General features: G+C 41.3%; 3 protein-coding genes and 1 long non-coding RNA gene across 9 annotated transcripts; 1 reads left to right on the top strand and 3 right to left on the bottom strand.

Moving 5' to 3' along the window:
* Window positions 1-15308: 15308 nt before the first annotated feature.
* On the bottom strand, window positions 15309-35525 carry ANKRD46 (ankyrin repeat domain 46). 5 transcript variants are annotated; one of them, XM_083872283.1, is made up of 5 exons: window positions 35466-35525; window positions 35031-35071; window positions 22793-23135; window positions 21330-21488; window positions 15309-17331 (listed from the first exon to the last, which is right to left on the bottom strand). In XM_083872283.1, exons 3-5 carry the CDS (start codon window positions 23101-23103, stop codon window positions 17115-17117), a joined length of 687 nt encoding a protein of 228 aa, XP_083728409.1. In that variant the 5' UTR covers window positions 23104-23135; window positions 35031-35071; window positions 35466-35525; the 3' UTR covers window positions 15309-17114. The 5 variants fall into 5 exon arrangements, with proteins under 5 accessions (XP_083728409.1, XP_083728408.1, XP_083728411.1 ...); XM_083872282.1 differs by lacking the exon at window positions 35031-35071 and having other exon boundaries at window positions 35466-35519; XM_083872285.1 differs by lacking the exons at window positions 35031-35071; window positions 35466-35525 and adding an exon at window positions 35226-35300.
* A 5779-nt stretch (window positions 35526-41304) lies between these two features.
* Window positions 41305-66542, bottom strand: SNX31 (sorting nexin 31; the record flags this gene model as incomplete). Its single annotated transcript, XM_083860043.1, is given in 13 exon segments — window positions 41305-41356; window positions 41358-41477; window positions 42205-42281; window positions 43466-43495; window positions 43499-43535; window positions 45304-45391; window positions 55169-55178; window positions 58504-58515; window positions 58521-58567; window positions 59595-59628; window positions 59630-59734; window positions 59838-59975; window positions 66531-66542. Coding segments are annotated over 13 exon segments (762 nt in total).
* A 4252-nt stretch (window positions 66543-70794) lies between these two features.
* Window positions 70795-86900, bottom strand: PABPC1 (poly(A) binding protein cytoplasmic 1). 2 transcript variants are annotated; one of them, XM_083871554.1, is made up of 15 exons: window positions 86186-86900; window positions 81495-81688; window positions 81287-81402; window positions 79340-79470; window positions 77980-78074; window positions 76319-76456; window positions 76127-76222; window positions 75423-75695; window positions 75144-75237; window positions 74866-74976; window positions 73746-73900; window positions 73231-73315; window positions 72932-73062; window positions 72533-72628; window positions 70795-71237 (listed from the first exon to the last, which is right to left on the bottom strand). In XM_083871554.1, exons 1-14 carry the CDS (start codon window positions 86376-86378, stop codon window positions 72536-72538), a joined length of 1905 nt encoding a protein of 634 aa, XP_083727680.1. In that variant the 5' UTR covers window positions 86379-86900; the 3' UTR covers window positions 70795-71237; window positions 72533-72535. The 2 variants fall into 2 exon arrangements, with proteins under 2 accessions (XP_083727680.1, XP_083727679.1); XM_083871553.1 differs by having other exon boundaries at window positions 79331-79470; window positions 86186-86899.
* A 364-nt stretch (window positions 86901-87264) lies between these two features.
* On the top strand, window positions 87265-98375 carry LOC310915032. Its single transcript, XR_014591139.1, has 3 exons — window positions 87265-87847; window positions 88403-88614; window positions 98249-98375. It is a non-coding gene; the product is annotated as an uncharacterized lncRNA (long non-coding RNA).
* Window positions 98376-119883: the final 21508 nt, after the last annotated feature.

The following is a 119883-nucleotide window of genomic DNA, read 5'->3' as shown; positions in this document are numbered from 1 at the left end:
AATAATTTGAACATTCTAAAATCTAAACTGTTCTTGTGGGATGGCATGAACTTTTCATTTCACATCCCCCTCAACCAGTAAGTTTCATAATGTAAGCAATAGATTTTATGGGACTGGACTTCCCCTCAGCAGTTCTTTCCCTTTAGAATTGGGGTCATTTAAATTGGAAGAGGTCTTAGAAGTGATCTTGTCCTTCATCCCATTAAACATTAGTCCAGCAAGATCAGATGGTCAATACTGTGTGAGTCAAGTTTTGAAGGTCTGGAAATGACATAGATTCTCTGGGCAGCCTGTTCTGGAAGGAAATCTCTTCATGTTGAAAATGATCTTCCTAACATCTGAATGAATTTCCTGTGCTGCAGCTGGTGCCCATTGCCTTTTACCCTATCAGTGTGCACCACACAAAAGAGTCTGACTCATGTTACTGAGCTGGGGAGAGCAAAACCATCTCCCCTGGCCTTCTCTTCATGGGCCTTGACAAAACCAGGTCTGACTGCTTCTCTTCAAATACCAAATGCTCCTTCCCCCTCACTGTCCTGGTGACTCTCTGCTGGTCTTGCTCCAATTTGCCAGTGAACTTCTTGAACTGAGGAACTTCAGAGATGACACAGTACCCCAGCTGTGGAATTCACAAGTATGGAATACCAGAGAGGAACAACTACTCTTGACCTGCTGGCTATATTCCTGCTAACTGCCCAACATATGGTTGGTCTTTGCCAGCATATTACGGATCACAGAATATTCTGAGTTGGAAGGGACCCAGCAGGATCATCAGGTCAAGCTCTTTAATGAATGGCCCATACAAGGATTGAGCCCACATCCCTGGTGTTATTAGCACCATGCTCTGACCAGCTGAGCTAATCTCACATCCTGCCTGAGGCACACAGGGACATCCAGACCCCTTTCTAATGTTCTACTTTCCCACAAATCTTCTGCCTACAGTAATGGATTATGTGGTTCTTCAGGTTTCTCTCCATGGGCTGTGCTACCTCTGATTCATGAAGACAGCCCTCCCAGCTGCAGCAGTCACTGCCTTCCCATGGCACTGTCAATGGCAGAAGTACATCTGACTTCAGGACCACTCCAATCTTTCCCTCCATCCCTTCCCTTCTCACATTAGACCAGGCCATTCTTGCAACAGCAAAAAAATCAGTTTCACTTACAGCGTTGAGAAACTTTGAACTCCATTTGAACAGACACCGAATTTACTCACCACCAACACTAAATGGGACAGTGGGGGCGGGGATGGAAAGATTGCATTTGAGAAGGGAAGGGGTTTTATTGCAAAGAAACTGAAGAAAACTTATTGAGAAACCTCAGGACTCATTACTGTACCAAAAGGCAGACAGGGCTTTTGGTGACAATGTTAGTTGTCTTGCACAGATAAAACATCCACTTTTGAAGAAGTTGTTTTTGTTCTACTAGACTAGCTGCAGACACTTTGGATGGTGGAATCCCCTGCATGGCACAACAGACACAGGTAAAAAAGTTCACTTGCTGAATGGGTCACACAGTGGGGTAGGTGCAGCCTGAGCACTGTCACTGCCTGCTAGAACCCAATCTCACTGTCAGAGGAGTCATCCCAGAATTGTGTGCTTATGGCAGCCACTGGCTGGGAGATGGTCATGCATACTGAAATTTCTGGTTTGCTTCTGCTTAGACAATGAGAAGAGCTTATTGATAGCTTTCCAACAACCAAAATTAAGGAAGTGTTCAAGGTTTTAGAAAGAGGGAAAAGGAAATAATACACAAGTTCATAAAAAAAGTTATTTTGAGAAAAAAAGTCTCTGTCTTCCCACAGCAGCTGCAACTTGCTGAAGCTATTCATTAGCCTGCTAAGTTGCTTTGGATATCTGGATGAAGATGGGTGTTATCTAAGGAAGGGAAGCTTGACCAAAAATAGCAGGAAGCAGAGCCTAGAGAGACTGACGCTTTCTTGTTGAAAAGTTCGATTGCAAAGCAGGAACACAAGACAACAGTGAGAGAGAGAACAAACCCCACTGGACACATGCTGGGCACAGGGCTTAAGGCAGTACTGGAATGCACTCAGAGATGATGGGGATGTGGCTAGCCATAAGAGCTGATATAGAATGAAAGCTTTGTAAAATTTGTCATTTCTGTAAGTTCAAATGGTTGTATCTCAGGGTGGAAAATTGTTTCTTGCTTTTGTCATTGAGTTTTCAGCATAGATGGGAACACAGAGACCCAGGAGAGCAACGGCTTATCATGTTCTTATTCTGTGAGGACTCACAGCAAGCCATGTACCTGATGGCTGGACAGTATGAGTGATGGGTACTATTTAATGCTAATGCAAATATTTTGGTGATATTTAAAAAATATAAATTAAAAAGTAATGGTATGCTTTAGAAGAAATCCCAAAGCTGATTGCAAATTCATGCCATAGACACAAAACAGAATGAAGTAACTTTTAGGTGGAACAATGATAATTTTCCTCTATGTAGTGTAATGATGTATGCTCAAGCTTGTCAGAGAATGAGGAATACTAAGGTCGGCTCTAATGGTCTGTGTTTTTCATTCTGTTTAGCATGAAAAGGGACAACGTTGCTCAGGAACACTGCTTCTGAGACTATGGCTCAAACTCTTATAATGTCAGCTGGTATCTCCCCAGAAATGTATTTCTTGAAGTAGACTTGAAGATATAAAAACTCCATTATTATTATTACCAAGCTTTGCCATCAGCAGTCTCAGCTTAAGGGCACTGTGGTGATCAATACTTGGGGAATGTCTGAAAAGGGTTTGGATGCTGTGAAGGAACAGGATGCTTGTGCCATGCCTGACACAAACTGCTCTGGCTCTGAGATGCAGTACACAAGGTTAGACACGATAAAGAACACGGGTACTCTAGGCAAAATGGTGAATCATGTTATACTGCCAAAAAGAGATTATTTCAGGGCAAGAACTATAGCACTGTGGAGAAGCCTGAAGTCAGTGCTTAAGGCCAGATACAGCTCTCAGGTAAACAGGCATTTACCTGAGTAACTCCATCAAGACATAATCTACTTACTTCATATTTGGCCAATTAGTTTGGTAGAATTGTCCCTGATTTTCCATGCTGTACTTTCTTTTGTCTTTTTTTTTTCACTGCTTTCTTTTTTTGCATCCTTTCTCAGCACCAACTATCAGCCTCCCACTGGTTTAGTCCATTCCAATCACACCCATGTTTACACTCTTTCTCTACTTACCCTGTTTTACTTGAACATAACATAGTTATGGACATTATAAACCTTCATGTCCACCTGTGACATCTTTGTTCCCAGAGTCACTATGATGGTCCAAAAAAAAAAAAAAAAGAAAAATAAAAGGAAAAGGAAAAAAAAAAAAAAAAAAGAAGAAAAAAAAAAGGAAAAGGAAAAAAAAAAAAAAAGAAAAAAAAAAAAAGAAAAGGAAAAAAAAAAAAAAAAAAAAAAAGAAGAGGCATGCCATTTCAAACAAATGACACAATAAACTGGGGTGCCCTGGCATGGTTTCTGACGCCACTTACAGCCAGTGGGCTGAATCTATTGCCCTTCAAGTCACCAATAGTCTTTCTGATAAATACCAGCTCCTCTCAAGGATCCAGTACTTGCAAGGACTCTGGAAATCTCTCACAATGGTAATCTTACACACATCAGTCTTTTTAGAACTACACTGCCTATGACTTACAAAGGCTGTGCTGGACCCTGTCCTTCACTGTTAGGACAGGGAGAAAAGATACCAGGTACATAAATTTAAAATAAAATTAAAAAAAAAACAACCATAGAATTTATTATTTCCATTTTTAAAACCCATGAAGCAATCACAGCAAGATAATATTGCTTTCTCAAAAAAAGGCCTTCAGTGTAGTATAAATGATGAATAAACATGGAAAGTAAAGACAAAGCCACGGAAAACTCATGAGGCAGGGTGCCATTTCAATGCAATGAGTGAACTACAGAACTGAATCCTAATTTTATTTTAAAAAGAATTATACCTCATTATTGCCAGTGAGAGGGTAGTTTTCCTTACCTGAATCACACAGTCTTTTATTTGGTATCACTCTCTACATGGAAAGACAGTTCTAGTCTCATTCATTTAGTATTTCTGTTTTCTACATGGCTGAGATTCTAACCAACTCTCCCTTCCCTATGGAGAGGTGGCTTTATCTTCATTTGCTTTCCAATATGCTATTCAGAATAATTTTCCTGCTTTCAGGACTTGGTCTTCAAAACACCTCATTATTAAAACTCCATGTTATCTATTTTTATTATTTTTCCTAATATAAAGAAAATGCATTCAGAGTTTAAAGCTAAAGATTGTGCAAGCAGAGCCTAAGCATCTTAATCAATATTTAATTTAGCTAGATTTGCTACTTAATTCTGAGTAGCCAAGTTCCACGCATTAATAATTGCACCTCTTGGTTTTACAAGCAGTCTTTACCAAGCATTGCTGCATGTGCAAGGACTGAGAGAACAAGCTAAAGGCTTACACTTTGCACTTATTATAGCTATTTATCTTAATATTCCTTAGGAAATGATTGAGATCACTTGGCTGTAAAACTACCTTGTCTAAGCCTTAAGATTATTTTGGTGTCACAGAAAGCTGGATGGACCTAAACTGAAAGAGCTTTCAGAAAGCCTCAGATATCTGCACAGTGCAACCAAAGGATTGACTCTGTCATCTACACTCACAAAAGCAGGCAAGCATCTCATTTTAGAGCTGGTTCATTAAAAAAACCCAACAAAACAACAACTCAGCCATGGCAGAGTAAAAGGAGCCTGTCTTCACCTGGAGAGTACAGCAGGATGACATGGGGACACAGAGACTAAAATCTGCCCAGCCTGGTGATTTGTAATAGCTAAGATATTTGTTGACGAATTGTAATGACTCCTTGAAGAGTATTTGGCAATATAAAACAGTTTATCTTGTCTTTAGAAGTTAATCTTGTCTTTGGAAGAGGAATCTACGCTTTGCTCAGGGGTTTAATGATGTTTAGAGTCTGTCAGTTGCAGCATTCAAGCAATGCCACTCGCCTTACCCATCTCTTCCCTCATTCCCAGAGTAACTGTCAATCAATATTTCCAGCCTTTTGTGTTTCTGTCATGAATCAGATATTTACATACCAGTGAACTGCTAAGACAAAGTCAACTGTATAGCTGCTTGTCCTGAGTTAGCTGCCCTGCTGAGGCATACCAGTGTCTCTGGTGAATGGATGAGCTGCCCATATCCAAAAAAAAAAAAATTCTGGGCTTTGAATGGTTGGAAATTTGCCTGCAATTCACACAGCTGGAAAGAGACATTATTGTTTTTTAGACATCTTTTTCAATCTCTACTGGATATCTTTATGTACAATGAGCTTCAAGACAATAAGACAGGCAATTCCACGGTGGCAAGCTGGAGCAATACCATTGCTCCAATGGAGTTACTCTGGATTTACAGTGTGGAAAGTCAGACTGCAATCTGGACAACTAATAATAGGTCAGTAAATCCTTTTCTCACCTTTTTTTCCCTCCCAAAGAAAGACCATGAAGATAATGAAAAGGAAACTGGGCTAAAAATAAAGTGAAGTGACTGCTGCGCACAGTTAATGTTGCACCCAGTATTCTCATAAAGAACAGGGAGTTTCTACATGGGAAATTCCCTTAAACTCTGTGTTTATCCTCATGGGAGATGAGCAAGCAGCTCAAGTAAGAGAATGCAAAGGATTCGGCTGCTCCAAAGGAAGACTGGCACTAGATTGCAGAGGGAGAATCGGAATTGTTATTATTTTTAAATTTAACAATCACTGTAAGCAACAGATCTAGTGGTCAATGAGGCCAACACAGGCATCGACATCAACCTCTAATGGGAGAGGTTCACACATGATCTTGCCTCAGCCTAGTGCAATAAAATATGTGGTAAAGGACATTTTCTCAAGAACAACACAACAGAAAATAAAAACAACACAGCTTACATAGGAGGTCTAAGACTGCTTAACTCATATGTCTTGCAGCACTAAGAATATTTTTTAGTCTGGCTGTTTTCATCCCCCACAAGTGTCTCTGATGTTAGCTTTGTTGCACCAAGTGCCTCACCAAAGTCAGGGTGACACTTCACGGCAGCTTTTCACAATGCAGCACCCTGAACGCTGGTGCTTTGTTCCCCAGTCCTACCCTTGTGCACAGGGGTGGTGAAAGCAAGGATTTTCACAGTCAAAATAAAGCCTCACAAGCCTGCTATCAGTACCTTAAGTTCCCTATATTCTTCCTCCCTCCTGTCTCTCAGTGGATTTTTGACTGCATTTGCTTTTCTTTTTCCCTTGAAATTTCCCAAACTTCTTCCTTCTGAATACCAGAAGGCAAGTTGGGCTCCAGCTCTGAGAACAGACTGCTTGTTTTCTCTAGTGCTGTGAGGAGCTTTGGCCCTGACCTCTATTGCACAGGACCAGGTGCTGCCAAGGGCTGTACAAGAACTGAGTAAGACCTTTAAGATATGATCCTGTGTGACTGCCTGGACTGGAAACCCAGTGAGCAGAATGGAGGAGACTTCGAAATGCTACAGGAAATAAAGCAGTTCCTTTATACAAACTCATCTTCACCCTGTGGGACTGCAGCAGTCTGAGAAAAGTAGCTCCACAGATAGTCCAAGACACAGCTGGAGAGCACTCCTCAGCTTCTTGCATTCAAACATGCAGTGTCTGGCCTGACTTCTGAGCCTGGATGCTGAACTTAGGACCTGGCCATCAAGTGCTGTCATTAAATGATGTGCTAAGAATGGAGAAATGTCACTGAAGACCTTCCAAAGCTCTGATTCAATAGCTCATACATCCTCTTGCTGCCAAACTTGTTTCCAGAATGAAAATTGATCCTCTGCTCAACAGGGAAATATGAGACCCCCTATATCCACCAGAAAGAAGAAAGAGAAGTGTCTTGTTCACAATCCTTCCTTCTCTGCTTACACTGAACCTCAGCCAGAGGCAGTGACACAGGGAATGAATTTCTTAGAAACTGCAGGAAATGACAAACACTCAGCTCAGCTTCCCTCTTTTAATCTTCTTTCATTTCCATTATGTCTAGCTGAAAACAGGCAGGTCTTCTATCCTTGGCCATGATTCTGGATCTAAATCTTCTCTGGACAACAATTACTTTTGCCCACAGCCACTGAAATTAATGGGACTTCACATACTGGTGCAGAAGTCTCAGCTGGAGAGTGAGTGAGATCAGAGCTTTTGTCTGCAATTCATGCATGCCTAAGAGTGCTAAAGAAATAATAGTCAATAAGATTATTAATTGACATATCAAGGATTTTCTTTGTCATAAATATATTGGGTAAAGTGAATATATATACACAGAGTAAAAAACCCTACAGGCTATCAGTACCAGTAGTTAATTTTAAAGACTTTTTATGCATGTTAATGACAACACTGCTGTAAGATTAAGGTATTCTGGTTTTACTGGCAGGGAAGCAGAAGTTAAGTAAGTTTTTTAAGGCCACACAGAAAGTCCTTGGATTTATAACTCCCAAATCTGTCCAGCAGGTCATGCTGACTAACTGTGGAATGCATATTTCCTAAGAACTCTTAAGGGACAAGACGAATCAGAAGGAACAAAAGGTACAGATAAAGTAAGCATTAATTCTTTTTTTAAAAAAAAGTTTTCCACCATTCAAAAAACACAAGTCAACTTCTGTTTAAGTTGTCATACCTCACCAGTGCATTAGCCAGGAACAGGAGCACTAGGAGAACATGAGGGAAACTGTCCTGACAGCGTTTTTAACAAAACTGGAATAGACACAACAGCTTTATGCCATGAGATTTCCAATACAAACAAAATCTAATATGTGTCTAGGATTTCAAATACAGTTTATGGAGGTTTATCCCAATGTAGCTGAAAAGTCCAGAGAAGCCAGAACTGTTCCCTTCCACGCCAGTCTCTGCAGCCACGAGACTGTAGGAAACAAGCAGTGACACTGTTATTTCAGCTTCTTGAAAACTAGTTCTATGCTACTGCTCCATATTATATAACTCTGCTCCTCAGAATTGGACCAATCCATATGTACTGGAATACTTATAAAAACAAAACCTGTCTTAGGCAAATTAAGACTCTAAATACTAATTTGCTCATCTTAAAGATGAAGCATTTTCAGAAAACTAAGAAAATTGAATGGCATTGACCCTGCAATTTCAAAGACCTTTTGTCAGACATTAACCAAGACAAGTGTGAAAGGAAGTGTTGATTACGTGACAATACTATAACCAGACCATCTGGAATCTAACTCTGGAGCAGGAATAAAGAATTCATTTCCATTCCATCAAGAGCCTCCATCCATAAAAAGTTAATTTCCTTTTATATGTAAACGAAAGGGAGTTGCTCAACCTGATACAACTCCCTGAATAATCAGACAGGACTTACAAAAGGCCTTAATGCACACAGAGGTACAAGAGGCAAACTGACTTCTCCCTGTCCCTTTTCTGACTGCACCTCATTTATGCTTACACACCTTGTGACATGGGACAAATCCCAGCCTGTTGCTGGCAGGTTAAAATTAAGTACCTGCAACAATTTTTCTCACGTACTGAAAGAGAGGGAGGTACTGAGAGTCAAGTGACAAAGTACCAACAAAAAACACCCTCAGAGATTAAAGAACTGAATGGCCCTGTTTGAACTTGGCTTTGGTTAAAGTCAAGCAGCTGGAAAAGCTCCTGATCCCATACTCACATGTAAAAAATAGATGGAGAAATCACATATTCTGATACTTAATTTAGAACCTGACATTCTAAACTTACTCTGTGGGTAGTTAAGTCAGAACCAGACACTACTCCTACTATGCATTACCGTTTCAGAGGCAGACTTCTGAGACCTCGTATACAGAAACATCTTAAATAATATTACAAATAAAATTCACATTAAGAATTTTATTAGTTTTAGTCAAGAGGAAAAAACTCTAATTCTGCTAATATTTCTTGTTACAAAACCAGGAATAATTTGCTCACTTTGAGAGCTCTGGTAAAATTACACTTAGGTATCTGTAATCAGAAGAATGAAAAGATTTCCCCCAAACTCTTCTTTTTGCCAGGAGCATGGGAGCATGTCTGTGTCTGCCCAGTTTTCCTCAGAAACATCTGCAGTTTCTAAGGAAGTTGCTAATCTCTCTCTGAATCTTTCTCCTTACTCTTTTTGATCCATTACTTTCAGCATTCTTCCTTCATGCACCAAAAAGTCACACTGAAACTCAGATCTCAATACTTACCTACCTAAACAAGAGGAAATATTTTTATAAAGAAAATATGATCTGTGCTGTGCACCAGTGGCTCTCACACATGGTTTGTGGCCTCCAAGCTGGTCATGCAGAGAGAGCAGACTACACAGCACTGACTCCACTTCCTCTCCTCCCCACTCTGGCACTGGGTGCACATTCTTGTCTCATCTGTGAAATGACAGACACAGCCAAAGATGCCATGGTATGTTCACAAAGCAGGGTAGATGTAACATCTAATTCTTTTGGTTTGGCCTCAACAGGATGTGTCCTAGCCACTTGCAGCAGAAGGGGAGTGTCTGCAGTGCTGTGTGTGCTAAGGCTATTTCAGCATCCTCCATTTGTCTATTATGAAGCCGTAGCCAAAAGGTTGGTGGTAATCCTGGGCCACCCCTGCATGCTGATTTGTGCTGCTGCTGCACACTGCAAATGTCCAGAGCCCACAATGGAGACAAAGTGGTCTCCATCCAGTCCCACTATCCCATCTCACAAGTAGTGCAAAGACTCCTTACATCTACCCTGACCTAAACCAAGTTCAGCTTGTTCACAGGTCACATTTTGGACGTTTTCTGTTGACAGCTGAAGTAATCCACACAGTTTGATTTAATAGAAGTAATGAAAGAATTTACAGCATTGAAGAAGAGAAGTAAAACTGAAAACAAAGCTCACACAACAAGGTTAGCTTCTTGTGTCTTTATTACAGGAAAGTCTAAATTAAAAAGATGATTACTACTGACAGCAGTGAACTAGTGAACTGGAGCCAACTGATAACCCTCTCTTTAAATATAGTCTCTTCCATTCCATAAAGGGCTTTCACTAGAGACAAAGCTAGGCAAATAAAGATACCTTGGAAATGACAACGGCTCAAGTAAGATAGGGATAGCAATAAATATGAAAAAATAGAGAGACGTTCCAGGGAAGAAGTGTGTTTTATTAACAGAATCCTCAGTGCACATGAAATGGGGTAAATCTCAAGCCTAGGTGAAACATAAACAGAGGCATGGAGTGGAGGGCAGAAGATGAAATGACAAGGAGGGGCAGAGTTAGGAAGAATGCAGTGGGAGTGAGAGCAAATTTCTATTAGGGCTACCTGACACAGCTTCCCAGTGCAGGCCCTTGGGGTCAGATGCAAGCACTAGTGCCAGGGGAGGGGCAAGGAAGCACATCAGGAATAAAGCAACAAGTGCCTGGCTGCTGGTAGGAGGTGAAGTCTGTGGCCTCAAATCCTTATGTTAGTTAAGATTCAAAAACTGACTTGCAGTTAAGATTGCTTTCTTGGCTTAAAAATACATATAAAGTATTCCTAACTGCTCTACTGGAGCATAGCTTGTTTCTTGGAGGAAGACAAAAGTTTTCAAAATATACCTTTGAATTTCAGAACACACACAATGGCCTAAAGTTTCTGCAAACCTATTCTCCTTTGGGTAAAATGACTCAGAATGGCCAATAAAAAATCCCCAGGGTCCTGGAAAGCCTGAAAATGCTGTGAATAGACACCCTTCCAGCTTTATTGCCAGACCATCTTTTAATTCTCCCAAGCACTTGTTCCATCTTCAGAAGTCTTCTGGAGGACCAAGTCAAGCCAAGGCAAATAATTCCTCTAATTAGTGTTAAATTTCACATGAATGGACAAAATTACCAAGTTTTTAACTAAACAAACTGTACTGCTAGTTTCTCACTTTGCAAAACAGAGAGCATAACTCTAAAAAGAGAATTGACATTTTTAAACTGACAAATCCATTTACTATTGAAGTAATGGTGCTCAGCAGGGAAAGCACACCTCTGAAAGGTAGGTAATGTGACCCTTCTTCTATCACCAGGACCAAGAAAATATGTCACTAAATCAATACAACAAATAAAAACAGAACTGGTGGTATATTAAATACCAATCTGATGACAAATGACAAACACCAGAATTCCTTAAATCAGACTTATTTCAAACTGATCTCACTGGAGGCCTTGTTTGCTATTCCTAAACATCCTTTTGGCATAGGAGTGCAAAGAGTAAGGACACCCACATGCTCATTATCTGTGCACATTCGCAGGCTGTAGTTCTAGTAAACATTAGACTAAAAAAAAAAGTTCCTTGAACTTTGAAATAAAGAATAAAGCTTTGACTTCTATTATAATTAAAAACTTTGAGAACGGCCTTCAGTTCAAGCCCTGTGTTCACCACTGGTGTTCACTGACTGACACAAGGGTTCAAACCAGTAACATAAATGGGAAAACCACCAGTTCTGTAAGGAACACATCTGGCAGGATTGTGCAGTCCACATACAAGCTGTCATGACTTTCAGTAGGATACTTCATTATTCTTCATGTCGTCTACAGAGAGTGTTCTTGCCAGCTGAAACTTATTGATACCTACACACTTCATTTTTGTCTGAAAATATCTGTAGCCAAACAAACCAAGCCAGATGTTCAACTTGCAATGAGACAACAATACGAGGATGAACATATGGCATTTCAATCTTGCATTCCAGCAAAAATCCACTCTATTACCTAGTTTGCAGTATGCACACTTCATTAAGCCAGACAGCCTTTAAACATCACTACCTTCACACCCCTGCAAGGCTATGTCAGCTTTTCTTTTAGAAAACTTACCTGCCAAAGTATTTCTTTGAAAAACCCCTCATATTAAGGAATTTGGCTCATTAAGGAATTCATATTCTACAGATCAAAATAAATTTACTGTGATCTTCTTCTTGCTTTGCATTAAGAGAATGTTATCTGTTCTTCTTTCCTTTGGCAAAGGAAAATGAGATATTATTGCATATACTTGATCCTTCATCTGGATTCCTGCCTTCTGATATTTAGATAAATGTAACTTAATACACCAGAAATATTTAATGTTTTACAAAGACCTTCTGTTCACATTTTGTAAAACTTCTTTTGCTAACCTATGTGCAGAGGGATCCTTGTATAAGAGGAACCAGTTCAGCTTCCACATGAGCAGCTGTTAATGTAGGCACACATTCAAACACACAGTTATCTGAAATAGCAGCGCTGTAGACGTTGAAAGTCAAGAAGGGCCAGCTCAGGTTGCAGGGCTGCATGGCCACCCCTGTGGGATGGTGTAATCACAAGCCAGTGAAATCCTTCTCCTGCTAGGAAGCTATTACTGGTCACTCCTGGCACTGCTTACAAGTGCTGGGATTGGCCTTTAAGCAGTGATTCATGAAGGTATCACACTGCTCTGCCTGCCGTGCTGCTGTCTTGGCTCACTGAAGTCACTTCCCTCCTAGTTTCTACAAGCCATACATAGCACACAACAAATTCCGTTCCAAATGTCTCTCTCCCCATTTTTTTCCTTCTCCACAAAGTAGTTTAAAATCACAAATGGAAAGAATGTATCACTTGAAGCCCTGGGTACAACTTGTTCATACTTTGACTTCATAAGATATTCTATTTAGTTATGAGAAGTTCCAGTAGATTCCTTGTTCCCTTGGCATTAATGAAGAACAACAGTTTTGTCTCCCAGTCATTAGGAAATACTATTTGCTCAATGCTTAGTTACAAGAGTGAATTACAAACTCTAAATGCCTACAGCAGAGACACATTTTTCAGGGCTCTGCACACGCAGCCTGCTCAGCTGCAACACCAGAGCACTCATCCTGCCTTGCGTAAGAGCACAGACACACCAGATCACTGTCAGTGGGGGACTTTGAGTGTTCATCTCAGATTTCTCTGGCAGCATGGCCCTGGGAACACTTCACTTCCCAGCAATAAATAGCAAAGAACTACCAATTAGTTGCATTTGTTTCCTAATACTCTACGTTTTAAAAGCATTCTCTCCTTAAAGCATTTGTTAAGAGCAGTACAAAAATGCCAGGCAAGAAAAAATTCAGCTGAAGTACTTAAATATGATTAAGATAATGGGCACATCATAATACTCTGCAAGTGCATGTCCAGAATTATCTCTGTTGTTACCAGAAATGAATTTAATAGTACTAATAGGGATTCAGGATTCATAATTCAACAGTATTTCACCACTTAGAGCTCACAGAGAACTGCAGGTTATGAAACCGTGCAGCGACATTTGAATGCTTCTAGAAAGCTGCAACACCACGGGTGAAAAGTGCAGAAACTGGCAACGTTTTTGTAACACTTTGGGTCACTGAGGAAATTTTACAAAGTATATCACAAGTAACCAGTCTACAGTGATTAATGTTGAAATGTAAAAAAAGAACAATGAATGAAGGAAAAGCATTCTGACCTAATTCTCACGTCATCAAAGACTTATTTTAACCACCAATTCCAATATGAATTTAATAAAGAGCTGACTTCAGAAACAGGAACACATACAGAAACCAGTTACTTTGTGTGTCAGCTGAGGAAGCTATCAGTTCTGTTAAACATCAGCTTGGGGTAACATTTAGATAAATGACAGACTTTTGAAAATCCTGAATATGATACCAGTCAATATTACACTTTTTTTGAGTTTTCGGGGAAGTCATCACTTGCAATTTGTACTTCTGAATAAATTATTTAATTTGCACCCCTCTAAGTAATTATGACCAAATGTATTTTGACTAGAAAAAGAATTATCTAACTAGCCAGAGCTGATGATTTTTACTTATTTAAGTTATTACAAACAGATATTCATTGACTCATGATAAAATCAAACTCGCAATCAGCTGCAGACCCAGAAACTACCAAGATCTTTCAATATTTCATAGTGAAACCATGTTCTCTCTCTCTCACAGGAGTTTTTCATGATGAAAAGCCTCACAGTGCCAGATCACATCCAGTAATTAACTACCTGTTGTACTGTGGCAGCCAGAAACAATATCTACTCACGACAGTCCCCAACAGAACATCCCCTTCTACAAAGCAAATTACCAACATGAGTGAAAACAGAGCCCTTGAAGACAAAGAGATACACTAAGTGAACAAGTTACTGTGAGGTAAGATTAGGTGTGATCTTGCCATGGGATAAATGTGAGCACCAGAACAGCCCACTGCAGAGGAGCCTGTGTCTATCCTTTTTACAATCCAGTTTACCTTGTTCACTAAGTTGTTTCATGTCACTGGAAAAAGAAATCTCTTCATAGCTATTTGTTTTCCCTCTCGATTCCTTATTCCATTTGAGCTCATTAGTCTAAGAACAGCGTGAGACAACAATCTGTTTTGGATTTGAAGAGTGACTAATCTTGAATCTGTATTAACAATATGAAATTAATTTCTGGTGACAGCAAGGGATAATTCTGTACCTGCACTTGTAGGATAGTATGATGCACCTGTTATCTTAATCATATTTAAGCACTTCAGGTGAATTTTGTGTTGCCTGGCACAAAAGTGAGTACCTGGATCAAGGTACTGAGACACCACTGCAATAATAAGGAAAAGAAAATCTTATTTACCTGCAGGCAATCCAAGATCTATAAAAGTATTTATACTGAAATAGTAAAACCCCCTATGACAAGGTAAGCTAAAGTTATATAGGTAAATTTGTTCTTTAGAAGCAGCCTTTGAAAAGGAAGACATTAGTGTTTGTAGATATATTGAAAGGCACAGCAGACTTTTGTCCAGTAACAGAGGTATATACAGAACAAACTCCACTTTTATCATGCATTTATCATGTCCTTATTTCAAGGAGCAGAACTCATTACACAATGAAGTTCAAACAGTGCTCTGGATTTCTTTCTGGTTTAAAACATATGTTAATTTCAAACACAATTTTTCAAACCTTTTCAATGTGTAGCTCCTGCATGTCTGCCTATGCATGCATCGAAATAGGAAAGGCTACTTAAGGCTCAAGCTTTGTTTTCTTGGTTATGTTTTGTACCCCCTCATAGGTAATCTCCAAATTTTGAGAGGCCTCTAGACCATATGGTCAGTACCTGAAGTCTCACAGAACAGAGACAGTCAGACGGGAATTTTAATTCAGCAACAACACTGAACACAAAACAGGCAAATCTAAAGAACCCGTGCTTTAAAGTCTCATTTATAGCAGCTGCATGGTTGCCATTTATTCCCTACATTTATTATGTAGGGAAGTTCCTCACTTCTGAAATACTCATTATCAATGCACAACAAACTTAGTAAAATGGGGTAGCATTGTTACTGCTCCACTAATGTAACAATAAACCAAAACATATTTACTACATGTATTTATTTGTAGCATTCGCCCATACTGAGAATACAATTACAAATTATACAGATAATACATACTGAAAGACATTGTCATTAATCAAGATGAATGGTATTATTAACAGAAATGTACTTATTTAGACAAGTAAATGTAATTCAGGTATATGATGAGTTTATATTTATCTGTTTGTGACAATGGTACCATAAGTGAAATACTCAGAAGAGGAACACGTTCTCATTTTTTGGTTTTTTAAGATTTTTTTCTTTCTGCAGCATTGTGCTGCTAAAAGTATTGTGTCATTAAAGTCTGACTTAAGAACTGAGATCAAGATTTACTCAGATGAAATTCAGAACAGGGCCCAGCTCCAGCAAAACCCACATCGCACATCAAAACAAAGACAACAACCCCCTTCATTCACACCAATAAACAAGAAAGAAAAATATACACAGTATCAGAAGAGAACCCTGCAGGTTACATTTAAATGAGCAATAAACATTTTATGTTATTTAGCAACAACTGATGAGTGGCTAATTAAAAAAATAAAAATTGATTCCTTAGGCTCACAGAATTAATTTTGTTTGGGATTTTCAAGGCAAAAGAGAATTAGATGTCTAATCAGCATGGGGAGAGAAAATCCACTTTCTTTGAAAACCTCCAGCCTACTATGCACTACCTTTCTACCCTTCATAAAGGAATATCTAATGGATTCATATCCCTAGGTTGTTTACAACAAAGGGTTTCACAGCAAAGTACAGAATGGATCAAGATTTAATTTCATACAATGTTCCTAAATATTAGTATTTTAAATGCCTTTATTCTGCATATTCAGAAAACAATTCATAAGCCTGTAGGTTCTGTCTGAAAGCAAGTGAAATGGAAAACAATTCTAGAAAGGAATTCTATTCAATCAAGTCCTCTCCACAAACATGAAAACACAATTACATGGTTCAGTCTGATCCTTATGGGAGGAAGAAAAAATTATCCTTCATGATATATTTCACAATGACCTTACAGAATTATTATATACATGGCAGAACAGCTAAATCACTTTTTAATTACCCTTACAAAGAAAGGTTTGCTTAGCAACATTTCAAAAAAAATGCAAAATTTTCAGCCCAAGGCTTCTTCCAAAGCACAACAAACAGTTTTATTCTACAAAATTCACTTCAGGCAGGTATTAACAACATTAAATTCAGCTGGGGAAGACACATTACATTAACCTAATAAATAAAGGAGTGATCTATACATCAGAGACAGAATAAAACTTGAACCATTTCTCATTCCTTTTATAAACTGGCAGATAGGAAACTATGGAGAGGCATTAAAATAACTATGGAGTCGCAGCTTATCACTATCTATATATCAGAATGTGTTATTATATTAATGAGATTTCTTGAGGAGGACTTTTAAGAGTATTTTTCTTTCAACTGAAGTCCAACAATAGATCTACCTCTCTTCATAGGAAAAATAAACCAAATTTGGTTCTGTACTAGGATATACTTTTCATATGCAGGAATTTAATATTCATAATGAAAGGCCTTTTCTAATCTCAATATTTTATTACAGAGGACTATCTTCACATCTTGCTTGCAAGTCAAGGTAAGTCAGAGGTAGCTTAGGAATGCTTTAGAATTTAGTGTTTTACTTGAAATTAATTAATCCCTCTTTCAAAGGGGTTAATAGTAAGTACAAAAGGCAAACAGTATATACAGCTGCCACTGTCTGCACCAAGATAATAATTCCAAGCTCAAAATAAGATTAGATTAGAACAGAACAGGAAAAAAGGACACTGTACTTATTTGCATTTGCTTCAGTGCACCAGTTCAGGCTGGTTTTCTACAAAAGGAAGCACCCCACTAACATAATATGCTATGCCAAGGGACAGAAGAGCGATGACAATGATGAGGAGCAGCACCCTCCAGAAGCCCAGGTCTTCCACAAACTCCTGCCACGTTGTGCGGAAACTGGAAAGAACTCCTTCACCTTGCTGGAGGTTTGGATTAAGAAGGGAATGGCTTTCCATTGCACTACAAAGGATTAAAGTTAAAAATACATCAGAGCAAAAGAATGCACCTGTAAGTATGACAGTAATCCTACTAAGGGCATCTGAAACATTCTAGATTAAAAATTAAACCCCCCTACTGATTTATAGCATTGCTTATGCTAAATCAAGACAAATCAGATCAGGAAAACACTCCTAATTCTAAACTTATTTTAGCTGAAAGGATATTTTATTAACCTGTGCAAAGAGAATGATATTTGTGTATGTATAACTGCACTGAATTTTCAGTCCTGCTACCCAGAAGACTTCAAAGGTCAGTCCTCATAATTCCTATTAAATATGGCTTAGTAAAATATAATGAAGCATAAGTTAAGACCTCAAGGGGCACACATTATTTGTTAATAAAACCAGTCATTACTAAAATCAAACTCTGATTAATAAAATGGAAACTTAACCAATATTAATTGAGATGCAGAATTCTGCAATGACTTTTACCACTCTCTTGGATGTCCTTTACATGCCTCTTCTCCAGCATTAAAAAAAATTACAGAAAACAATAACTTTGTATAACAAGAAGTTCAGAAACTTTCTGAACAGGTTGGCATCGCTGTGTTTTCTGCCATATGGTGTTCAGTGACTGCTTTGATGTTTTAGCATTCCACTACCAATCCATCAGGCCCTCTTAAATTGTCAGACTATAAATTAGGGAGTGGAATTCTCAGTTTTAATGAAAAACAAATATAAAATCTAAGAGAGGCAGTCTTCTTGACAACTGATCACCTTTAGAAAAGATGTAAGTTGTCTCAAAATCCTGCATGGCTTCTTGTGTAATTCTCCCAATTTTGCTGGTTTCACAACTGTTACAGGAAACTATCTGCTGCTTATGAAAAACCTCATGAAGAATTGGAAATCTTTTCCCTAACTTGATTTCACTTAAAAATTTGGCCATCTGCACAGTCTTACTACTTCTCACTTGAGTGAAATTATATACATGGGTGTTTACAGGATCAGGCCCTGACAACCACAGAAAGGAAATGGTGGAATCAACTACATACTCAATGATGTCAATGCAAGAATGTAAGCAAAAAAAACCCTTTTTCCTCCCTTTTAACTACTTTTCATTATCATATTCCTAGATATTTCTTACAGGACTAATAATAAAAAAATTAAAAATCAAGGGAAAGTAATTTCTAAATCAAAACTAATTGTAGAAATGCTGCTGTTCTTCATGACAGAAACAAACTGAAAAATAATGGTTATCAGAAATAAAGTCTCATTCACTAAGGTCTCTTCTAAGATTACACCATGGGAAAACTTCACACTATTCATGTGGTATTTTTTCTCAGGAAGTACAACCACTGAAGAACAATGAGCCTAAACTCCCACAGCTTGCTCCAGTATTGCAGCATCATGTGCACAAGATTTCAGGAATTGCTGTTAAACAGCCTGTATTTTTGTTTTTTAAATATTTACCATGCTGTAGAGCTATTTTAGCTTATCCATAGCTGCAGGATTTAGTCACCTTCCTTGCTTATCATGATTTCCCAAGCAAAACAAAGGGTTTAGTAAAAGACAGCCCTTTGTGCAAAACAGAACTTCTTACTCAGTAGGTACTAACTAGTTAATACATAACCACAGAGAGGTTAAATAAAGGTGCAATGCAATTTAAGTGGAAGGGTCACACGCTTGCTCATTAAAAAGAGTACCTTAAAAACCATTTTACTACTTTATATTATGACCCAATTAAAATCAATGTTATTCAAGGTATTTTTTTCTTATTACAAATTACAGCTGCATAAAAACTGGTAATGCAGCAACATGTCCTCCGAAGAGTTTGTGCCACACAGCCCAGACAGATGTTTTGTGTCCACAGCAGGTGGGAGTTCACATTTGGACACACTTGTGGCACAGCCACAGGAGGACAGATGTCTGTGTGAGAGAGGGACAGAGGGAGCTCTGCCTCCTGGCAGCAGGAAAAAGCAGGCAAAACCAAATTTGACTTGGGAACAGAGCTCTGGCCTCTGCTTCCCGAGCAGCAGCAACTGTGTGTAACATGGAGCAGAAAACTGAAGTCAGAGACTGTTTTTAGAAAGTGTTATTTCTCCATAGGTTCATACGTAACGTAAGAGTCCAGAGGTGAGAGGACAGAAGACATTAATCTAAGTATCTCTAAAATGTGAAAATAATACAAAGAAGGAGAAGTGAAACTGGGGAGGTCTGAAAAGCCAACTGGTAAAAATATACTATTTATTTACAAAGCAAACAAGCACACAAGCTCATTTGCTTTGGCTCCTGTAGGCATCTGCTATTTGTTACTTTAAAAATAATGTATTTCAGACATTTTAAACACATTCCCAAACAAGCTGGGTAGTTCACTGTTTATGTCTCTATGCTTGTCCCCAAGGAGAGTTGCTGACTTCCTGGCCAAAGCAAACAATATAACATTTATGAAGGTCAAATAACAGAAAGGAAGCTATGTTTGTTAAAGGGACGCCATCAAATCCAAAAGTCAAAATTTAAATGGGGCTGAGCTGCTTGTCCATATGTTTAAACAAAATCAGTCTAAGTGCATTTCTGTGTGTCAAGAAACTTTCAATAAAAGTTAGTGAATTCAGAAAGGTAATATGCACTAATTCTCACAATGCACAACCATGTAATTTTGAAAATGAAATTAATTTTCCAGCTTAAAACAGTCCCTCTGACAGGCGGGGTCATCTGATGTACAAGAAAGAACTTCACGTCTGCTCACTGGGAGTATTGGGTATTATTTCTGCAGTTTTGTTGGTTTCACCTTTTCTGTTTACTCAGCTTAGATCTAACTCCACCTATACAGCTCCTTTGCTGTTTACAGCACAGCCTGTTTACATTTTCATGTAAACCAAGGAACAGTTATGTGACAAAACTCCCTGTCTTTCGTGATGTAATGTTCCAGTAGTCATAGTTCATGGTCATCATTACACAATATCAAAAAAGCCACAATTTTTTTGAATGGGGGTAAACAGCACAATAAGACACAGTAGAGAGCAGAACTCACCATTGCTTTATACAACAGGACTGACAGTTTTCTTTACATAGTGAAAATATCTTGTTTTGTGCTTTGTAGGACTTCATTGCATTTTCCGGGATAGCATTAACTCCTGGAACTGACTAATGCACCAAGCCTGTTCTCCTTATATGTTTGTTTTCCACTGAGAAACTTCTATTTTATGGCATACATCTTTCAGTAATTGCCGTTGCATTTTGTGCTACAGAATCACAATTTATTACTACTGATTTCCTCTCCCTTGTAATCCCTTGTGTAGGATTTGTTTCTACGCCATCTCAATTTTCCTCAAGGCTGCCTGTATCTCACTTCTTGGGATCACTAACATGCTTCTACTTCTCATGCTTTTGCCTTTTTATTTACGAAAATTTTAAGTAAGCACAGTCCCAGAACCAGACTTTTAGGAATTCATTTGTAACTTCCCCCTAACCCAATACTTTCCCTGAAATGCAATTTTCTCGAAATCTTCAGTCCTGCATTAACTATCTCTGTAGCCACCACAAAATTCTAATTCTCCACCTTTTCCACAACTACTAACAATAGAAATTTTAGATGTGACACCATATAAAATCCTTTATTCAAGTTCAATAGATGAAAAGTCTGCTCCCTCTTCTTTGCACAGAAAATCGTCAAAAGGATGTCAGGTTAGCCTGTGATACTGGAATTTTGCATTTTACACTATTTGGCTTTTTGGTAGGTGGTAAAATATTTATGTTTGGGACTTTGTAATGGAAAATTAGTAATTATTTTTAAAATTTCTACCATAAACTTAAAACCTCAATAGACATTCTTTTTTTCTTACATTGGACCTGTTTAAAGAGATTTTTTCCAAAATTTAATACTCAATTTTGATTTTGCCTGATAATGTCAGGCCAAATTTGATATTATCTGTTTTGAGGAATAAACAACCAAGTCAATCCCAAAAATCTAAAAGCCATAAACATTATTTCTCCTGGTAATTATTTTTGTCTGGTAAATACCTTTCACTTTCAGCTGTTTGCATTGTCTCCAGCTTTGAGTGAGCTCCTCTGTTAAATCCTTTCACCTCTTGCTCCTCTAAAGATTCCAGCAGTCTAATCACATCTTTATTCACACCCCTTCGTTTGGCAAGAACAAGTGGTGTTGCACCTTGGTGGTTGCTAAAATAAGCCCATAAAAAACAGAAGAAAATTTTAACACAGAAGTTTTGTATCAAGTCAACTCAGCATAACAAATTACAACTTAGTGAGTCCTCAGAACTATTTTCTGTTTTATCAGACAGTAATAAATTCCAGTCTATCCAAGTTGCAGCACAATTGGCTAGAGAAGAAAATCAGTATATTTGGGTTTGAAATTGCACAACTCTTTTCCCCCTCTAATAAAATCAAAATTCCTAGGACTCTAATCTAATTGAAATCTCTGGGTGTTACAGCAAAAAAAAACAAAAAAACCCACCACCAACAAAAACAAAACAACAGTAGATTTATGGCAATGTTCAAGTTTAAGCTTAATTTCAAGAAAGAATTGTGCAATCTGGCTCCTAATAGTTCCTTTTCCATGAGGGTATTAGGACATGAGGCAGAAATGAAATAAAATACAGATGGTCCCTCTGCTGCTATTAAAATAATACTTAATAGATCCAGAGCTGCCTTTAGACCAGGAATTTCCACCAGAGCTGTTTGAAATGAGGGGGGAAAATCCCAACCCACAACCCATAAATAATCTGGTCCACCAATAACTAGTTTAGCTGAGTTGAAAACATTAATGAAGGACAGGTGAAAAAGGGACAGATTTAAAAACTCAAAGGTTTTGATGTTACTCCTGGTTTTTGCACACGTCGTGAATATGCAGAAAGTTCCACAAACAAAGTAATTCAGCAGAGGAATGAAACAGCTAGTTATTTTGCAGCTTGAGAGCTTCCATCTGAGCACTGGCATCTGACAGCTGCTGGAAGCCAGAAGAAAGAATATACAATATTCTGACTCACAGACTTTGAGAGAGGGCAAAAACACTGAAAGGAAGCATTGTTACCAGAGGAGTACGGGAATGAACTGACACACACATGTACTGTATTTTCTTTGTCTTATATAGTACAACAATAGAAAATGGGGGGGAGAAATTCTTTTAAAGTAGTCAATGTGATTTTTTTCTTTGGTGCCAGCCACCCACACCTGGCTGTCTGGCCAAATCTGGGCACCAATGTCATCAATGAGGCAGAATTAGATACAGCAGCTCACACTAGCAGCAGCTATTTTCATTTGCTTTGCTTGTTGCTCAGACTAGCAGAAGTGGCTTCTTACTGTTTTCCTGCCTTTTTATTTTGGTTTTTTTTTAAATTAAGTGGTATCTTTGTAAAGTAGAATTGCACTCAATACAGCATTTCAGCAACAGTAGATTTATAGGCAAGGCTCTGGTGACAGAAGACTGATGTATTATAAAATACGTACTGTAAAAAGTGACGTACCATATATCAATTTTAAGTCCATTAGAAACTAGGAACTGGATGGTATCGACATGCCCACACAGGTGAAGGGCTGTGTTACCCTGGTAATCAGTGGCTAATAGGTCAGCACCAAATTTATGCAAGAGTTGACAGATGTCTACATTTCCTCTGGCTGCAGCCAGGTGAAGGCCAGTCCGGCCTCGGCTGTCACGAATATTTGGGTCGAAACCACTCTCTAAGAGCCGTTTGGAATAGTTAAAATCTCCATCAATACAAGCCTGCAGCAGCGGCACGTTCGTCTGTGAGGAGTCGTTCACAAAAACGTACGACATTGCTCTGATTCTCTCAGGAGAAGGTGACCAACCTGCAAGTAAAAGGGTGAAGAAATGATGGTGAAACCAGCCAAATACACATTGCTAATATTCACTAGACTGGTCAGGTTCCCAAACAAGAATGCAAACTAGCTTATAGGTCAACTCTGCAATCTTCCTGTCATACACATTAACTTTGTGTGCTGCATTCCCTGCTGGTAAAAAGGAGAGAGCTCACACCCCTGGAAAGAGCAGCACAGTTTTGTTACGAGAAAAACCTGGTAACATCTCTGCCACAGATGCCAGATAGGTGATTTGTTTTCAACCTAGTAAGGAATCACATGTAGTAGTATTGATATTAAAGTGCAAAACACCACAGATTAGGATAGAAAGGAAGAACCTTTCATAAATGGGGAAACTCTCAACAATTCAGTTCACTGGTACAGTCACACTAACTGCAATTTTTACCAGCTATAAGCAAAGCTGCTCCAATGGATTTTCACCCTCTGAATTTGAACCTCACTGCACAAGCTACAGTACAGCTAAAAATGCTTGATTAATAAAAACAGTAATTTCTTCATTCTGCAAGAAATGTATTTTTCAATAGTTTTTGCAGAATGTTATTTTTACAGTGCCAGAGATACAGAAACTACTGAACAAACAAGAACAGCAATACAGAACACAGAAAACTGAAAGTATTAGGTGAAGTTGTCCACCGAAAACTGGAAGTGGGTGCAAGGGAGACAATGGTAAAATCAAGCACAGAGCTACTGTGGTTTTGACTAGAACCTCAACCTTCTTCACACAGAGAAACACAAATATAGTTTCCCTGGCTTAATATTAAATAAAGGATTAAGTCCTTTTCTGTATCAGGACATAAAAGGGGAAGATAAATGTTTCACCATGGATTAGTTGGTATGGAATATTTGAACTATGAGTTCAGTTTTGCAGAAGAATATTTTAAGGGTGAGTCAAATCATGAGGATATGACGACACTTATGGGACACAGAAAAGATTACTTGAAAACAATAAGGAAAAGGAGAATGATTTAGCAAGAAAATGGTAGAATGCTCATGAGGCAATTTTAAGAAGCAAGGAAAACATCTAGAAGACTGGACAACAGTTCTCTTTTTGTACTGCCTCAGAGAGGAGGTAAAAAAAGAAAAAAAACATATAAACAAATAAAATTTCTCTAGAAGAAATCTCAATAGAGACATGACAATAGAGACATGAGGTAAAAGTGATTTTACTACATAAGCTTTGAATAGAAAGTGAACTGAAACGTCACTTGAAACAGTATTTTTCACTTGCCCAAGGTTTTTATTCTGGGCTCACGGTGTAGCAGTGTTCTGATTAACTATCTGAACCTCTTATTAAAACTGCTATACACAGATTTAAATCTTCTCATCTATATAAGGTATCCTTCCACACCAGTGCACTTATTCAGCCAGGAGAATGGAAACATGGCCAGTAGCCAAAGAATTCAATTTAAAACCTTTCCTTTTTTGAGAGTTCATAATGTCTATATTTTATAGCTCTTCCCCCATGTTTTAGATCAAATTCAAGATCAAAGCACCTACAGAAGTAATTTCAAAATGTTTACACACTCGTCTGAATAACAGCTCTAGCACTGGGGGCTGTTGAGATTAATAAATCATATTTAAACTTCACTAGGCTGTGTTTCCTATCTGGACAAATTCTGCTACATATATCAACACTGTCTAGTTTTCCAGTGCAGGAATGCACAACGTTTTTTTTTTTTTTCTTATTGAATGTTGAAGAGAAAGAGATGGAAATAAATCCTATGTCTTTCTATCTGTATAAGGAATGATTTTAAGCAGAGTACATTCCTCCAGGCTGCAAGTATGTTTTTAAGCACGTGACAGTACATTACTGGCCCAAGAAGACTTTTCCACAACCATCTCCAGTACCAAGTGGCCAGTTCACTCATACACCATAAACCAAGTGTGAGACTGGTGTCATGTAGGGCACTGACAGCTGCCTTACAACCCTACAAAAAAGAAGGAAAATGTAATTACTCGAATTTTCAGTGAATATGTTACAACTGGCTGGATGCTACAAAGCCGTGATCCCTAGCTGACAGCAATTTCAATTTTCTTCATCATTTTCCATCCAAATCATGATAGGAGAATTCTTCTTCCACTCTGCTTGTCCAGTCTTCACTGAGAAAAATAACGGGCCCAGTTTCTCTGTGATGTGATTGTGACCTTTATATTCTGCACTAAATCTTCCCTAAAGCAAGATCATAAATCACTTTAAAACCTCCAATTATCAGCCATAGTAGCAGCATGTCAATACCACAAACCCCTACTTGCACTTGACAAAAATATCGTGGTTTGCTTGTAAAATAATGCTTCAGTGTTTAAACCTGCTTAATAAAACAAGGCCTAACATAAATCAACATGGGAATATTATAATGGAAGAAACTTAGGCTATTTGAGAAACAGCATGGCATGCTCTGTTAAATGTAAGCTAATGTTTGTATTTTCATACCAGACGTGTATGTCTGGTAAAGCATTACAGAATTCCCCAACTGTGATGAAACATTACCTAACAATACGAAGGAAAAAAAGTCACCTCCTTATCTTCTCAGAAAAGGAAGCACAAAGACCAGCAATTAACAGAAACTGTAACTGGAAGTCACACTGATTCAGAATTTATTATTACTAGAATCTTCTAGACCTGATCACTGATGTGCAGAAGACTAAAGTAAAATCTTAGTATTTCACAATTATAAAGACAAAGATGAAGCAAATCCTTCTTCCTAATATTTGAAGATTGTGGACTAAGCAAATGCATTCACACAGAAAAAAAAAATCTGGACCATCTGGTTTGATTTATCTTTCTGATTAAAAAGATTTTTTTCTACCAACACAATTCTATTTCACATATGGCTAGCTAACCTATGCCAAACACAAGCTGCATACAAAGCTGAACTATGTACCATCTTTTAAATGTCAGTCCCCAAACGACATGTTCTTCCCTCAAAATTAATCCAACCTAGCAAAATTTCCTGTGTAAGAAAACTCATTAAAAAATCATAAGTCAACTTAATTAGGTATTTTTGATTAAACAAATGGTGGTTATGTTTCTGCCCACAGTATCAAAAAGCTTATTACTGCAATGACTATCTAATACAACAGACTTAGGAGCAAAATTTAGAAACAAAACAGCCTTAGCCATTCAATTTAAATCGCTTCTGAAAGGTGAGTCAGGTAATGACTCTTAACCTGTCCATAAGCTGATATACTGCCAGTAAGGACTGATTTCATAGGCACCAATTAGGACAAATGGACTTGCATTAGTAACAAGACACAAAATATTACAAAATGACCATCCTGAACATCCCAAAAAATTACTACTAGTAGTTAAATAAATCTCATTTTTAAAGACAGAAGCAAATATCTGCTTGTAAAAATGCATCGCTATCTACTGAAAATGTATCTGTTAAATATTTTTGTTAAAATAAAAAGGTTAGCTTTAAAAAACTTGGTACTTTGACAGAAAATCAGTTTTGTGAAAAAAAAGTAAATTCAAAGACATTCTCCCAAGCTAGAAGGATTCCCATTAGAAAGGCATAATATAAGAATACATTCTCCCTAGATCTATACATTTATTTAGCCTCAACACAGTGTACTTCTCAATTAATAACTTTAAAAATTATCATGTAAGCCTCCTCAATGATGCATGTGGGCTAGTAGAGGATAAGAAAATTTAACCAAGCTGTCTTGTTTTCAGAAGGAATACTTATATTAAGTGATTCTATTAAAAAACAATAAATTAATCGGAGCCAGTTGTCTGTCATTATACTGTGTACAATGGTAACTCATTGTCATACACTGATCTGTTGCAGGACATGTTCTCACCTGCAGAAGCCAGGAGTGATCCTGAAAAATTCAAACCACAGAGATAAATGCAAGTTCTGTCACTTCTTAAACTAGTCCTAAAAATTGTCTGCACAGTTTTATTTTACAGTAAACACATGCTGCTGTCTCTGCTTCCTATTAAGTTCAACAGCTACCAAATAACCCCAGGAACAGGAGAGAGCAGCTCCACAAAAGACAGAATCACTCACAGGACCCATCCTTCCACTACAAAAGTATTAATGAACCTGCCAAACTGGGATTAATCACCCAGTCACTGACCCATAGAACATATCAGTTCTGCAGAACTACAATATTTCCCACTGCATTCAGGAAACTGAACTAATTGCCCCTATTTTAAAACAAAACATCATTACCACAGAACAATATCAGATTGCTCCATCCTTGAGACTTCCCAATATTAATATACACTGACATCTAGGCATAAGTAAGATTACCACTAAGGAAATTGTCACCACCAAGAAATGGAAACTAAAACAAATCCAGGAAATAGTAACCTCCTATGCCAGCAAACAGGATACAAATTACTTGCAAAATTTGCATTTGTCAACTCCCTTGTGGTAAACAGCATCCTCTTTCTGTAAAGCACTTTGAGAGCACTTCAGTGGCAGTGGCTTGCAGAGCTCTTCCTCTTCATTATTTAAGTGAATGAAAAACATTCCAGTACTTTGCTTAAAATACTGATGAGAAATTCCTTGCTAAGTTATCATGCACACATGTATTTATGTGTAAATTTCTGAGAAGTCATTTAACTGAATAAATACTATATTTAGTAAAAAGCGATGTTATCAACTTATTTCCACTTAGGAAAGAACGCCAGTATGTGCATCAAAATCCACTTAAGTTCCGTACTTTCTATTAGAAACCTTTGCTTTTTCAGTACAACTAGAACAGTTTTATGAGTCCACTAATATGGAACTGCTGCTAAAAGCAGCATCTCAGATTAAGTACAGCATGATGCCTATTTTACCCACCACTATATTTTGCAGATTTTCCCTTTCTAACTTCAGCTACTTTTTCAACAGTTCCTGGATTTGAGGTATCACAGCAGGTTCATAACACCTACATCCCCTCTCATGTCCCTAGTCAGCCACACGGGCAGGTTCTAACAGAGCAACATTATTTATGCCATTTGTTTCCAATCATTCCCATTCCCTGATGTAGACATGAGACACACAGGTAATGATGTCATGATGTCAGGACCATCCTGTAAGAAGAAACTCTGGTGCACTGCATATACAAAGGACTTTACAAGTACAGGCTACAAAGTGCTTTATGAAAAAGTTTTCACAACTATTGCTGCTCTTATGGATCAGCAGATGATGGCATTGGGAAACAGGGAGCTTTGCTCATTATTGCCCACTACAAGGTAAAAAATATACAAGACCTCATATGCCAATCCAGGGTTGCAGAATGCTTCCCCATATAAAATAGTACAAGCTTTGTGTACTTACGTACACAAAATAAGAGAAAAATAAGAAAGAGATCATTCTTTTAAAATGCCTTTATCAACAAGCAGATTCACAAACATTTTATCCTTGCTAAACTTAACTGGTAATGCAGTTTCATTGCATGTTTGAGCACATTTAACTTCTATCAAATATACAGATAAGCATTCTTGAACATTGCTCATATTTCATCTTCTGCACAAGAATTATTTAGGAAAAAAGGCAATTTACAGATTTATTCAAATAATCTGCAACTTTAATTCCCCACAATTGGCTCAATTAAACCAGTATATAGCTGCAGTACTTCTCTGATTACTGTGGCCAGTTTGAATACATCTGTTTTTACATAAAGTTATTGAATCATATCGGTCATAATTATTAACCTCTTCACAAAGCTTTACCCAAATTCCTTTTTTTTTTTTTTTTCTGCTGGGAACATGTAGAGTGTATGCTGGTCAAGAAAATATTAAAGGTTACCACATTTTGTTTTGTTGTTGGTTTAATTGCCTGGCGTGTAAGAGAGTAGAGAAAATTTGTTCCACTCTTAATTAAGTGTTTGTGTTTAAATTTGCTGCAGGCTTGGAGCAGTCCTCTGGAAAAGACTCAGAGAGAGGATGGAGGGCTATCCCCGGCTGGGCGCAGGCTGCCGAGGCAGGAGCAGCCCTGGAGTCTGGATGGACACTGCCACCACGTGGACTGATGAATTCCCGTCCCACTGGAGGGACGCACACAATCACACAAAGCTTTGAGGCGGGAGAGACCTTAAAAGGTCATCTGGTCCAACCCCCTTGGCATGGACAGGGACATCTCAGACACCACTAGACCAGGCTGCTCAAAGCCCCATCCAGCTTGGCCTTGAACACTTCCAGGGATGGGGCATCCACGGCTTCTCGGGGCAGTTCCAGTTTTTCTTCACCCTCATAGGAAAGAATTTCATCCTTATATCCAATCTAACCCTTCCCTCTGTCAGTTTAAAGCCATTCCTGCCAGTCCTATCCTTTCATGTCCTTGTAAAAAGCCCCTCTCTGGCTTTCCTCTAGGTGCTGGTATGGTGTGTAAGCCTGGACTCACACAGACCACTTTTTCTACATTTGTGGGGTTTTCTATTTTCCTGGGAGGAAAAATATGAATGGACTGAAAATAAGATTTTATAAAACTTTATTAAAAGGATTCTGAAATCCAAACTGCTACTTCTTTGCAGTTTAAACAGCATTCTCATTTAAGCTTTGATCCTCTGTTAGTGAAACGAGGGCTTAGGTATGTTGCTTGAGTTCTGAAACCAAAGGTATTTAATTTTAAAAAGTATGTATTTATGCCTGTTTCTTAAAAAACACCCAAAACTAAATCCAAAACACCCCCCCCCACCAAAAAGTCCAATCCCTACGTAGACAAACAACAATTCCAAGATGACACATTTACTAAAATGGGGAAACACTTTCTGTGTCCAGCAGGAATCATCCGAAATCAGAACTTAATAAAAAGTAATAAAGCAAACTAAGAAGCTGTCACCAAATGACTTGTTATATAGTTCATATTGTCTTACTTTTTTACTTCTAATATGTATAATAGCTTATATGTCCTTAAGTCATACATAAACTTAATGACATGGCCTTAGTGTGCAACATCAAATCTGGTTTCGTGGCTAGTGGATGGAGGCAAGTCACTTTTAAAAGCAGATGTCTCCTAAATTTCTAAGTCATTTATCTATAACTGTATGCTTGACTTTACCTTTAAAAAAAATCTTGCTCTGCTTGTTCATTGAAGTTCATTATTTTATACCAACAATGTATTTATATCAATGTACTGATGATAAGATAACTAACACTGTCAAACACGCAACTCTTACTACAGTTGCTGGATACACATATTTCTGCTCAGAATTTTCACGTTCACCCAGTAAATCACTAAACCAGTTTATCAGAGACAAACAGTAAATTGATATATTTACTCTTTTTAATATCTATCAACACAGCATGACTTTAAAAACTTAATTGTATCACAGTGGATCATGTTAGGTGACATAGTAGGATGAAATGGCAACACTATTAGGGTTGCACATCTAACTAGTATATACATAATGATACTACTTTTGCATAAATAGCTGCTTCACCATGCTTAGGCTCAAAAGATTTCCTCACAATGGCAAACATATAGTACTAGTGTCTGCCCAACTTCAGTCTTAAAGGACTGAAGGGAGTAAACTAGCAGCCTAAGCATTCCCTGACAAGAATCAGGGAGGACAATCTCAAGCTCCTGATCTGCACAGGGGCTGGAATTGACCAAAAATGCAATAAAAGATGATTGAGAAGAACCTGAGAGTGAAGTAGCTCAATTGATGTTTACCAATTGCACCAATTTATCCTGCTGAGCCTGAAAAAAAAGACATCACATATAGAAGAGAAACTTTTACCTTTAGATAACTTAGTAAATACCAGTAACTCATCTGTAAAATACCCAACATTCAGCATGAAACCCAGAGTTTAATCAATACCGCTTTTTCTTTAAAGAGGTTTGACAAGTTCTATTTGAGGAAGGATGAAGAGAAAAAGAGTCCATGTCAATTATTACTTTTGTGAATAAAGAGCCAACATAAAAGTAGCCACAGTAGATCACAACAAAGGTCCATTTAGGCCTACTATAATTTTTCAAATGGTGGTAAAAAGCAAAGGCCAGAAAGAACAAAGAAGAGAGTAAGCATATATAATATTGCTTTTTCTATTCAAAATGGATGGGAGTTTTTACATATTTGGCTCTACCTCCACCTCTGAATATGCTTTCTCCTCTTCAACGCAAATACTTCTAATACCCACAACATACTCTGGTAATTTCTCCAACTCAGTTCCTATGAAGAACATCTTTGGATCTTGCTGAATCTGGGGCTTGGTAGCTTCCCTTGTGGACGCCCAGCTCTCCTGTGGGAAGCACAGACTGTGAACCTCTGCCCTTTCTTTTCCTGCCTGATTCTACAGGCTTTCATCAGAGCCTCCTCAGAAATCCCTTTCCAGAATGAATTTTGAAGTCCAGCTTTCTTGATCATTCCTCATTTGGAAGGGAGTCTGTGTCTATGACCATTCTTGTTTTGCTTCTCTGAATCTCACTCATTTTTAGTCTGTTTTAAAAACTGAGAGACAGCAGGGGTGACTCAATCAGGATGTTCGGAGTGAACCATGGATTAACAAGTGTCATGACAAAATTCTTTGCTTTGTTCTTTACTTGTTTCTCAGTAATATTCATTGTTTGTTTTACCTTTTTCACTGCTGCTTAACACTGTTGTTAAATTTTCATGGAACCATTTATCAAAACTGCAAGATACTGCTCATTACTGAGAGCCCAGTATTCCATATAGGAAGTTAGGATTCTCTTTATGCTATCTGAATCCCTCTACTTACACTGAACTCATGTGCCAGTAGGTTGTATTATCCAGTTACTCAATTTTACAGAGTTCTTCTGCAGCTTTTCATAGCTGACCCTATATTTACAACTCATGTCCTGGCAAACACTATCACCTTGTTACTCACTGCCTTTTCTAGGCTGTAAATGCAAATTCTAACAGTTCAGAAGCCAAAATTGAACCATGCAGAACTAAAATTATTCCAGTCTTACTGATCATAAGTTGACTAAAACTGGTGTCCTGGATCAGACTGATCTGGCTCACCCAGCACTCTGCTTTCAACAGTGGCCATGAGCGATCCTCCTTTGGGAGAGCACATGAGCCAGGCTGCTTCCTGCAGTCCATTCTCCACACACACCCAGCAGCCACTACAGTACACTGTGGACCTCCCTGAGCAGCTCTTTTAGCAGCCCCTCAACAGACTTTTTTGTCCACTTTCTAACCCCTTCCTGAACGTGCTCACACTGCCACCATAGTGCCCCGTCATCCTTCCCTGTATCCATCTGAAAGCACCTCCCAACAGCCCCAGCATGCAACTCCCATTTCAGTGCCTCAGCTCTGGATGAGTAACTCTCACTTCATTCAGTGCCTTCATTGCATAACTCTTGGTCATGTCCCAGTAATATCCTCTGTGAACAATCCTGACTTTTCAATCTTTCCTCTTAAGGAAGCTGATCACCTGGTCCCTTTTGGTTGCCCTTCCCTATCCCACTGTATCCTTCTCCCAGTGCAGAGACTGGAACCACACACACTACCCCAGATGAGGGTGCACCAGCTGCAGCAGCAAAATGGTGTCCTCTGTCTTCTCCTCACCACCTCTCTGAGAACAGTCACCATTTTCCTGGCTCTCTGGCTGCCATGGCACACTGAGCTCAGGTTTCCAGGGAACATACTCCAAACACTTGATTGGTGGCTGCCAGTTGTGAGTTTACCACCATGTGAGCATGGTTTAGATTATTCCACCCAAGATATCATCTTACTTTGTGTACACTGAAGCTCATGTGCCACCTTTCTGCCTCCTTCCTTTTTTGGGAAATTTCTTTTTGCCTTCTTTATAATTTTTCAACCCAACCACTTCTGCACATAAGAAATATGCTTGATGCTATAAGCATCCATTCTCCTCAAAAGCCTCTTGTATGGTACTTTGTCTTAATGCTTCCTGAAGATCCACATCACTTGTATCTACAGCCCTACTCAGTAACCCTGAGGAAAAGCTGATGAGCCTTGGATGTAGCAAAACTCTGAAGATGCACCCAAACTCAGAGAGAACCAGCCCCTAAGGTACTAACACATAACATGGACAGGCAGATTCTTCTGTGGATAAAAAACTCTGAGGTGAAGAGGACAGACAAGCATTTTACACCATCCATGGGAAGCCCATACACCCCAAACCTTTCCTGAAATCTGCTGCTGTCCTTTTTCTGTCACCATCCACTACTACTGCTCAGACACTCTAAGAGCTCTTCAGCATGCTGAAGAGTATCATCAATGAGCATTACAGGATTTATGTGTTCGAGTTTATATTATAAAATTCAGCTGATGTAGCTGCGTTACTTGGATGTCAGAAATTTGTGGACTTAAACCTTAACGTTTCAGGGATCATGTATTTCACATAACATGTATAAACCAATGCCTTCTAAAACATCTTATGTGCTTATTAACTGATCTATCTGGAAGTGGAACATCCACAACTTGAGGTCATGTGGGGAGATATTAACTGACAGACTGACCAAAAGAAAAAAGAGTGGCAGCCCTCAAAATTCCAGCATATCCAAATCCATAGAAGAGTCTCTAGTAGCAGTTCACTCCTTGGACAACCAAATACCTCTGATCCTGAGCTGTAGATGAGGACTTCAAGGCCACAAGTGCTCAAACAAGTTCAAAAGAATGTGAGGTGAGATAACACAATTAACTTAAAGCACTGCTTCAAATCTCTCTCTCTTGCTGATGAGACAACTTTATCTACAGAACACCAAAATGTGCAGAGAGAAAACATGTCACTGATTACAGATCAGAACTGAATTTTAGAGTTCCCTCCTGCAGAGGCAAACACACTGCTCTGGTAAGAAGACAGCAGATGAACATACTAGACTTCGACCTTCAACTCATCTCATCTTATTCATCACTTTTTCTTCAACACAAAAGAGACAGCAATTAGCCATTGTCATTTCCTGATTGTCACCAACTCTACTATTCAGACTGCAAACATTACTATAAATATTTTTCTTCTAAAAAGCAATTTAGCAAGTTCTTTCTAGTAACCTATTTCATAAACAAACAAAAAAGAAAGACTGATCTATAGTCTACAGGTAACACTAAGCTTAGGCCTGTGCTACAGCAAACAAAAATTTTATTTTTACAAACCAGTCACAGTCCATCTAGTAAGTATTCAGTTTTTGCTCTTCTTTCACCTTCTGGAAAGCTGGTCCTGAATATCAGTGCTCTCTGATGGTTAGAAATTTTCATGTATTATTAATCTTAAAATCTATGTTAAACTATTCAGGTATTAACATTATCCTTTAGCTCAATTTATTGCCCTCACAGTGTTTAGCTTGATGGTTAAACAGAAAGCAAAATTACAATTGTTCTGCAAAATTAAAAAAGCCAAATGTCTCTTCCAAAAGACTCTTAATTTCCCTACTTGAGCTCTGTATATCTTCCTGTTTCTGTTCCAGTTTTTTTGCTGAGAATGCTTAACATTATACAAAGAATTCTATAGTTCTATTCATGGATAATAGTAATTCCTTTAACTGGATCACTTGCAGTCAGCATCTACTTTTTCGGCAATTCAATATCTTGTAACTACCTAACATTCTTTGGTTTTGTGTTGCTTTCAACTGGTAAGAATTTCTTCTACAAATTTTTGCTTGCAAGGTTACAACTCTAAACCCTCATTCTTTAAATTGTTATTGAACTTATTTCATAGCCTAGTTCCCAGGATCATCCAGTTCTTTCTATGTAGTACTATAACCCTCTTAAATACTGTCACTGCCTCCCAACGATTCATCACTGCCAAATTAAGACAGTAAAGCTTTAATTACTACATCAAGACCTCTATTAAATATTTAACAAGATTGGTCTCAAGACTGATCTTCAAAGAAGTAATTTTATACCCTCTGATACTCAGATTTTACGGATTTACGATTCATTAGTCACCATAGTTTGTCTCTAGTTGCTTCCCTACAATTCAAGAGTTATCCCTACCTTTTCACCACAACGACAACATACAGCAGCTTTGGTGTGCTCTAGAAAATAATAATAAAAAAAGGAACTACTCCATTTCCCACAAAAACAATAATTGCTTCATCAAAGACAGTTATGGCGGCAGGTTAAAATACGTATTTCGGTTTCATTTATCTCGTTTTCTCCTAGAAAGCACGCTCAAAGCCGCACACTTACCGAGGCCCCGCCAGCACCCCTGTCCCCGTTCCCCTCCCCTGCCGTGAAGGCCGGCACCGCTCCCGCTGCTCTCCCACCGAACGGCGCCACAGCGCCCCACCTCTCCAGCTCCCGGGCCGGGCTCCGGCTCCCTCCCCGGGCCTGGCACGGGCCTGGCACGGGCCTGTCGAGGGTGACACCGCCCTGCCCTGCCGAGCCCTCCCCGGCCTCCCGCCCCCCCCGGCCGCGCTCCCGCCCTACCTGCGCGGGGCTCTCGGGGGCGCGCAGGGCTGGCGGGGGGCGCGCGGGGCTGGCGGGCGGAGCGGCCGGGCGGGCGGCGGGAACGCGCGCCCCCTGCTGGGCGGAGGCCGCCGGGCGCTCCGGGACCGCCCGGCCCATCACCGCGCCCTCGGCCCGGGAACAGGGATGGGACCCAGGAAATGGGGAATAGCGGGACCGGCAGGACCAGCGCAGTGATTGTCCCCCGTACTGGGCTCCGGTGGCGCCACCCCTTCAGTACTGGGCTCGGTTGTGAGCCCCGCAATTCAGAAGGACATTCAGGAGCCGGTGGAGGGTCCGGAGAAGGGCCCTGGAGCCGGGGAAGGGTCAGAGAAGGCCCTGGGGCCAGGGAAGGGCCCGGAGCACAGAGAAAGGCCCTGGAGCCAGGAAAGGGCCGGAGAAGGGCCGGGGCACAGGCGCAGTGGAGCAGCCGATGGAGCGGGGCGGGTTCAGGCCGGAGCCGAGGAGGCCCCACTGTGCCCTCAGCGCTCCCCAAAACTCCCTGAGAGGGGCCGGGGCCGGGCGGGTCCGGCTCTTCTCGCAGGGAACAAGTGACAGCACGAGAAGATGCCGCCCCAAGCTGTGCCAGGGGTAGCTGGGGTTGGACATCAGGAGGAATTTCTTCACATTAAGTGCGATCAGACACTGCCCAGGGAGGTGGGAGAGTCTGCAGCCCTGGAGGGGTTTTAAGATTTAAGGCCGGACCATGGTGTGGTTGATGGGGTGGTGTTCCAGCAGAGGCTGGACTCGATCTCGGGTTACAGACACTCACAGAAACTTTATAAACTGATGTGTAAATACTTTTTCCTTGCTAATAGAGTAGCACCTTTTCCCGTCAACCCTCCCCTTTCTGTTTGAACAGTGTCTGGGGAAAGGGAAAACAAAACAATCAGAGTCTCAGTACCCATTTTTACTAGTAACTAGAGCTGTAAACACTCCAAAGAACAGTGCAGTGAAAGTTTTTGGTGGGGTTTTGTTGGTTTGTTTTTGTATTTGTTTTGGTTTTGATTTGGTTTTGTTTGTTGTTTTGTGGTTTGTGGGTTTTGGTGGTTGTTTTTTTGTTTTTTTGTTTTTTTGTTTTTTTGTTTTTTTTTTTTTTTGCTTTATACAAGGCTTCAACAATGGGTTTATTATTTTCAGACAATTAATTTTGAAAGACAGTATCTAAAATAAATTATTAAGGTCCTCTTCTCTTATTTTCTCAAAGACGCGGTCATCTTCATCTGGCCTAACAAAAAAATCTTTTCCTTGAGATACAACCCAAATGAACTGCATACAGCGGAACAAATAAACAGTTAGAAGGGCATATGCATTTCAGTAATTATAGGTAGATACAAACAAGATAGAAAATCTCATATAATAAAGTTCAAGTTGATCTCTTTGGGATATTTCAGAGAGAACAGAATTATTTTTTTCTTGCTGGAATAGAGCACAAGAACAGTTGTTTCTGCTCTAAGGCTTATTACAATGTACTGTATGTGTGGATTGAAGAGCAGTTCCAAATGTGCCACCATCGATGTTATTTGGCATTATAGTGACCACAAGGACATATATGCAGGTACTTTAACTGCCTAATAGTCCTTCTGAATTAGATTGACTTCTGCTAATCACACATTCTTTAACCATAACAACTGCATAAATGCTGCCTTTCAATTCTACCTTTCCTAAAAGGTACCAAGTACTGTCTGAAGTTTCTGAATCCCATATCATCTGGAAGGTATAAGCAGGTGAATTATACTATTCCGCTGCCTGTATCTGCAATTTTCTGTTGTATTAGGAAAACTTATGGCACTGATTTTTCTTCTTGATACATTGTTTGTAAAGTAAATGTCCTGAAAACCTAATAAAAGTGTCTATCATGAAGCTATGGTAACCATGCTGCAATAACTAACATCAAGGCATTAGGAAGCTGGAACCAGGTTGTGCATACATTATCTCTGTAGAAGTTATTTCATGCCAGTTTTAAGATTTCTAAAACAAATAACAGCAGAATTGCCCAGATGCAGACACTTCTACATCACACTCCCACTGTCTGCAAAGTCCACCTATACTTCTTGATTTTCCTACTAATCTTACTGCTGCACTAGATTGTGTATTTAGGCAAGAATTTTCAGGCTGTTTTGTTAAGCTAGTATTATCATGTACTCCTACAGGATCAGAAACAAAAGTTACCTTTTTCTTCTCACGAGTCAGCAGTAAATTTTCAGAGCCTTTTGACACCATTGGTTAAACTTCTCTCCAACTCAGAGCAGAGATTTAGAAGATTCTTGGAGATGCTAATGCCAAATTCAAAAGACCCAACTCAATTAATGCTTTTTCAAATGAGAATGTACAAAAGATAAACTTTTACTACGCTTTTCAAGCATCTTGCAAAAAAAAATAAAATTAGAGAAATAGCATAGGAAATCCATAAGAACATTGCGATCACAGCATTTAGAAGCTAGCTAAGCATGGTTTAAGATTTGATATTAATTCTCTAAAAACACAGCTTGGTGTATGAAGACATAAATCACTTCAAATTTGCTGTATAAATGACAAACACCGTTCAGAACTCTTTGTTTAATGCAAGAGCGTACTGTGACTTGCTTTAACAGCTCTATTCTAATTATCAGCTTTAATTTTTTAATTTTTTTAGCTCACTGAGTTTTGTATCAGCAGCTGGACACAGCTGATAAGCTCAGTGATTTTCTGTTGCCCTGTCCAAGGCTGTTCTTCTCACAAATAATAATAATAATAATAATAATAATAATAATAATAATAATAAAATTAAATATATTCAGGTCAGAGCAATGGCCTCAAGCCCAGAGTGCCATGGAACTTAGTCCCTGGTAAAGCTTTGCCACAGCAAAGCCACTAAACCACATCCTCCAGCATAGATGCAATTCTATTCAGAAAAGACTGTCTCTCTTCATATAATTTTCAAGTTATTTGTGAATGCTATAGGCCACACCTAATCTAGAATCTCATCTCCAGCAGTAACAAGTATAGAGCACTACGAAGAAAGGGGCAAGAAGACCCACCACCCAGTTTAATTGATTTGCTTATTGAAGAGCAGTTAGTGATTGGTTTTATGGTTTCTGAAGGTACAGCAGCATCACTTTTTTATGAATTCATATTGAGTTTTTAGAAATATTTTTCTTTTAGAAATATTTTTCTTCAGCCAATCACACACTCTAATAGAGGTATTTATTTTAATTCACTTTATGTTATTCCCTTTCACTCAACAAATGACTTGAAAGAGCAACATCCTTTAGTCATTTAGCTGTTCAGGAACTCACAGCAGTGGACACCAATTCCTGAAAATGAACTTGGAATTGCATCTTTTATGTGATAGGAATGTCTGTGTATGGATATGTAGCATGACAGATTTTCCAGATGGGTATTTTTCCCAACTAGAGGGAAAAACAAATGCACAAACAATCTTAGTATGGAATCTAAGTAAAAGTCTGTAAAATATATCAGCAGGTACATGCAGATATACATACCTGAGCTCCATTTACATTCTGTCCTTCTGTAAATTTCAAATGTGTCATTCAGAAACACTTGCAATAAGCGGATAAAATAAAGCAAGTTGTTGAACTATCAAGCTAAACTAATTTTTTTTATTCAGACTTTTTTTCCTCCTATTCATCCTCACACAAAATTCAAGTTTTCCTACTTTTCCTTCCCAAACAAGTTACTAATTTTTTTAAAAGTTTACCTAACCAGAAAAACAGAGGTTGGGCTAAACAATACAAGCAAGAATATGCTGTATTTACATTTTGGACACAATTTCTCACTCACTAACCCTTTTTTGTTGGATGCTGGATTTCTTACTATTTTTCATCTATTCAGGCATCTTGATCTCCAGGACAGATTGGCAAATGTAAATTGAGAATAAGAAATGCTGTTCTAAGTACTGTAACAAAATATGCTGAGCAAATCAGCATTGTTACACCCAGCAGCAACAGTGTAAGAAATGAACTGGCATAGTGGTCCTTCTCTCATAATTCTGTTTTAGTACAAGCTGCTATCCACAGCTGATTGGTTACGTAGTGAATTCTAAGCTTCATAATTAAAACTTTACTTCCATTACAAATAAATTTAGAAATAAAGAGATCCAATCTTTCCCAAGATTAAAATTGGTCTTTTCTTCTGATTCAGTTACAGTTTAAAGCTGTGAAATAACATGCTGTTCATTGCCTCACTGCTCGCTCTAATCAGCATGGGCCTAGAAGATTACACATGGTCCTTTCTTTTTTCCTCTTCAGACATTTTCAGTTGGCAGACAAATTCTTTAGATATCATAAGGTTAAATAAAGACATAACTAATGCTGGAAATTATTTTTAAAAATATCAAATATCTAAACATCCTTCCATGAAAGGCCCACACGAAAGATAAAGTGTTTTAGCTACAAATCTTTTACAAACATACAAAGTTTTTAGTTTATTAACACTTCTATTAAAAAAAAAAAAAAAATTCTTGGCGTGAATGTCACAGATCTGAGTTTGGTCTAACATTACAGCAGATGGAGCAAGCAAGTGAAGTGGGGAAAAATCTAAAGCCAGAAATGGATACAACAGGGTAGTGCAGAACATACAAAAAATGATACCATCTATATCCTTTATCATACTCAGAAAAAGTCAAAGTCAAGGAGAGAGAATGTAAAACATATTATTAAGGCTGTGATGATAAACCTTGTAACATTCAGAAAGTTATTTCGTAAAACTGAGCAGTGATGTGCTTTTTAGTCAATTAATTCTGGACTGAAATTTTGGGATGTGCAAGATACTTTTCCAATGGTATTTCTCTCAGCATGGTTGTAAGAGTGATAGAGTACCAGCCTTATCTCATATTAAATACTAATTCCTATACCAACACACATGCTCACCACTTCTTGTCCTTTGGCTGCCTTCATCATCTCTTCTGATAACCATTTTCTTCAAGCAGCTACTGAACACAAAGGTCTAAAGAGGATAAACCAGAGAACTTTCTGATTTTTTCAAAATTACGTACTCGACTCTTCTATTCCTTCTCCAGGAGAAAATTACAGTCCCTAACTATTGAATTATCATTTTCCTGACTCAGTTAATTTTACCCTGTTCTTAACATCGTTATATTGCAACAAACGAACTGCAGTTCCTTATGGCCCAGCCTCAGCATGACTAACCCTGTAAGATTACATTTTATTCTGATCCTTTCCTAAAAGGATTGAGAAATAACCCGTTTTGTGTACAAAGTTAGCCAGTTTGATGTGCCTGAGTCATTGTACTCAAATGGGAGCTCCAGTGTGTCTTCTTTGGCATCCTTTGTATACCCTGGAAAAACAAACAAACAGAAGAACCAAACAAAAACCCTCCAGCCCATGAACAGAGGGAGCAGCTAAAACCAGCATGAATGTGTTCAGCCTTAAATCAGAATCAGTCAACTAGGTTCATTTTATACAGTATACAAATAAAACAGCTGAAATCTCTACCAGAACACTTTCCCAGTGGGAGGGAGCAAGTGGGAGGTAGGAAGAGGGAGTCTTTGCAAGCATAAAGCTGGCTACAGCAGTTATTTTGCTCCCACACAAAACTCTTGACAACTCTACCTCCAAAAGGAAAGGAAAGGGGCAGGTAAAGCATGACATGGAATGTTAGGAAAGGAAGAAAATGGCAGAGTAAAGTGAGATGTTTCACTGCTGTAAAGGCTGCCAAGGGAATATGTTTCAGAATACATTTGGAGGGGAATATGGACAAGTGGAAGAGATTTAAAACACATCACCCTGTTCTCCCCAGACCTTTCAACCTTATTTTTCATGAAGAGGAAGTGAATGTAGATATAATGTCAATGAAGTACTTACAAGAAAACCTGCCAAATTCTTAACCTGTTGATTTTAAAGCTGACCTCTAATTTGGTCAGTAGGCAGTGTCATGTAGCAGCTAATCTCATCATTGCCAACATGGATGTCAGCTGAGCAACTTTCTTCTGGATAGTCACAAATAAAAGGATCAAACATCAAGCTGTATGTACTGTAGAACTGCATTTCTCAAATCTGCATCAGGAACTGCACCAAAAAGACAGAACTAATGCAAAATTTGCTGTGAAGGCGAGTGGGTCTAGTGATTTGGAGGAGAAAAAAAAAATATTAAAAAAAAAATAAAAGAAAAAGGGCTATAAGACAAATGTTTAAATGTTTAAATTTTCTTTCTTCCGTAAGGATGCAGATTCACACAATAGGTCAGTGCTTGATTCAGAGAATACTTCTCATAGTCCAGAGTAAGAAACTTCATTTTTAATTTTTTTTTAACAGGATATGATGACATGGGATGTTTTTGGATGTTTATCAGATATAATAGTAATAGCTAAAACTAACAAGTAAAAATATTGTGAACAACAGACCCAGCAGTCTGAATTTTCATCTGGTTGCCTAAACTGAATGACAAACTTTTGTACCTGAGTTTTGCAGAGGAGAATAGCATTCAATCAAATACTTCTTGCCAGGCCTTGAGATCCAGCTCATTCTGCTGGCATTTTTTTTTTTAAAAAATATTAACTGAGATATGAATCTCCTTTTGTATTTGGTGGTTCAGTATCTAACCAGGAGATGGGAGACCTGGGTCTCTAGTTCAAATGACTCCACAAAACCATGCTCTGTTTTTGAAGTTACAACCCTTAGTACAATTTCTTTTAAAAACCCACTTCTTTGATCTGTTTTGATTAGTTTCTTAAATGCTATTTTACCTTTGCTTTGTTTACATTTTTTGTGGAAATTGAAGTTCCTGCATCTGCTCATCTGTTGGTTTAACCCAATTCCTCTTAACTTCCTGGACTGCCTTAAAAGAGTTTTTAAAAATAGCAGAAAAAGTCAGCAAAAACCTATTTCCTTTCACATAAACATTCAGAAAAACATAGAAATAGAAAGCTTGCAGTTTGTTTCGTTTTTTAAACAAAGCCTTTGATTTTAGGACGAGTTCACTCTACACTGTTCTTTCCTCATGAATTAAAGGTTTCCAAAGCTGTGCGTAGGTGTACAACTCAACAAACCTACAGTTCACCTACATGCTCTCATATGATGGCAGAGTGCCTACATATTAGGAACATTAGGATACATATATCACCTTGAAAATACAATGGATAGACACCTAAATGTGTCCTTTTTGTGTAATATTTTTCCCATGTATAAGCCATAGGTGAATTAGAATCTCTAATACAAGGGTTTGAAGGAGGAAAAACCCCAAAACACCAAGCCCCCTATCAACAGCTACATCCAGCACTTAGAAAAGTGGCACAAATCAGTGCCAATGTGCAAAACAAGGTTCACTTCCTTGGTAATTTTAATTAAAAGAAGTTTTAATAAAAAATAAGACAATTAGGAAACAAAAAATGCCCTGGCATGCAGCCAGAAAGCACACCTTAACTCAGAAAAACACTCCTTTAAATCTACCAGTTCATTACATATTCAAAAGAACCTAATGCATTATTCAACCATTCCTTTCAGTTTAGAAATTCTTTCCTTGTTTGAAGTCTCCCAACCTGCCCCTATTTCACTAATTTAGCATTTTATTACTCCTTGTAAATTTCTTAGTGGCACCTCTTGGTCATCTCATGTCTCATTTTCTGATAATGGGATCAATGAATTCATTCTTGGAGCTTTGGTTCATCATTATCTTCATCTGGATAATTCAGGAATGCAGGAAGATTCCCTCTACCCTCCAGTTTAGCTGGTTTAGATGTTTCAAAAACATTCTTTACTTTTAACACTATGCTACAACCCAAAAAAATATACACATTCATCACCTCACCATTTCTAACCCATGTTAATAATAAAAGAAACTAGAAAAACCTTCCCACATTATATACATAACATTCATTTTAATACTTGTGAAAAGCCAACTTTATAATATGCATTTATAACAGCCAACAAGAACCATTTATAAATATGTCAAGAATTTGTATAAAAGATTAAATTAATGTGGGAAAGGTAATCTTTAAGATTACAAAGTCCTTTTAGTTTTACCTGCGTATGTAGCAAATTCAGTGAAATTCTTCAATCCATCAGCAGTGTATTGAGGGAAGGATCCACACAGCTTTCCCAGGCCAAGGGGAAAAAGTAATAAAACATGAAGAAATTTTTCTGTTGAATGGTTGTTTGATTTTTTTTCAGCTAATGGAAGCACAATCCAGAAAGATTTCATTGCTTACCAGATGAAAAAACCACCAAATCAAATAACAGATGTGATGTTGAAGTGTGTCCTGTACTCATTCTTTACATGTAGTAGCAGAATGGAAATAAACTGGGGTCAGGTTATCCAATCTCTCCACTGATTTTGGTAAGTTACAATATAGACAGAACTTTTTCCTCCTTTTCTCAAACAGCTCTGGGTTTCTCTACACACTTGGTAAGGCTTCAAGTGCAGGCACTGCCATGCTGCAGTGCTGGCATACAAGACTCAGCCTGAAGCCAGAGAGCTGCAGCACCAACCGCTATGGAGCTGCAGCAGGCTGAGCTCGGTGCAGCAGCAAAGCCCATTGAACACTGTTCTCCACGTGCTGGGGGCACAGCTGGCCTGAGCCCTTTGATTTAAAGCAACCCGGGTAAATCTCCACAGCCCTACACCTGGAGCAGCACAGGCTCCACTGCCAGCATCACTCACATTATGCTGGGTCTTGCAGCCCAGACAGCACCATTTCCTATCCTGGGCTTGCAGCAGGGCTGGAGGGAGAAGTATCTACTCAGACAGTTTGCCATAGCTGAGAACCATGTAGTTCTTTCACTGTACTGCAGTTAATAAAGGCACATATAGAGAAACAGAGAAAGATTTGTACAGGTCACGCTCTAATGCAGTAGATTTAAACAAGACAAGTTACCAGCATCAAACAACAGGTTTCTGTGTACCTTTCCTTGCTGCCACCAAAAGACATGGTTTGTTCTTCCACTCCATTCATTCATCTGCTGCAATCAATACAACTCACTAAGCAAGCAAAAATAGATTTCATTTTTTTATTTATCATGTAGGGACAAGAAGACCTGAGCACAATTGCAGCAGGGAGCCATTAGACTGGCCCTGCTTTACAGCCTAACTGCCCCCTTGGGGCACTCTGACAAATGGGACCTTGGCATCAGGCTCCCCATCCCCAGGGTTTATCCCCACCCACAAGTCAGCATTACCTTTTGCTGCACAGCAAACAGAACCAGGGGACTGACTCAGGCCAAAAACAGGCCATCAAAATCAAAAATAAAGAGACAGTATTTTTAGACTAGGTTAGCTCACCAGTCCAGTTCACCATTTTTTTTGCCACACAATCCCACCAGCATAAGGGAGGAGTAGCCCAAGGAACAAGCAAATGAAAGGGGAGGAATACTCTGCTGTTTAAGACAGGCCACTTCCTAAAAGAAATGCTCAATCTATGGCCTCAGGTATTATGTATATTAGTGTATAGAAATGAGCACTTAGATAAAAAGTAATCCACCTCTGCCCAGAGGGGCAGCTTGTAACTCAGAACTCAGAATTCTCTTCTGTATTGTTTACAGGCATATTTTTACTTGTGTTCACTGCATTGTGCAAGTATAAATATTAGGAGGCAAGGAGTCACAAAACACCTCTCTATAGATTCTGAAAGAGAGAGGGAATAAATAGCTAGCTACAGTAAAGGATCCTTCAGTGCTAAAATTTGAAACTGCAACGTCACAGAAACCAGTCAATTACAATTAAAATTTTGCCTCAGAGAAAAAAAAAAAAACAGTCAAGCTGCTGAAGCTTGAAGGCTTTGTAACAAAGTTGTTCAAGGGATTTCTTTCTCTGTTTTTAGTAGTTGTCATGCATCTTAGTAGTTTCATTTAGGCTTCTTGCTCACCACTTTCTGATCCCAAGCTTACAGTGCAACTCCTTCATGCTCTGAAGTCTCACATAAAGAAGTTCAAGTTCTGCCACTGTTTTCACCACTGGGAAAAGAAAAAAAACAACAGAGACATTTGGTGAAATCCAGTGAAATAGCTCAACTACTTTCATGTGTCAGTTACTGCTGGCTAGTAATGTGCTTTTAGAGAAGAAAACCAGTACAGATTCTGGGGTAAAGTAAGGTGACAAGCTAGTTATTTGCCTCACTTCTCTGAGTCTAACCTTAGAGAACAGTCTAAGGTCTACTACTTACAGAACATCTCTACTCCCTGAGACTATGGTCTTATAGCATAGCCTTCACTCAGAACACAGCTAAGCGTGATAGATGTTACAGGATACATGGATGGAAGCTTCCAGTACTGGTGCTTTTCTGGAACAGATCACCAGACAAGGTATAAAAAATGTCAATGCACAGCAAGAAAAGCATGTCACTCTTCAGAGATAACTAGTTTCCTGCTTACTTAAAAAAAAAAAAAAAAAAAGTCTAAAGGCCCAAATCTATAAACATTTAATTCTAACCCGATAATATGATTCAGCAGAACACTTAAACATACCTTTTTAAACCTGTAAGTATCTAAACGTTTTTTGGCAGTGGAATGTGTGTTATATTTGGACTTGATGTATTTGTGAGGATTATCAAAGATACATAGAAATGTAATCAACTGAAAAACTTTTCTCCTGTGTATCTGATCATAACACAATACAAGACAAAAATAATTCCATCTGGAACTGCTCTGGAAGATACATTTGAGATACAGTAACTCCCAACTGCATACTCAGAGATATCTTTCACAGTAGAACGAAGAGGGCAAGGGAATAATAAATAAAATAGACACAGACTGTAAAGTTCCTGCTTCACTAGGTAAACCTGAGTTCCTTAGTAAGTCCAGTAGTAACTGGGCCTTCATTAGAAAACATTCAGAAGAGCCCTAACATCTCTATGCCAATGAAAAGACTGAAAAAAGCTAAATAGTTGTAATAACTAACTTAACTCCAGTCAATAGCAAAGACTGTTCACTGTCCTGATGTGGCCTGAGCCTGTCCCAAACACAGGCCTGGATCCCACCCCATCCATGTACACACCCACATGGGAAATAGGACATCAGCAGGGGAACAATGGGGATGCAAAAGCCTCTTCACATTTTATGATCGTAAAGACACTCACAATCCTGATTTACAACTTGCTTAATAACACTGTGATCAAACTTCAGTCACTGGCAGTTAAGAAAAGAAACATGTAATGATATCAAGGAAAGTAAGCTAGAGACATTGTTTATAAATATAATGAGAGCTTCCTGTCCTATTGTTAAACTCAGCATGTGATCTGTAAATTAAGAACTGCTTCATGTAGGTATGGCCATCCAATTAAATGCCTACCTAGAATACAGACCCAATAGTTCCCATGTGGGAAAGTTGCTACGTGACTTGTAAATTCAAAGGGATGATATTCATATGTGAAAGTCTTACCCCTACACCACCCTCTCTCTTGCCATACTTTGTTCCCCATAATCAGACTTTCCAAGATGATTGAGGGAATGTCCAGACCAGATGGGTCTTTTAATCTTAGCAGAATCATGCAAACCTTGTTCAGATTTCAGATTCAGTCACTGCAGCCAACAACAACAACAACAATCCAAGGGAGAACTAAGTTAAGCACCACGTAGAACTTACCAGAGAGAGCTTCATCATCACAATCTTGAAAGAAAAATAGGCTAAAATATTTTATAAATTCTCTCAACAGACTCACCTCCCACAATGTAACCTTCAAAAATAAAGGTCAGAAGCTTCACTGTACATTACCATGAATAAGAAAGCAGTGTTCAATACCTACTAATGTAATTTAACTGTTTTAAAATTTTCCCTTATGTCCCATTTAACTGCTCATTTAAAGGTAAATATAACCACTCCATATTCCAGCATGTGAATTTGTGATGAATTTCATAAGTTTCAAAGTAATGTAAAAATGTAATAAAATAGACTGTATTTACTACTGTCATGCATTTATTCTCTAATGCAAGGCATCTGCCCTGTTATTCCAGATCTTTACCACTCAATCCTCAAATCCTGTTGTACAGTGAGTACTGTGTGCTCTGAGTTAACATTACTCATGAGCATCACAAATACGTATTTTTACAGGATTTGTGTGTTTTCCAGACTGATGGAGTTCTCTTGTTTTCTAGGAAATATTTACATGTCCTGCTCCTTTAGTGAAAACACCAGTCTTGTAGGGTTTTCTATGAAGGCTTCTGACAAGAGCAGACTTGAGCTCTGTTGAACTTTCATTATCAATAGTGCATAAGGAGGAAAAACCCCATCTGGCTTGACATTTGGGTTGCTTTTAGTTTGCTGTGGCCTCTCTGCATCTTCTCTCAATGGGGGCAAAAGTAGCACCAACAGAAAATGCAGACAATATTTGCAGGACAATGCAAATGTGCAAATTTGCACAATGGGATAGTGGGGACAGAAAAATTAGGCAGAGGTGAGCCCACTAACCATGATTGGGATAGTTGTCTTATTCTGGTTTAGGTTCTGAAAAATCAAAGCCTAAGTTTAAACAGCCGTAACTTAAAAGAATGCAGTATCATTGAACCATTCCTTAATTCCACAGTGACCACAATCTCCTGAGTTTGCTCAGGAGAGTGGTGTGGCAATTATAAGAAATCTCTTCAGTCCTGGGAGCACTACTGTCACAGCTACTGTGGCAGATCGTGCAACTCATGCTTTGGTCAGAGAGGATGGACTTTCTTTGTCTGAACATAAGGTGGAAGTGTCAGGTTTCTTTTCTTCCAAAGCGTGCCAATACCAAAACACTTCAAACTCTGTCACAGTGACAGCATTGTAACTTCATCTTCACAGTTCAGAAGGGTTTTCTCCAGCTGTATCAGTGAGTTCAAAATCAGACATGTTTTTGTGCATGGAAAAATATAGACATCAAGCTAAATATAGGTTGGAAAGAATTGTTTCCAGTTAAAATTAAAAAACACACTAGCAAGGTTTTCCTTATCCCTGTTAATATCAGGACTGTTACCAGAGAGGGCAGCAGACCATTAAAATCACTCATCTCACAGTCAATTCAGACACCAGGTATGATGGGAAGAAAATTTCATAAGTCCAAACACAAAAGACAAAAAAGTGACTATCACCTTTTATTCTGTCTGCCACTGTGCTGTCCTCACAAATTACTTCAAGAAACTAGCCACAGACTAATGTGTTATCCCTTGGTAGTGTAATACTAAGCATACCAGATGGCATTTCCAAGGAATGGCAAACACACGTCTCAGATTTAGTAGGATTTTAACTGGTTTTATTTCTTGGATCAAAGCACAAACTGGTATATGCTGCCTGAGCACCAGAATATTGGGAATGAAGGTTTTAAAATCTACCTCCATCACAAAATAACAGTGAATGTAGTAGCAATTTACAGTGACAAAAGCTAAATAATTCCCAAAAGTCCTATTTCATCTTTAAGACCACAAGAGAAGAAATGGTGTCTGCAGCATTTTAAGTGTCATTGCTTCTTTACAGTGTCACATAAACATTAAAAATATATAAAACTATTATACAAAGCAATATACAACACCACTGTCTGGCTTGGAAATTACTTTGATCCACTGCAAACTGACAAGTTCATCAAGCACAATTATTAATGTTATTTAAAGTATATTAGAAAATCCTTTCCTTGTTCAAGGCCCCTATACAAGTTTCTTGTCCAAAAATGTCTCCTTACTTCTTCCACCCTATTAGCACCTACTTCTCTCTCCCTAAATCAGAATTCCTGTCTCCCTGCCACCCCCAAGGCTTTTTGCCTTTGGCATGTCCCACCTCCCAAGTCTCCTGCTGCACAGTCTGAGGCCAACTGACACTTATGTTCCCCTGGGAGAACCTGTCCCAGCATTGCCTCAGGTGGTGCAAACCCCATGGCAGAAGAAAACCAGCAAGGGGTCACCTCGTGTTACCCAGTTTATGATTCCTAAACACACATAATGTAAGTTCTGAGGCTGGACTACCATACATCAGCTCAACAGAGTACAGCAAATACGTGTTCAGCTCCCTTATACCTATGGCCAGTTGAGAACCGCCTTCTGCATGGTGAGAGGAAATTTCAGAATCCCATGACAAAGAGCAGCACCCGTTGGACAGATGTTATTTTGTTATTGCTGTTAGGGTTAGGAAATGAGGGCAACCAAAGAAGCCTTGCTCGTGTACATAGAAATGTGCAAACACACAAAATAGGCAGAGCCATTGCTGCTCCTCCTCTCCTGGCATAAGAAGTGAACTCCAGCTGAAAGTTTCAAATACAAACCAGCCACTTGTGTAAACAATATTTGGTTGCTACTGGTTTCAAATTGTAACTAGCAGTTGTTTACTGTGTGTATTGCAACAGCTGTTACAAACATCCTTCAGCCAGCGCTAGAACTGCACCAACACTGCAAACAGTTCCACAGAAAGCACCAAGGGACACAAAACAAGTAAAGAGAAGCGGACACAAAAGACGCATCAGTTGTGCACTCGGTTTTAACAGCAGCTGCCAGCCAAGACGTAAGTGAAGACCAGATCATTTCTGACTTCAGTGTTCAAGAACTTTCACCCACACTATGCCAAACCAAAGGCAGCTTAATTATGAATGTGTCTCTATATATTTTCTGATTCTATTGTATGTGAAGGAAACCTGAACTTGACAGATAAATGCAATAGAAGCAGAAGTCATGTAACATTAACGTTAATTGTGGACAATTCTAAGAACCCAAAATCTCATATGCAAAACCAACAATGTCCCCCAGCCCTCTGGTTCAATAAACTCCTAAAAGCCCACAGAAAATACTCTTATATGTCTTCATATAGAGAGGTTTATCCTTTCCTAATTAAAATTACATTAATTTCTGTCCACTTCTCACAAATGGAAACTTTCAACACAATTCCAGAAAGCCATTAATATTCTTTCTGCAGTGTCTGATGTCTGGATATAAAGTGTAATATTGCTGCCATCAGCAATAAACATCCAAAAAGACTCTAAGACTCTCTGGGTTTGGATCTTAAGCATATCCTGTCAGGTAAAAATGCAACACTGTTTTACTGCTTTCCATATTGCTGATACCCTTCTAAAGATGCTGATGCTCCATTCCCTATTTATTCAGGCAAAATAAACAATTAAGATTACCATTTAGTACACATAAAGCTACAAAAAATACTATTAAATATTGCAGATGACAAAAAATAAATATGCAGAACAACAAATGGGAGGATACCGAAGAATTAGAGGAAAGTCTCTTTGGTCTTAAATGCCACTGGTGTCTCAGTGTTTGTAGGCATAATGCAGTCACTTCCTAGGAAATAGAGACTCCAAAAAGAAGAGGTGGATATACAACTGCAGGTGAATTCAAAGCCACAATCTGCCAAAAGGAAAGAGTGCATCCCTGTACCTACACCTGGGAAAACGTCTGGTGAGAATAATGAGGCTACAGTATCTCAATAGACCAGAGCCACTGCTACAGGAAAACTGTGCAGTGCCAGTGCCTAAGGTCCAAACTGCTGCATAGTGAGAGGGGCTGTAAAAAAAAAACCTGAAAGCATTTAGGTCATGAGAAAACAGGTCTTCAGGACCTTGGAGAACTGTCTTATGCGTAGACATAATAAAGGGGTGATTTGCAATCTGGAAAACTCAAGCACAGAAGCCAGATCCATTGGCTGTCAGCTGATAATAGATAGAGTCAGACTAGAGACAAAGCTCACATTTCTAACAGTGAGGTAATGCACAGGAATGGGGTATTCTCCACTGGCTTTATATCAAGACTTTATATGTCCCTAAAAGACTTTCCTGAGCACATATTTAGAAAGTGCCATGCCTTGCTCTGCATGAGAAGTCAGTTACTCATTTCAGGGACTAGTTTAAGAACACCTTTGGGATTCCATCTGGATCAGGTGGCAGAAACTCGTCACTGCAGCTTCTCCTCCTGTTGACTGCCCTGTATCAGAAGACAGCATTAGTCCTTCTGGCATTGGTGTTAATCGAGAAGAGGTACTTCCCTTGACAATCACAGCAGAGGAAAATGCTGGAATTGTACATAATTGCATACAACATTAAATTTTAGTTTCTTGTATCTGCCTTTGCTAGCCTCGCAGAAAATATAGGAGAGTTCATGGGAGCTCTTAGGTTTCAAGTACTCTTGGCATCTTTCTGCAGAGTCTTCATGGTGTCTGTATATAGGACCATCTCCCACCTCCTGCAAGGTCAGCAAGAGAGGGTGGCAGAGCTGATATTTATGCTGTGTACTCTATTACCCCTCTTTGGGTACCCTGGAGAACATTCTAGGATATGTGACCCCAATTAACTGACTCAGTTCAAATTGGTAACTTATTTTTTTTGAGTCAGAAAGACTATATGAGTACAAACAACAAGTGTTAGTTTGGGGTTTTTCCCAATAAGAACTGAAAATTAAGAACCTGTTCTATAAGTTTGTAGAATTATATGTGGGGGAAAAGTTGAGGAAAATGAAACTTAAACAATCTTTCTTATTTAGACAGACTTCTCACAGATTTTCCTGACAGCCAGTATTCCACCTATCTGCACACACCTTTTTGCATGTATTAAGGAATAAAAGAATCCCTTCTCAAGGCATTGAGTCCTTCTAGGGATTTAATCCTTATTCCCAAATCTATTTACTTCTTGTCCAGGAGACAGGTATAGTTGTTCCTTTTAATTAAAATAAGCACTACTCTGCTTCTGTGAAAATACAAAAGCCCCTCTGTCTCTTACACAGAGGATCATCTGCTGTGCTTTCTTGACTACTTTACAATTTTCCCCATATGGGAAGAAGCAGATGCTTCCTCACAAATGCCTTTGGTGCACATATTTTGGTATGAAACATTTCATGTGTGATAAAAATATATGTGGAGTGTGGAACAAACATGGGATGCAAGCATCAGAATGAGATAAAGACCCACCCCTCATTACTGACTCTCAGTAAGGAGCAAGCAGGTCACTACAGAGCTAGTTTACTACCTGAGGCTCGGGTAGTAAACACCTGAATCTCCTTTTCCCAGATCCTCACAGCCACCCTGCAGCTTCTACAACCTGGATACAGAGCACCTCATCCACTGTGGCAGCTCAGGGCTGGGAACACAGAGGTCATGTTACCCTTCTGCCACTTCAAGGGAGTCCCAAACTGGCAGCACACTACCCTTCTTGCCACCTCTCTACTCAGCAATCATGAGGGGAAAAAGACAAGCATGATTCAAAATTTCAAGCTACTTCCAAGCAGTTTGAGTTCTCCAAGAACACTGTGAAATGTATTAGTAGGCAGATTAATTTGAGGATCTTCAAGAAAGGATGTTAGAGGAAATAAAATCTCAGTTCCATCTAGAATAGTGACATTAAGTATGACTGTTTATTACTTAAACCAGCATAGCTGTCTTTTCAAAATGGCATTATTTTATCTTATTTGATTCTACTGAACTACAAGCACAGCTTCACATCATGGCACTGGGGACAAATTCACTACTTATCTCCAACTTCTTATTTTTAAAATGGCATGTAGTAGTAGAACAAGGGAGAATGGATTTAAACTGAGGGTGCATTTAGATTAGATATTAGGCCGAAAATCTTTACTGTGAGGGTGTTGAGACACTGGAACAAGTTGCCCAGAGAAGCTGTGGATGCCCCATTGGAAGGGTTTAAGAACAGAGTGGGCAGGGCTCTTAGCAATGTGGTCTAGTGGAAGTGTCCCCACCCATGTCAGGGGGATTGGAACTAGATGATCTTTAAGGTCCCTTCCAACCCAAACCATTCTATAATTCTGTGATTGCCTTAATAAGGTTATGACACAGCAAACTAAAAATAAGAATCATCTTAAACTGTTGTGTTTGGGTGTTTCCCTCCCTGCTTCCTTTTATCACCTGCTTTTAACCCAGAAAGCAGAACTGTCCATGCCAGAAGCTCCACACATTGTTCACTGTTACAAATATTTGTGTTTAGCCTCTTATCAGTGAAGCATTGTTGAGACCAAGAAAATTACTTACATAAAACAAAAGGAGGAAACAGTGCAGTCTGTAAGTCAAGAGAAGACAGTGTTAAGTGAAGAAATACAAATACAGACATGTCCCTAAAATAACACAATAGAAACCAGTATAAGTTTAATACAAATACAATAGAAAAAAACATTTACCAGTGTTAGCAATGATCCATTCAGTAAGTGCACATGGCAATCCTAAGTATTTCCAAAATGGATGGAAATTTCTTTTTAAATAAATTTGCAGCAAAATCTCATATTTTGTCCCAAGCAACTATTTAAGTTTTGGAAAGGCCACTAGAGTCTTATCTACTCAAAACAGGCACCAACATAAAGAAACCTTGTGTTTTGGAAACAGTAGATGTTCAGTAGAACTATTCATGTTTTCTTACACTTTTCCCCCTAAAAGTCAGGAAATATGCCATGTAAATTGAATTGGAAGTTTCTTGTATCCCTTAACATTGTTTGCATATCCCCTTAACAGAGTTACTATTACCTGTAGTAAAATCTTCTGAAACATCTAGAATGGCTGTCTACTACCCACTAGTCTTTCCCAGAAGCTGGCAGCTCAGCTAACATAGGAATGTTAGATATGTTATGTATGAAGCACATGTTAACATAGGAATACAGAATAATACAGAGCTGGTAAAGTATTTTCTTTCTTTTTTTTTATTCTCCCCATTTTTCCTTTAGAGAACTTAAAGTTAAGTGATTTTGTTTTAACAGGAATCAACCAACCTGAATCCTCAGCAAGCTCTCAGTGGATCTGTTGCTCAGCTAAGAAGCATGGACCATAAAAGGACAAAGGATGAGAATGAGGTCCTTACAACATATTTGAAAAGAGCAGCAGATCAGGAGACTGAACTGTATCTTAACATTGAAACAAAAATAAAACAGACATCCTTGAATTAAAATTCTTCAGAGCTTTTTATGCCAGAAACCTTCCCCCTTGGCCAGGACACAATACAAGTCTGAAAGTATAGGAACTTCCCATATAAAATTCAGATGAAATTCAGTTCTGTGTCCCACTGTACTTTTGAAATAGAAGTTAAATAAATAAGAAACACAACCTAATTTTATATGAACAAATAACATTTTTAGAGCAGTGCTGAAATCTTAGATACTTCTGTTTGTGTGCATACACATCCAAACACATTTGTGAGTTACTGAGTGAGAAGAGAGGAATGTTCCAAACATGCATTCCTCCATTGCTTGCACAAATGGTGTGTTGCAAGGTCAGGGGAGCAGAGGTCTCATGGTGAGAGACAGGGGCCTGTGATCAGACCAGCTTTGATTCTGGTTACACCTGCACATTTCTGGGTCACATTTTACCTACATTTCCAATACCATACTCACCACAGCTCTCTTATGGTATTCAATCCTTGGCCTTGTGCTTGCTTTTCAGAAAGAAAACCACCTTATATCAGCATCCTTTGGTGAAGAACTGCATAGGAATGCTACTTTTTGTCTGTTATGAGGCTCTGCTCTGTTCTATTTGCTCAAGTACTCAAACTTTTCATCTGTCCTGTCATCAACACCTGAATCCTCCTCATATTAGAGGCTGCTGTTTAACACAGACTGGAAAAGGTCAGCCTCCTAGATTCCCAACTCCAAACCCCTGCTTCTTCAATGAAGCATGTCTCAATTCTATTCATAAGTGCATAATGACTGGCTGTCCTCATAGCTGTGTCCTGAATGCACCACATTATTGCATGGATGCCCAACACAGGCAGACCACAATCTCAGGTTACATTCAAGGATATCGAGGAGTTGCATGAAAATGAGACTGACAGGGATACATGCACCTGCTCATACTGTCTTTCTCCTGACAGAAAAGAAGACACAACTCAGTCATAAGGTCTCCTCTTGTAAGAACCACAGCATCTGTCTTTAGGAGCTGGAGGTAATAACAGATATACTGAATCAGTCTCTCCAGCTTGGTCATCGTTCAAGTTTGCAGAGTCTGAAAGAGTGGAAGGGCAGGGGTGTTAGGTCATTCAACTCTGTGTTCAACCCTACTACATGGTAGTGTTGGTAAATACTTTAGCAATGTTTGTTTTGAGCAAAACATCCATTCTGTCAAGCTGTCTCCCATTGTGTTGAGTGTCCTACTGTCCCCTGACAACTCCTCTTGTGAGATAAGTTACTGGGGCATGAGCAGAGCATGCCTGCTGTAACCTCTGCAGCAGGAAAAGGTGCTGCCAGGCAAAAGCAGGTGCTTGGAAAGCTGGGTTAGCCTGCATAGGCTTGTTCCAGACTTGGAAAGCTGGCCCTGTTAGACAGGGTTGGGGGATGCAGCTGGTTGCAGTGATGCTGAGTGCAGACACACGAGTCATGTTCAATACTGTCAAGCAGCTGCAGTAAAGCCATGCTCCTTGCACAGCACTCCCATTTCAGCACACACTTCACAAGCCCATTCAGAAGAAACACAGGACAAGGACCAAAAAAACCTTAAATTGAGTTTGATTCTTCCCTTTGCACATTGTATTTTAGTCAGTGACACATAGAAGTCCCTTCACCTAGAAGCTTAAATACTGCTGTTTAAGGCAAACCAAGAAAATTAAGTAAGTACTAACTTACTCTCTCTTAAGAAAGTATTAATTCTCTCTCATAATGAAAGATAGACATGAAGGTGAAAAAAAGGTCAGCAATAGAATTTTTAGGGAAAATTATCCCAACCCTTGCAAGCTCATTCACCTCTGGTTTCCCATCTTTTCATTCTATTAAAAACGAAGGTTTCTATTATAAAAGCTGCACTGGTTTGACCTGCAGACATATCGGTGCTCAACAAATTCCTCTGGTGGCAGAAGAGTGACTGCTTCCTGTTCATCATCACCTGCAGTGCAGTCCCTCTGCCTCTTCTCCCACATCAGCTCCCAGGTTGCTCACACAGGTGTGTGCTAACTTGTCTCACATTGCCAAGACTGACTACTCAAGGCCAGTCCATACCATTGCCAGAAAATACTTTCTCATATTTTAATGATTTTTTTTATTCATTAGTCCTCCCTCTTGCAATATGAGATGAGCAAATTTTAACACTAAGTATCAGTAAAACAGAAACATTCACTGTTTTCTCTCCTGAGAAACATGTAGGACACCAAGTGCTGCCTGCACATCTTCAACAATGGGGAAGAAAAGAACAGCACAGAAGTGCTTTAAGAATGAGCTTCACTCTGTGTCTTTCAATACTATTGAAGAAATTTTGCTACTCTGCCATAAAACATCTCTAAAGTCACAGTATGCTAATAAATACTAGAACATAAACAAGGCCAGTTTGCTAGGTGAGATTCTTTAATAGCCAAAATGAATATTTATTCAACTATCAGTTGCATCAATAAAAGGCACTGTGCACAAGTAATGACAATTAATGCACTCTTGTCTTTCACAGAGTTATTTGATCTCTGTTTGGAGATTGTTCTTTACCATAATGAAAGAACATACAAAGCTGTACTGCTATTTGTATTATGAAGCAGCATTTATGTAAGCACAACCATTTTAAGTTTTAATTATAAGCAAATAAAACTGTAGAGCTACACTCTTTGCCAACCAGGAAGCCTAAACATAGCTTATTAAAATCCATTGTGTTGTGGAACAGAAATTTGAGTTTATTTTATGTCTCGAGAACATACTGACCTTGCACCAACATTTAAAGAATAATTCTGTGCCTATCTTGACCTCTACAAAATAACTGACTGCTGTTGGTAGCACAGTCATCATATGCCTTTATAAGCACAAGTGTACATAACCTGTAAAATTAGTACTGCACATGTACTTACCAAGTCACTCCTCCTCACCAAAAGGCCAGGTGTAGAGAAAAAAACTAATATACATTATTTCTGCTGGTGTGTTAAGAGAAATCCACAATGTTGTCATGTCAAAAGACATCTTGAAACCCTGGAAACTGATATTTTGAAGAATTAGTTCCTGCCAGAACTTAGTAGAAGAAAAGTCAGTTGGCCGCATTTGACAACATATTGCAGGCATTCCTGATGGATTTAACTTTCCTTAGCAGCCCTATTATCAGTCTCATCAAGACTAATTAAGACTCAGCAGTAATTACTGGGAGTCATCTTAGGGCTATAGCAGGCATTGGATCAGAACTAAAGAGATTGCTTCTCACAACAGAAACCAGAAGTCATTCACTGTCTTTAGCACTCCAGGAGGTCTGAATTTAAGAGACTGTAAATAAACAGTGTCTTTTTATTTACAGAGTATGCAGGGAAAACCTTTCTTGAATTTGTTAGGAATACTTATTAATACCATTTTCTATAGCCCTCCTGAACTCCTCTTACATACCCTAGTCACACATTGCAGGTGAAGAGCTCTTGAGACACAAACCTCTTATTTGGTCCTTCAAAACATGTCCACGTCCCAGAACAGTTCACTTTAAGCAAGGTTACCACAGCACACTAAGCACTTCCCAGAAAACCATAACAGCATTTCATCTCCAAAAATGCTGTGGAGTCACATACTGCACCCACCTAAAGACCACTATTCTCATTAGAACAACAGCAATGTGAAAGGAGGAATGGAAAAGGGAGCATGGCAACTTGCAATAGTCAGACACAAACACAAGTTATCAAGGTTCCAAACCTGCCAAAGAAAGATCACACACCATGGACCACATTTAAATGGATTTGAAAAGTCATCTAGGCTATAACAACCCAAATATATGCCAGATTCTGCCCATGACTACAATTGCAAGATAAGAGAACACAACATTTTCCCAGCAGCCATCAATACACTCATCAGTGCAAACCACTGACACTATCAAAAAGCATTTACATTGCAAAATCCAAGAATGTGTGTAATCCTTCTATTGAGTGCTCACAAAGACTTTCCTGTGAACTGTTTAGAGGCAAAAGATTCATCAGATACGCCACAGAATATAAAAACAAACCATGCAGTTCTTCCCATGTGAGAAACAAGTTTGTACATGGAGAAAAAAACAATAGCAATATTATTATTATTGCCACCCAGGCTTCACAGAGAGCACTCTGTCACTGGAACTCACTGCTTTATGAGGCAGACTGATACACCAAGAACACAAGGAAAGGAAGATAGCAAAGAGAGTCTTGAACTTGGGAGATAGGATAACATTTCAAGTCTTTCATATAACAAACTATTTGGCTGAAAAATTCAAAACTTACCTGCTGTAGCTTTCAAAAAGAATTATGAAGACATCACTATTTGTAATATTTGAATCCAAAGTACTTGAAAAACAAGTGGAAAAATGGAGAGAGAGGAAACCAAATGTAGCCAACAGATGGCAGAAAAAATGTCCAGTGTCTCAAAACATGAGTGTGGACTAAACAATCAGCGTTACTTTACTCATCCTTTGATTTCTGCCCAACTGCCTTTATCAGCCTGTTAAATTACTGAAGCTATGGCAGGGCAAAATACAGGGAATGCTGCTCTCCTCCCAAAGCAAGACCTCAGTGAGGTTCTTGGCCATGTAACTCCATGGTCACTCAAGGCTGGTAACTTTAAAAGAAATGAATACTCAAGTGAAAAAAGATAGAATAACCACTAAGTAAAACTTTAAAGACTAATCCTGAGATTCTGTTTTGTAAGTCTTGGCACAAAATATCTGAGGCCAGAGGCTACAAAACCTCTTTAAGCTCTTCCCCCTGCACACCCATCCTTTTGAGTAGTTGAAATTGATTTTTTTTTTTTCTTGGCCTATATAAACTTCACAAGACCCATTCCAGGGATCCTGCAGATCTGTCCTTCAACACAGCACACTGCACTGGGATTTAATTTTTCTACAGAGTCTTCCTATGATTCTCACAAGTCTTCTTGGAAACCCTTAAAGGGAGGAGGTCCATGTTACACTTTACCTGCCCAAGTGCCTTTTTTGCCTCTGTCTTCTACCCACTGGGTCACCCATCAGCTCTGGCAGTTGTGGAGCAGCAGTGGTGGGTGGCTGCACTCATTGATCCAGAGGGACAAAAAATGGACAGGCTACAGGCTGTTCAGTATGAAACTGCACTCTTACATTTGGGAAACCTGTAGAAAGGCAGCTGCTTCAGAAATTAGAGAAATACAGTACCCTGATGTTCTAAACTCTGTGAGCTAATAGCCAGGACAGGACTGCCATGTTTAGCCCCAGCATTTCAGATACACCCTAACTTATCTCAGTAACGAAGGTAGAGCACCCTAAAGTCACAATTGTAGACATATCCTTGAAGGTTTAAGCCCTACATATGACAGTTGATCAGGTTGTTATAGCCAGGCTTACCATTCTGAAGATACTGCTCCAGCTGCAACTGCCTCTCTCTCATCTGCCACTGGTTTGGTCATTGTCAGGTAAAACTTTGGATGGAAAGCAGGCACAGCACTCCCAAAATGCTCCTCAGCTGCAAAACGGACAAAGGAAAGCTAAACAAAAATGAGGGAGTATTCTTAGTTTCCAAGGAGCTTTCAGTGCTCTCTTGTTTTGACAGCAAGGCATGATGTCCTGCAAAAGGCACAGGGCACCCACCAGGACCTCCCTGATGGACCTCAGGACCCGCAGCAAGGGCAGAGCCTTTTTCAGGGCAACCAGCAGAAGCCAGCCCAAGAGAGCAGCCTCTTTTGATGTAGGGTCCCCATTTTTTACAATCTTACCACTTCTGAGCTCCTGCTCCAAGCCACAAAAGTTAATATTAACCTTACCAGTTAGGTCTTATACACAAACAAATTCCCATTACAGATGTCTTCTCTTTCCAGTATGTCCATACAGGATTTCTTTGTCCTGTACCAATAGAACTATTTTTTATGAGCTGGTAACTTCTGTCCTTGACTTGTGCTGCTTCAGAGGCTTTTACTCTTTTGTCTGTGAGAGGTGATAAAAGTTATTGGATCATCTAATATTGAAAAGGGAAAAAAAGACACAAAGCCCAACCAAACCAAACCAACCGAACAACAAAATATCAAAACCAAAGCAAAACAAAATACTCCACCCCGAAAATCTTTAACGAACACAAATTATTTGAAAGTTTGTTTCTCCAGCTATTACAGCTGTCTAATGTCTAATATGGGCATAGATGTGGGAAATGGCTTTGTAGAGAATTCTCAAAGCCTGACAGAAGGCTCACATAGTCTTGTGCATCTGTGTGCAAACCTCGAGATAAAGTTTGCTGACTTAGAAAGACCATGGAATAGGACAGACATTGTTGAGAGAGAAATTGAACTAAAACAAGTTTCAAGTGATGACCTTGCAAATAGACTAGATATTTTGGAGAAACAGAACTATGAAAGATGTATTGTAGTGAGACCCACGTGGGGTATTTTAATAGATGATTGGTTTAGAAGCATTAGTAACATTGTGGGGCAAAAGCTGATAGGCCAAAAAACACTTATAATGTATTGTAATTAGGAAATAGTTTGGCTTCTGATTTTGATGGCATGAATTGTAAATGGCATGAATTATTTACAATAATTGTAAATTGAGACTGTACCATCTCACCCTTCTCACGAGACTGAAAATGGAATAAAGGTCTTTAAAACACCTCTCAGGAGCCCTATCACTGGGTCAGAAAAAAGAGTTTTCCAACAAATTCCAACAATCCCTGACAAATCCCTATGTCATCTATAAACAGACCTGGAAGTCCTAGATAACCACAATTACACTATTTTACAATTGACATAAGATGGCTCCAATAGGTTTGGACAGTATTTGGTCATTTGAAAGTATAAAAATTCTCTACTATAGGCAAACACTATCAAGAGAAGGATAAGCTATGTTTACTTTCTCAAAACGCACATTACTAAACACAGCAAAATACAGCAAATTTGCCTGGAAACATTTTTTTTAACCTAAATCAAAACAATGTGTCATCTGATCAGTAAAATGAGACTCCCTACAGAATACTGAGACATTACTACTAATTAAATTTATGCAGCAGTATTCAACTCAACAATTAGTGTCATTAAATCATGTGAAAGATGATATTTCCCCCTCTGGCCCTTGCTGCCTAAGTCTTGCACAGGACTCCAACAACTGAAGTATGAAGGAAAGAAGTTTATTACTGCAAGAATTAGCAATACCTTTCTTTTTTGTTAGTTAAAACCAGGAGTGAAGCATAGAATCACAACTGTCTTTTTCCTATGCTGGCAACACACCAGCATTTTCAAGGTCTTGATTTTTAGATATGATGTGTGAATTGCTGAGAGACACACAGCATAAAAGAGGTAGATAACACGACATGCTTTGGTTTAATGTAAAGCTAACTGCCATAGTGAGTGTAGAGTGGTTTTTATCTTCAAAGCCCTTCACATGCATGATTTTCCCCCAGGGAAAACTTATCTCTGCTCTACAGGCAGGCAAACTGAGGAGATAGAGCAAGAAAATTTGCCAGGAGTCTGACAACCAGGTGGTCCTCCCTCTTCCCTCTGTGTTCAAGCCATGCCTCACCTACAAGAAGTGGTGCTGTCTGTTATCATCCCTTCACACAAACTGAGGCTCTGGCCTACTTAAAAAATAATTAATTAATTAATCTTAGTACCAGCTACTGGGTAAGTTTCTTGAAATGCAATCTTGTGTCCTCAGAATCTGGGCTACAGAGAAGAGAAACTTCACGCAACCTATTACATTTTTTTCACATCCCAAAGAATTAAAGGAAAATGCCCATCAACTTTAAGTGTGTATTTGTGTATGGTGCTGAAAACCCAGACAGGATGTTCCAGCCTGGTGGAAGAGGTACTTAGTCTTCATCCAAGATTTCCACCTAAAATAGATAGAGTAGATTCCCCAAATATGACTATGTTAAATTTTAAGAGCTATTATCTTCAAAAAGAGGAATAAAGACACGGGGCATAGTTGGTGCTGTTTCTTTTCCATCTTTCTGCAATGAACATTCTCCTCCTCAGCAGGAGATCTCAACAGTTTCAAAGTGTAGTTGATAAAAATTAATTATCGGCTACTTAGTCTAGTCCCATATACATTTGGCTTTTGGTGTTAGTCCTGCCTAAGCTGTCTAGAGCAGCTGTTTCATCCAGGGCCATGCTGGAGGTCTTGAAGTCAGACAGAATAACAGAAACAAAAGTGCTAAATTGTTAAGCAGCTGCAACAAATGCAAACATCACAATATCACAAAGGCAAAAACCAGGAATGGCCTGGATCTTCAGCAACTGTTTGAAATCAAGGAAATCCAGTGACATTTTTAAAGCACAAACCATTGTCCAGATGGTCTCAATTCCACTCTAGAAGCTTCTGTAACTTACTCTTGCAAGAGAGCCTTACCTCTCCATAAGCAGAATAAATCCCCAGAGCTCTATTAGGGGTGCTCTGGTCAGTGTGAAATCCCCAGACACTTCTCAGGAGAGAGCTTGACTACAGCACAGAGCACTGCCTGGCTGTCCTTTGGTAAATCTAGGGCCAAAGCTTAGACCTTCAAATGCATGTCCATCTGCCAGCGACACTCCAGTTGAAGGTGTTCACAGTCATTTGCAGAGAATGGCTGCAGAAATCTCAGTTCAGCAACTGCAAACAGCCCAACATGTGTGGGATTCATCCCAAGCAAAGGGGGATTGCTCCTTCAGCTCTCCTTTCTACTGCTTAATAAAGTACCAATACTTTTCCTCTTCTGTCTTGGCATTTTACTTAATAAAATAACAAGACAGAAAAGGAAAACTGGATTGCTAGAGCAACTGAGTGCTCTAGCTCCTGAAAGAAGAGGCAAAGGGGAAAACACAGAACTACCTCTGGACTGTGTTAGAGTTCATACAAAGCCCCATCTCCCAGAGGAAGGTGAAGGCTGTAAATCTTCATACCAAGACAGGCACCTTCTGTCAATCCACATCCAAGTGCCTATGCAAGAGGAGAAGGGTCTGAGAGTGTCAAACAACAGAAGCACTCTCAGACTAAAAAGTGATGGGAAGAAGGAAAATGCACAGCAAAAGAAAAGGAGCAGAAAAGGCACAGTGTCACAAACAAGGTTTATGTGCCCTTTGCATCACAAGTCAGGAGAGGAGCTTGGAGAGGTGGAATAAGACAGCTTTGAAAATTGCTACCCTGAAAGGGGCACAATTAGTTCAGCAGCTCATCCAACAGATACCTGAGACAGACCCTCCAGAGTAGTATTCAAGAAATGCCCTCAAGTACAGCAATGCAGAAATCTGTCCATGAAGGAAGTTTATTTCTAATTTACATTCTTTGCATCACAGAACTGTTGTGTCTGTGGGACACTGTGGTCATGATATGTGATCTGATCACATGTGGTGAAAATTATTTTATCCTGGAGTAAGACTTCTCATACATGTGCATTTTTCTACATTAACAGAGTATTTCAAGCAAAATAAGCAGATCATGATATTATAATTATAGACAAGCAACCTCACAGAAGAATAGGGAGGACAATTAAGAGACAGCAAGTGTAGCTGTAAACTTCAAGACCAAGTGTGGGAGCTACCAACAGCAGGAATGAAGGAATTGAAACCAAAAATCAGGTAACAAGTTCTAAAGACCAGCAGGAGGTAAACTCTCAGTTACCAGGGATGTAGAGAAGGGAACAATTTTGCTGAGAGCACTAATGATGTTAAAACCTATTGAGCAAGACACAGCAGGCCTTTTAAAAATGGAAGCAAATGCATAAGCTGATTTATTAGTTCAGATAGGTTATCCAAAATGCTCCATTAACCAAAGCAAAATATTACTATGAGAGGTCCCACAGGGAACAGAATTGCAAAGCTGTGACTCCAACACCTCAGCAAACATTGCTTCTCATGGCAGCCCTGCTGTGACTCACCTACCCTTTAGTACTTCTCCAACTATTTGTGCAGTCACACAGGGTTGGGAGAGATGGATTGATACCCATCAAGGTTTACTGGCTTAAAAACTGCTTCAGAGGGTTCCTATCACTGCAACTGAGACCACAGCAAGGAAGTCACAAAGAGAAACACCTACCCAACCCACCAGCATAAGTGTTCACCAAAAAGGGCCCTAAAATAGGGCTGGTGAGGTAAATTATGCTGCTCAGAAAGGACAACAGTGTGCACCTAGACTTACAGAAAAGCCAGAAGAGATTTTGCCTGGAGCGAAGGGCCAGCAAAGGGCAGCCAGAGAGCAAAGAGAAGGTTAGCAAAGACAAGGCTCACAGACACTGCTTTCACAGAATAGCTCAGCATCACATGCTCCCCTTTGCTTTCCTAAGAAATCCAGAGGAAGAATAGAGGGCAAAAGGATAGAAGCAACTCAACAACGAACAAAGCAAAAGTAGAGATAAACTGGTAGATTCACCCTGAAATAATCCACGTCTGTTGCCTGGGGCCATACGTTATTCTCTGAGGCTCAGTATTCCTTGGAATACTTCAAACCTGTGTTCCAGCTGTTTTGTAACTCTGTGTGGAAAGGGTCACTCCTGAGATATAGACTTAGGCAATCCAAGATCCAACACTTGGTTAACCCCCGGCTCGACAAAGAAAAATCTTGCAATCGACTCTGCAATTTGCCTGGACTGACCTCCATAAACTTTCTAGAGTTGTTCATGGGATTAAGGACCAAAATTGAGCAGCTGCACCTCTCTCCCAAAGGCCAAGGCACTGAAGAGCAGGGCCAGGCAGGGCAGGAGTTCAGAATAGCTTGAGGAAGGAGCCTACAAAGTGGTAATTCATTGTGAAGTGATAGTAATTTACTATTTTTCAAGGAACGTGAACTAGCGACCATCTGGCAAAAGGGATACACAGCAGGTTTGTAAGAAAACTTAATTCTTTTTTCACAAAGTGCCTCACTGGAGGTGAAGTGTAGTTAAAACGGTACATCCATCTCTGGCCTGGGACTTTCATTTATCTCTAATTCCGAGACAATGAGGGTGATTTATTCTTGCTCTTTTTCACAGCTTCCTTTCACATGTTTCTGGTACCATCGAGGGAAAGGCACTGCAGGACTGTGTCTTCTCATATCAAAGTCCTTGTAGACTTACACAAGCAGCACTGCTGGAGATGTGGAATGAGCTCATTAACAGGGAAATGATGCCACTGCAATGCCTGCCCTGCAACTGAGGGCCTGATGTGAACATGTTATGCTGGCCTCACCAAAAGGCTTTTTCAGAGGAAGAAGATTGCTTTGCAGAGGCTGTGACTGACTGGATGACCCAGGGAAAACTCCTTCCCAGAAAAATAAAGTTTATGCATATTTTTCAAGGAACAGGATTAACTGCAGGCATTGTGAATGAAATGGAGAAAAGTAAGTAAAATAAAATTGTATAATGTGTTTGATAACTTGATTTGTTTTTACTTTTCATCTGTGCAGCCAAATGTAACCAGTCTGGTGATTTCAGGAGCACCCCACAACAATCCTCTTACAAAGCCAACTTTGTAGCCTTGGTGTCACAGTTCCTCTGGCACACCTGGGAGATGGGGCTCCCCACACCCCTGAGGAGCTTTGGAAGAGCTTTTCTTCCACTCCTGAGCAAGGCTGCTGTGTGCATCCTTGCTTGTGTCCCAAGACATTTTGCCAATCCATATCTCCACTTTTGTAACCTGGGAGGTTAAGCACCTGTAATGGAAAAATGTAAAGTATAGGAAGACAAAGATCTATGCTCCAGGTCACAGGAATTTTTTACTCTTGTCATTCTAGGTTGCTAGTCTCTCCTCACCTGCCTAAATCTGGTTCCTGAAAACTACAGGAGGGGAAACAGAACTAATTTTGGTGGTGTCCTGGTTGTAGGGTGGGGACACAGTGTGGCTGTGTTGCTATTCTATACCACTTACATGTCACTGCTGGGGACACAGTTTTGGGGGAAGCAAAGGTGAGTGTGTCACCAAAAACTGCAGGAAAACCAGAAACTCTCCAACAACACCTTTTCAGTGTTAGAGAACTAGCATTATGGTTTTTTGGCCTGGGTGTGAAATAGAAACCATTTCATCTACGTATGCCCAGGTTATGCACTGAAAATCATTCCATCACACATAGTTCTCTACCAGGCTTTTCACATATTTATACACAAAACCCAAAGGAATTCTCATTCATTGCTCTTAAATGACACAATTCTTAGCATTCAGTTTCCTATTGGTTATTGATCCCTTTGCCTTTGATGCTAGTAGAGTGATGGTCCTCATTCTGTGCTTCTCTTATCAATCTTTTCCCAGACCAGGTGTCTCGGACCACACCAGGGGGTGATGTTTGTTAACATTTATCTCCTGTGTATCTTGTGGTTACTCCCAAACTGTAGATGTTAAGCTCATCAGGCCTCACCTCACCCACCATTGGTGAACAGAGTCTTTTGAAGAGAAACTTCAATTCTCCTTTTCCTGGGGCAAAGGTGAACAATCCCCTGATGACTAAAGTTACATAAATTTTAGAAATTGTATCATTTCCAAGAAGTGCACCATTTTTGCCTCCCTCTCCCCAGTGGGGAGGCTGTTGCCATCAGCCCTGAGGACCCATTGCTGTCTATCCCCTCCTTTTTTCTCCAAGACACACCTACAGGACACATCAAAACACAGATTCCACGTGGTGCTGAAGGACAGCACTGGGAAATGAAGGAGTGGGGGCGAGCCCCAGTCCAGCCAAGCTGGGGGAAGCTGAGCCCAGCCAAGCTGAGCTGAGAGGAGCTGAGCAGAGCTGGGTGGAGTGGGTCAGAGTGACCAAAATTGGTGGTGCCAGCAGCATCCAATTGAGTCCAGCATCCAAAGCAGCAGTGCGGAGTCAAAACTGCAGCGCTCTCTGAGTCCCAGAACAACGTGGACAATTCAACTTTGGGGGTTTGTTCATTGCTGTTTTCTGTTGTCATGGGCCCAGGGACAGGAGGGAGCTGGCAGCATGGGGACAGCCACCATCTTGGCCACTATCCCAGATGTACCAGGCCCACGTGGAACTAAGTCAAGGTGATAAACATCTTTTTGTGGGTAAAGCACCTTCTTTTTTTTATACTCTTGTTACTAATATTGCTGTTGTTACTGTGCATTTGTTACTCCATTGCTTGTTGCTTTCAGTAAATTGCTATCCCAACCCATAGTCTCTCCTTTGTTCCACCCTGAAGGGCCAGGGGGAAAGTAGGTGGTTTATTTACAGTTAAATCTTTGCTGTTAAAGATTTGCCATAGGTGGCAAATCTCTAGCAGTGGTAAGAGACAGGATTAAGTAAGCTTCCATTTACAGATGTGACAACATAATATGCTTGGGGTCCACTTTTTGAAGTATAACCTCTGTTTTATGTCATATCAGGTTTAACTTAGAGCACATGTAACCCAAGGTCCCAGTCACTGAAATGTGACACAGACATTCAGCCTGCCCAGGGCATCATTTCTGGTTTTTGAATGCTCAGATATCATGTGGTATATTTTAAAACATGCTCAGAGCTATAAAAAAGTACAGATGTCTGGCCAACTATAGCCACTTGGAACACGACAGGATTAGGGATGTTTCCTTAGCAGGTGACATGGGAAATAGGAGACCATTTGGCAGATGTACTGCTCTTAGCACTTAATGTACAAAAGGGCCATTATGTTGGCCTAGCTTGTCAATTCTTTTTTTGCTTAATGATTACTTTCCATCCCAATGAGAAATCTAAATGTCAAATTATTTTTTGGAAAATATTCTTCTTTTGTTCTTGTTGCCCAAGTTGTAACTACATGAGCACCTGGTGTTCTTCATGTAGCTGGAAATATTTGTTTTAAATTTGTATTCACTTCAAATGCGACATCCTAAGGATTTGTAACCCTGCCAGCTGCATTTTCATTTCCATACAGCCACTCTTTCTCATTGACCATGTCCTGTAGAAGAAAAGCAAGACTAAAAGCTTTCTTTCAGTGAGGTAGTCACACCACATGGACTCACATCTAACTGTGAAAGTCTAGGGAGAATTGTGGTTCCAAGGACTGTGGCTCTCTCTAGATTAGTTTGGACCACAACTCCTAAATCTATTCAAAATAAATACAAATCCTTGTTTTGGATTTTTTTTTTCAGTTATCCTAAGCACAAATATGCCTACTAGACGTAGATTTCAGGAAGTCTTTTTTCCAAGACTCCTAACTCAAAATGATAAATGGGTACCTTCAAACATCCAGTTGTCCATTGCATTAATTAAGAATGTTACCAAGGACACTCAAGATGTAAGGACAGAAAGCATCATTTACTCAAGGGCAGACACCTAATTAGCACCAACGACAATAAGGCATTGCCAGACTCTAGAATATCTTAATTTCCACAACCTTGCCCCTTCCTCCCCTGAACCCAGTGAACTCTGAATAATTCCTTAGACTTCAGCAGAGCAGCAAAGAGAATGTGCACAATCCAGATTACCTCTGCACCAAACCTTTCATTTAGTTGCTCATAGAGTCACGTCCTGCTTGGGAAAGCACATGGCAAATATAATACCACTCATTCATCCATTCAAATCACCACCCATTTCACCAGCAGGATTTGGCTGTTGCTAAACTCTGAAGTGTTTGCTGTGGTTAGGACAGAAGACATAGAAGGACTGAAGGGATGAAATACCAGAGGATCCAGCAAAATCAGCTTAGCACCAGCCGACTGCAGGGTGCAGAGGATCAGTGTAAGCCTCTGACACATACTAGAGGGAATGTGTGGCAACAGGAAGTGCCTGCCAGTCAGGCTGCCTATTAACTCAAAGGAACAGTTCTCTACTATTGAAAAACATTATTTTTCTGCATGCTGCATTGTTTTACTAATGCTAAAGATGCATTGCTAGAGACTCTTAGAAATGCCTTGCTTGCTCTCTTTTAGATTTAGAAATAGAGGACATTTATTGAATAGGCATCTATGGTATAGAGCAGGGAATTACCATGTAAGCAAGACTGCGAAAAAATAAACCAAATCAACCCATGGCTTTGTTTTCTTAGGCTGTCATGATCACCTCAGCAGAATTGCCTGTTTCCTTCCATCACAGAAGTTACCCAGCATTTCATGCTGGTACAGGTACCAGTGCATGACACATCTACAGAAGTCTTGTACAAATTGTAAGACTTCCTGTTCTCTTTTTTCAGTTTCCCCATCAGCAAAATGTCAAATAACTTGCTCATTCTTACAAAACAAAAACTAGTTTGGTTACCTCCAGCAGACTCACAGAACATGCAACTTACCTAGGAAAACAAGCAGAAGTGAGAAGTGGGCACTTAACATTCCTGCTAGTGCCCTGAGAATCCTGATATTAAGTTTTTGTAATACCCTTTAGGCCTTCCATTAAACCTTTAATATCATCAGATTCTTCTGCATTAACATTATGGTGCTAAATATTTTAGGTCATTAAAACTGTCTCCAAAGTTCAAATGTTTTTACAGCTGACATCACATAAAATCAAGGTTATACATTCAGCCTCTTAAAATGTACCTATCTTGCTTGAGAAATGCCTCTTTTGTAGGATTTACCACACAACTTCAAAATTTAATTCCAGTCACACCCCTCAGCAAGACTGCAAATTAAAGGCTTTCCCAGTCTGCCGCCATCAGGACAGGACTGAGTGTAAGAATGACACAAATTTACCCTAATGTTTTTACAGCAAATGATTTAGATTCCATTTACACCAGGCCAATTTCACCTCATTATGCTAGGCTTATTTCTCAAATTCCATAATAGGAAACCTGAAGCTTTCCCCCTTTGCAAGAGGAGAAAAATAAGGGGGTTCCTGAACTGTCTTTTGGGGACTTCAGAAAGCATACTGAAGGGTTTTGACTGTGACAACACATCAGAGAACACTGGCATTCATGAATTCCATAGACTTTGTATTCTTTACAAATAGCAACTGAAGCCCAGCAGATTGCAGTGGCTACAGGTCATGCCTTCCTCCATGACTAACAGATCTTCGTGCCTCTTCCCCAGCCCAGCAGGTTTTACCCTCTTCTTTGTAAAAGCAGGATATGCCATTTTCACTGCTTCATTTCTCCCTTTGCACTATCGAATTTGAAAAAGCAATTTATAGAGCAAATTATGGGCTAAACTGGGTAGAAATTACCCATTACAGGCCTGCAGAAAGGGGAAAACAAAAAATCAAGGCAGCAACTGTAGGATAATCCATCTGTGGATGGACAAACTTCAGTCTATCTGCCAACTTACAGTGAAAAGTTTGTTTTACAACAAAAGCCCTTTTACTCTCTCTTGTTTATGCATTTAACACTTAGCTTGATTATGCATTTAAGCGTTAATCCCGCAAAATTCCCACAGTTCACGTGTTAGTGCAGTCTCTTCCCACTCCAGTGCCATTGGCCATTTCACTGCAAAACCCCTTTAGGGGCACAAACTGACCTGAAGACCCCATCAGCCCTGACTGAAGACAGAATTATTTCTGTGCTAGACCAGATTCAGATCAAGCAGCAATTTATTAAAAAAACCCAAACACTTCCCCTCTCCCTCCATTTCTATGATTTAGAAGACAATCTACAGGTGTAGGCTTATCTTCTCTGCAATCCACTAAAACATAGTAAGAATGGGATTCTAACTTGGCATTCTGGAAGACAAGCTTATGAAAAATATGCTGTACAAAAGAAACCATGACAAGTAAGTCAGTGTTTAAGGAATTTTTATTAAACCAAGAATTTTATAATCCAAATTACGTTTCTTTGCTCAGCTATCAATTCTCACTGTCAACTAAAACAGTGGTGATAATCTGAGCTTTTCCACAGTAAAGAATTACAAAATTAAAGAAAGGAATGCTTTAAATTTTTGTACTGTGCTGAAAATTCTTTTCCCCTGGGTTTATAAAACATTAATTTGTATTTTTTATTTTACTATTTTTTTTTAAATTTTAAATCAATAAGTAATCTAGGACTAGCACTTGTTTTGCTAGTCCCGGCGTTGCTCTGTAACGTAAGCTTCAAAGTTTCCTTTCCTTTTTTTATTTATTTTATATTTTGCAATGTTTTTCTCAATATTTAATAGTTTTTCCATGTTTAAATTTTTTTTTTCTTCGGTGAAGCGAAGTTCTAGATTGTAGTCCCGGACAGCTCTGCAAAGAAAAACAACAGTTATGCTTTAAAACAAAAGCAGCACCTTGTATGTTTTCTACTACTTTATGCCATGCAGCACTCTGAGCTTTCACTGTTTCAATGATACCCAAGTTCCTCAGAAGCAGAATATCAGAGATCCTACCACTTTTTAGGGACACAAAAGTTTTCAAAAGTCTGCGATCTTTGGCAAGACAACACTGACTCTACAACTGGACAGTCCCTCAGACAGCACCACTTGAAGCACAATGTTACTGTGTTACTCTTGAGGCCAGCAGACTGAGGCTCATCAAATACCTACTCTAGCAGTATTTTCAATTTCCAGTTACTAAAACATCATGGACCAGACAGAGTAACAGTCTCAAAGTACAGGCATCTTAGTTTAGGAGAGACAACCTATTCAGCACTCATCTCTGTTGGGAAAGTGTCACTAGCAAAAAAAACCCCAAAAAACCAAAAAAACACCAAAAAAACCCCAAAAACCAACCAAACAAACAAACAAAAAAAAACACACACACACAAAAAAACCAACAAACCAAACCAAACCAAAAAAACAATGTGTAAAATAATGACTCAAATTCTGCCTCCAAAAGGAAAATTGCAGAAACTAAAATACCAAGAAGAAAGGAAAATTTTATGTGATCAAATGTTAAAGCAGGCACCCTCAAATGATAGCTACAAATGCGGAATGCAAGTTCACAGGCAAAACCTACCTAGACAGAAGAGATAGATTCCTTTTTATCCTTAACTTCACATTTTTTCCCTGTCAAAATTGTTGAGGTACTACCATTTGCCTCTGTCATGCACAGTTAAGATACTAACCCCACAGAAGTCAATGAAGAAGAACCACTATTTTAACTGACATTAAATTCAACCAAATATGAAGTCAAGACAACATATAGTTTAGTTTTCACTTACTGTACAATTTTAGAATTTGGTAAGTATATACAAATTACAGTGTAAATAAGCTCTTTAATTTCTAAGGGAGAAGGGGGCTGGAGTACTGTTTTAAGCTTATTTCAATTCCACAAGTTGTTCTCAATAGTATGAATAGCAACATTTGACAGAACTGCCCATTTTTGCACACATGCCTAGAACTAAGTCCAGCTAAATGTGTTTTTAGAAGCAATGACATGTCAGTAGCTTTTGCTAACCAAGTGAGCACAGAAGTTTGTTTACCATAGCTGCTACTTCCTCTGGCTGCACATGGCATAGAGCCTGGACACATGCTGCTTACAAGTCCATGGACCAAAGACTTGCCCCAGTCAACCCATGGAACTACAGTGGCCAAACTTACGTATTAAACACTTGGAACCCCAGTGGGATTATTAACTGCCTTTTGAGCAGCCTCTTTAGCTTGGTGGGCTTGTAGTACGGCTACAGCTTCATCAACCTGTTAAATACAAATGAAAAAATAATTAAAGGAAGCTTAGCAATTTCTGTATATTTAAGTTAATAATACAGTGGAAATTATACATATAAACAATGCCTGCATTGTTGCAAAGGAAAAGGAGAACATTATAATTGCAGTTCATGCAATAGTAGGTGTCACTGTCACCCTTTGAAAGAGGTTAGTTACTCTTGCCCTGAGCTAGCATTGCACTGCTGCTATTCCACTGTGCCAGCACAAACGAGTGTTTAGATCAGTGTAGAGATAACCACCTATGGAACCAGAGCAAGGCTAAAGTTCACCTACCTTCGAACGAAGAGACTCAGGAGACTCGAGCATGTGGAGGAGTTCAGAGTTGTCAATCTCCAACAGCATACCAGTGATCTTACCCGCCAGAGTAGGGTGCATGCTTTGAATAAGGGGGAATAGACGCTCACCTAGAGAGGAAAAAGTTAACCAGGGTCACATCCAGCCTAAACTTAAGGGACAAGGGAAATAAACTTGTTCTACTGCTAAAACCATTTACCCTGCATTTTTAAGACTGAAAAAGTGTACTTTAATTGCCCTTCTGCTACAATGCATAGAGGAAGGTATCGTGTACATACCCAACATCTGCTTTTGTTCTTGTGGAGGGGCAGAAGCCAACATGGAAGCAGTCAAGGGTTCCTGACCTTGCACATGGACAGCAGGCTGCAAATTAATTTAACAACATTTGAAAATCAAACCCTGGCTCATAATTAGGTGCAGCTTCAAACAGACAATATTTCACAACGCAACATACACAATGCCTACAGTGTTAAAAACATCAATGAAATTAACAACTATGTCTACTTAATCTAATACTACTGGTTAGAGCTGAGTGACGATACTGAGGATTATGAGGAACTGCCCCACTGAGGAGCAAACACTGGAATTTAGGCTAAGGTATGAGGGAACTGAAAAATACAAACAAATGGGATCATATCCTGACCCAGGTGAACTTCAAATATACTTAACTCCCTAGTAATGCTTTTACTCTACTGCCATGATGCAGAGCTTGAACTGCCCTCCCATCACCCTTACCACCTTCCTCTGCAATGTACACGAGTGAAAGCCCAGAGCAGTTCCCCAGATCACATACTTGCTGCATAGCAACCTGTGGCTGCGTGTTGAGGTGCTGCTGAGGATTGCGAACGCCCGCAGCGTATTTGTACTGTGGGACTGTGCGCACGGCAGGAGTGGCCGCAGTAGCTGCTGCTGCAGGACGTGGACCCATCGTTTGTGTTGATGTATTAGCTGAAAAAATAGTAACACAATTGCATACGTGAATAATTGTAATTATTTTGCCCAACAAACCAAGTTGAATCAAATACCTAATTTAGGTATTGTGTTACAGATTCATCTTAGCAGTATTGTCAACTGTCACATCACTGGTCACGTACAAAGGTTCAAACCTTGAAATTAACTGGATGCTACTTTCCAGTCACTTAATTCATGAATTAGCCTTTTTACATGCTATTGAAAAAGCTTCTGTGGTAAAAATTCCCCTTTGTTTGAATATTAATATAATTTCATTAAAAGCTGAAGAACACTTGATTTACTGAGCACATTATGTCAGTCAGTCTAAAAAAGATACTTTTAGGAAGTAGATGGCTGTCTGATATATTCTGGGAGAATTATGCCTTCAGAGAGGTTGTGGACTCTCCATCTCTGGAGGTGTTCAAGACCAGCCTGGATAGGGCTCTGAGTACCTTGGTCTAGTGGAGGGTTCCTGCCCCTGGCAGGGGGGTTGAACTACATGAGCTTTAAGGGTCCTTCCAACCCATTCAATGATTACAGTTAATTCTGATTCATTCAGTGATGTGCAGATTTTGCATTCATGATATTGGCTCATGATAATAAAATATGTACATGTGAAATATAAAAAAATTAGCAAGAGCTAAAATTGTATCATCTCAATATTTCTACATGCAACCTATTATTACAATTGCTGCAACTATGTTTAGAAATGACAGAAGCCATCACATAGTATTACTGAGGTGCACACTAGAGTAAGTGCTTCATCTTGAAGAGATGGGATCACAGTTGGAGTCTTTGCCAGGACAATATTTAAAGCAATTACTAGAAGGTGATATTAGCTTATTCATTAGGAATATCACACGTGATATTAAACTTACAAATGATTCTTTTGCGAGATCATGCTGAACCAGCAAAATTGGAAGAGAAGTCTAACAGTTAAATTTTGCATAAATCACACTCACCAACACGCTGCGTTGACATGACTCGTGGAACCTGGGAAGAAGCTGGTCTCATGGTACTGAACGGTGGTCTGGGTGCTGCTGGGCGGATAGCACCAGGCATGTTTTGGAATGCTGTGGTTCAGAAAAAAATATACTGTTACATGCTGAAATGCTGAGTGGCGACAACACGACAAACAGAAGACTGATACTGCAATGTCATGAAAATGTATTTGAAAGTGTGAAGGTAAAAGCTACTGAGTTTACAGCAATCACCACAAAGAGGTAAAGAAGCGACTTACGATGAGGTCTGGCACCCTGAGCAGTCCAGCGAGGACTAGGTCTAGCAAGTTGAGCGAGCTGATTAGTAGGATAGTATGCAGCACGGTTCTGAGTCTGCCAAACACAACATCATCACTTAACCTTGTTGTCTGTCAAGGGCATGCTGAACAGCCCAGCGCCCTCCCACTTCCAGATTAAAGTGCTGAAATTACTGACACACACTAAGTTACATTTACTGATAAACCTAAGCAGATTTTATACACAGTACAAAATATTCACTTCCTCATCTCTACACATACCTGAGGAATAGCTGCCATGAAGTATCCTGAAGGAGGTGCTGGCTGGTAGGGGTTGATTACAGGATTAGGTACTGCTCTTACACTTGCCATCCTCTGCATGTACTGGTTGGTGAGATGAGCTTGGCGCTCCTCTTTACGTTGGGCTAGAGCTACATATAATGGTTTAGTAGCCACAATTCTACCATTCATTTCTGTGACTGCTTTGGTGGCTTCTTCTGGTGACGAAAAGCATACGAATCCAAATCCTTTGCTGCGGCCACCTTCCATCATCACCTGTCAGTACAAAATTTAGTTTTAAAACCAAATGTTCTGTGTCATATCTATTCAACTTGCATGAGTTTCTTGTTTCAGTGTATTAGAAGTGAGATCACAGGTTTGTTTTACTGAATATTTTATAAAAATGAATATTATTGTGTAACTAGTATCTAACTGTTACCTGAATAGAGAGGAAAATCTCTTTAAAATAATAATGAGCACAATATTGCACTGTAAAGATGTAATTTTTCTCACACTAGTCTTACTACTTAATTTATTTCAAGAAAGGATGATCATATGGTGTTTAACTTGACATATACAATAATCAAGAAAGCTGATGCCTGAATTTACAGTGGGTCACAACTGTTACTGAATGAAATTTACTTTTCTTTGGTGACAGATCACTACTCATTTTCAGAGAACAGATGTGCACAATCTATGAACTTTACCTTTGCACTAGTGATTGTACCAAAGGGGGAGAACTCTTTTCGAAGACGCTCATCATCGATCCCATCATCAAGATTTTTCACATAAAGGTTTACACCCTAAGAAAACAGGCAAATTATTTTTAAAATCAAGCATCCTGTGTAAATCTCAAAATATCATATAATAGAGTTAGCCTTCTTGATTTAAAACTGAACCTGGTATCTGGTGATCCTGTCCTGCTTCATTTGTTCAAACTTGCGCTTCAGCTCCGTCTGTCTTTCCACCTTTTTCTGAGCCCGGCCAACATAGATTTGTTTTCCATTGAGCTCTTTCCCATTCATCTCATCGACAGCCTTCATCAACAAACAACAAGTTAGCAGTGCTTTCTTTGTACTCCAGCATTTTTCAGACACACAAAAAATGCAATTCAAATATAAAAAACTACATAAGGATTCCAGAAAAACAGCTAATCCATCTTAAAACACCACTAATTAAAACAAAATACCCCATGACTTCACTTATGGTAACATGAAAACTGTCTTCCAAGTACACTTCTGTCTTGTTGAAGACAAGTCACAAGGGATGCAAACCACTTTTTATATGAAGCTGAAGGAAAAAACCCAAATCGCAAGAACTATTTCTCCAGCCTCATCTTGCTAATGGCAGAGAAAAGTAAGCAAATAAAGTTGGAAAGTTTTAATTCACCTAGTTCTGTCTTTAAAAGTAAGACCTTAAACTGTAGTATCTATCAGATCTTCCTATACTAAATGTTAAGATACAGATGACACATACAGATTTTTTTTAATTTTTAGTCTTTCATTATGGAAATACTTAAAGTATGAAAATGTGAACTTTTTCCCTTTATACTGTTTTGAGTTACGACTCTTCAGATGTAAAAACTCTGGCACATATTTACTCAATTAATTTAAAACCAGAAGTCACCAGTTTATTGTATATGTTTATGATAAAAGCCATTAGACATTTTTGCAGAGATATTGGAATTTTATGTTGTTTAAAACACCCAACATGTGATTCTGACTACAGCAAGAGAAACTATTGATCAATTAATGTATGCAAGACTGAAAAATGTAGATGTTAAGACAGACAGGATTTGTTCTAATCTCCTGCTTGTACACTTGCAGTACTGACAAATCACCAAAATGCCTTTTGAAAAGCAAACTTCATTTGGTGCCATGATTTGTTCTGTACTGCATTTCTTTCCTGATGCTATGTCCCTGCTGTCACAGTAAACTGACATATCAAAGCAACTAGTTGACAAAGAATTAAGTTATACAGCATACTGGCATGTTATAGACATATACATGAATAAAAAGGACCCTTCTTCCAAAGTTACCCCTTGGAGCAAAAGCAACATCACAGGGCTCTGACTATTTTCTTACAGCTATGCCAAACATGCTTTATAAAACTAATAGCTTTCCTGCTGACTTTGCAGAGCTATAGTTTGAAAATGCAATTCTTTCTGCCTTGCACAAAGATTTTGTGCAACCGAATTGCATCCAATGATTTAGAGATGTAGTAATTTACTATGCTGTATATTGCTCAGCATCTAAGAGTCCAAATACCATTGTGACCTTTAAGCCCAACTAGCAACAGGTTTTAAAATTATTCAAGATTCCCCATTTCTACACTACTTCCAGCTGTATCACAGTATCTTGATTTAATAGGCTTCTCAGACCAACTGACATTTGCTCATAGGAAAACGTTCTAAATGACACAAACTGTGCTAGAGTAATTTAGGGAGTGAGCACCTCTCTTTGCAGTATCCCTGACCAATTAAAAAAACTTAATCACTCAATGAAACATTATTATTTGCGTCTCAGTTACAGGATTCCTAAAATTAAGTCCAAAAGCTTACTTTTTGGGCATCTTCATGTCTTTCAAAACTAACGAAGCCAAAGCCTTTTGATTTTCCACTCTCATCAGTCATAACCTTCACACTTAGAGCAGGACCTAGAAAGAGAATTAAATATTTATGCTTCATATACAGTGTATTCTTCTCACATTTTGAACAACCTATTTTGAAGATAATATTTAGTTTATTTCACTTGTATTACAAAGGACTCCTGCACCAATAATAGTACCAAGTAAATGTCACCCATTAATTACTAATTAGAAATTACTAATTCACCATTATGGCTGAACTTCTTTTCTACTGTATTTTAAACCAAAATTTCACCTCAGAGTGAAAGAAAATTTCACCATAAAATGAATGAAATTTGTCTCATCATTAAAAATTATGAAACTTGAAAAGTATTAGGGCTTCCATCCTTTGAGCCAGAGGGAGGCCCTGCAACCAGGTAAACATTTCACTATTTATCCTGGTGAAAGGCCGTCTTAGTTCCGCAGTTTCACCACCTCTGAAAAATTGCAGTTCACAGGCTCAATTGTAAGTAGCCAATTTAGCTGTAGCAGCCAAATTCGCTACTGTTTTAACCCCAGATACTTGAAGAGCAGAAAGGAATTTCCTGTACATGCTGTTAAAGGCTGCTACAGGGTAACTCTTGTACAAGGCTTTCCCTTGCTTTACATAATATCCACTGGCCAACAGCAAAAGCATAAGGGAAAGAAAATAAATTTAAAAAAAAAAAGTGAGATGGAAAAGAAAACATGAAGAACCTGTAATGGCATTAAGGGATTTTCCATTTCCTATTTTGATGGTAACTCATCATATACATTATTACATCATGGTCATACATCCACCACAATTTTGCCCTGTGTGTAACTGAGGATCAAGGCAGAGCCTCACAGCTTGGGGCTGAATTAGTTCCTTATAATTTTGTATTAGGTCAACCACCACAATGCAACTGAATAACAGAGGTAGGTCTGCAGGTCAATGAAAGCCATAGTAAATTCATTTGTCACACATCCTGTAGCTGCATTTATAAAATCAATCTGTACTAAACCAAAGAACACTTCCATTTGCAACTTTCAAAAAATTGCAGAACTCATAGACATACTATTTTCAGATTACTGAAAACAGTTCTGACAGCAGGATTAAATATGATATTCTGCCTATTTAATATTCAGATATTACTGGACTTTTGAATCTGAAACCAGAATTCAGTACCAACTTTTAAGTAACCTTTGTTACATTTTTACATCCACATCAGACAGTCCCGATTCCGTATATTTCAAGGCACTGTACAGATAAGATGCATGTAGGAAATTGAAGTTCACTTGCGTTTATATAAACATTAAGACATTACCAAACTTGCCAAAGAGTTCCTTAAGTCTCTCATCATCCATGTCTTCTCCAAAATTTTTGATGTAAACATTGGTGAATTCTTTTGCTCTGGCTCCAAGCTCTGCCTCACGCTCCTTGCGGGATTTAAACCTTCCAACAAATCTAGTTGCAGGATGAACAGAGTAACACAGATTAAAACAAGTGTCTCAAGGTTTAAAAATTTACTTTAATTCTCTGGCATTGTATTTTATTCTTAATCAGTCTCATTCACTATAGGTATGAAATTCTTCAGATAAAATATTTACGATAAAACTCAATCAGAAGAACAATTCCACTGTCCTTTGCTATATCAGCGTGTTTATATCAGTTTACAAGGCATGAAAATGCTTACAAGCCATTGGTGAGATTGTTCACACTTATAAAACCGTCTTTGACAACAGGAGTTCGACAACAGAGAGTACTAAGTAAAGAGGTTAAACAGAAATTCTAGAACACAGCATAATCCCTCTGCCATACTAAAAACATGGCAGCCTTAAAGCAGTTACTGCTCTGTGATCCAGTTTTTAAGCAAGGGATATTTAACTAACTGCCCTCCCTCCCTCCCTAACACAACCTTTCCAGCCTGTATCAGACTTTGTTTTTGGGCATAGTGGAATAAATAGTTCAACTTGCTCTTGAGTCAAATACCATTGCAAACTGGCTGGGAACACCAGTGCTTATTTCATACTGGCAGAAAAAGAGCAGAACCTGAACATAACATTCTGCAGCCCAAGGACATGCCCTAGCACAGTCTGTACATGGCTGACACTGATTTCTGACCGTAGCAAACTCCTACTTTCAAACTTTATAGCAGGCTCTAACTTTATAGTTGCAAATTTGGCAAATGTGATACAGCAGCATCCAGTACCTCAGTAATTTTTGAACTTCAGCAATTTCACCTAATTTATAGCAATCAAGTATAGAAAGAATGGAAGTGCAATGTGTTCAGCAGATTTTTATAGTGAGTGTTTTAATTTATTTCTAGATGATTAGCCTGAATAGAAATTCAAAGCAAAATTAACTCTCAGGATATATTTTACTCCTTATACCCTTTATGACTGTATGCTGACCATTTTTACTAATTTAAGGTTGTATAACAATGGACATTGAATAAAAATATCCACAATATGAACAGAACAAGCAGGAAAACTAAAGTTTCAAAATATGTTTTCCGTGTATGCATCTTGATCTACTCATCTCTACACAGAAAATAATCCATGATGGTAACCTGACGCTGATTTTTGTTATCCTTTTACCAAACTCTCCTTAAGTATTTAGAAAGCTGTTATTTTGCAATTCTATCAAACAGTATAATGATCCCCTAGGCATAGCTGTGAGGCACATTCACTCCCCTAGCCTAAATATTATTAAAGTTGCCAAATAACATTTTTTCATACAATGTAGAACAGTGACAACATTTAAAACATTATGCTTCTCTAAGTTTTATGTTCTACTCCCTAGATATGCCTATTAACAAACATTCACACCAAAATATAGGTCTTATCCAACCACGTTTTAGTGCCAAGTAACTGTAAGTATCAGATGACTCCAAAACATGGATAACACACTTATCTCACAACTCTTATAAACAAAGTATTATTCAGAATACTCAGTGGATTGTATTTTATCTCAGACCAGTAAGACCAGAAAACCAGGGAAGATTCCAAATCTTCATTACAGTATTGGCTTGTAAGACAATTAATAAAGTGATTTTTTCCCTCTGGAGTCCATTATTAGTCTTTTTCAAATTAGACTGCCTCTAGAAGAGGGAAGTGATATGACTCTTAAAATCCCTACCACTAAGGCACTACATCTTCTTAAAATGCAGTATTAGAAATTCTTCGAACCACCTTCCTTTCATAGGTAAGCTTCTAAATCTTTGCCTGGTGTAAAATGAATTTCAGTTTGCTGATCCTGAAATACTTATTTATGTACTTACACTTTGCGGTCATTAAGCAGCATACCATTCATTTTTTCAATAGCTCTTTCTGCAGCTTCTTGTGTCTCAAAATGTACAAATCCATAACCCTTGGATCCATTTTCATCACACACCACCTATTAATGAAAAACCTTGTTGTAATACCCATGGAATATTTCCAGCGTAAATTGAGGAGTTTGTGTGTCAATACACTTTATTTTCCACTAACCTTACAAGACAGGATGTTCCCAAAAGCAGAAAATGTGTCATACAAAGCTTTGTTATCAATTGATTTGTCCAAATTTTTGATGAAGATGTTTCCTACACCACTTTTGCGTAGAGATGGATCGCGCTGAGACCACATGATGCGCACTGGTTTGCCTTTAATGACGTCAAAGTTCATGGTGTCCAAAGCTCGTTCAGCTGGAAAAACATTATGGAATTAGTAGAAAATGCTAGTTATCTTAATAATATTTTTACTATTTCAAGTCCAGCACCATCACCAAGCTGAAAACCCAAGTCTCCAATGTACTCTGTTGCACACAAGGAAGAACTGGCAAAAACTTCTCAGCAAAAGCTGCACTTTGGAAGGAGCACAAGTCAGCTGAGAAAGCTGCAGAAATCTCATTAGCCCATAAGACTAGATCTATGAAAAGATGGTACTGTGACAGGAGAAAATGCAGCAAGTGGCAGCTGATACAGAGTTTTAACATTTGTGAAAACTGGCTGGCTTCTCCCATGTCACATAGATGTATACTGTGTCAATAAAAGTGCTTTTGAGGTACTTCTTGGGCCTATATGAAGCCTTTTGCAAATATTAACATAAGAACACCTCCAACACCAATAGCCCTAAACTGACAAAATTTCTTTGCTAAGTGGACATTCAGGCCTCATTCAGGCAGCTATTGCATGCAACTTCCTCAGAGACCAAAAATATCTGTGATAAAACTTCTGGTCAAGAGACAGCTCAAAGAGATTCAAAACTAGCACACACTTAGAGAATCTGAAATGATACATATGAGATCAGTGAAGGAGCAAGCTTTAAAACAGCAAACCAGGGTAATGTAAACCAGGTTTTGTTACTGCAATGGAGTAGTTTTTCCAGTAGAGCTCCATAACTAACTTTTCAAATCCTGCATGTAAAATCTCTCGTGTATTTAGATGGGGAAGTATCAACACTTGCTCAGTTTCCATATGTCCCTTCAAAGCCACAAGACATGTCTGTGATGTTTTAACTCAACCTGTGTATTTAAGCACAAAAGAGCAATAGTTCTCAAGTACAGCAGCTCCTTTTCATCCCTGTTCCTGTAAGTCTGGAAGAACACTGAAAAAAGTCCCAACAAATACCTGAAGTCGCACCCATGGGTACTAACTCACTTCACTGTAATTTGCAAGTATCAGAACAATATGATGTTAACAAGACTGAAATCAGCATAACTGTTTCAGTTATGATTTTTTGGGGAGGACTAAGGGCAAATCACATGGTGAAAACTCTTATTTGATGTTTTTGTTCTTGAAGTGTTGCTTTTGTCTTGAGTCATACTGTTGCACGTCATGTCCAAAGAAAATTTGTAGTGAGTCTGGGATTCAGATGATGTATCGTGTTTTATATCCTTTCTTGTGACATTTTCAGATTAGAAATAAATTTGAAAAATATATTCTCTGAGGCATCCATAGGCATTAAAGAGATGGACATCAAACATCTTCATGGGGAAAAATATTATTGATACTAATACTATATTCACATGACAGTAGCAACTCCACAACTTCTTTAATGTGAAGCCACAAAAATTACATGCCAATCTTCTAAATAAGTTAATAAAGCTTTCAAAAATACAAAATAAAAATATTTAATATAAATTAAGCAGGAGAGAAAAGGCAACCTAGGCAGTGTTAATGAGAAAGAGAAATCATTGGAAGGTTCTGTACTACAAAAGTGGGGGGAGGAGATTAAAAAAAGGAAAAACAACCTGTGGATATCAGACTGGCCACAGCAGAAACTTGTAAGACTTCACTACTGCCCTGGAAGTCATTAGAATTATTACTGCCAGCACCAATAGATGTGCCAGCAACAAACAGTTCATTATTTCCAGAAGTAGTAACAGGGTTTCTTCCTTCACTAGAAAAAAGGCTTTTCTAAAACATGCTAATTGCTTCTAGAATTATCCTGACGGTCCTCAAAAATGCGTGTTTCTAGACAAATTTCCCAACCATCTGACTGAGAGTGAGTCCATGGGTCCTTTGCAAACATTACTCTTAACAAACAGTGAGCCTGTGTCTTAGACCAGTACAATTTCTCCACTGGGACAGCACAGAAACTCCAACAGCTCTCCTTATCTCTCCTTTGGAGCAGAAGTACAAGCAATTTAAGTTTTTTTCTGCCTAATCAACACCACACTGTCATTCCAGGGTACATTACTAGACTCCATCTACAACCAGGTACAGGCTACTCACTAAAATTCCCAACGAGTGGAACTGGCTCGCTTTCATTACATTTCAGTCATAAAAGGCTGTGCCGGTTGCAGGAGGCAGCTCCATTCAGCAGCGAACTTGTTACCAATGGACACACCTACCCGGGCTGGACTTCTGCTGATTCTGCTGGAGCTCTCATTCAATGACTCACCAGCTCCCATTTTAGTCGTGAGCAACTGGACAGTCCACTTTAACAATTTCAAAATCACTCAGAATATACACTTAATGCCACCCCGTGCTAAAGGTAAACAGCAATAGCTATGAAATAAAAACTCTGGGAATCGAATCCATTCTAAAAACCCAAAGGATTCTGATGCAGTTTCAGATTACTCAAGAATATTTCTAGTTTAGTGACTAAACAAGATTGCCCGAGTTTTACTCCAGACTATGACTCAAATTCAGAGAAGTCACAATTCTGAAACGTGTGCATACCTCACACGTGTGTCATCAGGCCTAATTAGTTTTTAGAAGAGCTTTGAGATCCCTCGTTTACAGACAGCTGCTGATGTCAAGCACACCTTCAAAGCTATTTGTCAAAATCCAAGGTAGCTCTTACTAGCTGTTCAACAGGCTAAACCCATAAAAGGTATTTAGTTTGGAATCAAAACAAAACCAGGATGATTTTAGTAACTATTCACCCTCAAAACTCCTACTTCAGGATCTCTGTAAATGGACATGATGACCTATAAAAAGCCCCCAGCAAATGCTTTCTAGGTATTTGCCAAGAATATAAAATTCTGAAAATGTTGAAAAAATACAATCACCCAATACCATTGAAGTGTATTTTAAACAATGGCTTCCAGATATGTGCCAGATGCAGGTTTGACAAGTATATGAAATATTCTTAGCTGAACTGGACTAGTTATAGACTAAAATATGTGTGTCTCCCAAAGCCTCAAAAACACTGAGAACATTTGGAGTAACAGCACCTTTCTAAGAGGCATATTCAAAAACTGAATTAAGCACTGCTCTGGTGCAAAAGCACTATTTGTTCCCACATTTGACAAATTTACAGACCAAGTCACAAAATGCACTGGTTGCTCAACTAATGACAATGATAAAGTCAGCCCTTATGGAACTCTGTCAATACTAAGGAGAAGCAGCATTTGAATCACCTTCACCTTATGCCCTGACATTATTATATCACAGTACTGACCTGTGCTAACCCCTTATTTTTCTGAGAAACTCTACGACATTTTTATTTAATGAAAGCAACGTATGTCAAAACAAGTATTCAAATTGTCTCACCCTAAAGAATGGCTGAAGAATCAAAAGCTCTCTGAACTGAGAGAACTGATAACAGGTGGAGTATCTGCCTATCAAGAATATGAGGCACTAACTTTTACTACTTACATACAGATACTATCGGTACACCAAAGTCTGATCTGATAACGGCTGTATGCTAAAGCTAATTCTAAAATCCAGTTAAATATAATTGCATGAAAAGTTTGTAATTTAAGTATCTAACTTTCATACGCTTGAAAATAAAGCCATTATAATAGAAAGTTGTTTACTTAACTGCACTTGAAATCACGTATCTTCTAGTTAGCCAATTACTTTTTTTTTGTTTTTTTAATTGCACTCCACAAAACTTAGAACCAGTCACATTCGGTTCTTTGAGTGAAACAGCCTCCAAAATGGATCACACTGTGTTTCCCAATAGGAATAAAAACTACAGAGGAAAGTTTCTCTACCGATTAACTTTAGAGAAACAGTAACACTTCGTGAAAAAAAAAAAAAAAATTAAAAAAAAAAAAAAAACCAAAAAAACAAACCCAAAACAACCAAGTTTCATATAAAAAGGCGACTTGGGAGAACCAACGTCAGGGAATTTCCTGCGAAGGGACAGAAATGGGAGCAGAGCTGTGGCTGCAGCTCCTGAGGAAGCAGCCCAGGGAGGCCCCGAGCCCTCCCATGCCCTCCCCGCACGTGACAGACCTGCCATGGTGTTTCACCAAACGCTCCGGCCTGGACGCCCCTGAAACTCCCCAGGCCACGCCGGTGCGCCCTACTTCCTTCTCCCGGCCTTTTAACCGCGCACTCACACACACACACACCCAGCCCCTGCGCGCTTATTAAAAGGCGCTAATGACCGCGATGTTTTCCTTAAGCCACCATTCAGCCCAGACGGACGCGAAGAGCTGCGCGCACCCCCATCCCCGATCCTCCCCAGGCCCCCGGGCGCTCCCCCGCCCATGGCCGGGGCCCCGCGGCCGCTGTGGATCCGCGGAAGCGCCTCCCTCCCCCCCGCTCCTGCGGCCGCCACGAGGCGCGGGCGGCCCGGGCCGCGTGTGAGCGGCGGCCCCGCCGCCAACTTCCCCCCGCGCCCCGCCGGGTCCGCCCCGTCCCGGGCGGCAAAATGGATGCGGGGCGGCGGCCGGGGCGGCGGGCAGGGGACTAACATGGCTCCGCCGGCGCCCGCCCGTCCGCCCGCGGCCCGGCACTCACCGTCGGCGGGCTGCTGGAAGTTGACATAGGCGTATCCGAGCGAGCGGCGGGTGATCATGTCCCTGCAGACGCGGATGGAGAGGATGGGCCCGGCGGGGCTGAACTTCTCGTAGAGCATGGCCTCGGTCACGTCGGGGTGCAGGTCCCCCACGTAGAGCGAGGCCATGGGGTAGCTGGGGGCGCTGGGGTTCATCCTGCCGCCGTCTCCCGGCGCGGGGGGGGCGCTGACGAGGCGGAGGCCGCGGCGGTCGGTGCGAGCGGGGCCGTCGGAGGCGGCGCGGGGCCGCTCGGACTCAACGGCTGCGGCGGGTGCGGCGGATGGGCGGGCGAGGGTCGGGTCGCTCCGTGCGGGCCGGGTGGAGCTGGCGGCCGCGGGTGCTGCGCTCGGTGGGGTCGGTCGGGCTCGCTGTGTGTCTCCTCTCGGCTGCGCCGGGTCCGGGGGCTTCGCTTCACCGGGTTATTTTATATCAAACCGGCCGTTTGCAGAAAGGTTGTCGGGAAGGTTGGATGAGAAAAAGAGGATTGGTTGTTGTTTTTTTTTAAAAAGGTTTTTTTAAGATTTTTGGATTTTTTTTGGCTTTTTTAAATATTTTTTTTTTAGTAATAAATGGTGCTGCGGGGCCGGGCCGGCGTGTCCGGATGGTCCGGAGCACACGCACTGCGCACACAGCTCCGACGGCGGCCGGGGGACAAGGGGGCGGCCGCCGCCCCGGCCGCGCTCTATATATACCCGCCCCGCCCCCCCCCGCCCCCGCCGCGCTGCGCGCCACGCACCGCGCCGCGCGCACCGCGCACGCGCACCTGCCGGCGGAGGCGGGGACACGAGCGGCGGCCGGCGAGGGGCGGCGGTTCCGGCGCATGCGCGGGGGCGGGGCGGGGCGGGAGGGGGCGGCCTCGGGGTGAGCGCGCCTGCGCCCGTCCGGCGTCACGGGGCAGGGGGGGCGGCGCGAGTGTGGGGGCGGCTCGGTCGGCAGAGCGCACGCGCGGGAGGGAGCGCACATGTGCGCCGTTGGAGGGGCGCGTGGGAAGGGCGCGTGCGCGGCGAGCGGACCAACGGCCGGCGGCGGGGTGGGGCGCGCGGAGCTCGCGAGCGAGCCGCTAACCCCCGCCCCGCGCCGGCCCAGGGCAGGGCGCGCGCTCGGGGCCGGAAGGGGGCGGGGCGGGGCGGGGCGGGGCGGGGCTCGCGCCGTCGCTCGGCGCGTGCGCAGGGAGGGAGCGAGGGGAGGTGGTCCAGGGAAGGCGGGAGGGATGTGGCGCCGCTCCCGGGGGAATGGTGTCACTAGACCGGGAACAAACCCGCGGTAGCGTTTAGGCTCTGCTCTGACCGCTCCTTAAGTTAGGCTTAAGTCGTTTATCGCCTTGTTCTGTGCTAAAGAGGCCGGGGCTGAGGTAGAAGAAGGGCGTTGGGAGTTGACCGGGCGTCTTGAGCAGCCTCGTGGGGGCTGAGGGGACCGCCGCCATCCCGGGCAGGGTGGGGAGGAGCTGTAAGGCTGCATTCCAAACGTGCCTTGGGAAACTCGGCCGCTCGGTGTCGTGACTTGTGCCGTGTACGGAATTTCTCAGGGAGAATCACAGGACGAGTTTAGGTTGGAAGATGCCTGTGAGATCATCAAGTCCCACCTTTGGCTGAACACCAGCAGGTCAATTACACCGTGGCACCAAGTACTGCCTCCCGTACTTCCTTAAACACCAATCCTGCGGAGTTTGGGAAAGCCTTGTTTTATTTTTAGCTGGGTTCTGTAGTCCGAAAAAAAATTAATCCTTTTGTGAGAAAAGAAAATATTTTCCTAGCGAGAATTCTGTGGGGCTTTTTATTACCAGCTAATTAAACATTCGCAAAATAATAGAATCAAATAAAATGTGCTTCATTCCTGCTAAACAAACGTACAGGCACTTGTACTAAACACTAAACATTAGTGCAAGTGTAAGGTAAGAATTTGCAGAAGCACTTTTATATTTAGTGTAGATTTTCTTACTGTTTTCTTACTGTCCTTTACATTGTTTCAACATAAAGAAAGAGAATGGTCTGCAGTTTTACATCTTGTTTTGTTTTCTTGTTTTATATTTTGTACGATGTTTTATTTTTCTTTGACTGGCGTTTGCCTTTATGGGTTTAAGTAGAGCCGTAGGGGGGAGTACTTGTGGAGTTTTGCTGTCAAGTGCGAAGATTCCACTTGCACTCAGCAGCTGCTGCAGTTTCACTGCCTCTTGTTGTAGGTGACCAAACCCACGGCAGAGCTGGCATCTCCCCGTGTGTTCCATGGCAAATCGTGACGTCTTTGTTCAGCCTCCACCCTGCCCTGGCTTTAAACTGAGGTACTGGCTGGAATCTGAAGCAGCTGACAAATGAAAACACCCTGAGGTGGCAGTGGTGGCTTCTGTCAGCTAAGTACAGCAGATGGCCAGCATCAGCAGTGTCTTATACTGAGGTTTGATGTGTTTATTAAAATTTAGACGGTGATTTTTAGAGAAAAATAAAATTTCTCTCATTTAAATACTGGTTTATAATGCCCTCCCAAGGATGTACTATGTACTGTTTCTGGTTTCTCCTTTCCTTACATGGTTCTGTTCTTCACCTTGTCTCCTTTCCCCAAACTGTCCTTTTTCGTACCTGCTTTTTCTTTCACACTTTTCTGTCATTGGCACTTGGTCATATCATTACGTGTTTTTTATTCCCTTGGCAAGTTCCTACTCATTCTTGTGAGTTCAGTTGCTCTGTTTGTGCCCTTGGCACTCCTGGACAATGGGAAGATAGAGCCTAGAGCATGGTAAGATATTTCTCTTTTACCCAATTTAAGGAATAAAGTTTGCAATTTTTGCTCAGCACATAGAGGGAGTTTTTGGAGATCTTGTCTCTTAACCTGGTATGATTTCAGAGTTGTCTAACACTAAATGTGATTAAGGCAGTAAAAATGCACTTTCACCCTTATATGGATATCCAGAAGAGTTCAAATTATTGTTTAAAAGCACTGTAGTTTTCTAAGCAAACTTGTCTAGTGTTTATTCTTTCAGCAAAATAATATATTCTTGAGTCTTGTCCTCATAGATTGCACTGCTTTGGCTTTGAACTGAAACAAGGATCTAATTTAGTGAGAGTTTTACTCTCACTGCCCTCCTCAAAGCAGCAAATGGGACTTTAGATAAAAGCCTTGTAGGAGGTAGGTATAGCCCCTCTGATGGTACCCAAAACAAGTATCTTGTCCTCCTCTTATAAAAAACTGACTTTTCAATATGTGTCCTAAGTGTTTTAAGGCAACAGGAAAGAATACTTTCATGCTTCAGGCACAGAATTTGCATTCAACTTTAGATTCTGATGCTGCAAAATTCTCTTAGTGATTTTGGATTAAACCTTGCAAAGGACCTGGACTTTTGTGTGGTTCCTTCTGCTGCTTGCCCACCAGAACTGCAGTCCAGAGCCCTGAGTGAGATTTGGGGTCTGGGAGGGCTCCTGGTAGGAGAGCCCTTGTCAAATATTCCCTGATATTCTCATCTGGGTCTGTCCGAGATCCATTTCAGCTCTGCTGCTCTCAAGTTCTACATGGTGTGATAAAAGTTTCTGTAGAGAGCCCTTGGGCTTATTGCCCAGGCCTGGTGTGTGTCCTGTCCCTGCAGGTGTTACGTGTGGGTGGCTGGGCCTGGAAGTTTGCCTTCTTAGCAGAAACTATTTCTTTGGAATCCCCCAAGTTTGAGATTTAGCTAGAAAATATAACTCGGTGTTTCCTCGTCAGCTTCAGGGAATTGCAGTCAAACAGGAAATGAATGAGGGGCAATAATTCTTTAATTATAAATATTTAAAGTATTTTTGCAATCCAGATAAGTTACCTGGACGTGTTGCCTCCTTTCAGTTCGATGTTAATCGAACTAATAAATAGGAAAAAAAGTGAAGTGTACACAATGTTTTTCACTGACAGCAATTGAGAAATATTTCAGTGTTCACAGATACATTATTTCTAAACATAAGCTCTACCAAAGTTAAATAAAGATCCTTTGTAACTTAAAGCTCTAAGCAGATACTAAGATTTTTCTTTTGTTCCACTGGTATTATGATTTGTGAATGCAATTGGTTTTTATTCTAGGCTAATAGGGAAGTTATTGAAATTGACTCAGACTTCAATAAATTTTCTCTCTTGCCTAGGAATTACAACTTTTTGATACATGATGGATTGCGCTAAACTGTTGGACATTTTGCAACCCCAGCTTTATGTTAGCCACAGGAAGCATTTTTAAATAGTATCTGTAAAGTGCCAGTATTGAAGATTTTCTTTTAATTAACACAGCCTGATAGTAAAAAAGGTTTTATTGTTTACCCAGCTTTATAGTTAGCCACAGGAAGCATTTTAAAATAGTATCTGTAAAATGCTAATGAAGATTTTTTTTTAATTAACACAGCTGATTGTTAAGGTCTTATTGTTTAGAATACACACACTGCTTCTGAGTTCAGGAACTGCTTGATCACTTTCACATCTCAGCATTTTCCTTTTCTCTTCAGCTACAGGGCACTGCCATGTGCTAAAATGGCACTGTGAAAGCTAAAACCTTGATGGTCTGTGTTTAAGAGATAAGGAAGAACACGTACCTTTTGAAGGGGAGTGCCAGTTCCTTTAAACTAAGTGCCTGACCGATAACACTGTTTGCTTTTGGTAGCCTACTTAGTCCAGATAGTCTTTTCAGTGCTAGATAATCTTTTGAGCCCAGCCAAACCCAAGTTCTGAGTAATTTGTTTTAAAAAAACATATGGGGGAAAAAAAGATATGTCAAGACCTCAGAGCTCTGTATTTTGAGTCTTCTTGAATGTGGGGAGAAGCAATTTTCTCTCTTGTTTTTGGGACTATTCTTCGTTTGTACAAAGAACTGTATGTGTGTTTACTGAACTTATGAAGGAGAAATAATTTTGGCAACAGAACAGGGAAAGAAGTGTCATTCTCAGGCAGTCATGACATGGGAAAGGTAATAGTTAATTACTTTGTAATGTGCCTGAAGCAAACAAAACAACAAGTTTGTGCAGTGGGATTGTTTTCCCCAATGCCAAGTGCCGCTGAGGAAATAGGAATGTACTGAACCAGGTTTGGTCAGGAATATTGCCTCAAGTGTACTTTGTCTCCCTCTCCTCACTTAAAGAACTGGTTAATTGTTGAGCCTTGGGAAGTACAATCAGGGTTGGAAAGATGGATGGGCAGAGGAAGAGGTACTAGAGCTGGGGCTGGGCCAGGAGCTGTTCTGTGAAGGCTCTGGAGGAGAGGGACAGTGAGATGCAGGAGCAGGGCAAGTCCATGCCCAGCTATCACTGATTGCACTGAGGACAGGCTCAGCTGCTTTGGGTCTTCTGACAGTTCTCTCTCAGAAGAGAGAACTCCTTTCTTGCCAAGAGTGAGCTTTGTACTGCTCCATCCCTGCCCCTAATACAGCCACCTCCTCTCAAGCCACATCTTCTGCTCCATTTCACTCTGCCTGATACAATCTTCCCCCCTCACTAAGAAACCACCAAATCAAGGTGGTGTGAAAAACAGATGGGTGTTTCCCTCTGCCCTTTATTAGCTACAGTCAGAGTTGGTTAACTCTGAGGCTTGCTCCCTTCACCAGTATCTGCAGTATTTCTTCCTGAAGAGCTGAAGTACTCTAATCAGAAACATTTGAGTATCATGCTGCTGTTCCTGAGTGTCCTTGAAGTGCCATGCAGTGACTGTTAAATGTTGTGACTTGGGGACACAAAGTTACTGCACATTTCTATGCAACACCTAGATTGTAGACTGTTAAAGATGCAGAATTTTAGGGAGGGGGTGGAGGGGATGGTGTAGGGAAGGGACAGGAAGAAAGCATGGTAAGTATCCTATTCCATTCTCTCCCCAGGTGAGGATACTGTATCATCCCTACTGAGATCTTTCAAGCTTTTTCATATAAATCCTCCAAGAATGGCAGTTGTCTTCTCTAAGGCAGTCTGTTCTGGGGCCTTACTCTCATTAACTTGGAAAATGTTTTTCTAATGTCTGAACCAAGTTTCCATTTTTGCAGTTCCTTCTCGTTCTATCCCCAGAATATTTTCTATCTGTAGAATTTATTTATTTATTTATTTATTTGTTTATTTGTTTATTTATTTTTAAAATAGTTTTTTCTAACAGAGCCATGCTGGTCTTCCAGGGTGTGCATTGGAAAGTGTTCTGCCTGTGGTGCTGGCTCAGGGAGTGGGTCAGACTGGAGTGACTTCTGGCATGAATAGATAATCAGCTTCAGATCAGATGGGCACTGCTGAATTAGCATGTGTACTGACTGGATACTGATTCCTGTGCCAGTATATGCCAATCTGTGATTCTCTGTTCCAGAAGAAGCTGCTACTGCAGTGCTGTGTGCACACCTTGTGCATGATGAAGTGCCAGACCTTTCGTGTTGTGGGGATTTTGTGTGGCTATTCCCTTTACAAAAGGCTGATGGTAGTACCATAAGAGTGTGTTGTGTGAGAGAAAACATGGACTTTCACTGGACCAGCTGCAGGTCATTCAATTGCCAGGAGAATCAGAAGGAACAAATAGCAAAGGGTGCTTTGGTCAGTTTCACAAGATAAAGTCCTTTAGCTGTTCATTGTGACTTGAGATTACCCATATATAGGACAAATTTCTGTGTTCTGTGGATAATGCTTTGCCCTGAAGTTTTCTCACAGGTCTCAGTGCAGGCTCTTAGACCATTTTATTATGGTCCTGCCACCTTTGAATCAGTAGCCTGTAATCTCCAGTGCTGCAATCCTGCTGGTCTGAGGTGCCAGCCTGCAGCTCCTCTAGCACAGCCCTGCAGGCCCTGCCAGCCTGTGATTAATTATATCAGCTCACACTGTGAGCCAGAGAAAACTGCAGGGACCATCTGAAAACCAAGTACAGAGAGGAAAAGTCAAAATGAAACTGAGGTAGAACGTGGTTCACAGGCCTGTGTGAAACTGAGGGAAGGCAGAGAGGCAGAGTGGGTGGCAGGGCTGGGCTGTTTGTCTCCTGCAGCCTGATGCTGAGCATTGGGGTGGGTCTGCAGGGGCAGTGTGGCATGGGAAGAAGGATGGTTGCTGAGGAAGGAGGGTGCAGGATGTGGAGACACATACTTGAATGAGAATTTGTTGTCTCTCTGCTGGCTTGGTTGAGTTCTCGCAGGTCACGTTGGTTGATATGTATCGGCTCCACCTGGACCCACCCAAGGATCTTGTGGATCTGTTTGACAGGCTCCCTTTTCCCCCTGCCAGCACAATTTCTGTGCTGTGCTCCCATTTCCAGTGTGACTTTGCATCAGTGGCAGGAGGGTCTGGGCAAGCATGGTTTGTGTTTGAACACATGGCCTGAGATCTGAGGCAGGAAGAGACCTGCAAATAGCAGAGAGAAGGTGCAAACAGGATTGAAAGGATCTGTGATGGAAGAGAGCTGATGACATGAAGGATAAAGGGGCAGATGGAGAATGAAAAGAAGCAGATAATAAAACCTCCAAGGTCCTGTGTAGGGTCAGGGGTTGTTGATTTTTGTGAGTCCCTTCCAGTTCAGAATATTCTAAGATTCTACATAGGAAGTGCCATGAAACTCTGACTGAGGCACAGATGACAGAACCTGCATAACGCCCCTCCTCATTTAAGTTAAACAGTTGTTTGGACAAGTATGTTCCACTGTGAGGAGTTTATTTCAGTAAATACTTCTGCCTTTAACCCAATTTTAGGACATTGCAGCTCAATTTATTGTGTTGCCAAACTGTGGGCCTTGCTTGAGAGAGCCAGACTGCTTGCCCATTGCATGACATGGGTTTTGTGGCCAGAGCTGACCCTGTTCCCCTCTCCACTTCTGACACCACAGCAAAGCTCTTCTTTTGGCTCAAAGGGATGGGACTGGCTGTCAGCCACTGCCCTGTAATAACAGCTCTTACCAGTGTTAGGTGGAGAGCAGGGTGCTGCCGTTGTTGCATACTGTGATAACTGTTCTGTTGAGGTATGTTTTGTGGTGCGTCTGGCTTCCAAAGCACTTGGGGCTACAGTTGGGATCCACTGTGGCCAAACCCGGTGTTTTTGCAGACTGGGAGCGTGGCCCTGCCTGGCCATCCTTTAGAGGGCACTGACTGACTGTGGTTCCATCATCTACTGAACATACCCAGGAACTTGTTGCCAGTGAGAGAAGAACCATTTCCCTTTCCTGCTCCCTTCTTCCCTTGTCCTCAGGGCTTTCACCCATTCTCCACCTTGTCCTGACCACTTCCCTTTTAAGGGCTGGTTGGTTGCAGGATTGGTTTTTATTTTTTGCACTGAGTTAATTTGGGATGTTTTAGTGATTTAGATAAACTCCCAGAGTCAGAGCTGACACAACATATCAGCAGGGTGTGTGGCCCAGAGACAAAGGGAAGCTGTTCCGGTGCTGATAAAGTGCTCAATGGCCTCCTGTAGAACTATGTCATTTGCAGTACCATTCTGGAAGAATAATTAACACTAGTTTTTGGTCACCCTGTTTGCCCTAAAAAGGGGGAAGAGCAGAAGGGAAGGGGAGGGATTTAAGGGATGAGTATTGGTGAAAGGACTGAAGAGAGAGATGCATCATGGAAGGGCTTCAGGTCCTGGGGCTGGGAAGAGGATTTCAGTGACCATCCAGAGCAAGGGGGATGGCACTAAGACCTATAAGAGGGCAGGATTAAATGTCTAACATGTTTGACTTCTGTCCCCTTTGTTCTCATAGAAGAGCAGGGCCCAGCTGGTGTGGAAAATAGATGGTATGTCTCTGGCTAAGCACCTGGGTCTCTCGACCCAAATTCCTCTCCCACTGCTGCCATGTTATCAGTGTTAGATAAAACACACGTAGTTTTTTTGTCATGTAAGGTCATCAATTTAGACTCCTAGAACTGCCTCCATCCCTCTTGCCAGGTTTGTATCTTTCCCTTTGGGCTTTGTATGTGTCTGCAAAGAAGGAAAGTGAGTGAGCAGAGGAAGAGGAGCCCTGGGCTGGAAGTGGAGGAGGAGCTCTCCTGCCAGCTGAGACAAACCACAAAACCAAAGGACCCATCTGGAGGTGATCCTTGGCCCCTCAACAGCTGTTCTCCTCCCAGCTGAGAGTGACTCTGCTCCCCCTGGTGCAAGGGAGTCAAACCTGTCCAGTTTCCTGCAGCCCCAAGGGGCAGGTAACAAAATGCCAGGTAAAGCAAAAATTAGCAAAAGATGTAACAATATATAAGTTCCCCACCCTTTCTAGGAAAGATGACAACTCACTGCCTTTGACTGGGGTGCTGAAGCAATTGGGCTGTTATTTTAAAGCAAGCATTGAACTGGGACTGCTCGAGTTTCAGCCATCCGTGCAGAGAAGCAGAGCAAAAGCATTGGCTGCTGGAGCCTGTGGCATATGCTGCCTGCTTGTGGGTGGCTTAGAGGCATCTGAACATTTTGGTGCTTTTCTGCTTCTAGAAATGTTCATCCTGCCCTAAGCATCCATACCTTGATGTGCATGCATATGTTGCATGCAACTGCCCAGCTTATGGGTGTTCTAGTGAGAAATCCCAAATCCTTAGTTATGATGGTGTGTTGTTCCCCTGCAAGCTCGCTGGAGATCCTCATGATGAATGCCTGGTGAGAGCTTCCTCTCCCAGGCTGGTGCATTTGGTGGATGTAGTAAGAGGCAGACACTGGTGGCTGGGCCCAGAGAAGTGAGTTACCAGCAGTTCATTGTGACATCAGCCTTGCTCTGCCTTGGCCAGGACTGGGTGCCAAGGGTTTTGTATGGTGTAGGATGAGCTCTGCTCCACAGTTGTGAGGGAGGGTCTGTAGTGACGCAGAGTCCCCAGGCAGGTGCAGGGGAGAGGCATTTTATTGCAAAAACCAGACCTTTTTAAGCAGTTAGGCCTTTATCATTACATAGTTTAAATCATAATAAACATAATTCAACCAACCACTATACACCACAATGTGAACATGCAATGGTTGTGTAACTTGTTTTTCTACCTTTAATTCAGCTGAGCCTCTTTCCCACAGTCCTTTTCTACTTAGCAAAAATAGCAGGCCTAAGCCATGATTTTACAAGACCTTCCTTTTGTATGGTTTTACCTATATGCAATACACAGTGAGCTGATGACTGGGAGGAGAAGGGGTGGGCAAAGCATGGCACCAGGGCTGTGTATAACCCATCCAAAAAGGGACTGTAAGAAAGAGAGCATGGAAGGAATTACATCTAGCCCAGCACTACAGACTTCGCTCAAAACAGCTTCAGAAGCATCTCTGATACTCTCTTTGCTTGGCCTGCATAGTCTGGGGAGCATCCTGAGTTGCTCTGGGGCAAACCCTTCCATCCTGGTTCCTACTACATGCACATAAAGCCTTCCTCCTCATCTGCACTTGCTATGTCTGTACAAGTGACAGGACCCTCTGAATAAGCACAGAGGATGTCATCCACTGAGGATGTGGCAAAGGCCTATGGACAAGCAATACTCGAAACATGCCTGCTTAAGATGAAAGATGAACCATTAAAATGCTGGTGATTCTTAACTACAGTAGAATGAGAACAGCAAAACCCAAAATTAGAGGAAAATTAAATAGAAACAGCTCCTAAAAATATCATTGCAAAAGCAACCCAAAGAAATATATAAATGTAGGGGTAAAAAATGGTCTTTTCATATATTGCAAGCTGCCAGTTTTTGAAGGCATCAGGAAACAAGATGTTGAGCAGTGGAATGAATAAAACCAGGCTCACAAAATGCAGCTCTGCTGTGCTGCCTGGTGCATGAAATCTCACTGCCAGTGCTGCTGCTGCTGGGCCAGAGGCAGGTGAGGGTGTGGCCACCCCAGCTGAGCCCACATGCTGAGGGGTGGCTGGGGCATGTGCTTGAGTGGCCACCAGACCAAGCTCCTACCAGGTGAGCTCAGCCTCCTTTCCATGGGCAGGGCTGCTGCTGTCTCTTTCTTCTATGGCCAGCTACCAATTCTCAGTAAATTTATCAGAACTCCACTGTATTTGAAGCATCTTGGCCAAATTTGATCAAGGTTACCTAGGGACATGGGGGAAAGAAACAAGCATTCAGGCCTTGGGATTATACAAGACTCTTTCCTATATGAGATGCAGACTGAAAATAAATCCAGAGCTCAGAAAAGTAGCAAATGTCTCTGGCTGTTGCAGAGTGTCAGAGGCTGAGACAAGCAATCTGCTTTGTGGCACAGAGGCACGCAGTACTTCTGCCAAACATGACACTGAGCTGGGCATGCAGCACCAGAGGGGATGGATGAGCATCCCAGTGCAGATCTTCACCTACTGGGAGTCTGGTGGTGCTGTTTTCTGCTGCTCTCAGCCTAGATTGTGCCAATTGTGTGTGAGGGCCTCCAACAGGTCAGATGCCCCAGTGCTGAGGGCAGGGATGCTCAGGTACTTCAGTGATCTTGATGTGGAAGTCTTCAAGAACGTGCACTTGGATTTGGAACAGCAGAAATGCAAAGTCAAACAACAGGTCTTTGATCATCACAAGGATCTGACTTACTCTTGGATGTAGACTGGTTTCTTCTAGTTGGCTAGGCTTTTTCTCCGGTATTTTTTTCTGTAAGAACAAGTCTCTTTCATCCAGCTGCACCTTTCAGCTCTGCTGCTCATGTTTTTGTGCTCCTGCCTGTGGTACATTCTACATGGGCATGAATAAGCTGGTATCAGTACAGCACACTGGCAGACTGTCAAGGGATCTGCAGCAAACAGTGAGCACGGTGATCCAAAATCATCTTTCATCTCATGATGGCAAAGAACAAAGCCCAAGGGCACTGATGCCAGCTAGCATAGCTAGGCAGGGAGGGATGGGGGAGTTCTAACTCCTCCATGTCTTTTCTACATCACTGCCACATGGAGTTCATGCTGGGAATTGTTCAGCAATCCCTGTGCTCTCTAGTGTTGCAGCCAGCTTCACATGGCAGCAGCACAGCTTCCCTGGAGTGAAAAGAAGGTTAACAACAGCCTCTGCTTCCTGCAATAGTGCCACAGCAGCCAGGTTACTGGTCTTCAAAAACAAGTTGTCACTTGTTCAGCTGTTTTGCATAAAAGCGATTCCTCCTTAAGAGGTGGCTGGGCAGCTCAGACTTAACAGCTTCAATTTCTTCCCCAGGGCACAGTCAAGATGTTGCCAAATTATTATCAAAAATTCCCAAATCCAAGAGGAAGTCTTTGCCTTGGGGGTCCTGGTGGACAACAAGCTGCTTGTGAGCCAGCCGTGTCCTTGTGGCCAAGAAGACCAAAGTTATCCTGGAGTGCATTAGGATAGAGTGCCAGGAAGTTGGGGTAGGTGATTCTGTCCCTCTGCTCAGCCCTGGTGAGGCCTCACCTGGAGTTCTGAGATTTCCAGTTCAAGAAAAACAAGGAAATACAAGAAAAACAAGGAGAGGGTCCAGCAGAGGGAAATGGCAGTTAGTTAGGGTTAGAAGTGGCCTCTGAGGGTCATCTAGTCCAGTTGATTAGGGGTTTGGAACACCTCAGTCTTGAGGAAGGAGTGAAGGAGCTGGGCCTGTTTAGCCTGGAGAAGGAAAGACTGAGGGGGACCTCATCAATGTCTGTAAGTATCTGAAGGGAGGGTGTAAAGAGGATGGAGCCAGGCTCTTCTGGTGGTGCCAAACAACAGGATGATAGGATGCAGGAAGAAACTGGTGCACAGCAAGTTCTGTCTGAACACGAGGAAGAACTTCTTTACTGTGAAAATAACAAAGCACTGGAATAAGCTTCCCAGAGGAGCTGTGGAATCTCCTGGAATGATTCAAAAGCTAGCTGGACACAGTCCTGAGTAATGTGCTCTGGAGACCCAGCTCATGCAGAAGTGGAACTAGATGATCTCCAGTGGTGCCTTCCAACCCTGTCCATTCTGTGATTCTATGAAGAATCCACAGCTACCCTTGGGCTACAGAAATGTGGAAGAGAAAAACAGGGCTGGCTTCCCATGGGTTTTCATTCTCACTTTCTGAGTAATTCTGTCATTTTGTGTGTGGAAACCATCTTGTATTCTGCTCCAGAAGGATCAACCCCATGAAGGCATAAGTGTCTCAAAACAGACCACAGGAAATTCTGCTGCTAATTAGCTTTAGCTTTCCTGATTTTCTGTATAATTTTGTTTGCCCCACCTTCACAGATGAAGCCTTCTTCCCCTGTAGCCAAATGGTGACTGTTTGGGACTGGAGCACCTAAGTGAAAGGCTTTCTTTTCTGCATTTTTCCCCTTGGAAAGGGATTTGCCTCCTTGCTTTACCTGATGTCCAGTTACCTGTACCTGGCACTCATCTCCACTCTTCAATTTTCCTGCCTATCCCCTTTCCATCTTTGTTCTTGTTGCTGGGTCCATGTAAAAGCCAGTATTTTTTATAGCCAGAATGTGTCACTAATCCACTGCCAGGGAGCAAAGAGGAGTCCTGACATGTATTGCTTGGCTTATCAGAAAGCAGGATTGTATGGTGAGAAATCGCAACAGGCAGGAATGCACAGCTGGTTGTGCAACTCCCTTTCCTGAAGGAAAGAGTTTGCCATTACCTAAACAGAGCAAGTTCAAGCAGCCCTGTGCTCCTTCCACACTGCTGTGTCGAGGCTGTGCCACGGGGGGGGGATGGAGATGGCCTGGAAATGCTGTGTTCTGGCTAACACAACAGGCTGCCAGCACATTGTGCAGGTGGGGAACAGATTTGGGCCATCTCCAAGCACCTCTGAGCAACCTGCAGGAAGTGCTTGATGCCAGCTGAAGAGCCGTGGGGAGAAGTGAACCCAGCCGAACCTATCTGCCTGTGTGGGTGAACCCCCTAGCTTATTTCACTGCCAGCCCTGCTGCTGGTGAGGTACTCTGCAGCTCCCCTTTCCCCCGTGGCACTGCTCACACCACATGCATCTGCAAATTGCTTCTCTTCATCCCCCTTTTCCCTCTCTCCAGGATGGTCAGAACAAGAGTCCCATCCAAGAGTTTCCTGTTCTCTGAGTGGTTTTGTTTTTTAATTATTGTATTGTTTCTTGCTCAGCCTCCTGACAGATCCCTCCCTAGCTGTTTGCTTGGACCATTTGAAGCCCCTTGGTTCCTGCCGCACTCTTTGCTGCCACAGAAGTTTCTGGCCAGGTTGCAGTTGCAGAACATGAATTGCCAGCTCTGAAGAACCTGGCACAGTTTCCCATGTCCCAGTCCTTCCCCTGCAAGCTGCTACCAGACAGGTCGTTTTAAGCCACAACCTGTTTTTTAAGTATTTCCTATTGTTATTGTGGAGATTCTGCAAGATTTTTTTTTCTCAGTCACTGAGGAAATCAGCCTGAAAGACAAACTGGGAGCCGAGGGGTCCAAGCTTGGTCTTAATTGGTGCAGAGTGTCCTATGCCTCATCAAGGTCCTGGAGCACATGCTGCCCCCATGAGCTGCTCATGAACTGGATTGTGCCTTGAATCTCTGCCTGGGGATGATTCACGGACTGAAAACCAGTAGGTATCACACCTACCTCCTTATGACCTTCACATAGATGGTGGAGATGAAGTTTGGCTTGGTTGTGAAGCCAGGAGTGAGTATCTGGACTAAATACAGATCTTAGACCAGGAATACAAGATTTGAAGCAGTCAGGTTAGAATGGTAGAATAGAATCGTAGAAGAAGCTGTGTTAGAAGGAATCTCTTATAATCATCTTGTCCAACCCAGGGACATCTTCAAGTATATGAGGTTTCTCAGAACTCCAAGCTGACCTTGAATGTTTCCAAGGATGGGTCATCCATTACTTCCCTGCACAACTGTTCTAGTGTTTCGCTACCATCATCATAAAAAAAATTCTTCATTATATCTTAAGTTCCATTCCATATGCTGAGCTTGGCTTGACCCTACACAAGGTAACACATTTCAGATTACCAAAGCTCCCAAATTGCTGTCCATCAGCTGAACCATCAATTGTGGACTAATGTGCTCTTCATGCAGCCAGTGAAGTGTACTAGTCTGAAGCCCAAAAGAAAGTGGGAACCACTCCAGAATATTGGGCTGGGTCTGGATCTGTGTCTGTCCCTTATCATGAAGGTCTTGCAATTAAGTGCTCATGTACATCCATGTCTCTCAACATCTTTGAAAAAATACATAAGCAACAGAATGGTGCTCAAGCTGTTACCTTCACTATTCTCCATGAACTTAGTTTCACCCTTAACAAAGCTGTCCCAAGATAAATGAATAGTTGGCAACCTCTGTTCCCAGCTTTGGTGTGAGAGCCAGCCCACAGAGGCTCTCCTGGCTCTGCTGGCTCTGCTCCTACCATTCTTTAGTCCACTATCATAGTAGTGGTACAAAGGCTTTCTCCTTGCTGTCAACAGGGATGATCACACCCAAGGCTACATTTATATACCGTTATCTCAAGTGTCAGATCAACCAGTTAGAAGTAGTTACCTTTATCTCTCCCCCTGTGCCTTTCAGCTATTGCACCAGGAAAATCTGTGTTTCTCAGAAGAGCCTTGTTCTCCACTGCTGTTACAACCAGGATCAGGTTGGTGATAGCCTGCCTGCTGCATCCCCCCTGAGCACTTGGCCTGGGGCCTGCCCTGCCTGAGCAGGGGGCAGAGGGCTGACAGGGATTTTCTACCTGTGCCCTGCCCTCTGTGTCACTGTCAATCACTCGGAGCCTGAAGGAGGTGGCCAGAAGCATTGGTGCCAAGATGCAACTCCTAGGCACTACTGCTGCTGCTATTTATCATTTCCCCTGTCTGTGCCATGTGGATGAGTTAACAGGATAGCTGTTCTGCTAGGCAAGGTGTATTTGTTTTTACCACTGCTATATCTTGCTTTGCTGTATCTTGCTTTGTCTTACTTTGATAAGAAGTTGTTGGGTTGGTTTTTTTTTTAATTAAATACCTCACTAATTTCTGTAAACAAGGAGGGTGAGAACATGTTGGAGAAACTTAAAATGTTTTCAGTGAAATCCAGTATCACAGAGCAGAGGTGCAGAGACTGTGAACTGACCACGACTCACCACTTCATCACTCTGAAGAACCATATCCAGAGATGGCAGTATTTGCCACTTGATGGCTCTTCCTTTGTACATTCTTGGTGGCCCAATCCAGAGGTTACTGGCTCCTTACACTGACTTTTGTGGGAGTCTTCATGTGCCCTTTTGTCTCTGCTGGACCAAGTTTGGCAGGCTCTGCTGTATGACAGAGCCTGCCAGGTAGACCTGTCCAGTCATTAGTTTCTCTGACAGCAACAAGGTTTGAAACATTTCTCTGAAATCCAGTAACAATCCAGAAGGGAATGAGATCCTATCTGCAAGAGCTTGCCTGGAGAGCAGAGTGGAAAATTATAGCCCTATAGAACACCATTTACAAAAGATTGGTGCAAGAACTTTTTGGCTAATAAACACTCCATACCTTGTGTTTTGAAAAGCAGAACTATAATTTACAGGGGGGCTTGATCCGGAAGCTGGGATCTCAAAAATGGCATATGTTTCTGTAAACATCTGATTCATGTCCAAAATTTGCTGCTAGTTTCCACTTCACTGTATCTCAGGACTGAATGTGGGAGGATGGGCTCTGCTTCCCCTGAAGTTCAAGCTGTTTGGGTCTGGGCACCTCTCTTATTTTATCTGTACAATTATTACTCCAGCTTGAATCCAACCTGTTTATTTGACAGGCTGAATTTGAGCTGATGGTTACAAGCCTCTATCCTGAGAGGACCTTTCTTCCAGCGGTGCCAGAATCCTCCCTGCAGACCTGGGCAGCTTGTCACCCCAAAACAACATGGGGTGGAAAGCCACATTTAGGGTGTGTAACAAAAAAAGGAGTTTAAAAAAGCTGTCTCTCCTAACTTGTTGCCCTGTGATGTCTTGCATGCAGGTGACCATAGCAATCCAGAGGAGCTTATTTTTTTTGTGAAACAAGCTGATTGCTCCTTTCTTGAGTTCTCTTTCAGCCTTCACTTTTGCAAGAGCTGATTGTCATCCCCGTTCTGTGAGTAACGAATCAGTGGCACACAGATCTTACCGCCTTTACTGCTTCTCTGGCTTCCTTCCTGTTGCTTCACACCCTTTAGAGGTTTTAGAAAGAAAGTAATAGCAGAACAGGAAAGATTGTCTGTAAATGCTCATCTACTTTTGCTGATCTCCTAATGGCCATGTCCTGCAACCTTCATGGAGAAAGGAAGGATGTCACCAGGCTTTTAAATTCACTTCATTTTCCTGGCAGAACTGCCCCTCTGCCCAGGGGAAGCTTACATCTCTTGGGTCTCCTGCCATCCACTTTCTTGGGGGCACAGGGTGGAGGGCTGCTCTTCTTTCTGTGTTAAAACGTGCAAAATTTTACTCTTGAGGACAGCTTCTCCTCTATAAACCAGGTGATGCCCTGAAGGAATGTCTAAGATTGCTCCCAGTTGGATATGAATAACTGAATGAAAAAGCCTCAGCCTGCTCCCACCAGCCCATGGTCCATCCCCTCAGACATGTCCCCAAGGCATGTCCCCAGAGCACAGCCCCTCTCTCTGCAGGCTGCCAGTGCTTGCAGGGCATCCATGTCCTGGGCCGGAGCTGGGCTGGGTGCAGGCAGAGGAGAGGCTGACATTACCCCTGCCGTGGTGGGAGAAGCTCAGCACAGGGTTCCTGGCTGGCTGGGGCTGCCTTTCAAAGGCCACCAAATGCACATTCCCAGTACCACCTCACTACTGGGGATGAGAGGGAAGGTGTGTGGGAGCAAAGACAGCCTGTGTTCCAGGCACTGTGCTGTGAGTGCTGGGTATTCACCATGTTCATGCTTGTAACGGCACCACCAGCTTGTGGCCAGTGACTAAATAACCCCAGTTTTTTACTATTCCAGCACATGAGCTCCTTTTTCAGCAAGATGATGCGGTCCCTGGGAAGCTCCAGCACTGATGAAGCAGCTGTCTTGCTGGATTTCCCCTCCTGCTGCTGATGAAAACCACTGCTTCCTTCCACAACCCCCTCTGGCCCCACCCTGGCCTGTTCCCTGGGGCAGCCGGATGCCTGCTGATCTGCCCAGTGCTACCTTCAGCCCCTGGCAGAAATACTGAGTCCCCACACCATTTTTTGTGCTCCTGATCTCTTGCATCCCCAGGTGAAGGACAATGGAAAAAGCTGGTCCAGATGGTATGTTCTAAATGCACCGAGAGAAGTCTCAATGTGGCACAAGGGGAAGATGGTTTCAGGGCTCCTGACAGCACTTGGGTGTCATACCTGAGCAGCACTTGGGCACGTTGCTGTTGGTCCTGCTCCAAGCAGAGGTGCTGGAGTGAGGGGCAGGCATATGGCAACTCTCCATCTCTCTTACATGATTATGTCTTTTTATGCTGGGTAATGTACCTGGCTATGTTCCAAAGGATGCTGGTGGCTTTCTGAAGGCAAATTTGTGTGCTCCATCAAGAGTTATGCTGCCTCTCTTCTTCCAAATGTGGGGAGGGGGGGGGGGGGGGGGGGGGGCGGTGAGGCCAAATCAATCAATTAGCGCTGATTAACAAGGAAGAAAAGGAAAGCTGGCTCAGGTTACATATCTGTGCATGCCGAGTACCAGAGTACAAAGTGTTCAGGTCAGGGTGCTCTTCAGTCATGGCCTCAGACACATGGAGTAAGCTGTTCCTGGCTGCTTCTAAGTAGACAGTAAGCATGGAAGCATCAGGGTTGGGCAGGGTTGGCCTTGGGAAGGAAGGTAGAGGGACCAGATGCAGACAGCCAGGGTCAGTGAAGCACAGTCACCCCCACAGGGTGCTGGCTTACAGGGCTGCCTTGGGAACATACCTTATCTCAGTTCTCCCTGGTTCTCAGACATTAAGACTTCATCACTTTGATTCCTCTTTTTCAGCATTCCAATCAGCACAGTGGCAAAGGCAGTGCTGCAGCAGCTTCAGGTTTGCTTGGTTTGCCATGTGGCAAACAGACCCCAGAGCTGCTTGGTTGCAGTGCAAAACCATGAGGCTCCTCTAATCTCAGGTGCTCACCCAGCTCCCAGAAAGCAGAGCTGCCTCTGCAGGTCTGGCCCTGTCTGTTGAGATGGTATGGATTCACTTTGTTATAGACTGAGTGCTGGGATACACTTCTCTTCAGAAGGGAACTTCGGTGTGTTTTGTCCAGTTGAAACTGAAGGCATTGCTGGTGGGAAGTGCTGCCTGTTTGGGTGAATGAGACCTGTATGCACACCTGAAGAGGCTTATTAAGGAATATGGGAAAATCCACTGCCCACATTGAGAGGCCTCTGAGAGCTGAATTTTTGTCCTTCACACCCTGAGCTCTGACTGCAGCAGCACTCCCTCAGTTCGCATCTTACATCTGAAGCCTTCAAGTCTTTGGCTAGAGATGTATCTTGCAAGAGAAAGGCAGAGATAGACCTTGTAAAAGTGTCTTTCCTGTAATGGGAGCATCTTAATGTGATTTCAGCATTTTCTGAATAGTAATAACCTGGTATCTCTTTTGTGCTGCCTTGCAAACAGAGCTGAAGTGATAACTTTTTCTTAAAACAATATTTTGTCACTTCATTATTAGTGGGAGCAAGGCTTACAGCTGCTAAGCTTGTGAGCCCTCCTACCTCCAGAGAAGTTGCCTGTACCTGGCACTTTGGTAGGGGTGGCCTGAGACAGCCCCACACAGCTCTTCCCTTCCCCAGCACACCAGGGGTAAGGCTGCTTTGGCAGAGCTGGAAAGAACAACACAGTGTATTTGCTGCAGTATTTTAAGCACAAAGATGCACCACACTATGATTATTTTCCATGTGGATGTGAAGACATGAAACATGGTGTAATTTATGGTTATGTTAAAACTGCAGTGCATGAGCTGCTAAGGTGGTTGATGATTGAGCATCAGCAGCAGGCTGCAGGTCAGATTACAGCAGGCACTGAAGTTTGAGGAATGCTAAAGGGCACGTTCCTCTTGATCCTCCAATCTGTGTGGCATTTGGTGAGGTCTGCATGGAGGTGCATTACTCACCCTCTGCTTTCAGTGGGAGAAATTGCTCTGGGCTTCCCCAGGATTGTCATGGGCAGGAGTGGGTGGGGACTGAGAGCAGGTCACAGAACAGTCCTTGCAGTGCCGTGTGTGCCTCTGTCAGCCTAATGAAAGCCTAATAATTAGGATTGCCATCCTCTTTTATGAGGTAATTATGAGGTAGCACTTTACTGTAGTGGGCAAAAGTAACCCTGTAATTAACTTGTATGATTACTCAGTTATTAGCCGGTCTCTGATGCTGCAGACAGCCAGGAGAACCCTTGGCAGGCTGTCACAGGGCTACGTGGTTTGGATGGGACCTCTGGCAAAACTTCCCCATCTTGCTACTGAGACCATTCACAAACCCGGTAGGGACAAGGACAGCATGAGGCTCTAGGCACAAGGGGATGACCTCCAGCAGTGAGGTATTGCCATCCAAACGACTTTAGCTCATCTTCTCCAAGCTGCTGAGGCCTCCCCATCCTGCATCCCCAGCGCCCCCAGTGTGGTTTCTTTCACCTGCACAGGTACAGGCTGGATTTGCCAGCTCCAAGGCCCCACCACACAGACACCCCATGCTCACTGGGAGCAGCCTCCTGCCAGAGGGCGTTGCTTAGCCCTGCAGTGCACAGCAATATCAAACTGCATGGGCAGTGGACTTAGAAATGAATGCATTTATAAAACAAATTACTTAAGGAAGAAAGAACGAAGGGGTGCAGAAAGCTGCTGTGAGCAGCCCTGTGCTTCTCAGCCATCTGACCCCAGCTTGTGCTGGTGCCTGGGGTTGTTCCTCCCCAGGGACAGGAGGTGGCATCACCTCTGCCCAGGCAGGTTGCAGCCTGCTTACCTTGCTTGGATCTGAAGGAGGACTGAGAAGTTTATGTGGTCAGTGAGAACCAAAGAAGGTTTACTGGGCATGAGGGATGAGAGCAGTGCACTGTTGCACAGAGGAGCTTGGCATCAACTCAGCTGCCCAGAGCATGCAGGCTCACAGCTGTGCTGAAAACACGCTGAATGGGTTAATTTTTCTTTCTGCTGGGCAGGTACAGGGTTTTTCCTTCTGCTGGGCAGGTACAGGTTTTTTTCTCAGCTTAGCTGCCATTGCTGCCTGCATCCCACGCTCTGCTGGGCTTGCGGGGGGTTTGTCCCCTCCTCTCACCCCCGCCAGGTTTGCTTCTTTAGCTGAGCCATTCTGGGGGCCGGCTGGTATTTCAGTCACTGAAGAAATTAGTAACTGATTTATGTAACATCTCGTGTGACTGACGGCAGGGTCTTCACAGAGAGACAACTGTGAACAAGTATGCTGTGGGCAGAATAAGAAAAAGAGGCCCAGAACATACCCCACGGTGAACTGTGAATCACACTGCAAGGCCAGATGCCACTCTGCTGTCATGCAGTGGCACCTGTAGCTGTGTGCCATGGCCATGTCCTGTTTTGCTGCAGCTCAGCTCTGCAGGAGATGCCCAGCATCCATATTACCATGTTCTTCCCAGGACCAACCAGAGCCAGTTCTCACTTTGAAAAGGAGTTTCTGGTCTCCTCTGTTTCTCCAGATGTCAGGCCAGGCCCTGTCCCAGCAGCACAGCACTCAGCACTAAGGTGCTGTGTCTCCCAGGGGCTGCTCAGGCTGGCATCACCTGCCAGCAACACCACTCCTGCTGCCCCTGCCCAGCTGCATCAGTGCCCAGCAGACACAGGAGCTGCAGTTCAGCAGGAGCTGGGTGCTGTAGGCTCTTGCTCCTCCTCCTGGCTCCCTGCTGAGACTTCGGTGTCTGTCTCTCACCTCCGGTCATCAGTGCTCATGGTGGGACAGGAGGGATGGTCACCCCACATATGCACGGGAAAACTTGGGCACAACAATTCTGGGACACCAGATCCTGCAGCTCTCCTTGACTCTCCTGGGGCTGAAGGTTTCAGCTTGGATGGTCCAAGAGTTATTCTGAGTGTGCCATGTCCCTGGGCCACTGGTGGCAAACCTCACATCCCTGTGCAGGAATGGAAACCCCACTGGTTCAGCAGCAGTGGGCGGGAAGGCTGAGCAACATGCCAGCATCCCTCTCAGCAGTTGTGATTCAGTAGCAAAGGAAATAACAAAGAAATGCTTGCAAAATAAAAATGCTTTTGATGTGAATAGAAATGTTTATAATAATCTGGATTTTTTTTCATGTAAATAAAGCTCAGAAAATGTGTTTTGTCAAAGTGACACACAGTGAGCTCTAGTAGGTGTACCCATCTCAGGATAAAAGGAACAGAAGCCACTCACTTGATGAACCTGAAAGCTTTCTTAGAATTACAAAAGGAATAAATGATCTTAATCATATTAACCCCTGGGTGGTCGCCTGAGTCTTTGTAAGCAGTATTCATCAAATCTCAGACAGTGTAGTTTTAAACTCTCACAAAAGGCAACTTCAGATGGTCTCCTTTTCAGCAGTGTAAATTATTGCTAACACCCAAAAGGCTGGGATTTAACTCCAACATGAGAATGTCCATTTCGGCAAACCTCAATATGGAAAGACAATTGCTGCTCTGGCTGGTGAAGGAGCACTCTGTGGCAGCCTCCCGGGGACTCTGCCACAGCCTCAGCATCCACCAGTGTCTCACAGGGGCTCTGGTGGTTGACAGCTGGTGAGGGAGGACGAGGGGCTGCAGGAGCTGGGACATTCACTTCTGCCATGGCACCAGCTGGACAGGAGATGTGGCCCCTCCTCGTGCCTCCCACAGGTACCGTTCAGGACAGCAGTTCTTGCCCAAGGTCACAGCAGCTTAGCACAGCATTGGCCAAGCAACTGCAATTCTAACATCAACTGTTGAAGCTGCTGTATCATCATGTTTATAAAGCATGAAAAACAATGTCTGGATTGTACCTTTCCCTCCAGCAGTGTGTTTTCAAAGGCAATTTCTCAGACTGTCTTGATCTCAGGTGAGAGGTGCCACTAAATTTTTGCCATCCTGACATTGATTCAGCAGCTGTTGCCCGTCTTCTTGATCATGAAATGAAAGTTCTTCACCAAAGGACTTATTCAAATGCAAAATGAATTAGGCTTTTTTTATCTTACTGCATATGTACTTCAGGAATTTAGGAATATTAAGAACCCCTAGAGACTACCTTCTTTTCAGTTACCATGGTTCATCTCGACAAGAAGCAACCCCCTCACTTGCAGGCAGTGCCAGAGTTTTGGTTTTTGATGAGGGCAGGTGAGAACAATTCTGTGTTGTTTCTGGAAGAGGTGCTGGAGTCTGGGCACCTCAGTGTGGTGGGTGAAATGTTGTGAAGGGCAATGGAAACCAAATTAATCCCCCACTCTCCCTTTCCCATCCCCTTTCCTGCAACTGAGCTTGTAGATGGCAAACACTGTAAAATTCAGTTCATTCACCCAGGATCCTGGCTATGTGTCATGGAGAGATTAACAAGTGAAAATGCCCCAAGAGATTCTGAGCCCAACATTTACTATCTAAACCTGGTCTGATACAATGTACAGGTTGTTTTCCTACAAACCTTTCATGGCTTCTGTCTCCAGCTCATCCTGGTTACTGCAGCATGCCCCCAAAATCATATCCTGCAGCAAATGTTAAAGAGATCTCACCAGCATGTTGTTTTCATTAAGTAACAACACAAGAGGAGGATGAGATAAACTCTCTTATGAAAACCCTTCATATTGAAATGTGTATTGTTTATAAACAGAAAGTTCACCTTCCTCTTTCCTTTTGGGAAAAAAATTGTGTAGCAAAGTGCTTTTTTATTGCCTAACATAGTTTCTTTTCAGGAATAGAAAAAACTGTAAACATTTTTAGCCTTGATTTATACCTTACACAGGAGTAGAGTGTGTGCAGGACAGGATCCAGCAGTGAGTGACCTCTGCTTCACACAGGAGTGGCTCATGGATGAATCAGTCTGGCTTAGATCACAAATGGTCACACAAAATACGGCTTTGCTCCATGGGATGGAGCAATGGGTACTGCACGCGGCTGTTGCAAGTTTGCAGGATCAGGCTCTGCATGCAGCCCCTGATGGGCTGTGATCACAAAGGGTGGTCCCCCAGTCCTGGTGCTGATGCTGTGCCTCATGCCCTTGCAATCAGGGACCTCATTGTAGAAAATACAGCTTGGTTTTTAGCTGCATTAGTTTTCTGGTTGTGAAACCACACAAGGAGATGTGTAGAATAGCCTAGTTCCCCTGGGAAAGAAACAGCAGGACTGTAAATTTTACCCTGCAGTGTAAACTACAACTTCTGCCATGATGCTTTTGCTCTCCATTTGCAGCACGTGCTTTCTGCCTTGTTGAGCTTCCAGTAGTTTCTCTGAAAGCCAACAGCAAGGCCTGTGCTGATTTCAGAACCAGCTGATTCCCTGCCTGGGATTCAGCGCAGCACAGTGCAAGGACCAGCCTCTGTACCAGTCCTGTACCTGCTCCCCCCACCTGCCTGGGGCTGCCTGGGGCAATAGGGCTCCTTCCCTTCGTTTTGCAGGGGAGAGGAGGTCAGTGTCGTGGCAAGCAACTCTCCATGGTAGCACCAACATGCTGCAGACAGCTTTGAATTAATAAGAAAAATATGTCCAGGTCCCATTTGCAGGTTTCCTGAATGTTTTTTTCTGCTTGAATACTTACTCTCAGCAGCATTTGGGTTTGCATGTATGACAGGTTGAATCAAAGGTTTATTGTCTGCACAGCTCCTCTGTTTATCTAGAGATTATGATTTTGGCAAGGAACAGCTTCTTGAAGCCCTGGGGTATCTGTAGGCACAAGGGTCACTGCAGGCACCAACCCTGCCAAAGGGTGGCTCCGCTGCCCTCCTCCTGCTTCAGCCACATAAGCACAGAATTGAAAATAACAGGGAGAATTTTGCAGGAGTTGCTTTCCCCACGGCTTGGAAGCGAGGGAATTTGTTATAAAAACAACAGGGTGAAGAATCTCCCTGCTCCTTGGATTGTCGTCCCCAGCCCTGCAGAGGGTGCCCTTCTGGAGCATCTCATGCACAGCAGCTCCAGAACACTGGCACAGCTGCTCCCAGCACAGGGACCTTTAACCACACGGAGCCTGGCACTGGTGTGGGGGCAAAGGGCAGGGGACAAGGCTGCACACACAAAGCAGAGCAGGCAGCAGCAAGATGCAGAGGGCCAGATGCCTCTGACTTCAGCCATCAGAAACATGGCTTCAGTTGCCCATCACAGGAGCGAAGGGCATCTCCAGGAGATCCCTGTGTCTGTTACACAGATGTAGGGGGACCCATTCTTTTCTTTAGAGGGGACCACAGGGATTACCAGTACCCTGCACGTTGAAGTCTGCTCCTGGAGAGACAGGTGGATGGGACACTCCTGCTCTGCCTTCTCCATCTATAGGACCAAGGCCAAAGGTTAGAGATGCTTTACAGTTGAGCACCATGGCCTCTTCTATGGTTTAATGCTGAGGAATACTGTCCAGGGGTCTTTGGGCTTAAAACTGCTCTGTTAGCTGGATGTGATGTTGAAATGTGACCCTGATATCTTTCTAGTCCATGACCTACCACACCAGACACCTGCTGTCGTAAGACAGGTAATGATGCTGTCCTATAAGCAAGGCAAAAAGAAAGATTTTGGGTGTTCTGGACAGAAAACATGTTGCTGCTCTACCACAAGAGCTAGAATTCATTATTGAATACAGAAAATGAAGTTTCAATTTGAACTGCCAACAGTTCTCATTTGCAGGAACCCAGGCTTTAGTACTTGGGTCTCTGGACATTTCTCCACTGAGGTTACACACAGCAGATGGAGCTGCCAGGCAGTTATGGACAGAGAAATGAACTTCAGCATTGTATTCAGCCTCTGGAGGAATTCTGCATATACACTGAACAACAGCTGAGAGCACAAGCCCCCCAGGGCATGTGTTTGCTATGCCCTGTAGAGCCCAGTGCATTATTTGCTACCATTATCATCAGCAGAAACATCTCTTGAAAGGTTTTCTTCTTCTCTCAGATAATTCTGCATCTTCTGAGAATTCTGAGAAACAACACACCTTTCTCTCAGTGCTCCTTCCTCAGCTGCAGAATAGTCAGACCTCTGCACAGCATCCTCAGGCTCTCCTCAGCCTCAGAGAGGCAGCTGAAGGTGGGTGGCAAATACTTTTAACAGTAGCTCTTAAGTAACCACAAAAATACTTGGTTTTCATCAACATAAGCAACATTTTCATTTTTTGAAATGTAGACTTTATTTCTTGCTGTAACACACCACTGAAATTGCATTATAGAGTCTGATAACTTCTTGATTTGTTGTTTTGTGTTTTTTGTGTTTTATCATCAGGTGTATATGATCTTATAACAAGGGGTTTCAGTCTATGGCACAACTGGAAGCCTTAGAACACACCACATGATAGAAAAGACATAGTTAAAGAGGATCTTGTCACAAAAACCAGTATCAGAGTCAATTCTGCAGGACTTGCAAATAAAAGAAAAATGTATCATCAGAGTGAAACAGACAATTCTTGAATCAAGAGAAGGTCATCTGGCTCATCTCTCGTGGACATTTTATTTCATCACAAAGGATTCTTAATTGATTCTTTAATTTCTTCCAGGAACCTTGTTAGGGAGAGTATGATGTAGCTTTTGCTCCACATGTGACATGGAGTCTCTCCCAAATTCAGCTTACACATTCTCAAAAGTATCTGTGATTTTGTATAAGGTTTTAATTACATTTTGAAGTTCCTTGTTTGAATAATAAACACTTTAATTGAACATTTCAATTAAAAGATCTCTTTCATGAGCTTAAGCCAAACCTGGCAGCCCTGCAGACTGAATTCCATTCTTTAGCCAGGGAATAGGAGCAGGAGCAAGGCAGTCAGCCACCTTGAATTTCTCTGCCAATGTCTCAGGTGTGACACTTAAAGACAGTTTTTACAGGCAGAGAAGAGTTTAGGCTTCTTCATTATCATTCCAAGAAAATGCAATTTCCTATTATCACCCCACAAAACACAGATAGCACCAGCGAGGGTCGGTGTGACTGCAGCACAGAGAGCTGGGCCCTCTCTCTGGCATTCACTGTGCTGGCCTGCTAGGAGGGGAACTTCATGGCCTTGCTGGAATTTGCTCCGTGTTTCAGAGAAGTGAGGCACAGCTGAGGGTACAGCTCTTGGGGCTCTCCCTGGGTCAGCAGCAGGGGCTCAACACACACATCACCCACTCCAGGTCCTCATGGAGACAGGGAAGTAGCACAAGTTAAGGAGAGGAACCAAGAGACTGAGCTCTTGAACTTCTTTGGGGAAGAAGATTCCTTATCCTTTTGCAACAAAATACCATAAATATACAGAATTACCAGTGAACAGGCAATTGGCCACCTTGTTTCATCCATTTGATAAAGAAAAGAGAAAAAAAGGAAAAATATTGAAATTCAGAGACAGAAAATCCAGATCTTTTTTAATCTAAAGTTTTTAGAGTAAAGTTTCTTTTTAAGTCAACTAGGCTAAAACCAACCCAGCAACTTATTTTTCTCTTCCCTTAGTTATCAATCCCACGGTATCAGTAGGATAAAGGAGAAGGTGACTCATGAATCAGTGTGGCTCTTCAGAGTGTGAGGATCAGTCTTGGGAGACGTGAACTCATCACAAATTTCATCCAGGCGATCACTGGAAGCCACCCTTCCCCTCCACATACACATTTTCTGTCACCACCAAATGACCATCTAGGCATCAATATTAGCTTTTCATCTGACTTCCAGGGGTTTCCCTAATTAGGGCAGTTTGACTGGAAAGCATCCTGGATCCATCCTTTACATTTCCATGGGTTTAGAACACGAGGTACTACAAAAATATTTAACAAGGGACTTTGGAGAATTATTTTTTCAAGCTATTATTATGTTTATCCCACTGTAGGAGACTGTCTGCTGCACCCCAACCATTAGAACTATTTCCTTCCCTCTCTTGAAAATCCATCACCTTCTGCCTTCCTAACCCCACACCTCTCTCCCAATCTGCTGAACACTGCTCAGAAGCCCAGGGAAGGCTCCCAGGGAAGGCTGCCAGGGTGGGCAGCAGGCAGGTAGCTCCCTCAGGATGGCTGGAGATTTTCCTGGCCTTGAGCAGGCTACAATTGGGAATGTCAAGTCCAATTTTAATTTTACTTTGCAAGCTTATTCACAGCCTTGGGCCTTGTATATACAGCAGGTTCCACTGTAGGAAGAGTTGTTCCTGGGATGTATTGTACCACTGAAACAGTTGCTGAAGCAGAACTCTCCTAGCTGACCAACCCCTCAGGATAATAATTTTGAGCTCCTGCAGTAACGGAAAAGGAGAAACTGTTGAATCTGTGATGTTGTCCCCTACTACTCACCAGGCACTGGCAGGTTTTTAGCTAAGAAAACTCAAAATCAATTAGGCACTCCCTTTAAAACTCTTATCTGTGCAGCATTCACTATCTTCTCTCCAATGATGATGTCATTTTACTGGTTTCCCCTAGTACCTTAATTGCGACCTAAACTTCTACTGTGGATAGCAGTACAACTAAAACCAGATTTTCATCAACATCTCATCAGTTCTGTCAGTAACACAGGCCTGATATATGCTAAGTTCTTAATTTAGAAAAAGGTGGGGGAAAAAGTAAAAATTATACAAATCTAACCATGCTTTTAAAGGTCATATTTAATGAACCTGATCCCATTTTGCATTAAGTCTAGACCATTTTTCTAGGTTGCTTTCTGTCTAAAAATTCTCATGTGTCAAGTCCACATGTGAGCAGTTTATGATACACCTCCAGGTCCAATAACATGGAAGGTCTCACTACATGTGCTACTCAAATGGTCCCAGCTCCAAGGGCTGGCTCGGAAGTCGGGTTGTGTAATCTCTTGTGTGCTTTGAGGTTGAATTTTTGCTGCCTCACTTCCTTATCTCTCTCAGCATGTCTTCTTACTTCCTTTTGTTTTAGTCTTGCCCATCAGCATTTTCTTTGCTCACCTCACCAAAGTGCCTGTTTGTATTCTTTGGAAAATAACTATTTATCTTTCAGAATACTTAACACCACAGACTTATCTTCCCTAACTTAAACATAAACTGTTTCTATAGCCCAGCTGTGCAACCTGCTGTTTTGTTGGGGCTATGGCACACAGTGAATTTGAAGCATGACAAAAATAGACTGGGAAAAGATGGATAGTCTACAAAATTTGCTATGCAAATGTTAGACTTCTTGAATACTACTGATGGGCAGCAGGAAGTAAAATCCATCCTCTTGCCTTGGCAGGTCAAGCTATGATGGACTTGCAGAATGACCATCAATCTGCTTCATCTTGGAGGAGGAAATTGCTCCTTGCCGATGTTCACTGGCTTAGGTTATAGACCTGCACTTCTGCTTCCCTGTTACAGCATAAGCACCTTGCTTCAGTAATTTACTGCTCTAGTGCAAGAGCCTGTCACCCCTCCATGGTCACTGCTCCCCCACACATGGCATGAGGAGCATGTGGAGGTGAATGGTCTGGAGTCACACTGCAATGCCTGACATCACTGAACTTGGATAAGAGCTCAGCTGTAAGCATTGAGGAGTTAACCTTCCTCTACCTTGAATGGAACTGTGAAGCCACATAAAGAAAAACTGCCAAGTCTCAAACCACACAAAGATGCTTTGCTGAAGTTCAGTGTTTTCTTCATAAAGCTTACTGGTATCTCCTTTGGTCACCCCAGGAACATCCTTTGGTTAGAAAAACTCATTCATGAAATCCACTTGCTGGCAATCCAGAGACAACCTCACTGACCTAGAAGGGTTCTCCAGTTTGTTTTGGCAGTAGGAGTGGAATTAGACATGCTGATGCTAAATGGCTTAGCATTAGCAGCAAACCAGCTTAAATACCCTGTCCCAGAAGGTTAAACTGCAATGAGCCTCTTAAAAAAACACTCAGTGCAGTGGGCAAGCACTTGGCTCTGTGGCACAAGGTTGGGGATCAGTCTTCCTCTCACATCCTTGTGTGGCAATACAGCAGCAGAAAGCATCAGCATCAGAGGAAAACATTTCCAAGTGTTACTTTTGAAACATAAAGAAATAAAACTATCATATTTAGATATAAAAAATAAAAAGCCTGAATGGAATTAAATTTGACATTAATCTACGAATAAGGATATTCTACCTTGATTTATACTTATGCAATTCTTTCCTCTTTAAGGAACTTAAAAATTCAGCAGCAGGGACTTGGCTTTGCAAATTTACACATTGACAAGCTGATGTGTCTGTCCTACAGGTCACCTGGGGTCCATGCCAGCCTTCCTGGGACGGTCTGCTGGGATGGCAGCTCAGGTGTATGATATTCAGAATTTATGTGGCTGGCATGCTCATCTACAGCTAATGGCACTGCCAGTGGATGCTTCCAATACACAGATAGCACTTTACTCACCAAAATACGTTGATTCCTGATTAAATGCTCCAACTTTAAAGCACTATAGTACAGTTTATACAAGGGACCAGGATTAAAAGCAAGGAGAAGAAAGACCGCAAAGCAAACAAATAGTAAAGGAATTATTTCTCCCACTCAAACCGAATTTTCCTGCCAGGCAAGAAATGTCTGGTCAACAAGAATAATTTGCTAAGTTGCTTCAGACAAGTACATCTGTAGTAAGAAAGAAACCACCATAAAACACACTCACCCTAAGAAAGAACAAGACAAAAAATAAAGTAGCCTATGGTTGAAAATACTATTTTCCAATCCCTTTTCAAGACAAGCCTCAGATATGTAATCCAGGGCATGACATATTTGAAGTTCTGTCCTTGAAACCTTTTCTTTTTGCCCTCTTCTTCCCAGTCAGGAGTCACATAAAGTAATGGGTCTGCAATGAATTACAGCATTCCAGATCTGCATCAAGTAGCTGAGTTGGGGAGACCCTGTTTCAGCTTCCTTCAAGGCTACTTTTAGCCACTACAGTCTGGTAACATCTAGGGGCCTTGCCAGGAGGGCAAAACAACCATCTGAGCAGTGACCTTAAAAGGTTTCTAGAAAAAGAAAAATCTGCAAAAAAAGAAAATTACTGCAGAACAGCTCTACCAGAAAGTTCTCCAAAGATATCTGAAACTGTCTTGTTTGCTTCAGCAACCTTGAATGTTCCAGAAATGTGGGTTCCTGAGAGGCCAAGCAAACTGCATGGCTTGCAGAGTGAAGCTCCAAAGCCCTTAGGAACTCCTAGTTACAAGCCATAATTGTTGCTGTATTTTGCCTGGGACCAGAATGTGAAGTTGTCATTTTCTCCCTAGTTCTAAAGCAATTTGGCATGTGGCATGATTGACTTGTCTTTACCCTGTATTTCACTGCTAATAACTGTGAGCCCACTGGAAAACCAGCAGGTGCATCCCTCACCTAAATGGTGGAGATAAGGGATGCCCAGTTAGAACCTCACTCCAGACTCCAGGAGTCCTCCCACTCCAGCCAGTGCTGATGGGATGGCTCATGCCCCTGGTGGCCCTGCTCATCCATGAAGCAAAGCTACACTTCTGGAATATTCATTCTGTTTCAAGCACACAGCTAAAGATGGAAGTGCCTTGCTGAGGAGAGAAGGTAATTTGACTCTCAACTCCCAAGAACTGGTGATAATGTGAAGTGCTGACTCCAGGAAAATCACACCAACCCTGAGACTAAACCAGGAGAGCTGCCTCAGCTTCTCTGCTTTCAGCTGGAAACTGAATTACACAGGACAGAAAGTCTTCAGAGCACTTTTCTGTCACTCATCTCTCAAAAGCAGTTTGGAGACAGCAGAGCACAATGTAAAGAACATTTAATTGAGCTTAATTATCTGAATTAATAATGGAGTTGTGTCTTAACATGAATATTTCTGAATTTTTCAAAGATCAAGTAGTTGTTATGCACTTAGCACTTGGCAGGTTTAAAAATTATTTTTTGTTGCTATTTCAAACCCAGCTACAAGAGGATAGAAAAAAAAAAGAGAGAGAGAAAAATCCTTAGGATAAATAATTTTGTAATAGAAGAATAAACAAAGCAACTTTTACCATAGAATTCATAACCCCAAGAGTTGAAAAGCATGCTTGGGATTCACTCATCACAACTAGCAGCTCCTACTACTACAGCTAACAGGCAATGCCAGCTTTTCAAAGGGTTGGGTAGGCAAAAAAATATTTTCAGTGAAATACATGGGATTAATTGCAAGGTCTCTGAATACAGCTCAAAGGTAACAGTGTTTGGAAGGGTTCTCCTCACATTAGTTTTGAGGCACCTTAAAACTATATCAGTAGCAAACAAATTCCCCTGCTTAAAGGGTATTTTGAGTAATCATTTTCAGAAAGGCTGAAATTCCTTTTCAACATTTTTTTACTGTACTTTGGAAGAAAATAAAACTACTTACCATTAAAATAAATCCCAAGAGAATTGGGAAAAGCAGCTACATCTCGACTTTTTAATAAGTTTCTTATCCAAAGGGCTGTCCTGTTTTTCCTTCTGTCCTCTGTCCAGAATCTGGAAATACCAGCCTGCCAGGACCTGGCTGAGCTGTGATTTAGTGGCAATAAGGGATCATACCCCACCACATGCTGCGCAGCTCCCTCACAGAAGATGCAGCCAGCTGAGGGACCTGCCTTCCCAGGAGTGCAACAGGCACTATCTGGGCTGTCAGGGCTGCTTCTGCAGTGCCTTGAACTTGTGCCTTTAAAGCTTCTGCATGTCCATGCTGTCATCCTGGGAGGTTTCCCCATCAGAGGGCACAAGGCTGCCAGAGAGGCTTGCCTGCCCTAGGTGCAATGGTGGGGCTCCATGCAGACACCTCCAGCCCCTCCTGGTTTCACCTGTTCAAGCTCTGCCGCCCATCCCTCATTTGCAGCCCTGTGCAGCTCCCAGTGGAGTGTGTGCAGCATGTGGTGTCAGTCCTGCACTCAACACTCAGAGCATGTGAGGCCCACAGAAGCATTTTCTGCTCAGCAAAGCAGGAGGCAGCACTGCCACACTTCAGGGGCTTCAGAGTCAAAACAAGGACTCAGAAAACATGTTTGTAGAAAGAGAAGGCTGATCACTCAATACAGAACATTTTTTCTCACATATTGTACATCATTTGAGTGGAAGAATGTAGGAAATGAACACTGCATGTGAACCTTCTGTGGCATTTAAAAGATCAGCATAACTGCTGAGATCAGAGGCTTTCTTAAACAAAACCCATCACACTATTCAGTGACCTATGGCAAGATACCTTCATATTTTGTGTTTAAAGGCACAGGAGTAAAATATTCTTTTCTGCTGTGTTCCACTCGCTTGATTGTATGTGCTTAATTCTCGGGAATATCTTGATTTCGCCAGGCATGTGGAATTACTCCACAGAACTCTATTATTCAAAATTTTCTTACAGTAAGGGAAGCAGGCAAACGTCTTCATTAAAGTGTCTCTAAGACAGAACTCACATATGCTAGAGCTGTGATCCTTTTTAAAAGTGGATCAAATATCCCCATTGGAATTTCTTCAGTCATGGTCTATCAACTTGCCTTGCTTCCAGACTGGAATGTAGCCCTTTGTTTTGAAAATGTATTTGATTACTGCTTTTTCCTTTTGACAAGTGCTTTCATGTATTAAAGAAGTCATTGTTACTTTTTCACTGGTGACTGAGAGATGTACCAAGCTCTCCTCAGAAAACCTTGTTAACCTCTGCCCTCCATACACTTCTCTTTTTCCCCTTCTTAACCAGATTCTAATTTTTATTGCGTACTGTAACAGGTTATCACCTTCCAATTCTAGGAACAGTGAATATGTCCTAACTACTTTTATAAAGGTGTAAAATTATCCTAACCAACTTTTCTACCAATCTTGATCCTTAAATACCAGAATAAAGCACTCAAATGCTTCTGGAAATGGAACAGCATGATCCAAATACAATGATGTAAATTTTTTTTAATACAAGAATACCTAATTTGTAAA

The sequence above is a fragment of the Zosterops lateralis genome, assembly GCF_965231275.1.
Source record: "Zosterops lateralis genome assembly, chromosome: 1".
Classification (NCBI taxonomy): Eukaryota; Metazoa; Chordata; class Aves; order Passeriformes; family Zosteropidae; genus Zosterops; species Zosterops lateralis.
Note: the sequence above shows the minus strand (reverse complement) of the source record. Positions and strands in the feature narration are given on the sequence as shown.

Coding starts and splice junctions, on each gene's coding strand:
- ANKRD46 (XM_083872283.1), bottom strand. CDS start 23,103: ATGTCGTACGTTTTTGTGAACGACTCCTCACAGACGAACGTGCCGCTG. Junction 21,489..22,792: donor GGACTTAAAATTGATATATG/GTACGTCACTTT, acceptor GGCTTATTTTAG/CAACCACCAAGGTGCAACAC. Junction 17,332..21,329: donor CAAACAGCTGAAAGTGAAAG/GTATTTACCAGA, acceptor AATCCTTTGTAG/TGCAATGGAAAGCCATTCCC.
- PABPC1 (XM_083871553.1), bottom strand. CDS start 86,378: ATGAACCCCAGCGCCCCCAGCTACCCCATGGCCTCGCTCTACGTGGGG. Junction 81,403..81,494: donor GGAACATCCTGTCTTGTAAG/GTTAGTGGAAAA, acceptor TTTCATTAATAG/GTGGTGTGTGATGAAAATGG. Junction 73,063..73,230: donor AGAACAAAAGCAGATGTTGG/GTATGTACACGA, acceptor TTTCCTCTCTAG/GTGAGCGTCTATTCCCCCTT.